Below are 144,179 nucleotides of genomic sequence, written 5' to 3'. Positions count from 1 at the left end.
CTCTAGGAGAGATTTAGATAGAATAGGTTTTTTTTGTAGGTTGTTAAATAACTGTAGCATATGGGGGAACAACAGAGTGCTAAATACCTTATAATATTTAGGAGAGAAACCATCTGGCCCCGGACACTTGCCTGCCGGGGTGTCTTTTAGAGCCTGCTGGAGTTCTTCTAGGGTGATAGTGGATGCAAGATCCTCTCTCTCTTTGTCAGTTGAAGTGGGGAGGTCAAGATTAGAGAAAAAGTTATCCATGTGTTCCCTGAGGGTATTCTCATCTGAATGAGGCTGAGGTGGAGGGGCAGTGTTATTGATGTTGTACAGTTTCATGTAATAGTCCCTGAAAGTTGCGGCTATCAATTTGCTACTGTGTACTTTTTTACCTTCTGTGGTTTGTAGGAATTGGATATATGAGGCCAATTGTCTCCTCCGGAGGGTTCTCGCTAACACTCTACCCGGTTTATTACCACCCTCATAGTAATATTGTTTAAGGCGTAGGTCCGTTTGCTGATGTTGCTTTATAAGGTATTGTTTGAGTTCTGCTCTAGTGGACATCAGCTCCTGTCTACAGGTGTCATTAGAGGGATCTTGTTTATGTGTATCTTCAAGGGTGCTAAGTCTTTCTAATAATTTTGTGTGATAAATTTTGGCTTGTTTTGATAGTCCTATACTGTGTTTGATAAATATTCCCCGGATCACTGATTTGTGCGCTTCCCATTCTAGTGTAGGGGAGGAGGATGTGTTCGCATTGAGCGAGAAGTATTCAGAGAGGACCCTCTCTGCATCCCCTAGAATAAGCGGATCGTCTAGAAGGGAATCGTCAAGTCTCCAGTTTTTGCTTAAGACTGGGAGGTCAGGCCAAAGAATGGAGCAGGTGACAGGAGCGTGGTCGGACCACGTGATGTTACCTATTTCGCAGTGCGAGATGAGGGAGAGGCCAAGAGAGTCAGTCATGATGTAATCAATCCGTGTATAGCAGTTGTGGGGTGTAGAAAAAAAAAAGTATAGTCCCTATCATTAGGGTGCAGTTTTCTCCAAATGTCATGTAAGGCATGTGTGGCTAGGGCAGATCTGACTTTCCTAAGAACTGAGCTAGGTATACTAGTGGTTCCCTTTGAGGTGTCCACAAGTGGGTTAATGCCAAGATTAAAATCACCGGCCAAAAAAATCACTCCTTTAGCATGGTCTAATAAGAGGTTTAGTACGTGTTTTAGAAATTTATCCTGGGCAATGTTAGGTGCGTATACATTTAGAATGGTGAGGGATTGGCCATGTAGGGTGCCCACTAAGAGGATAAATCGCCCTTTGGGGTCTTTGGTTAGGTGGGTGATTCGTATGGGGAGTGTTTTATGGATAAGAATTCCCACTCTGTTTTTTTGTCCGGGCCGGAGGCAAAAATGGGTGTGGAAAAGTGCTTGGGGACCCAATGTGGTTCCCTGCCCCTCTGGAAGTGAGTTTCCTTTAGTAGAATAATTTGGCTTTTTAATTTATTTAGCTCACGGAGAGCAATTGAGCGCTTACCCGGGCTGTTAAGGCCTTTTGCATTTATGGATGTTATCCTAAGAGAATGTTCACAAAATCTGCTGCGCTGCATTGTGGAGGGAAAAAAAAAAAAATGTGAGAGAACAAAGAGAAAAAGGAGAAGAGCGAGTAGAATCAGAAGAGTAATACAAGAGGTATTGGAGGGAAGCACCAAGACAATCAACAATTGTCGAGAACCTTAGTATACAAGTAGGGGGGGACAAACAAAGGGAATATTAAAGAGTGTAAAAGAAGAGCTCCAAGAGAGGAGCGTGCGCCATTTACCTGTGAAAGGGAAACAAAAATGGGGAAGTGTCTACATAACTGAATATGTGAAGAGCTGAAAGAAAGGTGCGTTTTTATTGATGGCACAAATGGGAGGAGTGGGGAAGCAGTGTGGGGGAGGGCAAGAGGGTGAGTAGAGGGGGGAAAAGGGATTCAGGGAATACCTAGCCTGCGCATTGTGGCTTTCCGTCTCCCCCCAGGCATTAGTGATGTATAGCATAAGTGTCCTGATACCATCTAAGGTCAGACTGAGGAATCCCCTACAGGGGCCCCTATGCTGGGAGACATTTGTATCTGGTGCCTTGGAAGAGGGGATGGGGTATTGGGTGTAATAAAGTAGGGGTAGTATATAGATGAAGAGGTTATTTCATCAACCTGTGAGTGAAACCAGCAAGAAGGAGATGAAAGCATTTGCTATGTGACAGTTAGTAAAGGAGTGTTAGTAGTTGCACCTTTTTTGATCAGTGTATAGACAATAAACAATCAAAGCAATATAAATAACAACTCTAACAGTGAAAAACAGCTTATATCTGTTCAACTATTCAGCTTTATATAAACTTTTCTTACCCCTCCACTGTAGTAGACAACCTAGCCAAGGGAGGGAGAGACATAGGAAGCAAATTTCAATAAAAAACATAATTTATGCTTACCTGATAAATTCCTTTCTCCTGTAGTGTAGTCAGTCCACGGGTCATCCATTACTTATGGGACAGGAAGTGCAAGAGGATCACCCAAGCAGAGCTGCTATATAGCTCCTCCCCTCTACGTCACACTCAGTCATTCGACCGAAAACCAAACGAGAAAGGAGAAACTATAGGGTGCAGTGGTGACTGGAGTATAATTTCAAAATTTTGACCTGCCATAAAAAACAGGGCGGGCCGTGGACTGACTACACTACAGGAGAAAGGAATTTATTAGGTAAGCATAAATTATGTTTTCTCCTGTTAAGTGTAGTCAGTCCACGGGTCATCCATTACTTATGGGATACCAATACCAAAGCTAAAGTACACGGATGACGGGAGGGACAGGCAGGATCTTTATACGGAAGGAACCACTGCCTGAAGAACCTTTCTCCCAAAAACAGCCTCCGAAGAAGCAAAAGTGTCAAATTTGTAAAATTTGGAAAAAGTATGAAGAGAAGACCAAGTTGCAGCCTTGCAAATCTGTTCAACAGAGGCCTCATTCTTAAAGGCCCAAGTGGAAGCCACAGCTCTAGTAAAATGAGCTGTAATCCTTTCAGGAGGTTGCTGTCCAGCAGTCTCATAGGCTAAACGTATTATGCTACGAAGCCAAAAGGATAGAGAGGTAGCAGATGCTTTTTGACCTCTCCTCTGTCCAGAATAAACGACAAACAGGGAAGAAGTTTGGCGAAAATCTTTAGTTGCCTGTAAATAAAATTTCAGGGCACGGACTACGTCTAGATTGTGCAGAAGTCGTTCCTTCTTTGAAGAAGGGTTAGGGCACAATGATGGAACAACAATCTCTTGATTGATATTCTTGTTAGTAACTACCTTAGGTAAGAACCCAGGTTTAGTACGCAGAACTACCTTATCTGAATGAAAAATCAGATAAGGGGAATCACAATGTAAGGCTGATAACTCAGAGACTCTACGAGCCGAGGAAATAGCCATTAAAAACAGAACTTTCCAAGATAACAGCTTGATATCAATGGAATGAAGGGGTTCAAACGGAACACCCTGTAAAACGTTAAGAACTAAATTTAAGCTCCACGGTGGAGCTACAGTCTTAAACACAGGCTTAATCCTAGCCAAAGCCTGACAAAAAGCCTGAACGTCTGGAACTTCTGACAGACGTTTGTGTAAAAGGATGGACAGAGCTGAAATCTGTCCCTTTAAAGAACTTGCAGATAAACCCTTTTCTAAACCTTCTTGTAGAAAATACAATATCCTAGGAATCCTAACCTTACTCCATGAGTAGTTCTTGGATTCGCACCAGTGTAAGTATTTACGCCATATCTTATGGTAAATTTTCCTGGTAACCGGTTTCCTAGCCTGTATTAAGGTATCAATTACTGACTCCGAAAATCCACGTTTTTATAAAATCAAGCGTTCAATTTCCATGCAGTCAGCTTCAGAGAAATTAGATTTTGATGTTTGAAAAGACCCTGAATTAGAAGGTCCTGTCTCAGAGGCAGAGACCAAGGTGGACAGGATGACATGTCCACTAGATCTGCATACCAGGTCCTGCGTGGCCACGCAGGCGCTATTAGAATCACCAATGCTTTCTCCTGTTTGATCCTGGCAATCAAACGAGGAAGCATCGGGAAGGGTGGAAACACATAAGCCATCCTGAAGGTCCAAGGTGCTGTCAAGGCATCTATCAGGACCGCTCCCGGGTCCCTGGACCTGGACCCGTAACAAGGAAGCTTGGCGTTCTGGCGAGACGCCATGAGATCCATATCTGGTTTGCCCCAACGTCGAAGTATTTGGGCAAAGACCTCCGGATGAAGTTCCCACTCCCCCGGATGAAAAGTCTGGCGACTTAGGAAATCCGCCTCCCAGTTCTCCACTCCTGGGATGTGGATCGCTGACAGGTGGCAAGAGTGAGACTCTGCCCAGCGAATTATCTTTGATACTTCCATCATCGCTAGGGAACTCCTTGTCCCTCCCTGATGGTTGATGTAAGCCACAGTCGTGATGTTGTCCGACTGAAACCTGATGAACCTCAGAGTTGCTAACTGAGGCCAAGCCAGAAGGGCATTGAGAACTGCTCTCAATTCCAGAATGTTTATTGGAAGGAGACTCTCCTCTTGAGTCCATGATCCCTGAGCCTTCAGGGAATTCCAGACAGCGCCCCAACCTAGTAGGCTGGCGTCTGTTGTTACAATTGTCCAGTCTGGCCTGCTGAAGGGCATCCCCCTGGACAGATGTGGCCGAGAAAGCCACCATAGAAGAGAATCCCTGGTCTCTTGATCCAGATTCAGCGTAGGGGACAAATCTGAGTAATCCCCATTCCACTGACTTAGCATGCACAATTGCAGCGGTCTGAGGTGCAGGCGTGCAAAAGGAACTATGTCCATTGCCGCTACCATTAAGCCGATTACCTCCATGCATTGAGCCACTGACGGGTGTTGAATGGAATGAAGGACACGGCAAGCATTTAGATGCTTTGTTAACCTGTCCTCTGTCAGGTAAATTTTCATTTCTACAGAATCTATAAGAGTCCCCAAGAAGGGAACTCTTGTGAGTGGTAAGAGAGAACTCTTCTCTTCGTTCACTTTCCACCCATGCGACCTTAGAAATGCCAGTACTAACTCTGTATGAGACTTGGCAGTTTGGAAGCTTGACGCTTGTATCAGAATGTCGTCTAGGTACGGAGCTACCGAAATTCCTCGCGGTCTTAGTACCGCCAGAAGAGAGCCCAGAACCTTTGTAAAGATTCTTGGAGCCGTAGCCAACCCGAAGGGAAGAGCTACAAACTGGTAATGCCTGTCTAGGAAGGCAAACCTTAGATACCGGTAATGTTCTCTGTGAATCGGTATGTGAAGGTAAGCATCCTTTAAATCCACTGTGGTCATGTACTGACCTCTTTGGATCATGGGTAAGATTGTCCGAATAGTTTCCATCTTGAACGATGGAACTCTTAGGAATTTGTTTAGGATCTTTAAATCCAATATTGGTCTGAAGGTTCCCTCTTTTTTGGGAACCACAAACAGATTTGAGTAAAACCCTTGTCCGTGTTCCGACCGCGGAACTGGGTGGATCACTCCCATTAGTAAAAGGTCTTGTACACAGCGTAGAAACGCCTCTTTCTTTATCTGGTTTGTTGACAACCTTGAAAGGTGAAATCTCCCTTGTGGAGGAGAAGCTTTGAAGTCCAGAAGATATCCCTGAGATATGATCTCCAACGCCCAGGGACCTTGGACATCTCTTGCCCAAGCCTGGGCGAAGAGAGAGAGTCTGCCCCCCACTAGATCCGTTTCCGGATCGGGGGCCCTCACTTCATGCTGTCTTAGGGGCAGCAGCAGGTTTCCTGGCCTGCTTGCCCTTGTTCCAGGTCTGGTTAGGTTTCCAGCCTTGTCTGTAGCGAGCAACAGCTCCTTCCTGTTTTGGAGCAGAGGAAGTTGATGCTGCTCCTGCCTTGAAGTTACGAAAGGCACGAAAATTAGACTGTCTAGCCCTAGGTTTGGCTCTGTCTTGAGGCAGGGCATGGCCTTTACCTCCCGTAATATCAGCGATAATTTCTTTCAAACCGGGCCCGAATAAAGTCTGCCCCTTGAAAGGTATGTTAAGTAATTTCGATTTAGAAGTTACATCAGCTGACCAGGATTTTAGCCACAGCGCTCTGCGTGCCTGAATGGCGAATCCGGAATTCTTAGCCGTAAGTTTAGTTAAATGTACTACGGCATCAGAAACAAATGAATTAGCTAGCTTAAGGGTTTTAAGCTTGTGTGAAATCTCATCCAATGGCGCTGAGTCAAGGGTCTCTTCCAGAGACTCAAACCAAAATGCTGCCGCAGCCGTGACAGGCGCAATGCATGCAAGGGGTTGTAATATAAAACCTTGTTGAACAAACATTTTCTTAAGGTAACCCTCTAACTTTTTATCCATTGGATCTGAAAAGGCACAACTATCCTCCACCGGGATAGTGGTACGCTTAGCTAAAGTAGAAACTGCTCCCTCCACCTTAGGGACCGTTTGCCATAAGTCCCGTGTGGTGGCGTCTATTGGAAACATTTTTCTGAATATAGGAGGGGGTGAGAAAGGCACACCGGGTCTATCCCACTCCTTAGTAACAATTTCAGTAAGTCTCTTAGGTATAGGAAAAACGTCAGTACCGCAAAATATTTATCTAACCTACACATTTTCTCTGGGATTGCAACTGTTACAATCATTCAGAGCCGCTAACACCTCCCCTAGTAATACACGGAGGTTTTCCAGCTTAAACTTAAAATTTGAAATGTCTGAATCCAGTTTATTTGGATCAGATCCGTCACCCGCAGAATGAAGCTCTCCGTCCTCATGCTCTGCAAATTGTGACGCAGTATCAGACATGGCCCTAGCATTATCAGCGTACTCTGTTCTCATCCCAGAGTGATCTCGTTTACCCCTAAGTTCTGGCAATTTAGACAAAACTTCAGTCATAACATTAGCCATGTCTTGTAGAGTGATTTGTAATGGCCGCCCTGATGTACTTGGCGTTACAATATCACGCACCTCCTGAGCGGGAGATGCAGGTACTGACACGTGAGGCAAGTTAGTCGGCATAACTTCCCCCTCGTTGTCTGGTGAATGTTGCTTAACATGTACAGATTGACTTTTATGTAAAGTAGCATCAATGCAATTAGTACATAAATTTCTATTGGGCTCCACCTTGGCTTTTGAACATATTGCACAAAGAGATTCCTCTGTGTCAGACATGTTTAAACAAACTAGCAATTAGACTAGCAAGCTTGGAAATACTTTTCAACTAAATTTACAAGCAATATGTAAAACGTTACTGTGCCTTTAAGAAGCACACAAAAACTGTCACAGTTGAATAACAATGAACCGGATTAGTTATAGAAACCAAATTTAGTAAAGGTTTGCACTCATTAGCAATGGATGATTAACCCTTAATATCAGAAAAAACGGATAACAATTGAAAATATAAGCGTTTTTATCACAGTCAAAGCACAGTCTCACAGGTCTGCTGTGAGTGATTACCTCCCTCAAAACTAGTTTTGAAGACCCCTGAGCTCTGTGGAGACGTCCTGGATCATGCAGGGAGAAAAAGGCAGACTGTGACTGAATTTCTGATGCGTAGTAAAAGCGCCAAAATAGGCCCCTCCCACTCACACTACAACAGTGAGGGAAGCTCAGTAAACTGTTTTAATTTAAAACAAACGACAGCCATGTGGAAAATAACGCCCAAAACAATTTTTCACCAAGTACCTCAGATAATTAAACGATTTAACATGCCATCAAACGTTTAAAATCTAATTTATGAAATGTCATTAAAAGCCTGCTGCTAGTCACTCACACTGCAAGTTAGGCTAAAAGTTATATGCATACAGTATTTTCCCAGTGAAGTGCCATTCCCCAGAAATACTTAAGTGTAAACATATATACATATCAGCCTGATACCAGTTGCTACTACTGCATTTAAGGCTGTACTTACATTATATCGGTATTAGCAGTATTTTCTCAGTCAATTCCATTCCTTAGAAAATAATATACTGCAACATACCTCTTTGCAGGTGAACCTGCCCGCTGTCCCCTGATCTGAAGTTACCTTACTCCTCAGAATGGCCGAGAACAGCAAATGGATCTTAGTTACGTCCGCTAAGATCATACACAAAAACTCAGGTAGATTCTTCTTCAAATTCTGCCTGAGAAGAAAACAACACACTCCGGTGCCGTTTAAAATAACAAACTTTTGATTGAATATATAAAAACTAAGTTTAATCACCACAGTCCTCTCACACATCCTATCTATTAGTTGGGTGCAAGAGAATGACTGGGTGTGACGTAGAGGGGAGGAGCTATATAGCAGCTCTGCTTGGGTGATCCTCTTGCACTTCCTGTTGGGGAGGAGTTAATATCCCATAAGTAATGGATGACCCGTGGACTGACTACACTTAACAGGAGAAAAAATATTTTTTGCATAACAGTGTAACTTAATTATATAGAGTCTGAGAACAGGCCAGGTCTATTTGCTGCTAAGGGCCTATAGAGGAGATCACAAAAAAGGATACTACATAGGGTGGAGAGTAAGGAAAATGAGATTTCCCCCCCTTCCACCTCTCTATGTCCATAAGTCAGGTGTCGAATCAGGTCGAGGCCAGGACAAAAGCAGTCCAGATCATCTAATGAAGATAAAGTATTGATGGAGCATACTTCCATTTTCTCATATGATCCGGGAAACTCCAGGAAACAGGAGGGCATCCTCTCTCATATGATCAGATCTGATATAGACTCTTTGAGTCACTTGAAGATGGTCAGCCTGGGGTTGAAGAATCTCTTGAAGAAGATGCAGAGGCCTGGGTGTTATTATCACTATTCAAAGGAGCACCTGTCGGAAGTAGCTGGGATTGAAAGTTCCTTGTAAAATAGATTGAGGTCGGACCCAGGGCGGTAAATAGCCGTTTTGTTGTTGGCTGAGGCTATTAACGAGACCGGGAATCCCCATCTGTATTGTATTTTATGCAATTTCAAGATGTTGGTGACGGTGGACAGCTCCCTTCTCTTCTGAAGAGTGGTAGGAGAGAGGTCAGTGTATAGCTGTATCTCCTCCCCTGCATGCATAATTGGGTGCTTAGCTCTTGCACAGCGCAGGAGATCCTCTTTGTCTTTGTATTTAAGGAATTTAACAATTATATCTCGTGGTGGGGCTTTAGGAGGTCTAGGTCTCAAGGCTCTATGAGCCCTCTCTATTTGGATGTCTTCGCCAGAAGGGTTATCTTTAATTACTCTAAAAAGGGCCTGAAGATAACCTTCAATCGCCGGGGGGAAAATGGACTCCGCAACTCCCCGTATTCTAAGGTTATTTTGGCGAGTCCTATTTTCTAGGTCCTCTAGTTTTTCAGAGAGCAGGTAGACCCTGTTATCCAATTCTTGAATACCAGCCGTGTTAGATTGAACTTCATTAGTTAAAGCATTATGGTTCGTTTCCAGCGTCACAACTCTCTTCTCCATAGCCCCCAGATCTTTTCTCAAATCTCCAAAAAGAGTCCTCATTTCATGAAGCACAATTTTAATGTCATCCTTGGAGGACAAGTGAGTTATGTCTTTTTTTGTAATAAAGGAGCCGAGGTCTGGTGTTTCCATGTCTCCTATTACTGTCTCAGAGGCTATTGAGGCTGCAGATTCTTCCCTGTTTGGGGTAGGTGAATCCCTGGGCACAAGGTACTGGTTAAGAGTCTTAGAGGAAAGTGTTTTGTCACCTTTAATCTGCCTCTTGCAAGGCATCCCCTATGCTCTTTTAGCGTTTCCTTTAAGTTGATGTGTGTTTCACTCTGTATGTAATGAGGAAGATATAATCATACTTCTGAGCTAGGTGGCTTAATGAGGTTAGGGTCAGAGTCCTCTCAACATCTTTATTGGAGCAAGCAAGCTGTTCTATCCACAGGCCATGTGGTTGGGGAACTCTGTCACGGGTACACAGCTCTGTTTAGCTCATATGGGTGGTTTTAAAAATTGTTGTGCTAACAGAGGGTGAAGGAGAGGAACAAGGCAAATACAAGTTCTACACCAACTTTTGTGTCCTTATTATGAGCGTGATTGGGGAGGCGAGATGGAGTTTTATTGTCAGTTATTCTAATATGCTATAGCTTCCTCTCCCTTTCTTCGGTGTATTGCGTAGTCAGTAAAAGTTTATGGCACTTTAGGCTAAGTATATATGTTCCCAGCTGAAGGTGTGTGATCTTGGGGTGATATCGGCAGCTTATATTGTTTGCTGCGTTCGTGTTTGTGGATATGTCCGCCTTCTCTCTGACCCGAGGCAAATGTAAATATGGCAGCCTCACCCACCGCAGTTAGAGTCTTTGCGGCTATTGCTGATCTCCTCCGCTGCACCAGAAACTTGTCACTGGGTAATGCAGTCAGCGTGTGATATTATCTTTCACCGGTGCGCTCCCGGCCCTGTGTCTTTAGGCCTCAATCAAAGTACCTCTCCCTCAGGGTATGCAGTGAGACCAGGAGCTGCATGGAGAGTATCATTTGTGAGAAGGGTTTGCTAGGTGTCAAAAGGAGAAGAAATTAGGGGATTATACCATCAATATAGGCTTTTATTCGGTCTAGAAGACAGGAGCCCTTCTAGCAAGCTGCCATCTCCTAGCGTAGCTAGACTCCGCCCAGCCTCAATGATTTTTTTGTCTGAAATTTTTATCAAATTTGTTTTTTTGTCCAATATTTTGTTAAGGGTGGTTGATGACAGGTTAGCCCCCCTCCAAAATATTGTTAATACTAGTTTTAGCTTGTTAGATCTAACGTTATAAACACTTGATCAAACAAATATCTATTAGCCTGAATAATCTTTTGACTGACATTTTGATTTAGGGGGCCCAGACCCCCTAATTTAATACCTTATATCTCTGTATTTCTGTTAGATCTAACAAAACAAATTAATGATCATACCTGATCTAACAAATATCTATCAAATGAAATAACTTTTTGTCAAATATTTTGATAAAGGGGTGCTGATGGCAGGTTAGCCTCCTTCAAAATAATTGTTAATACTGCTCCTTGTTTGCTAGATCTAACAAAAACAACAACTGATCAAACCTGATCTAACAAAGATCTAACCAACTGAATGAAGTTTCTTTTAAAAAAAAATTATTTGGGGGGGCGGGGCTAACCCAACTGAGGGGTGTATATATAACAAAAACAAATATATACCCATTTCAATTATTTATTTTTACCAGTGAAACCAATATAACATCTCAACATTCACAAATATACATTTCTGACATTCAAAAACAAAACAAAAACAAATCAGTGACCAATATAGCCACCTTTCTTTGCAAGGACACTCAAAAGCCTGCCATCCATGGATTCTGTCAGTGTTTTGATCTGTTCACCATCAACATTGCGTGCAGCAGCAACCACAGCCTCCCAGACACTGTTCAGAGAGGTGTACTGTTTTCCCTCCTTGTAAATCTCACATTTGATGATGGACCACAGGTTCTCAATGGGGTTCAGATCAGGTGAACAGGGAGGCCATGTCATTAGATTTTCTTCTTTTATACCCTTTCTTGCCAGCCACGCTGTGGAGTACTTGGACGCGTGTGATGGAGCATTGTCTTGCATGAAAATCATGTTTTTCTTGAAGGATGCAGACTTCTTCCTGTACCACTGCTTGAAGAAGGTGTCTTCCAGAAACTGGCAGTAGGACTGGGAGTTGTGCTTGACTCCATCCTCAACCCGAAAAGGCCCCACAAGCTCATCTTTGATGATACCAGCCCAAACCAGTACTCCACCTCCACCTTGCTGGCGTCTGAGTTGGACTGGAGCTCTCTGCCCTTTACCAATCCAGCCACGGGCCCATCCATCTGGCCCATCAAGACTCACTCTCATTTCATCAGTCCATAAAACCTTAGAAAAATCAGTCTTGAGATATTTCTTGGCCCAGTCTTGACGTTTCAGCTTGTGTGTCTTGTTCAGTGGTGGTCGTCTTTCTTACCTTCGCCATGTCTCTGAGTATTGCACACCTTGTGCTTTTGGGCACTCCAGTGATGTTGCAGCTCTGAAATATGGCCAAACTGGTGGCAAGTGGCATCTTGGCAGCTGCACGCTTGACTTTTCTCAGTTCATGGGCAGTTATTCTGCGCCTTGGTTTTTCCACGCGCTTCTTGCGACCCTGTTGACTATTTTGAATGAAACGCTTGATTGTTCGATGATCACACTTCAGAAGCTTTGCAATTTTAAGAGTGCTGCATCCCTCTGCAAGATATCTCACTATTTTTGACTTTTCTGAGCCTGTCATGTCCTTCTTTTGACCCATTTTGCCAAAGGAAAGGAAGTTGCCTAATAATTATGCACACCTGATATAGGGTGTTGATGTCATTAGACCACACCCCTTCTCATTACAGAGATGCACATCACCTAATATGCTTAATTGGTAGTAGGCTTTCGAGCCTATACAGCTTGGAGTAAGACAACATGCATAAAGAGGATGATGTGGTCAAAATACTCATTTGCCTAATAATTCTGCTATGTATGTATGTATGTATGTATGTATGTATGTATGTATGTATGTATGTATATATATATATATATATATATATATATATATATATATATATATATATATATATATATATATATTATATAAAGATGCAGTGAAAAATAAGCACTCACTGGACTTCAGCCAACTGTGTAAACAAATGATATTTATTGTGACAATAAATATCATTTGTTTACACAGTTGGCTGAAGTCCAGTGAGTGCTTATTTTTCACTGCATCTTTATATAATATATATATATATATATATATATATATATATATATATATATATATATATATATATATATATATATATATTATATAAAGATGCAGTGAAAAATAAGCACTCACTGGACTTCAGCCAACTGTGTAAACAAATGATATTTATTGTGACAATAAATATCATTTGTTTACACAGTTGGCTGAAGTCCAGTGAGTGCTTATTTTTCACTGCATCTTTGGATATCTGCTACAGCACCCTGGCAGTTGAATATGGATGGTGAGAGTGCATGCACCTACGAACTGTATACACTGTGTATGTGTATATATATATATATATATATATATATATATATATATATATATATATATATATATATATATAGTACATCTGCATAGTACCGCATGACGTAAATAAACATGTCATTTTGGGTTAAAGTAATCATTTTCACCATCCAACAAAGGAGAACTGAAAAGTTGATCAAATATGAATTATTAGCCATTAACGTGGACATCGTCCAAATAATTGCATTAATTTCAAGGAACTATCTATGCATAGATAATGATATACAGGTATTACCAAATCAGTAATGGTCTGATATAACTGGCAAAAAAAAAAAAAAAAACACACACAATCTAAAAAATTATTATTCTAAAAATAAAAACCTTGATTTAAATCGGTTTTATAGATTAGTAATTTAAACCAAACCCACCCTGTCTGCCATTTTCACCTATGAGAGTGGATAAGGGGTAGTGCATTCAGGGGATTCCTGATGGGTCTTATCCCTTAGATAAGGTCCTCACTTTAATGTAATTGGATTCTGCTCAGTCAGGGGTATCCATCAATTGTCACTAAATTACACAAGGCTTAGATTTTAATAATTTCTGTTTTTATTTAACATTCAACATTGAAATTCCTGTTAGTTTTTGTATAAGGAAAACTACATGTGGTTTACAGCTCAGCAGTTTCACATTCTACCGTATTCCATATGCTTTGCACATTGGATGTATTTGTCCAAATATTACAATAAGAAAGTTGGTGTCTTATTCAAGCTGTTTCTTATTCGTGGTATTTGGTTTCTTATTCATAGAAGTTTGTTTATTATTCAATATTTTGTCAGACTGCTTTAAATTGACTTTAAAATAAAAATATACCTCTATTTAAATAACAATATGATTCATATAATGTAGTTACACAAGGTTAATTCCCTTTACACAACAATTGTATATACAAACTGTAAACAAAGGGCATACATTGGCATCAATACAAATATTACAATTTTGAATAAGTAACTGATATTTACAAAGGGTTAATAAACATCAGGCCATTGATTTTACATTTAATATATGTAGGGTAGATCCCCCTCCATGACATGGAATTGGTTTTAGTAGCCTGGCCCAACAGTGTTTTGGGCACAGAAATTGATGAAAACACTGGCATAGGTGCCGTAATTCCTATTTTTGTAATAACCAATATTTTCAAAGGGTTAAAAACTATTGGGCCACTGACATGACATGAAATTGTTTTTAACCTGGCCCAATGGTGTTTTCAGAAAATACATTTATGCCAACACTGGCATAGGTGCTGTAATTCCCATTTTTTAAATAAGTAATGGGAAATGCAGCACCTATGCCAGTGTTGGCATCAATTGTTGTGCCCAAAACACCATTGGGCCAGGCTTAAAACAATTCCATGTCAAGTAGGGGGATCTACCCTATTTATAGTAACAGTAAAATCAGTGTCCCAATGGTTATTAACCCTTTTGAAAATATCAGCTACTTATTCAAAAATGGGAATTACAGCACATATGCCAGTGCTGGCATTAATTTATGTGCCCAAAACACAATTGGGCTGGGTTAAAAACAATTCCATTTCATGTAGGGGGATCTACCCTACGTATCGTAACAGTAAATATCAGTTACTTACTCAAAATGGGAATTACAGCACATATGCCAGTGCTGGCATTAATTTATGTGCCCAAAACACAATTGGGCCGGGTTAAAAACAATTCCATTTCATGTAGGGGGATCTACCCTACTTATCGTAACAGTAAATATCAGTTACTTACTCAAAATGGGAATTACAGCACATATGCCAATGGCCAATGTTGGCATCAATTTCTGTGCCCAAAACACCATTGGGCCAGGCTAAAAACCAATTTGATGTCATGGAGGGAGGATCTACCGTACATATATTAACAGTAAAACAAGTAGCCCAATTGTCATTAACCTTTTGAAAATATTAGTTACTTAGTCAACAATGGGAATCACTGCACCTTGGCATCCATTCCTGTGCCAAAAACACCATTGGGACAGGCTAAAAACATTTTAATGTCATGGAGGGGGATCTACCCTGTGTATATTCATAGTGAAATCAGTGGCCCAATGGTCATTAACCCTTTGAAAATATAAGTTACTTATTCAAAAATGGGAATTACAGCACTTATGCCAAACACCATTGGGACAAGCTAAAAACAATTCCACGTCATGGAGGTGAATCTACCCTACATATATTAAATGTAAAATCAGTGGACCAATGTTCCCTAACCCTTTGTAAATATCAGTTACGTATTCAAAATTGTAATATTTGTATTGATACCAATGTTTGCCCTTTGTTTACAGTTTGTATATACAATTGTTGTATAAAGGTAATTCACCTCTGTGTAACTACATTATATGAATCATATTGTTATTTAAATAAAGCTATATTTTTATTTTAACAATTAAAACCAGTCTGCCAACATTTTTTTTTTTTTGAAGAATCCAAATACCACGAATAAGAAACAGCTTGAATAAGAAAAAGCAACTTTCTTACCGTCAAATATTATGAGCAAGCTATTTTGTGGATGCCAAGAACATTGCAAAGTTTATAATCACTCTGTATCCTTAAAATCTTCAATATTTACCATATAGCAAACGCACAGTGCAGTTGTGAAAAATATGCACACTAACAGAACTAATATATATATATATATATATATATATATATATATATATATATATATTTATTGGTATTGTACATAAAACAGGGACGCAGAGATGCCCAAAAACTTCTAATAGTTGCCCTTTCTCTAAGAATTCCCGGTAATCTCTTATTTTAGCGTATTTTATTCTCAATGCTAAACCCCGAATTCCTTTGATCATAAGTAGTACTGTCACCAAAATATTTCAACCATCAATTTACTCTAATCCCAACTATACTATTTGCACCATACAGTTGAGTACACAGTGCTTAGTGCTGCTTACCCCCTTTACCAGGACGTAAACCCCTACCGACTTCCTGCTCTGGCTCCTCACACGTCACACGTCACTTTGTTTTGATTGCAGTCAAACCGCGGAACGCACACAGCTGCTGACTGTAAGGGTAATTTGGACCGTTGGCGGGAAACCTATTTTTGCGCTGTTGTGTGATTTCAGTTAGTAAATGAAAGATATTTAGTGCTCTCTGAAGTTTTGCTATTTTATGTTTTATTTTCTTCTTCTTCAGTTTATAGTTTATTTAGAAATGTGGCTACAGCCATTTGAATACTTTCAATTTGAAACATAGAGGAGCGAATTAATTTCTAGTAATCTGCTATAGACATTTTTTTTTTTTACTAGTTTACTTTTGCAAAGTAAACTTTGAAGTTCCGTTTCTTTTTACATATTTATAATTTAGATGTGTTAACATTCATGTTTTTAATATACTTTTCATAAAAGTAAAGCTACAATGATTACAAATATATTGTATCACTCGACAAAGCGTCATAATCTTATCCAATGTATATAACACAAACATAAGAGCTGGATTGTTACAGATTGTTTACACCAATTTATCAAGGGCAGAAACTAAAGGGACAGTTTACTCAAAAATGTGCTCACCTTTAATGTGTTCCCAATGATCCACTTAACCTGCTGGAGCGTATCAAATTGTTTACAAGTAGCTCCTTTACCCTTATACTGGCATTTGAAATAGTTGATTTAGCTTGTGGTATCCCCACCTAGTCTGAAAGTTTGTGGCCGCAAGCTATAGATAAGCTTTGCAAACACAGCCAGCAGAAGAAACTACACTCCCAGTGGGATATAGCAGAGATAAGGTAATACAATGCTGATTTTCCATTGTTCTCTCCAAGTACTGGCGATTGTTTTAAGGACAGATATAAGATAAAGAAGCAGGTATATGTGCACAATGTGATACAGTAATGAGATCTAATAATACCTACAAGCTCAACCCATTTTATTAGGTTGTGGCTTCAAAACACAAAATAAGCTTTAATATACACAAATAAACCTTAAAAAGCTAATTTTCATACATTTTTTTTTACTCTGCAGTTGGTAAAAAAAGCAATTGTAAACACATTGAAGGAAAAACTATTTTACAGTATACTGTCCCTTTAATTATATTATTAAAATATATATAATTAATTATCGATTATAATTGTCAGTGTCAAGAATGGTTGCTGCATCACTGATACCTGTGTAAAAATCTGTAACTTGGAGAAAACATCCTTTTATAACATTATTTTACTATTGACTAATCAAATTTTGAATTGCTGTCATTAAGGTTCTTAACCCCTTAATGACCGCAGCACTTTTCCATTTTCTGTCCGTTTGGGACCAAGGCTATTTTTACATTTTTGCGGTGTTTGTGTTTAGCTGTAATTTTCCTCTTACTCATTTACTGTACCCACACATATTATATACCGTTTTTCTCGCCATTAAATTGACTTTCAAAAGATACCATAATTTTCATCATATCTTATAATTTACTATAAAAAACATTATAAAATATGAGGAAAAAATGGAAAAAAACACATTTTTTCTAACTTTGACCCCCAAAATCTGTTACACATCTACAACCACCAAAAAACACCCATGCTAAATAGTTTCTAAATTTTGTCCTGAGTTTAGAAATACCCAATGTTTACATGTTCTTTGCTTTTTTTGCAAGTTATAGGGCCATAAATACAAGTAGCACTTTGCTATTTCCAAACCACTTTTTTTCAAAATTAGCGCTAGTTACATTGGAACACTGATATATGTCAGGAATACCTAAATATCCCTTGACATGTATATATTTTTTTTTAGAAGACATCCCAAAGTATTGATCTAGGCCCATTTTGGTATATTTCATGCCACCATTTCACCGCCAAATGCGATCAAATAAAAATTTTTTTTCACTTTTTCACAAATATTTTCACAAACTTTAGGTTTCTCACTGAAATTATTTACAAACAACTTATGCAATTATAGCATAAATGGTTGTAAATGCTTCTCTGGGATCCCCTTTGTTCAGAAATAGCAGACATATATGGCTTTGGCTTTGCTTTTTGGTAATTAGAAGGCTGCTAAATGCCCCTGCGCAAAATACGCGTATTATGCCCAGCAGTGAAGGGGTTAATTAGGGAGCATGTAGGGAGCTTCTAGGGTTAATTTTAGCTTTAGTGTAGTGTAGTAGACAACCCCAAGTATTGATATAGGCCCATTTTGGTATATTTCATGCCACCATTTCACCGCCAAATGCGATCAAATTAAAAAAAACGTTAATTTTTTCACAATTTTAGGTTTCTCACTGAAATTATTTACAAACAGCTTGTGCAATTATGGCACAAATGGTTGTAAATGCTTCTCTGGGATGCCCTTTGTTCAGAAATAGCAGACATATATGACTTTGGCGTTGCTTTTTGGTAATTAGAAAGTCGCTAAATGCTGCTGCGCATCACACGTGTATTATGGCTAGCAGTGAAGGGGTTAATTAGGTAGTGTGTAGGGAGCTTGCAGGGTTAATTTTAGCTTTAGTGTAGAGTTCAGCCTCCCACCTGACACATCCCACCCCCTGATCCCTCCCAAACAGCTCCCTTCCCTCCCCCACCCCACTATTGTCCCCGCCATCTTAAGTACTGGCAGAAAGTCTGCCAGTACTAAAATAAAAGATTTTTTTTTTTAAAAAAAAAAAAAAAAAAAAAAGCATATTTACATATGCTGTGTTTAGGATCCCCCTTAGCCCCCAACCTCCCTGATCCCCCCCAAAACAGCTCTCTAAGCCTCCCCCTCTGCCTTATTGGGGGCCATCTTGGGTACTGGCAGCTGTCTGCCAGTACCCATTTTTCACAATCAAATATTTATTTAATTTTTATTTTTTGTTATTTCCCCCCACCCCCCCCCCCCCCACCAACCCCCACCACCTAAATACCGAATAAGGTGTTTTTTTTTTAAATTACTTGTCCCACTTTTATTTTGGGACACATTTTTTTCTGTAGTGCAGCGGTCCCCACCCGGTCCCTGCCCCGGCGCGCCCCCGCGCGCGCCCCCTCGTGCACGTGCGCGCGCCCCCGCGCGCGCCCGGACTTGCACGCCCACGATCCCGCCCCCCTCCACATGACAAGGGCCATCGATGGCCGCCACCCACCTCCCACACCGGCTCCCACCCACCAACGATACCGGCCATCGATGTCCGGTGCAGAGAGGGCCACAGAGTGGCTCTCTCTGCATCGGATGGCCATCTAAGGTTATTGCAGGATGCCTCCATATCGAGGCATCACTGCAATAACCGGAAAGCAGCTGGAAGCGAGCAGGATCGCTTCCAGCTGCTTTCCACACCGAGGACGTGCAGGGTACGTCCTCAGGCGTTAACTGCCTTTTTTCTGAGGACGTACCCTGCACGTCCTCGGTCATTAAGGGGTTAAAAGGACGTAAAACCCAATTTTTTTTCTTTTATGATTTAGAAAGACCATGCAATATTAAGCAACTTTCTAATTTATTTCTATTATTTAATTTGCTTCATTCTCTTGATATCCTTTGCTGAAAAGCATATCTAGATAGGTTCAGTAGATGCTGATTGGTGGCTGCCCAAAGATGCCTTGTGTGATTGACTCACCCATGTGAATTGCTATTTCTTAACAAAGGATATCTAAAGAATGAAGCAAATTAGATAATAAAAGTAAATTGGAATGTTGTTTAAAACTGTAGTCTCTATCTGAATCATGAGATCATTTTTTTGGGTTTAATGTCCCTTTAAAGTAAAGCAAAGTCAGAGAAGATGACTGCACCACTGTCAGTGCACGGACAAAGGGAATAAACTGCAATATCCCTGTATAGTATAAGATGCATGAAAGATGCCGGCACAATGAATGTAGCATAAGTATATTTATTAAAGACCTTAGTTAAAAATGCGACGTTTCAGGGTTACCCCCTTAATCATGCAATTTGTTACATACGATGTATATTGCCTTTTTAAACTCTTTCAATTTTGCGCCAATTCCTTGTTGCACTATGTGCATGGCGCCACCTACTGGCCAAAACATTAAATTTCATTAACTCTCTATATAACAATAAGTATGTATCTAATTATTAAAAACAAAGTGTCACCTGTACCATAAAGTTACATAAACATGCAATTACTGGTAAAGGGAACAGCCATGGGTTCCTACGTCGCCCCATCATACGCCAACCTCTATATGAACGAATTCGATGAAAGAAGGGTCTATGAAAATCAGTTATTTAAAGAAAACAGGGCTGTTTGGCTTCGCTACATAGACAACGTGTTTGGCGTGTGGTGGGGTGACGTTGGAACCCTTACTAAATTTGTTAAGGAGCTCAATTCGGAGGTAAGGGATCTATACTTCACAATTACATACAGTGAGGAATCGGTCACTTTTCTGGATACCAGAGTGATTAAAGGAAGTGATGGTCTAAATATTGATATTTTTATCAAGGATACTGACAAAAATACACTGCTGAAATTCAATAGTTTCCATCCTAGGAGACTGATAGAGTCATTCCCTAAGAGTCAACTCTTTCGAGTCCAGAGGATTGTCAGTGAGGAACAAGACAGAAATCATAGATTAAAACAAATGAAGAATAAATTCCTTGAAAGGGGTTACCCTGCAGGCCTCATTAATAAAAAATTGAAGGAGATACAGAACTCCACACAAAGGTATCCATTAAATAAAAACAAGAGCGAGAGAATTGTTTTTATATCCCAGTATAGTCCATACAGTGACAGAATCAGTAAAATTATAAGAAAGAACTGGTATGTCTTAAAAAACTGTAATCCCAACGTTAAACACCTACAGGATCCACCATTAATAGCGTACAGGCGTGTTAAGAACATAAGAGACCACCTAGTCAGGACAGATGTAGGGTCAAGTAGAGGCCTTAAGCAAACCCATTTAGGGAGCAAAAGACAAGGATGCTACCCATGCCTAGGCTGCATGAGTTGTAGTTCCATTATAAAGGGGCCACACTTCTTTCACCCACATAATGGGAGAAAGTATAACATAAAGGGTTTCCATACATGTGAAAGTATGTATGTAATATACTTGATCAAATGACCGTGCTCCCTAATTTACTTAGGGGAGACAACACAAAAAATCAGGGACCGCATCAGTCAACACAGAAGTAACATCAGGAGGAAAAATGTTGAGGCCCCTTTGTCTAAACACTTCATTAAAAATAATCACAATGTCAGCCAGCTTCGTTGGCAAATTATTGAGCAAATCCAAATACTCAGGAATGGTGCAGACAGAGAGGTATTACTCAAGCAGAGAGAGATGTGGTGGATTTTTTAAATGGAGACTATGGCACCCAAAGGGTTAAACCGTGACTTTGACCTCTCCTGTTTTTTGTAGCTATAACTAAGATATCTTCCACTATAGTAATTATAAAATCAAATTTTCTTTTGTATAGCAATAATGTAAAATGGGATTTATTTACTATAGAGAACTATATTGTTACTGTTTAGGTATTTTAACATCCAATAATTTAGGCCATATAGTGTATCCCTTATTGATAATTGTTATAACATTCAAGGAACAAAGATTTTTAACAATAATCTCAGGTTAAGATAATATGTAATTGCATGTTTATGTAACTTTATGGTACAGGTGACACTTTGTTTTTAATAATTTGATACATACTTATTGTTATATAGAGAGTTAATGAAATTTAATGTTTTGGCCAGTAGGTGGCGCCATGCACATAGTGCAACAAGGAATTGGCGCAAAATTGAAAGCCTTTAAAGTAAAGGTAATTTTTTATAAATTAGTGCCCGGTTTTTAATAATCCTATTTAAAAACAAGGGCACTTTAATTCATCAAAATTGACATTTCAATCTTTTTCTTCAAAAACATACCTTTTTATACTGGCAGCCGCTCCAGCGATTCCCAAGGCCGTCGGAAGCCTCTGCAGACGCCAGAAATGACGAATACGGGTTTCTCCAATCACGGCTTCCCCCCGGGGGAATCTTGGCCTGATACAACTCCGTGATTGGAGGAAGCCGGATTCGTAATTTTGGACCTTCGAAGACGGCTTGCGACGGGCGGAGGAAGTGCTGGAGCAGCTGCAAGGATTAAAAGGTAAGTTTTTGAAGAAAACAAGTGAATTGTCAATTTTGATGAATTAAAGTGCCCTTGTTTTTAATAGGATTATTAAAAATCAGGCACTAGGGGGGCGGAGTGTGTGAGGAGCTCCTGAATTTTTTATGATATAAATGGTGTTTAAGTACATTTAAAATAAATCTTTATTAAAGAAAAGCTATACACATGTAGCTCAGTTCTGTTTGGAGTAAGTTTATGGAGAGATGACATAACATGAACCGTTGGTGAGATAATCTACATCGCATAGTGGCCATCTCTTTAATGGGGCCTTGAGGCGCATCCTTATCCCATATCTCGAGTTTTAAGCTGCACTGTGCCTGTTAAATCTGCCCTGGGTATGGAGAATCCGGCTGAAATCCTCCGGCTGTTAACCGACCACTTTGAAAGAAATTTCCTGAATAGGATCGAAAAGATACTAGTCGCACCGCAACGGATCGCTACTGCAGCATGTGACGCAATGTCTCCCATGAGGGAGTCAGTCACGGAAGAAGAAGTAGAGAAAGCCATACATCAGTATGATCTGCTGCTCCCTTCTTTACAACCACCACAACCCGCATGTGACCCTGAGCCAAGGGAAGTAGCTGGCATGAGGCGAGCGTCACAGAGGATCGCATCTAAGACCCCTACAGTAGTTACGCAGCATGGGAGATCGAGCTTGCTTGGCGGCAGAGGTGAGACAGAGTCTCTATGGCATGTGAAGCAGGGACACAGTAGCGGAGTGGCAGCGCTTATGAGAGCCGACAACTTAGATCACGCAGCTGATCCCTTGAATCCGACATCTGCGTTAGACTTGCTATTTGATAAGTATGTTCGGCTGTCTCCCCGCGGTGTGCCCCAGCCCCAGAGATTTGACCTGAATTACTGCTACCCTCCTGCAGATGAAAGACCCAAACAGGGTGTTGGTTAAGCCTAGAGTATGAGACTGTATGGCCACGCTGTAACCAGCTGTTTACTGTTCGAGTCTGCCTGTCAGTACTCCAGTATCATTGTACAAACTTTACAGAACGATACGCTATGAAGACTTGAACTAGTCTGATAGGGGTATTTACAGTATGTCCCTCAGCTAGTACACAACTAATCCTGTATGTAATTTTTTAATTTTCATTTTATCCATGAATGGGTTCCCCTAGGAGTCTAAATATTCATGTATATATCTGTGGTCCCCTTAAATAGTCTTGATTCACTAAGTTATGACTCTTTGACCACTAAGAGGTTACTCATAGTTTGGGCTCTTTAGGAACAGCTCTTACCCTAATGCATTATAACAATGTGAGCAACTGTTTGGAAATGCTGTCTTAGACTTTATCTAGGTGACCATGTATGTAACTTAAAAGTAGGAGGGGGAGTTCCTCACATAGAATCTATTTTAGAGACCTTTTAAACTAATGTTTGTTGTCCTATCAATATCTTTGGGCATTATAGTAGAAATGTGAGCTAATAATAGTAAGATTCGTTATTTGGCCTCTCCTCCTCCGCCCTCCCTTCCTCCCTCCCCCCCCTTCCCCCCCTTCCTCTCCTTCCCCCCCCCTCCCTTCCTCCTTCCCCCCTCCCTTCCTCCTTCCCCCCTCCCTTCCTTCCCTTCCCCCCTCCCTTCCCACCTTTTCTCCTCCCTTCCCCTTTCCCCTCCTTCCCCCCCCCCTTTCCCCCCCCCTTCCCTTTTCCCTTTCCTCCTTCCCTTCCCCTTCCATTCCCCCTTCCCTCCCTTTACCTTCCCTCCTTCCTTCCCTTCCCCTTCCTCTCTTCCTCCCTCCCTCCTTCCCTTCCCCCCTTCTCCTTTCCCACTCTCCCTCCTCCCATTCTACCTTCCTTCCCCCCCTCCCTTCATTTTCCCCTTCCCCCCTCCTTTCCCCTCCTTCCCTTCCCCTCCCTCCCTCTCCTCTACTCCCTCATTTTTGTGCGGCTAGGGATGACTCCCTTTCATTCTGCACACCTTTTGGCAGAGTTTAGTAGTCTCTGCCCTACCTGTTGAGCCAGGACTAAGTTTTTATTCCCCTGCACCATTGTTGAATGGCTCACGGGGGTTCAATACTGGATCATTGATTTTACAGTGATTTCCTGTTTTCTGAAGTTTACTTAAGATAGTGGTTTGAGATTGCCTATGTCCTAATGGAGGCTCAGTACTAACGTTTATTGGACTAAAATAACAACCAACAGAGGTTATATTCCATGTTTTTTATAAATGTTGTTTTATACAGAGACATCCTGATGCCTTTATTATGCTTTACTATTTCTGATGTTGTGTATACACTTTACAATCTGTATTTATCCCACATAAGTTGAATTTGCAATCTTTAACACTATCTATGTTGCCATGTCCTCAAGTGTTTTGTTTTACTTTTGGTCCCACGACTGGACCTGCTTGTCTGAGGAACTCGCAAAACCTATAAGATTTAAAAAATGAGGTGCCCTTCGTGTAATGTCATGCCAATACCATATAAGTTGTACAATGTATTCTGTAGATGTGACTGTTGCCAATGTATTATTTTAACCTCAATAAAAAAACTATTAAAAAAAAAAAAATCAGGCACTAATTCATCAAAATTGACCTTCACTTTAAATGTGTTATCAGCTCAATAAAGAGAGACAAATCTAAGTTTTAATGAATGCAAATACATTTTGTTGTTTGATGTTAATGCTTTCCTCTTCTATCTTATTTGCAGGTGTAATTACTCTCATTTTTCTCTGTCATTTTAACCCAGGACCTGCACCCTGCCCTGGTTGCGGCTATATGGAGTGAGTGCACATCCACATGGGATGTATGTTTTTGTATGTACATTTTAAAAGTACATTTGCACTCATAATAACACTAATAAACATAATAACATCTAATAAAAAATACTTTTATAAATTAATTGCACAAAAAAAGGGCGTTAACATAGATACATACATATAAATATGTGTGTGTAATTATATATATATATATATATATATATATATATATATATATATATATATATATATATATGTGTGTACATATATATTTAGGTATATGTTATTGAATTCAAATAAACAGTTACGTCCCACTCTACAGCTCCAGACAACAGCGGCAATAGTTCTAAGTAGAGAAAAGACTCACCCTGCAGGCTGTAAGATAATACTGTGTGCAGGGCTCCACTATGCGGTTGCGGGTCATATACCAATTAGATTGAATCGTTCTTCAACTCCGTCCAGGATCGTCACTCCGCCAGCCTCTCGAGCACACGCTCCTTAACACACTCCTCCGCACAATCTGGACTACAATGGAGCATTCGAATGATGCTTGAAAGCAGCACGCGTAGGACCTTCAGGGAATTCCAGACTGCACCCCAACCTAGAAGGCTGGTATCTGTTGTTACAATTGTCCAATCTGGCCTGCGAAAGGTCATACTTTTGGACAGATGGACCCGAGATAGCCACCAGAGAAGAGAATCTCTGGTCTCTTGATCCAGATTTAGCAGAGGGGACAAATCTGTGTAATCCCCATTCCACTGACTGAGCATGCATAATTGCAGCGGTCTGAGATGTAGGCGCGCAAATGGCACTATGTCCATCGCCGCTACCATTAAGCCGATCACTTCCATGCACTGAGCCACCGAAGGGCGCGGAATGTAGTGAAGAACACGGCAGGAATTTAGAAGCTTTGATAAACTGGACTCAGTCAGGTAAATTTTCATTTCTACAGAATCTATCAGAGTTCCTAGGAAGGAAACCCTTGTGAGGGGTGATAGAGAACTCTTTCCCTCGTTCACTTTCCACCCATGCAACCTCAGAAATGCCAACACTATGTCCGTATGAGATTTGGCAATTTGGAAGTTTGACGCCTGTATCAGGATGTCGTCTAGATAAGGGGCCACTGCTATGCCCCGTGGTCTTAGGACCGCCAGAAGAGACCCCAGAACCTTTGTAAAAATTCTTGGGGCTGTAGCTAACCCGAAGGGAAGAGCCACAAACTGGTAATGCCTGTCTAGAAAGGCAAACCTTAGGAACCGATGATGATCTTTGTGAATCGGTATGTGAAGGTAAGCATCCTTCAAATCCACTGTGGTCATGTACTGACCCTCCTGGATCATAGGTAGGATTGTCCGAATAGTTTCCATTTTGAACGATGGAACTCTGAGGAATTTGTTTAAGATCTTTAGATCCAAAATTGGTCTGAAGGTTCCCTCTTTTTTGGGAACCACAAACAGATTTGAATAAAATCCCTGTCCTTGTTCCATCTGTGGAACTGGATGGATCACTCCCATTATTAGGAGGTCTTGCACACAGCGTAAGAATGCCTCTTTCTTTATCTGGTTTACAGATAATCTCGAAAGGTGAAATCTCCCTTCTTGGGGGGAAGCTTTGAAGTCCAGAAGATATCCCTGAGATATGATCTCCAACGCCCAGGGATCCTGAACATCTCTTGCCCACGCCTGGGCGAAGAGAGAAAGTCTGCCCCCTACTAGATCCGTTGCCGGATAGGGGGCCGTTCCTTCATGCTGTCTTAGAGGCAGCAGCAGGCTTTCTGGCCTGCTTGCCTTTGCTCCAGGCCTGGTTAGATTTCCAGGCCGGCTTGGATTGCGCAAACGTTCCCTCTTGTTTTGTAGCAGAGGAAGTTGATGCTGCACCTGCCTTGAAGTTTCGAAAGGCACGAAAATTAGACTGTTTGGCCCTTGATTTGGCCCTGTCCTGAGGAAGGGTATGACCCTTACCTCCAGTAATGTCAGCAATAATTTCCTTCAAACCAGGCCCGAATAGGGTCTGCCCCTTGAAGGGGATGTTAAGTAATTTAGACTTTGAAGTCACGTCAGCTGACCAAGATTTAAGCCATAGCGCCCTACGCGCCTGGATGGCGAATCCAGAATTCCTAGCCGTTAGTTTAGTCAAATGAACAATGGCATCAGAAACAAAAGAATTAGATAGCTTAAGTGTTCTAAGCTTGTCAAGTATTTCAGTCAATGGAGTAGCTGTCTGAAAGGCCTCTTCCAGAGACTCAAACCAGAACGCCGCAGCAGCAGTGACAGGAGCAATGCATGCAAGGGGCTGCAGGATAAAACCTTGTTGAATAAACATTTTCTTAAGGAAACCTTCTAATTTTTTTATCCATTGGATCTGAAAAAGCACAACTGTCCTCAACAGGGATAGTGGTACGCTTTGCTAAAGTAGAAACTGCTCCCTCCACCTTAGGGACCGTCTGCCATAAGTCCCGTGTGGTGGCGTCTATTGGAAACATTTTTCTAAAAATAGGAGGGGGGGGAAACTGCACACCGGGTCTGTCCCACTCATTAGTAATAATTTCTGTAAACCTTTAAGGTATTGGAAAAACGTCAGTACACACCGGCACCGCGTAGTATTTATCCAGTCTACACAATTTCTCTGGCACTGCAATTGTGTTACAGTCATTCAGAGCAGCTAAAATCTCTCCAAGCAACACCCGGAGGTTCTCAAGCTTAACTTTAAAAGTAGACATATCTGAATCAGGTTTCCTCGAGTCAGATACGTCACCCACAGACTGAAGCTCTTCCTCAGCTTCTGCATATTTTGACGCAGTATCAGACATGGGCCTTAAAACATCTGCGCGCTCTGTATTATGTCTAACCCCAGAGCTATCGCGCTTTCCTCTAAATTCAGGCAGTCTGGCTAATACCGCTGACAGGGTATTATCCATGATTGCCGCCATGTCCTGCAAAGTAATCGCTATGGGCGTCTTTGATGTACTTGGCGCCATTTAGCGGGAGTCCCTTGAGCGGGAGTCAAAGGGTCCGACACGTGGGGAGAGTTAGTCGGCATAACTTCCCCCTCGTCAGAATCCTCTGGTGATAATTCTTTTAAAGATAACAGCTGATCTTTATTGTTTAAAGTGAAATCAATACATTTAGTACACATTCTCCTATGGGGTTCCACCATGGCTTTTAAACATAATGAACAAGGAGTTTCCTCTATGTCAGACATGTTTATACAGACTAGCAATGAGACTAGCAATCTTGGAAAACACTTTAAATCAAGTTAACAAGCAATATAAAAAAACGTACTGTGCCTTTAAGAGAAACAAATTTTGCCAAAATTTGAAATAACAGTGAAAAAAGGCAGTTAAACTAACAACATTTTTACAGTGTATGTAACAAGTTAGCAGAGCATTGCACCCACTTGCAAATGGATGATTAACCCCTTAATACAAAAAACAGATTAACAAAACGAAAAATATGTTTTTTAAACAGTCATAACAACTGCCACAGCTCCTACTTTTGAAGCCTTTTGAGCCCTTCAGAGATGTCCTATAGCATGCAGGGGACTGCTGAGGGAAGCTGAATGTCACAGTTTGTAATTTTAACTGCACCAACTGTAACTTTTATACTATAACAGTGGAAAGCCTCAGGAAACTGTTTCTAGGCAAAAATAAAGCCAGCCATGTGGAAAAAACTAGGCCCCAATAAGTTTTATCACCAAAGCATATATAAAAACGATTAAACATGCCAGCAAACGTTTTATATTGCACATTAATCAGAGTATATACCTCTGATAGCAAGCCTGATACTAGTCGCTATTAAATCACTGTATTTAGGCTTTAACTTACATTAATCCGGTATCAGCAGCATTTTCTAGCAAATTCCATCCCTAGAAAAACTTAACTGCACATACCTTATTGCAGGATACCCTGCACGCCATTCTCCCTCGGAAGTTACCTCACTCCTCAGACATATGTGAGAACGGCAGTGGATCTTAGTTACTTCTGCTAAGATCATAGAAAAACGCAGGCAGATTCTTCTTCTAAATGCTGCCTGAGATAAAACAGTACTCTCCGGTACCATTTAAAAGCAATAAACTTTTGATTGAAGAAAAAACTAACTATATTTTACGACTTTCCTCTAACTACCTCCAGCTATGTTGAGAGCTTGCAAGAGAATGACTGGATATGGCAGTTAGGGGAGGAGCTATATAGCAGCTCTGCTGTGGGTGATCCTCTTGCAACTTCCTGTTGGGAAGGAGAATATCCCACAAGTAATGGATGATCCGTGGACTGGATACACCTAACAAGAGAAAATGTTGTACTATTGGTGATGAGGACTTGCCCACCTTGATAGTGGACAAGTGTTCTCTAATACGGGACCTGATGTCCCGGGTCGTAAGTCCAACATATTGGATATTACACAAAATGCAGGTTATCAGGTAAATGACATAGTTAGATGTGCAATTGAGACAATAGTTGATATCAAATGATTGATGTGTGACTGTAGATGTAAATACATCAGAAATAACAATGTAGTCACAGGCTTTACACCTATTGCTTCCGCTTAAACAATAATGTATAATAACTTTTTTTTATAAAAATAAAATAAATCACTACATCACCAGATCATGGATTATATATGTTCCACTTTGGCTGGGGATTCCCGTCAATTTCAGCCTGAACGATATAGAAAATCTGGGAGTTTCAATTTTATATCCAAACAACACGTCTGCCCTTGAATTGAGAAGTCCAATAAAAGAAAGTCCCAGATCCTTTATATGCACTCTAATAATACTTCTTACATTAGTTTTTGCAAACTGTCTGCAAAACTGTCTGTGTGTCTTATTCCTGTCCAGATGTATCCGGTCCAACAAATGTCTCAACCACAGATAAGTCATTTGTTCTTTTAGAAGACATATTGTTTTGTTCAGCATTTTTTCAATCAAAAAAAGTTCTATATAAGCTTCAAGTCTATGCCATGTCAGCAACTCAGGATTTCATTAATCACTACATAGATTCGTATAGGCCAAGAAGGCTGGTTCACATTCATCACACTCTATACGGCCTGCCATATCACATTTGTATCACAATGTCACCGGCACTCCCATGAAACCTGGGAGTGCCACCCACTAGACCATCAATGATCCCCAGCCTGCAGTGTGGGGGGATCGCCGAAAACAGATTTTAAAAAGGGCTTGTCATGTGCCAACATTTCGCGATGTGCATGAAGAACATTATAAGGTTAAAGAACTATTATACATGTCCTTGTTTGTTAGAGCATATAATTATTGCACCATTAACCCTGCATGTCTGTTTTTAACCCATTTGCGTGATGATGAGACAAACAGCAGCCATAGTCTCACAACCAAGCTGCACGATTGCAGCTACTGATTGGTTCAGTAGCCATGATAGATCAGGACCAGCAGTTCTCTGCAGCTATACCATGTAATTTTTGCACTGACCATTTAAAACATTAATAAGTACACTTACCGATATGTGGGTGTAAAATGGTAGGAAGTCTATTGTCATATTTTCTTCACCATCCATTAAGGCCCCAGTTTTATTGATGGACCCCCAAAGCAATTACCTAAATTTTCTAATAATAAAACCCAGTCCTTTGTTATAATTTAAAGACTCAAATAAGTAACGGTAACAATTAGTGTCACCAAACAACTATACAATCCAATGTGTTGAATTATATAGAACATGATGCACAGTAAGGGCTATATTACAAGTAGCGCTATATCGTTTTTTTGCGCATCGGAAATAGCACTGGTATTACAAGTTGAAAGTAAACGTGATAGCGAAAGCGCAAGCACATTTAACGCTCATCGGGTTAGTGTGACTGAAACCCTCTTGTAAAGTGTAGTGCACTAAACACAACATAAATAAATAAAAAAGGACATTTACACTCTTCTAAACACTATCTGATAAAAAAACTATTCATGTAAATATTAAAAAAAGTTTTATAATGGTTAAAAGGTATATGTTATATAACAAGGTGTTTGACTGCAAAATGCTATATTGTATATATACTGTACATACATATACATGTTTAAATATCTGTATGTATGCATATATATATATATATAAATGTGTGTACATGTGTTTTATGTTTTTGTGTTTTACTGTATATTTACTGTACATATTTAGCATTTCAATGTTCACTTACAGGATAATGTAATTTTTATTGTAAATGCATATTTCTATATATATTTGTATATACCTATACCTGTATATCTATTTGTATAGATATTTATTTTACATTAACATTTTAAAAGATATATATATATATATAAATATTTAATAATAAAAATTACTTTATTTTCTATGTGAAGAACATAGGAATGTAAAATATGTGTAACACACATCAGGGTTCGCTATTTCGGTCTAACGTGGTTACTAATCTTACATTGCATTATTGAAATAATATATTAGAAAATTATTATTATTATTATTATTAAAAGTGATTATAGATGCTGTAAAAAATGCTAAATAAGCCATATAATATATATATATATATATATATATATATATATATATATATTTTTTTTTTTTTTTTTTTTTTTACAGTATCTATATTTTTTAATTATTATTTTTTAAATATTGTATGTGTAATATTTCAATAATGCAATGTAAGATTAGTAATTCTTGATGTGCGCTAACCTGACACCACATTTTTCGTCTAACACAGTGTCAGGTTAGTGCACATAAATAATTGATAACCTCAATGAGCATAATTGAAATATTACATATACCATCCAAAATAGAAATTGATCGGGCCCATAGGGCCTTACGTCCCAAACCACCTGATGGTCAACTTCCAAGGGACGTCATTGTCTGTATTACCAACTTCCAAGCGAAGGTGGAATTGATGAGATTGGCGAGAGAACAACAATCTATCATCTATGAAAATTCGAACATCCAAATGTTCGCCAACTTATCTCAAAGGGCACTCTTAAAGAGAAAAGAACTCAAACTTCTCACAATGTGCCTCAGAAAATCGAATATCCCCTACAGATGGGGATTCCCTTTCCATCTTTTAATCCTCTGGAGAGGCAGACGGATCATATGCTCCTCAACTAAAGACATTCCAAAGATTTGTACGGAGCTCAACTTGCCCGCACCACCACCAGAAGAGTCCCTTTCCAGCTTTTTGGGTCAACCTGGGAAAGATGGCCTAGCCCCTCGGACTCGGAGAAGATATTGGAAACAAGTTCAACACAAGAGATCACAACGTCCATTATCATCTCCTCAATCCCTTTCAGAAGAGAAGGGTTGATGGCTGAGTAACTTTTTTGTGCACTATATCTTTTACACCACATAATGGATAATTTGGTTTGAAAGAATGTTTGCTCTTAGTTTTAACTAAGAATTGATGTAGTTTATTTCTGATGTTATGAAAGGGCATTATGATATTACCTACAATAATTTTACTCTAAGCCTCATTAAGGCTAGACCTTGTACCTGAGGTCTCTAATTGTTAAATGCTATGTATTAGTCTTTGTTTTCAAACAGTTTGGTGATTATCTCCTATAAGTTAGATACTATGGTTCATGTATATCGTTTTAATGATGTTACCTTAAATATTTTTGTGTTTTCCTCAATTTTACTTTTTTTTTATTTTTCCTTTTTATTGATGCTATTTTCAATATGTACTCACTATTTATTCGTATGAAACACTTCACTCGCTGTCAGACAACCCATGCGCAATTTTCATTAATCTTACATAATGTGTAAACAATCACCACAAGACAATTCCATCTTTACACAAAACGCTAAAGGTCTAAATTTCCCAAATAAATGAAGATTGGCTATCTTAGATCTACAAAAAAGAGGGGGTCACATTTTAATGCTCCAAGAAACACACTTTAAAGCTAAGAATATTCCTAAATATTTCGAAACCTATTATCCCCAACATTTTCACAGCACAAACCCTCATAAAAATATAAATGGAGTCAGTATACTGATTCATAAATCTATTCCTTTTACCAAAACGCATATTGACACAGACAAAGAGGGGAGATATCTATGCTTATGGGGTCTCCTCTTTGGAAAGCCAGTAACCTTGGTGAATCTATATGCCCCCAATAAAATGCAAGAAGTTTTTCTCTCCTCTACATGTAACACCGTTTTGAAGGAGGCTAAGGGCTCACTGATAGTGGCTGGAGATTTAAATATCCCCTTAAACCCACTAATAGATTGCACTAACCCTGATACCAGAGCGAGGACTCCTAACCTCCAAAATATTTGGCAAAAATTTAAACTACTTGAATTACACGACACCTGGCGATACCTTAATACCCAAAAATCCGATTTCACATTCTTCTCTCACCCAAAACGCAGCTATTCTAGATTAGACTATATCCTAGTAGATCGCCTAGTATTATCCTTCATCCAACATTCAAACATTAAACACACCTTGTGGTCAGATCATTCCCTAGTCACATGCACCATTAGGTGGCCTTCGGCCCCTTTCAGATCCTTCCAATGGAGACAAGAGGAATCTCTGCTGTTAGATAAGGCACAAAGTGAGTTGTTTACCAAACTTATCGAATCATACTTTGCCATCAATGACACTCCTGACATTGACATTACTACTCTTTGGGAGGCACATAAAAGCACTCTGAGAGGTGAATTCATTAAAGTTAAAGCACAATTCACAAAAAAAATAAAGAACAAATAGAAAACTTAGCTAAAGGCATTGCTGAATTAGATTATGCCCACAAGCTTCACCCAGCTGACCCCAATATTTTAAAAGAGATATGAGATGAATAATATATTACAATTAAGATCCCAAAAGCAATTACTCCATCTTCAACAGAACTTTTATAGGGAGGGAAATAAGTCGGGAAAGCTTTTTGCAAAAGCCCTTACAAAAACAACAGCAAAAGACCTACATTCACTCAATTAACTCTCCCCACGGTAATCAAATTGAAGATACTAGGGGCGGAGCTAGCCTTGCAATAGCATGGTCGCACATCTCTAGAGCTCTGCATAGATTCTACTCTTGTATATTATGAAAAGTGACTTCCCAACTGATTAACCAATGCTTTAATAACGGGACTAGAGACTGGAGACACCAGAGCTAACTAATGACACAGCCTAAACTCAGAATCTTGTGTGAAAACCAAGTTATACGCCTTGCTGGTAAATCGCCTAGAGCTGAAGCTACTTGAAAGTAGCCATTTTCCTCTTCTTGTGACAGCCCATCTGTCTTTCCAAAACCTCTGTGGAGTGGCATCCACCCCTATTCTACCTCCTACTAAGATGGCTTGCAAGACCGCGCTCACAGACATGGAGGGGTTTAGTAACAAGCTAGATGCAGCTTTTAAAGACATGAAACAAGACCTCCTCAGCATATTGGCAATTTATGCTCCCCTTCCGTGTCCCACTAACGAGCAACAACAGAAGCCAGAAACACAGCCTACCCATGACACAGACGACCGCAAGTCCCAGAACCTGCGGGTGCAGCAAATAAATACTTCCCACCTACAGGAGAATGAGTCACCAGTGGAGCGCATGGTCAGGCCCGAGCACAGGCCACATGGAGCTCCCGCAGATCTGTCATCACCCGCCGTAGAAGCCGACACCGGGTATGATCCTCTTACTCCGCGATCTGCACTTAGAGAGCGAGGAAGTAGCAAGAGGGGGCTGAGGGAGACTGTCTCTGGAATAGAGCCCGATAAAGATCCTCAGAGAGACCTTAACAAGAGACTTAGCTGGGCCCTGGGAAGACGGCTGGGCACGCTGTCTGATTTTAGTAGCGTGGCAGCAGAGATCAGCCTGACATTTAGCAGCATTACAGTTTACTATGTTCATACCGCTATGGGAGGCTCATCAGAGAGGATGTTACCGGAACCCAGGACACCCATAGGAGATGAGGTGGACGAGACAGGGGTAGGCTAACTAACTTTCCTTTACTAATGGCCCCACTCCCACCCACTAGGTGAAAGTACTGGAAATTGGACTGGAATATGGCTCTCCACACTGAACTCTCTACTCCAGTTTACCCAGATTCGCCAGGGTGTCTTTAACCTGGGACGTTTATCTATATGACGCTATTAGGCTGAAGCATAAGATAATAACCCTCTCTAGGTTATTTTTCCTGCGACACAAAACATTATATATAAAACTTTACAATTTCTATTAGAAGGTGTGAGCTGGGTTGCTAACTATAGCAGAACCTCCTGATTTGAACACAGATGTTTAAGATGTCTGCTAGGCATATGTGAGTGTAAGGGTATAAACGTTCACATATCTAGCATTTATAGAAAAGGCCCTAAGCTAAAACAACCATTAGTAAACAATAGTATATCCTGGCTCATTATTAATGACGCACTAGTTTAGCTAACACAATGTGACCCAGCTCTCACTATCGCAGGTAAATGTTTGTTTATGTATTCATTGTTTTCTACACTTGCGAATAGAGGTTTGAATTAGATAATACATTATAATCTGGTATTCAGCATTACGTGAAAATGTATATAGAGGGTATTATGCTTGCATACATGAAAAGGCCTAAGTATCAGCATACCTAATGTTTCCAGATATTGTACTCATAAATTACATCTATTAGCGAATAGCAGTATATATAATGTTGCATCATGTATGAAGATTTGGTTTATATGCATTGTTCAGACTCCCATAAGATTTGACTGTTATGTTATACAAAAGAAGGCTAGATAAACACGTTTGTTAAGTAGGAGAGGTAGGGATAGAGAGCTAATTCATTATTCACAAGGGTTAGCCACTGAATACCCTATGCAAATTTCCACTGAAGGGTCACTGTAACATGCCCATATATCTCTCTTTTTTTTTTTTTTTTAGTATATGATTCCTTTGGCAAGATGCTATATTGTGCACTATTCTTATAATAAATTTCTAATGCTACCTCCTCCCCTTATGCTTTGAAGAAGGCAGCAGTATACGAAGCACATTTGAGACCCCTAACAAACTGTAAAATAGACCTGAGCTGACCTATATAAGGTCACACAGTGGCTGCCCATATCTCTCCCTCTTTAGAAAAGGGATCCACTTAGGTGACTTGATACTTTAAAATTTCCTCAGAGGGACGTCACATCCCGGCACCCTACTTGCTCCCCCGTTTCCTCTCCTTGCACCCTAAACAGACATTTCCTGCAGAGCAACCCATTATAGCTTAGCCCGCCCTCCCACTATGGGTCCTTTACACACTTTCCTTTCACTCAAGCGGCTCTTGCCCGCTGTAATCTTTCACCTCTTTCACAATATATGTATTAGTTATATCCTTACATGGCCACAGATCTATTGCACTATTAAACAGCTTCATTCAGCTTTCTGATTCCAATTCCCTTCATCCCAAAGTGCATTTTCTGGTCTCAGACTATACTATTACTATATAGCCATTTAAGATTTCTACAGTTGCCTGTTTAGCCCATCTATTTACAAAACAGAGATATAGCTACGATTACTTATGCTTATAATACTCCATATAACATATAAAAACAGAATTTATGCTTACCTGATAAATTACTTTCTCCAACGGTGTGTCCGGTCCACGGCGTCATCCTTACTTGTGGGATATTCTCTTCCCCAACAGGAAATGGCAAAGAGTCCCAGCAAAGCTGGTCACATGATCCCTCCTAGGCTCCGCCCACCCCAGTCATTCGACCGACGGACAGGAGGAAATATATATAGGAGAAACCATATGATACCGTGGTGACTGTAGTTAGAGAAAATAATTCATCAGACCTGATTAAAAAACCAGGGCGGGCCGTGGACCGGACACACCGTTGGAGAAAGTAATTTATCAGGTAAGCATAAATTCTGTTTTCTCCAACATTGGTGTGTCCGGTCCACGGCGTCATCCTTACTTGTGGGAACCAATACCAAAGCTTTAGGACACGGATGAAGGGAGGGAGCAAATCAGGTCACCTAAATGGAAGGCACCACGGCTTGCAAAACCTTTCTCCCAAAAATAGCCTTTGAAGAAGCAAAAGTATCAAATTTGTAAAATTTGGCAAAAGTGTGCAGTGAAGACCAAGTCGCTGCCTTACATATCTGGTCAACAGAAGCCTCGTTCTTGAAGGCCCATGTGGAAGCCACAGCCCTAGTGGAGTGAGCTGTGATTCTTTCAGGAGGCTGCCGTCCGGCAGTCTCATAAGCCAATCGGATAATGCTTTTAAGCCAAAAGGAAAGAGAGGTAGAAGTCGCTTTTTGACCTCTCCTTTTACCAGAATAAACAACAAACAAGGAAGATGTTTGTCTGAAATCTTTAGTAGCCTCTAAATAGAATTTTAGAGCACGGACTACGTCCAAATTGTGTAACAAACGTTCCTTCTTTGAAACTGGATTCGGACACAAAGAAGGTACAACTATCTCCTGGTTAATATTTTTGTTGGAAACAACTTTCGGAAGAAAACCAGGCTTAGTACGCAAAACCACCTTATCTGCATGGAACACCAGATAGGGCGGAGAACACTGCAGAGCAGATAACTCTGAAACTCTTCTAGCAGAAGAAATTGCAACCAAAAACAAAACTTTCCAAGATAATAACTTAATATCTACGGAATGTAAGGGTTCAAACGGAACCCCTTGAAGAACTGAAAGAACTAGATTTAGACTCCAGGGAGGAGTCAAAGGTCTGTAAACAGGCTTGATCCTAACCAGAGCCTGAACAAATGCTTGAACATCTGGCACAGCTGCCAGTCTTTTGTGAAGTAAAACAGATAAAGCAGAGATCTGTCCCTTCAGAGAACTTGCAGATAATCCTTTCTCCAAACCTTCTTGTAGAAAGGAAAGAATCTTAGGAATTTTTATCTTGTTCCATGGGAATCCTTTAGATTCACACCAACAGATATATTTTTTCCATATTTTATGGTAAATTTTTCTAGTTACAGGCTTTCTAGCCTGAATCAGAGTATCTATTACAGAATCTGAAAACCCACGCTTTGATAAAATCAAGCGTTCAATCTCCAAGCCGTCAGTTGGAGGGAAACCAGATTCGGATGTTCGAATGGACCCTGAACAAGAAGGTCCTGTCTCAAAGGTAGCTTCCATGGTGGAGACGATGACATATTCACCAGGTCTGCATACCAAGTCCTGCGTGGCCACGCAGGAGCTATCAAGATCACCGAGACCCTCTCCTGATTGATCCTGGCTACCAGCCTGGGGATGAGAGGAAACGGTGGGAATACATAAGCTAGGTTGAAGGTCCAAGGTGCTACTAGTGCATCTACTAGGGTCGCCTTGGGATCCCTGGATCTGGACCCGTAGCAAGGAACCTTGAAGTTCTGACGAGACGCCATCAGATCCATGTCTGGAATGCCCCATAATTGAGTTATTTGGGCAAAGATTTCCGGATGGAGTTCCCACTCCCCCGGATGGAATGTCTGACGACTCAGAAAATCCGCTTCCCAATTTTCCACTCCTGGGATGTGGATCGCAGACAAGTGGCAGGAGTGATCCTCCGCCCATTGAATTATCTTGGTCACTTCTTTCATCGCCAGGGAAGTCCTTGTTCCCCCCTGATGATTGATATATGCAACGGTCGTCATGTTGTCTGACTGAAACCTTATGAATTTGGCCTTTGCTAGTTGAGGCCAAGCTCTGAGAGCATTGAATATCGCTCTCAGTTCCAGAATGTTTATCGGGAGAAGAGACTCTTCCCGAGACCATAGACCCTGAGCTTTCAGGGATTCCCAGACCGCGCCCCAGCCCACTAGGCTGGCGTCGGTCGTGACAATGACCCACTCTGGTCTACGGAAGCTCATTCCCTGTGACAGATTGTCCAGGGTCAGCCACCAACGGAGTGAATCTCTGGTCTTTTGATCTACTTGAATCGTCGGAGACAAGTCTGTATAATCCCCATTCCACTGTCTGAGCATGCACAGTTGTAATGGTCTTAGATGAATTTGTGCAAAAGGAACTATGTCCATTGTTGCAACCATCAATCCTATTACTTCCATGCACTGCGCTATGGAAGGACGAGGAACAGAATGAAGTACTTGACAAGAGCTTAGAAGTTTTGATTTTCTGACCTCTGTCAGAAAAATCCTCATTTCTAAGGAATCTATTATTGTTCCCAAGAAGGGAACTCTTGTTGACGGGGACAGAGAACTTTTTTCTTTGTTCACCTTCCATCCGTGAGATCTGAGAAAGGCTAGGACGATGTCCGTATGAGCCTTTGCTTTTGACAGGGACGACGCTTGAATCAGGATGTCGTCCAAGTAAGGTACTACTGCAATGCCCCTTGGTCTTAGAACCGCTAGAAGGGACCCTAGTACCTTTGTGAAAATCCTTGGAGCAGTGGCTAATCCAAATGGAAGTGCCACAAACTGGTAATGCTTGTCCAGAAAAGCGAACCTTAGGAACTGATGATGTTCCTTGTGGATAGGAATATGTAGGTACGCATCCTTTAAATCCACGGTAGTCATAAATTGATTTTCCTGGATAGTAGGTAGGATCGTTCGAATAGTTTCCATTTTGAACGATGGTACCCTGAGAAATTTGTTTAGGATCTTTAGATCCAAAATTGGTCTGAATGTTCCCTCTTTTTTGGGAACTATGAACAGATTGGAATAAAATCCCATTCCTTGTTCTCTTATTGGAACTGGATGTATCACTCCCATCTTTAACAGGTCTTCTACACAATGTAAGAATGCCTGTCTCTTTATTTGGTTTGAAGATAATTGAGACCTGTGGAACCTTCCCCTTGGGGGTAGTTCCTTGAATTCCAGGAGATAACCTTGAGAAACTATTTCTAGCGCCCAAGGATCCTGAACATCTCTTGCCCAAGCCTGAGCAAAGAGAGAAAGTCTGCCCCCACTAGATCCGATCCCGGATCGGGGGCTATCCCTTCATGCTGTTTTGGTAGCAGTGGTAGGCTTCTTGGCCTGCTTACCCTTGTTCCAGCCTTGCATTGGTTTCCAGGCTGGTTTGGGTTGTGAAGTATTACCCTCTTGCTTAGAGGATACAGAATTAGAGACTGGTCCGTTTCTGCGAAAGGGACGAAAATTAGGCTTATTATTAGCCTTAAAAGACCTATCCTGTGGGAGGGCGTGGCCCTTTCCCCCAGTGATGTCTGAAATAATCTCTTTCAAATCAGGTCCAAATAATGTTTTACCTTTGAAAGGAATGTTAAGCAATTTTGTCTTGGAAGACACATCCGCTGACCAAGACTTTAGCCAAAGCACTCTGCGCGCCACGACAGCAAACCCTGAATTTTTCGCCGCTAATCTAGCTAATTGCAAAGCGGCATCTAAAACAAAAGAGTTAGCCAATTTAAGTGCTTGAACTCTGTCCATAACCTCCTCATACGAAGATTCTTTACTGAGCGATTTTTCTAGTTCCTCGAACCAGAAACACGCTGCCGTAGTGACAGGAACAATGCATGAAATTGGTTGTAGAAGGTAACCTTGCTGTACAAAAATCTTTTTAAGCAAACCCTCTAATTTCTTATCCATAGGATCTTTGAAAGCACAACTATCTTCGATAGGAATAGTAGTGCATTTGTTTAGAGTAGAAACCGCCCCCTCGACCTTGTGGACTGTCTGCCATAAGTCCTTTCTGGGGTCGATTATAGGAAATAATTTCTTAAATATAGGGGGGGGGACAAAAGGTATGCCGGGCCTTTCCCACTCTTTATTTACTATGTCCGCCACCCACTTGGGTATAGGAAAAGCGTCGGGGGGCACCGGAACCTCTAGGAACTTGTCCATCTTACATAATTTCTCTGGAATGACCAAATTGTCACAATCATCCAGAGTAGATAACACCTCCTTAAGCAGTGTGCAGAGATGTTCTAATTTAAATTTAAATGTCACAACATCAGGTTCAGCTTGATGAGAAATTTTTCCTGAATCTGAAATTTCTCCATCAGACAAAACCTCCCTCATGGCCCCTTGAGATTGGTGTGAGGGTATGTCAGAACAGTTATCATCAGCGTCCTCTTGCTCTTCAGTGTTTAAAACAGAGCAATCGCGCTTTCTCTGATAAGTAGGCATTTTGGATAAAAGATTTGCTATGGAGTTATCCATTACAGCCGTTAATTGTTGCATGGTAATAAGTATTGGCGCACTAGATGTACTAGGGGCCTCCTGTGTGGGCATAACTGGTGTAGACACAGTAGGGGATGATGTAGTATCATGTTTACTCCCCTCATTTGAGGAATCATCTTGGGCAATATCATTATCTGTTGCATTACTGTCCTTACTTTGTTTGGACACTATGGCACAATTATCACATAAATTTAAATGGGGAGACACATTGGCTTTCATACATATAGAACATAGCTTATCTGATGGTACAGACATGTTAAACAGGCTTAAACTTGTCAATAAAGCACAAAAAAACGTTTTAAAATAAAACCGTTACTGTCACTTTAAATTTCAAACTGAAAACACTTTATTACTGCATATGTGAAAAAGTATGAAGGAATTGTTCAAAATTCACCAAAATTTCACCACAGTGTCTTAAAGCATTAAAAGTATTGCACACCAAATTTCAGAGCTTTAACCCTTAAATTAACGGAACCGGAGCCGTTTTTACATTTAACCCCTATACAGTCCCAGAATGAGGCTCTGTCTATAACTAGAAAGGCCCCCATCTGAAAAAGGTGTCCAACACAGTGCCTGCCGTTTTTCTAAACGTTCCCCAAGATTATAATACCAATAATTAGTTAGAATCTGCATAATATGCCTAGTAAAGCAATTGTTTTAGCCCAGAAAAATGTCTACCAGTTTTTAAGCCCTTTTTGAAGCCCTTTATTCTTTTATGTTTAACTAAGAAAATGGCTTACCGGTCCCCATGAGGGGAAATGACAGCCTTCCAGCATTACATGGTCTTGTTAGAAATATGGCTAGTCATACCTTAAGCAGAAAAGACTGCTAACTGTTTCCCCCAACTGAAGTTACTTCATCTCAACAGTCCTGTGTGGAAACAGCAATCTATTTTAGTTACTGTCTGCTAAAATCATCTTCCTCTTACAAACAGAAATCTTCATCCTTTTCTGTTTCAGAGTAAATAGTACATACCAGCGCTATTTTAAAATAACAAACACTTGATAGAAGAATAAAACTACATTTAAACACCAAAAAACTCTTAACCATCTCCGTGGAGATGTTGCCTGTGCAACGGCAAAGAGAATGACTGGGGTGGGCGGAGCCTAGGAGGGATCATGTGACCAGCTTTGCTGGGACTCTTTGCCATTTCCTGTTGGGGAAGAGAATATCCCACAAGTAAGGATGACGCCGTGGACCGGACACACCAATGTTGGAGAAAGAGACCCTATATTCACTCATAAAAAACCCCACCTTTACACTCATCTGAAAACATAAACTCATGCATGTGTAAACTTAAAGATAATAATTATCACACTAATGTTTAAGACTTGTAGTTCACTTTTAAGTTTGTAACTTCTTTCTGCATACCCATGTGGGCTTGTATTGTCTTTTTTATTTTGTTTGTCTCAATAAAAAATATTTAAAAACATAATAATAACCACCAGTCCCATTTACACTTATGCCAAAAATACCTAGATAATATCCCATTACCACAACTCACGACAGACCAATATACACTTTTAGACCAGCCTATTCTATCCTCAGAAGTCCAAGAGGCGATAAAAAACCTAAAGCAGAACAAAGCCCCAAGCTTCTCAGGCTTGTACTACAAGACATTTGCAAAACTTCTTATTCCCCACCTAACAATGTTATTCAATTACATTTCGGACAACCTCCCCTTCCCAGGCGCCATGTTACAAGCCAATATATCTGTATTAGAGAAACCTGGCAAGCCCCCTAATACACCTGCAAATTTCAGACCAATATCTCTTTTGAACGTGGACCTAAAACTTTACACTAAGATACTAGCCAACCGCCTCAACCAAATTTTACCCTCAATTATACATCAAGACCAAGTTGGTTTTGTCCCTCCATAGAGAGGCAAAGGACAATACGGTCAAAATTCTTAATCTTCTTGAACACATTTCCCAACACAATATGCCTTCCATTTTCCTTTCCACTGATGCTAAAAAACATTTGACTGATTTGATTGGACTTTCCTTCTCGCAACTTTGAGACGCTTCAATTTCCCTAATTCTATCATTAAAAAAATACTAGCCCTTTACACCAATCCCACCACCCAGATTAAAATCAATGGCACCCTGAGATAAGGAATGGCTCCAGACAGGGCTATCCTCTTTCCCCTTTACTTTTTATACTTTCTCTTGAACCACTAGCCACTAAAATTTAGGGTGAAGCAACGCATACATGGAATAGATATCAGCAACCAAACGGATAAATTAGCTATCTTTGCAGATGACCTATTATTAACAATGACTGACCCATTTCATTCACTTCAGGAAGCCCTGTCTGAGCTCTCAGAATTTGGACGTTTTTCAAATTTCTCAGTAAACATGACTAAATAAGAATATCTACCCATTAACCTTACACAACCTACCCTAGACAAATTAAAATCAAACTGCACTCTTAGACCTCAAACTAAATACCTAAAATACCTCGGTATATACCTAACCCCAAACAAAGACGACCTACGTAAATATAATTATGGAAACCTCATTTCAGAATTTCAGACTCTAAACTCTGCCTGGTTACCTAAAAACATCTCCTGGCTAGGGAGGATTCATGCGACAAAAATAATTCTATTACCAAAATCCCTTTATGTTCTCCAGGCGGTCCCAATTCCAGGCATTCTAAGAGATTTAGACACATTACAAACCATCATTAATGACTACATTTGGCGACGAAGACCCCCGCGTCAATAAAAACACTTTTTACAAGCTCCCCAAAGAGGGAGGTTTGGGAGTTCCTGATCTCCGTTCCTACAAATTAGCAATTTCCTTACAAAGAGTATCTGAATGGTGCAAATGTGAGGGGCTAAACTCCAAAAGATGGATTCAAATTGAATCCGATATGTCATTTTCCAAAAATTTAAGCAGATAGGGTTGGAACCCGGCATTTTTTAATAAACGTTCAGTTTCCTCCTCATCTATGACTAACGAAACATGGTCAGACTGGAGACTTATCCGTAAATCATATAATAAAATCTCCACTAAATACTCCCCCCTTACCACAATTCTATTTAACCCAAAATTCAAACCTGGCCTAAATTTCGACACTACAAACCCCCAGAGCTCAGGAACTCACTCCCAATACACTTACTATGAGAGGGCAGTAATATTAAACCTAAATGCCAGCTTGGCCCCTTAGAACATCCCATCCCTTTCTATCCTCCTGGTTCAGACTCTATCAAATCAGACACTACATAATTACACACAAACAAGACCTTTTGAGACTTCTCACAAGGTTTTAACAGCTATGTATCTGTGAGGGGAATACTTCTAAAGTAGTCTCCAATCTCTACAAATTAACCATAGACAGTTGTTTCTCATCACTCCCTTCCTATACAAAAAGCTGGGATAGAGAGCTCAACAACTCTACCCCTGCTCTAACTTGGCTACGCAGATTCATAAATCTATCTCAATCTGGCCATTCCTCTCTGGCTAAAGAAACCAATATGAAAATCATGTTCAGGTGGTACCTAACTCCAGCCAAATTAAAACATCTACAAAAACACATCAGGTTTATGCTGGAGAGGATGTAAGCAAGAAGGCCACATCACCCACATCTGGTGGGAGTGCGCCCACATAATACCCTTTTGGTCTGATATATTTCATAGCGTTAATAAAACACTGGGCTTACAACTCACTCCTACTCCAGAACTGATCATGCTTAAAGTAAAAGTAAAGTTCGTTGTTCAGCTATGCACAATTACCTAGGCAATATCAAAATAATATGAGTTTCATTCATCGTTTTTGTCACAGTAATATATAAATACCTTTTTCGCCGCATATAAAATAATAATGTTCGTATTTTCAAGTCAACCCGTTTTTGACAACATAATGCACTTCCTGGTCACGTTTTTTTATCCTCCAATTGACTTTCTGGCCGATCGGCGGCCGTGAAGCTACATCATACTACTATCTAATCAAGTGTGCATGTGCAAAATCTATGCAAAACAAGATCTTATCCGTCGCTCATGCACAAGTAGTGCATGCGCACAGCTACTTTTCTTTTTCAGCCGAGAAAATTGGGTCTTAATAAAATTGCATGCGCATTGTACTCCGGATCGGCGATTTGCGCATGCGCAATCATTGCATGTATTGTGAACACGCATTTAGACTACGTATAGAGCGGGTGGGACCTCTCTATACGTAATGGCTAGAAAATCCAGGAAGAGGAGGGTGGGAGGAGCGAAGACTATAACGGTATTGAAATAAAGTTAAAAAATTAAAATATAAACTCTGATTTGAAAAACATAAGAAAAAAAACCTAGCGAAACATAAATATTAGTTATAAATATTACATAGATGTGTTGCACAGGTTAAAAATTTACTTTCACTTTAATCACTTCAATTTCATCACTTGCAAAATAAGAAAGCATCTTTTCCAAATAATGCTCAATGCTGCCAAGCAACTTATTCCCAAACTATGGAAGTCATCACAAATACCATCCATCTCTGAATGGAAAAAATTAGTAAATAAAAATTTAATTTTAGAAAGATTCTACTATCTCAAACTAGGCCAATTATCACTTTTCCATGACATTCAATTCCTCTGGGACTCATATATATATATATATATATATATATATATATATATATATATAACGTCCACAGAATGCAGGCACTCACTGGTCTTAATAAAATATAACAATTTATTTAGATATAAAAGCAAAATATATATATATATATATATATAGTGAAGCTAACTCACAAAAACAAAAAGGATAACCACACCAATCACATATTTTCTAAAACTAGCCTGACAATTTGAGTATGACAGTATAAAAGCATAGGTATTCTCGTTGTTTAGTTTCTTTATTGTTTTTCTATTTCTTTAAGGTTTGTTTTCTTGTTTAATTGTTAGCATGTCTGCTGTGAATTTATTGGTTTCAGGGTTTCAAGTCCTTTACATGATATAGGCGATCACTAATATCTATACTTGTAATGACCGGACAACCGTTCTATGATAAAATAGGTTTGAGACCTGCACTCTTTTAGTGAGAACATTAGATCTTCATGGACTCAACAAAGACTATGCTCCACTGTAAATAATTATTTCCCAAAGGTTGCCCACAGTCTCTGGAAAGACTATGCTTCTAATATTATTATTTTATGTAATGTTAGCACAGATCGTGTACCAATACTTTTCAGTTTTGTATTATTTGAAAAAAAAATATTTAAATAAAAAGAACATATATAAAAAAAAATAATAAAAATTATACCTACTGTAAAAAAAAAGTCAATATTATATGGATTATTTAGAATTTGTTACAGTATGTATAATAATTTAAAATTTTAATATTTTTCAATATTTTATATGAAAATTTTAATAATGCGCATTGAGGTTAGAAATTTTTCATGCAGTAAACTTACACAGGGTTAAACCTAAATTGCAAAACGTGAATCACGTTATGCATATTTTACATTCTTATGTTTTTCATATGGAAACAATTATTTTTATTACTGGTGCAAATACCCAAATCCGGAATTCCAAAATCCAAACTTATTCTGAAATCCAAACTTTTTAATTAATAGTTTAAAAAAATAAATAAAGTTATCAAAACTTACTATTTTCCCCTGTAAGTCACAGTTTTCTCTGCCTGTGTCTTTGGTTTGGTTTTTGTGTTCTAAAATGCAAATATTTATTTTAAAGCAGCAATGTCAATTTAAAACAGATATCTATATGTTATATATCTATATGAATAGCTATACAAGTGTGTGTGTGTGTGTGTATGTATGTATATATATATATATATATATATATATATATATATATATATATATATATATATATATATAAATATAAAATGTATTGTGAGGGATATTGTGATACTAAAGCAATACCACAAATCCCCTATAGGAGGCGCTAAAGACTAAGGGCAGAGTATAGTACTGGAATAAAAATACAATCAATATGCCCCTGGTGATACCATATATATGGATAGAATTATAAGCCAAAAAATTAAAAATAAATAATAATAATAATAATAAAAGAATATAAAATATATATAAAAAATATGAAATATAAAAAAAGGTTAAAATGTATGAATACAGACGTATCAAATGGTCAAATGGAAAAAATCCAAACTGAAGTCCAAATGAGTCCAAAGAAAGCGATAAAAGGCAGCTCTCGGTCTTCACCCAAACGATGGTGTATCTTCAAAAAGAGGTTAACTGTAAGGAAAACAGAAACAGAGGCGCCACATGTGTAGATCAATCAAAGCAGACCAAATCCAAGCAAGATGAGATACAGGATACTCACAAACGTGAAGGCACTCTCTTGTGCCTGTAGGGGCAGGCTGGTATTTAAACAGCAAACCAGCTGGCTGTACCAAGGGATCCCCGTCAAGATATCCTACAGTTATGGTTGATCTCGCAACAGCAACCCTTCACTAGATTAGTGTGGCATTTCCCTTGCCAGTAACCATAAGGCTGCTTAGCCTTCCTCCCCTCTGGACATTTTTTCCTTTTTGCTGGAAGTAATCTAGTGAAGGGTTGCTGTTGCGAGATCAACCATAACTGTAGGATATCTTGACGGGGATCCCTTGGTACAGCCAGCTGGTTTGCTGTTTAAATACCAGCCTGCCCCTACAGGCACAAGAGAGTGCCTTCACGTTTGTGAGTATCCTGTATCTCATCTTGCTTGGATTTGGTCTGCTTTGATTGATCTACACATGTGGCGCCTCTGTTTCTGTTTTCCTTACAGTTAACCTCTTTTTATATATAAATATATATATATATATATATATATACAATAAAACAATTACATTTATTCTGTATGTGAAGAACATTGGAATGTGAAATATTTATAACTCCTGTCCGGTTAGTGTGCAAGCAATAGGCGTAAGGGTTTTTTGCGCTCTCCACCAACTTCTATGAGGAGAATACGTTAATGAGGGTGCAATATTTGGTTATCACGCATCAGGATTTGCTAGCGCACAAATTTTTTACTTTAAACTTTTAATATGCGCACAACCCGATGTGCGCAGAAAGCTTACTTATAGTGAAGTTTACACTCGAGAGAAAGCACTAAATAGTGCACCGCTTGTAATCTGCTCCTAAGTCATTTAAAAATATTTTTTCACATTATATTATTTTATAGTAAACCACTAAAACGATTATGTGTAAACAATTATTATTTAGTATAGACTGAAGAATTTTTCCACTTTTTGAATGAATTTATTAGGGGATTCAATAATATAGATTGTAATATACACAAAAAAGTCCATATACAAACAGCTGGCAACAACTAGCTAAACAACCCATTTGATTATAATTTATGATACAATACCTAAAAGGGCTACTTTGTTAATTAAGAACCTCAAATGTACTTTTGTTTTCTTGGTATTATTTGTTGAAAAGCATGCCTAAGTGCAATGCACTTTTCAAGCTAGTTGGTAAATTGTAGTTGTGTATATATACAATCGTAAGCAAAAGTTTAGGCACCCCTGACAATTTCCATGATTTTCATTTATAAATAATTGGGTGTTTGGATCAGAAATTTCATTTTGATCTATCAAATAACTGAAGGACACAGTAATATTTCAGTAGTGAAATGAGGTTTATTGGATTAACAGAAAATGTGCAATATGCATCCAAACGAAATTAGACAGGTGCATAAATTTGGGCACCCCAGCAGAAATATTGCATTAATATTTAGTAGAGCCTTCTTTTAGCAGAAATAACAGCCTCTAGGGGCTCCATGTACTAAGCAGTCAGCGAGCTACCCGCAACAAATCTCGCGTCAAAACTCGCAAACTGATATGTACAAAGTCGTCAACTATGTTCAAACTCGCATCTTTAAAATTGCGAGCGTACTTATCCGCCAAACCTCGCTACCTCTCCATTTTTCACTGTAATTAGACACATTTGACCACCAACTCGCCAAAAACGAATGTACTAAAAAATCTATTTGTCCGCTCGCTACAATTTCCGCTCCCACCTCGTTATTTTTGCCTCGCCACCTTTTAGGTGGCGGGCAAGGTACAAAACAATAGGAAAGTCAATCTAGACGCCAGTCTAGACATAGATAAAAGGCAGTAATATCAGCATTGTACAGCATAACTGGCGTCTAATTTGTCTCTCATTTCCATGTACATAAATTGCGCCAAATTTGTCGACTGTAATTAAAGAGTAATCTATATTTTAAATTTGTATTGTATAGTTGTCAATCTTTATAATTATTTTTATATTAATATTTATATATTATCAGATCCAGATGAAGCCATATCCAAATGGTAAATAAATATTACAAAAAACAGAATTTATGCTTATCTGATAAATTACTTTCTCCAACGGTGTGTCCGGTCCACGGCGTCATCCTTACTTGTGGGATATTGTCTTCCCCAACAGGAAATGGCAAAGAGTCCCAGCAAAGCTGGTCACATGATCCCTCCTAGGCTCCGCCCACCCCAGTCATTCGACCGACGGACAGGAGGAAATATATATAGGAGAAACCATATGATACCGTGGTGACTGTAGTTAGAGAAAATAATTCATCAGACCTGATTAAAAAACCAGGGCGGGCCGTGGACCGGACACACCGTTGGAGAAAGTAATTTATCAGATAAGCATAAATTCTGTTTTCTCCAACATTGGTGTGTCCGGTCCACGGCGTCATCCTTACTTGTGGGAACCAATACCAAAGCTTTAGGACACGGATGAAGGGAGGGAGCAAATCAGGTCACCTAAATGGAAGGCACCACGGCTTGCAAAACCTTTCTCCCAAAAATAGCCTCCGTAAAATTTGGCAAAAGTGTGCAGTGAAGACCAAGTCGCTGCCTTACATATCTGGTCAACAGAAGCCTCATTCTTGAAGGCCCATGTGGAAGCCACAGCCCTAGTGGAGTGAGCTGTGATTCTTTCAGGAGGCTGCCGTCCGGCAGTCTCATAAGCCAATCGGATAATGCTTTTAAGCCAAAAGGAAAGAGAGGTAGAAGTCGCTTTTTGACCTCTCCTTTTACCAGAATAAACAACAAACAAGGAAGATGTTTGTCTGAAATCTTTAGTAGCCTCTAAATAGAATTTTAGAGCACGGACTACGTCCAAATTGTGTAACAAACGTTCCTTCTTTGAAACTGGATTCGGACACAAAGAAGGTACAACTATCTCCTGGTTAATATTTTTGTTGGAAACAACTTTCGGAAGAAAACCAGGCTTAGTACGCAAAACCACCTTATCTGCATGGAACACCAGATAGGGCGGAGAACACTGCAGAGCAGATAACTCTGAAACTCTTCTAGCAGAAGAAATTGCAACCAAAAACAAAACTTTCCAAGATAATAACTTAATATCTACGGAATGTAAGGGTTCAAACGGAACCCCTTGAAGAACTGAAAGAACTAGATTTAGACTCCAGGGAGGAGTCAAAGGTCTGTAAACAGGCTTGATCCTAACCAGAGCCTGAACAAATGCTTGAACATCTGGCACAGCTGCCAGTCTTTTGTGAAGTAAAACAGATAAAGCAGAGATCTGTCCCTTCAGAGAACTTGCAGATAATCCTTTCTCCAAACCTTCTTGTAGAAAGGATAGAATCTTAGGAATTTTTATCTTGTTCCATGGGAATCCTTTAGATTCACACCAACAGATATATTTTTTCCATATTTTATGGTAAATTTTTCTAGTTACAGGCTTTCTAGCCTGAATCAGAGTATCTATTACAGAATCTGAAAACCCACGCTTTGATAAAATCAAGCGTTCAATCTCCAAGCCGTCAGTTGGAGGGAAACCAGATTCGGATGTTCGAATGGACCCTGAACAAGAAGGTCCTGTCTCAAAGGTAGCTTCCATGGTGGAGCCGATGACATATTCACCAGGTCTGCATACCAAGTCCTGCGTGGCCACGCAGGAGCTATCAAGATCACCGAGGCCCTCTCCTGATTGATCCTGGCTACCAGCCTGGGGATGAGAGGAAACGGTGGGAATACATAAGCTAGGTTGAAGGTCCAAGGTGCTACTAGTGCATCTACTAGGGTCGCCTTGGGATCCCTGGATCTGGACCTGTAGCAAGGAACCTTGAAGTTCTGACGAGACGCCATCAGATCCATGTCTGGAATGCCCCATAATTGAGTTATTTGGGCAAAGATTTCCGGATGGAGTTCCCACTCCCCCGGATGGAATGTCTGACGACTCAGAAAATCCGCTTCCCAATATTCCACTCCTGGGATGTGGATCGCAGACAAGTGGCAGGAGTGATCCTCCGCCCATTGAATTATCTTGGTCACTTCTTTCATCGCCAGGGAAGTCCTTGTTCCCCCTGATGATTGATATATGCAACGGTCGTCATGTTGTCTGACTGAAACCTTATGAATTTGGCCTTTGCTAGTTGAGGCCAAGCTCTGAGAGCATTGAATATTGCTCTCAGTTCCAGAATGTTTATCGGGAGAAGAGACTCTTCCCGAGACCATAGACCCTGAGCTTTCAGGGATTCCCAGACCGCGCCCCAGCCCACTAGGCTGGCGTCGGTCGTGACAATGACCCACTCTGGTCTGCGGAAGCTCATTCCCTGTGACAGATTGTCCAGGGTCAGCCACCAACGGAGTGAATCTCTGGTCTTTTGATCTACTTGAATCGTCAGAGACAAGTCTGTATAATCCCCATTCCACTGTCTGAGCATGCACAGTTGTAATGGTCTTAGATGAATTCGTGCAAAAGGAACTATGTCCATTGTTGCAACCATCAATCCTATTACTTCCATGCACTGCGCTATGGAAGGACGAGGAACAGAATGAAGTACTTGACAAGAGCTTAGAAGTTTTGATTTTCTGACCTCTGTCAGAAAAATCCTCATTTCTAAGGAATCTATTATTGTTCCCAAGAAGGGAACTCTTGTTGACGGGGACAGAGAACTTTTTTCTTTGTTTACCTTCCATCCGTGAGATCTGAGAAAGGCTAGGACGATGTCCGTATGAGCCTTTGCTTTTGACAGGGACGACGCTTGAATCAGGATGTCGTCCAAGTAAGGTACTACTGCAATGCCCCTTGGTCTTAGAACCGCTAGAAGGGACCCTAGTACCTTTGTGAAAATCCTTGGAGCAGTGGCTAATCCAAATGGAAGTGCCACAAACTGGTAATGCTTGTCCAGAAAAGCGAACCTTAGGAACTGATGATGTTCCTTGTGGATAGGAATATGTAGGTACGCATCCTTTAAATCCACGGTAGTCATAAATTGATTTTCCTGGATAGTAGGTAGGATCGTTCGAATAGTTTCCATTTTGAACGATGGTACCCTGAGAAATTTGTTTAGGATCTTTAGATCCAAAATTGGTCTGAATGTTCCCTCTTTTTTGGGAACTATGAACAGATTGGAATAAAATCTCATTCCTTGTTCTCTTATTGGAACTGGATGTATCACTCCCATCTTTAACAGGTCTTCTACACAATGTAAGAATGCCTGTCTCTTTATTTGGTTTGAAGATAATTGAGACCTGTGGAATCTTCCCCTTTGGGGTAGTTCCTTGAATTCCAGGAGATAACCTTGAGAAACTATTTCTAGCGCCCAAGGATCCTGAACATCTCTTGCCCAAGCCTGAGCAAAGAGAGAAAGTCTGCCCCCCACTAGATCCGGTCCCGGATCGGGGGCTATCCCTTCATGCTGTTTTGGTAGCAGTGGTAGGCTTCTTGGCCTGCTTACCCTTGTTCCAGCCTTGCATTGGTTTCCAGGCTGGTTTGGTTTGTGAAGTATTACCCTCTTGCTTAGAGGATACAGAATTAGTGACTGGTCCGTTTCTGCGAAAGGGACGAAAATTAGGCTTATTATTAGCCTTAAAAGACCTATCCTGTGGGAGGGCGTGGCCCTTTCCCCCAGTGATGTCTGAAATAATCTCTTTCAAATCAGGTCCAAATAATGTTTTACCTTTGAAAGGAATGTTAAGCAATTTTGTCTTGGAAGACACATCCGCTGACCAAGACTTTAGCCAAAGCACTCTGCGCGCCACGACAGCAAACCCTGAATTTTTCGCCGCTAATCTAGCTAATTGCAAAGCGGCATCTAAAACAAAAGAGTTAGCCAATTTAAGTGCTTGAACTCTGTCCATAACCTCCTCATACGAAGATTCTTTACTGAGCGATTTTTCTAGTTCCTCGAACCAGAAACACGCTGCCGTAGTGACAGGAACAATGCATGAAATTGGTTGTAGAAGGTAACCTTGCTGTACAAAAATCTTTTTAAGCAAACCCTCTAATTTCTTATCCATAGGATCTTTGAAAGCACAACTATCTTCGATAGGAATAGTAGTGCGTTTGTTTAGAGTAGAAACCGCCCCCTCGACCTTGGGGACTGTCTGCCATAAGTCCTTTCTGGGGTCGACTATAGGAAATAATTTCTTAAATATAGGGGGGGGAACAAAAGGTATGCCGGGCCTTTCCCACTCTTTATTTACTATGTCCGCCACCCGCTTGGGTATAGGAAAAGCGTCGGGGGGCACCGGAACCTCTAGGAACTTGTCCATCTTACATAATTTCTCTGGAATGACCAAATTGTCACAATCATCCAGAGTAGATAACACCTCCTTAAGCAGTGCGCGGAGATGTTCTAATTTAAATTTAAATGTCACAACATCAGGTTCAGCTTGATGAGAAATTTTTCCTGAATCTGAAATTTCTCCATCAGACAAAACCTCCCTCATGGCCCCTTGAGATTGGTGTGAGGGTATGTCAGAACAGTTATCATCAGCGTCCTCTTGCTCTTCAGTGTTTAAAACAGAGCAATCGCGCTTTCTCTGATAAGTAGGCATTTTGGATAAAAGATTTGCTATGGAGTTATCCATTACAGCCGTTAATTGTTGCATGGTAATAAGTATTGGCGCACTAGATGTACTAGGGGCCTCCTGTGTGGGCATAACTGGTGTAGACACAGTAGGGGATGATGTAGTATCATGTTTACTCCCCTCATTTGAGGAATCATCTTGGGCAATATCATTATCTGTTGCATTACTGTCCTTACTTTGTTTGGACACTATGGCACAATTATCACATAAATTTAAATGGGGAGACACAATGGCTTTCATACATATAGAACATAGCTTATCTGATGGTACAGACATGTTAAACAGGCTTAAACTTGTCAACAAAGCACAAAAAACGTTTTAAAATAAAACCGTTACTGTCACTTTAAATTTCAAACTGAAAACACTTTATTACTGAATATGTGAAAAAGTATGAAGGAATTTCTCAAAATTCACCAAAATTTCACCACAGTGTCTTAAAGCATTAAAAGTATTGCACACCAAATTTCAGAGCTTTAACCCTTAAATTAACGGAGCCGGAGCCATTTTTACATTTAACCCCTATACAGTCCCAGAATGAGGCTCTGTCTATAACTAGAAAGGCCCCCATCTGAAAAAGGTGTCCAACACAGTGCCTGCCGTTTTTCTAAACATTCCCCAAGATTATAATACCAATAATTAGTTAGAATCTGCATAATATGCCTAGTAAAGCAATTGTTTTAGCCCAGAAAAATGTCTACCAGTTTTTAAGCCCTTTTTGAAGCCCTTTATTCTTTTATGTTTAACTAAGAAAATGGCTTACCGGTCCCCATGAGGGGAAATGACAGCCTTCCAGCATTACATGGTCTTGTTAGAAATATGGCTAGTCATACCTTAAGCAGCAAAGACTGCTAACTGTTTCCCCCAACTGAAGTTACTTCACTCCAACAGTCCTGTGTGGAAACAGCAATCGATTTTAGTTACTGTCTGCTAAAATCATCTTCCTCTTACAAACAGAAATCTTCATCCTTTTCTGTTTCAGAGTAAATAGTACATACCAGCACTATTTTAAAATAACAAACACTTGATAGAAGAATAAAACTACATTTAAACACCAAAAAACTCTTAACCATCTCCGTGGAGATGTTGCCTGTGCAACGGCAAAGAGAATGACTGGGGTGGGCGGAGCCTAGGAGGGATCATGTGACCAGCTTTGCTGGGACTCTTTGCCATTTCCTGTTGGGGAAGAGAATATCCCACAAGTAAGGATGACGCCGTGGACCGGACACACCAATGTTGGAGAAATAACGCTCTGTTATCACTCTTCAAAAATTTTTGAACAATAATAAAGTTGTTTAGATAAGTTGAACTTTTATTGGAGCAAAATTCTATTCCCGCGACTACTATGATGTTCGTGACACCTTGCATGTCACGTGTTAATAATTGGCCAGACAATTCAACTGAAAGTTAAGTACATCAGCTTAGTCGCGGCGAGCGAGGCGTCAAATTTATCAATAATCCGCCACTGCTCGCAGCGGGCTAGACTTGTCTATTTATTGGGGGATTATTAGTACATAGTGACAGCGGACACCATTTCGCCGCGGCGAGTAACGGCGAGTTTATCCGCGTCTAAAATGACGGATGAATTGACGGCTTAGTACATGGAGCCCTAGATGCTTCCTTTAGCCTGTAATGAGTTTCTGGATGATGGTATTTTGGACCATTACTCCTTGCAAAACATCTCCAGTTCAATTAGGTTTGATGGTTGCCGAGCATGGACAGCCTGCTTCAAATAACCCCACAGATTTTCAATGATATTCAGGTTTGGGGACTGGGATGGCCATTCCAGAACATTGTACTTGTTCCTCTGCATAAATGCCAGAGTAGATTTTGAGTAGTGTTTTGGGTCGTTGTCTTGTTGAAATATCCAGCCCTGGTGTAACTTCAACTTTGTGACTGATTCCTCAGCATTATTCTCAAGTATCTGCTGATATTGAATAGAATCCATGCGACCCTCATCTTTAACAAGATTCCCAGTACCGGCACTGGCCACCAAGCCCCACAGCATGATTGAACATTCACCAAATTTTACTGTGGGTAGCAAGTGTTTGTCTTGGAACGCTGTGTTCTTTTGCCGCCATGCATAACGCCCCTTGTTATGACCAAATAACTCAAACTTTGTTTCATCGTCCACAGCATCTTCTTCCAAATTGAAGCTGGCTTGTCCAAATGTGCGTTTGCAAACCTCAAGTTTGTGGCGTGTGTGCAGAAAAGGCTTCTTCCGCATCACTCTCCCATACAGCTTCTCCATGTGCAAAGTGCGCTGACTTGTTGAACCTTGTACAGTGACACCATCTGCAGCAAGATGATGTTGTAGGTCTTTGGAAGTGGTATGTGGGCTGTTTTTTGACTGTTCTCACCATCCTTTGCCTCTCCAATATTTTACTTGGCCACTTCTGGCCTTAACATTAACTGTGCCTGTGGTCTTCCATTTCCTCACTATGTTCCTCACAGTGGACACTGACAACTTAAATCTCTGCAATAGCTTTTTTTAGCCTTCCCCTAAATCATAATGTTGAACAATCTTTCGGCTAGATTTAGAGTTTTGTCGGTAACGACCCGTGTAGCTAACGCTGGCTTTTTTTCACCCGCACCTTCTAAATACCGCTGGTATTTAGAGTTCACAGAAGGGCTGCGTTAGGCTCCAAAAAGGGAGCGTAGAGCATAATTTACCGCCACTGCAACTCTCAATACCAGCGGTGCTTACGGACGCGGCCAGCTTCAAAAACGTGCTCGTGCACGATATCCCCATAGGAAACAATGGGACAGTTTGAGCTGAAAAAAAAACTAACACCTGCAAAAAAGCAGCGTTCAGCTCCTAACGCAGCCCCATTGTTTCCTATGAGGAAACACTTCCTACGTCTGCACCTAACACCCTAACATGAACCCAGAGTCTAAACACCCCTAACCTTACACTTATTAACCCCTAATCTGCCACCCCCGCTATCGCTGACTCCTGCATATTTTTTTTAACCCCTAATCTGCCGCTCCGTACACCGCTGCAACCTACATTATACCTATGTACCCCAAATCTGCTGCCCCTAACACCGCCGACCCCTATATTATATTTATCAACCCCTAATCTGCTGCCCCCAACGTCGCCGCCACCTACCTACACTTATTAACCCCTAATCTGCCGACCAGACCTCGCCGCTACTCTAATAAATGTATTAACCCCTAAAGCTAAGTCTAACACTAACACCCCCCTAAGTTAAATATAATTTTTATCTAACGAAATAAATTAACTCTTATTAAATAAATTATTCCTATTTAAAGCTAAATACTTACCTGTAAAATAAATCCTAATATAGCTACAATATAAATAATAATTATATTGTAGCTATTTTAGGATTAATATTTATTTTACAGGCAACTTTGTATTTATTTTAACCAGGTACAATAGCTATTAAATAGTTAATAACTATTTAATAGCTACCTAGTTAAAATAATTACAAAATTACCTGTAAAATAAATCCTAACATAAGTTACAATTAAACCTAACACTACACTATCTATAAATTAATTAAATAAAATACCTACAATTATCTACAATTAAACCTAACACTACACTATCAATAAATTAATTGAATACAATACCTACAAATAAATACAATTAAATAAACTAACTAAAGTACAAAAAATAAAAAAGAACTAAGTTACAAAAAATAAAAAAATATTTACAAACATTAGAAAAATATTACAATTTTAAAATAATTACACCTTCTCTAAGCCCCCTAATAAAATAACAAAGCCCCCCAAAATAAAAAAAAAGCCCTACCCTATTCTAAAATTAAAATAGAAAAGCTCTTTTACCTTACCAGCCCTGAACAGGGCCTTTTGCGAGGCATGCCCCAAAGAATTCAGCTCTTTTGCCTGGAAAAAAAAAACATACAATACCCCCCCAACATTACAACCCACCACCCACATACCCCAAATCTAACCCAAACCCCCATTAAATAAACCTAACACTAAGCCCCTGAAGATCTTCCTACCTTATCTTCACCACGCCGGGTATCACCGATCCGTCCAGGCTCCGATGTCTTGATCCAAGCCCAAGAGGGGGCTGAAGACGTCCATCCTCTGGCTGAAGTCTTGATCCAAGCGACGGCTGAAGAAGTCCATCTTCGGGCAGAAGTCTTCATCCTATCCAGGCAGAAGAGGAGATCCAGACCGGTAGACATCTTCATCCAAGCGGCATCTTCTATCTTCTTCCATCCAATGACGAGCGGCTCCATCTTCAAGACCTCCGGCGCGGATCCATCCTCTTCTTCCGACGTCCTAAAACAGAATGAAGGTTCCTTTAAGGGACGTCATCCAAGATGGCGTCCCTCGAATTCCGATTGGCTGATAGGATTCTATCAGCCAATCGGAATTAAGGTAGGAAAATTCTGATTGGCTGATGGAATCAGCCAATCAGATTCAAGTTCAATCCGATTGGCTGATCCAATAAGATTGAGCTCGCATTCTATTGGCTGATTGGATCAGCCAATCGGATTGAACTTGAATCTGATTGGCTGATTCCATCAGCCAATCAGAATTTTCCTACCTTAATTCCAATTGGCTGATAGAATCCTATCAGCCAATTGGAATTCGAGGGACGCCATCTTGGATGACGTCCCTTAAAGGAACCTTCATTCTGTTTTAGAACGTCGGAAGAAGAGGATGGATCCACGCCGGAGGTCTTGAAGATGGAGCCGCTCGTCATCGGATGGAAGAAGATAGAAGATGCCGCTTGGATGAAGATGTCTACCAGTCCGGATCTCCTCTTCTGCCCGGATAGGATGAAGACTTCTGCCCGAAGATGGACTTCTTCAGCTTGGATCAAGACTTCAGCCGGAGGATGGACGTCTTCAGCCCCCACTTGGGCTTGGATCAAGACATTGGAGCCTGGACGGATCGGTGATACCCAGCGTGGTGAAGATAAGGTAGGAAGATCTTCCGGGGCTAAGTGTTAGGTTTATTTAAGGGGGGTTTGGGTTAGATTAGGGGTATGTGGGTGGTGGGTTGTAATGTTGGGGGGGGGTATTGTATGTTTTTTTTCCAGGCAAAAGAGCTGAATTCATTGGGGCATGCCCCGCAATAGGCCCTTTTAAGGGCTGGTAAGGTAAAAGAGCTTTTCTATTTTAATTTTAGAATAGGGTAGGGCTTTTTTTTATTTTGGGGAGCTTTGTTATTTTATTAGGGGGCTTAGAGTAGGTGTAATTAGTTTAAAATTGTTGTAATATTTTTCTAATGTTTGTAAATATTTTTTTATTTTTTGTAACTTAGTTCTTTTTTATTTTTTGTACTTTAGTTAGTTTATTTAATTGTATTTATTTGTAGGTATTGTATTTTTTTTTTTAATCTTTTATTTATAAACCAAGACAAAAAAACAGAGATGATACATAATACATTTGATGTTTTGAACAAAAAATTGCAAGAAATAAGGAAATACTGAAACAGATTGTGGCCGGTGGCCTTGCATAGTTTATACAATAATATGCTAATTCTGCTTAGCATACCTAATTAAGATTGTGTTTAGTATTATTCCAAAATGTAAAAAATATCTACTTCATTTGTCTCTGAGAATGCCTTAGAGTTTTTCTTTTTTTTTTTCCCATCCCCCCCCTCCCCAAAATATATTTGCGCCCCACAGTGCTGGTTAACTTTCCATATTACCCATAACAACCATTGGTAAGTATTTACAATTTGCATACTAATATCAATCTATTTCAGCAACCAGTATATATAAAAAATAATAAAAAAAAAAAAAAAGGGGGGAAAGAAAAAACAATTTAACTACTTTCCCTTCCTCTCCGCACTCTCCCCATCTACCATGCCCCCAGGAGAACTATCTCAGAATATTTAAAAGGAAAAATTAGATAGTCAATTTCAGTTTCCTGGAGTGATTTTATAAATAATGCCCACTTACTAAAGAACTTCCTTATGTCCGATTCCTTATCAATATCTATGTTCTTTTGTTCTAGCATACATTGTTTTTTTAAATAATTCCTAATTTCGGGAATTGTCGGAAGTGCTCTTGTTTTCCACTTTTTACAAATCAGGTATCTAGTGGTTAGGATAGAGAGAATTATTATTTTATCATATTCATGATGAGAATTTTCCATCTTTAGGCATAATATGATTTGATATAGTGATAGGGGAGGTATATTAATTTTTAATGTGGTCTTTAGCCAAAATTCTAGTCTGTTCCAGACTCTTCTAATCTTTGGGCAAGACCAAAACATATGGGTCAGGTCTGCCGCCTGAAGAGAACATTTAGGACACTTATTAAACTGCTGATTGTGTATTCTGAAGCCTTTCTCTGGAGTAAAATATGTCCTATGAAGGAGCCTAATATGGGCCTCTCGCCAAGTGGCAGATATCGTGGAGGCAGCTACTTTACTTATTGATAGTTGGATGGTTTTCGAGTCAATATTGGTCTGGGGTATTAATGAGCACCACTTTAATGCCATGGTATCTAATAAAGGAATACCTCTACTTATATTAAGTATGTTGTAGTATGGAGTAATAGACATATGGCCATTTTTTGTCAAATTTAGCCAGTTTTCCAATTTACCTAACGTCCAACAGTATCCTTGCTGTTTGATTAGTTCTGCAGTAAAATGTCTTATTTGCAAATAAGAAAAAAAGTCCCTATTAGATAAACTAAATTCTGTTTTAAGTTCCTCAAAGGACTTGATGCATTTTCTATCTTGATCTAATATATAGATTATTTTGTCGAGACCAGCGTTATGCCACCTGTTAAAAATAATTGAATTTATACCTGCTTGAAATTGTGGGTTCCCTATTATAGGGAGATGTTTCGAAACACTTCTGGATATTGTAAGGGATTTCGTTAATTTACCCCATGCCTTAATCGGGATATATATTGTACTAAGTCCTTTAATAGTTGCAGGCAACTCCCGTGTTAAGGAATGGATCATAGCCACTGGAAGATAAGGCTTACAAATATTCAATTCTAAATCATTGTTTAGGATATAATTTTTTGCATATATCCAATCAGCTACTATGCGCGCCAAGAAGCAAAGATTATAAGATTTAATATTCGGTAATGCTAAACCTCTAAAATCTTTGGATATAGTAAGTTTAGCGAGAGATATTTTAGGTCTCTTACCCTGCCATATAAATTGGCTAAGTGCAGCGTTAGTAAACCGGATGTCCTTTTCTAATAAGAGCAATGGTACATTCTGAAGGATGTATAAAAGTTTGGGGAGGAGAATCATTTTAAATATTTCTACCCGACCCAAGACTGACAGAGGCAGATTCTGCCAAGATTTGAGTTTGTCCTTAATGGAAATTAATATAGGTGATATATTAAGCTTGTATAGGTCCCGTAAGTTAAGCGGAATATGAATCCCTAGATATTTAAAAGAGTCCGTGACTACTCTAAATGGAATGTCTAGGATAGAGCTATTATTTTTCCTCAACCAGAGTATTTCAGATTTTAATTTATTTACCTTATATCCCGAAAAGGATCCAAAATGATCGGTTATTTGAAGAAGTTTTGGAATGTTTAGTTTAGTATTGGATATATAAATTAGTAAGTCATCCGCATATAGACCAATTTTTATCTGGTAATCTCGGATCCTTATGCCCTCCAGGGAATCCCTAATCATAATAGCCAACGGCTCAATAGCTATATCGAAAAGGAGCGGGGAGAGAGGGCAGCCCTGACGTGTTCCCCTTTCCATCACAATTGGAGACGAAACAGTATCATTTATTATCAACCTTGTTTGGGATTGAGTATACAGGTTTCCTACAAATCTAGGAAGATTACCAATTATCCCAAACTTTGTTAGAGCTGTCAAGGTATGATTGGAGACTACAGAGTCAAAGGCTTTTTCAGCGTCAATTGACAGGACTGCTAAGTCAGGGAGGCCCTCTCCCCCCGTAGCAGAGAGGGGTTGGTTCTGTATATAATCCATTGTTACAAGAAGTTCCCTGATTTTTGCCGCAGAGTTGCGCCCATTTAGAAAACCAGCTTGATCGGTGTGTATTACTTTTGCTAAAATGGGTTGTAACCTAGTTGCAAGAATGGAGGACAGGATTTTATAATCTGAGTTGAGCAAAGCAATTGGTCTATATGACTCTTTTTGCCGGGGGTCCTTCCCTTCTTTTAGGATCAAAGTTGTATATGATGAGGAGAAGGATGCTGACACCGGGTTACCTTCAACATAGATCTTATTATAGAGATTACTCAGATGAGGTGTTATTTCTGCTGACAAAATTTTGTAAAATTCATTTGGCAATCCATCCGGGCCTGGGGCTTTATTGGAGGAAAGTTGAAGAATTTCTCTCTCTATCTCTTCCCTTAAAATGGGAGAATTAAGATTAACAATTTCCTCCGCTGTTACTGTGGGGATTGTGATTTTACTCCAGAAGTCATCAGCCCTTTCCCCATTGTAGCCTTTGCAGGCATATAAGTCCTGATAATATTCTAAGAATATGTTGGAAATTTCATTTAAGTCTAAGATTTGCTTCCCCTTATATTGAAGTGCTTCAATAGTTGGTTTCTTTCCTTCATTTTTGACTAATCTAGCTAACATTTTCCCAGATTTGTTGCCAAATTTATATAATTTGGCTTGCAGCCTGAGTTCTTTGTGTGTTTCCTGGGACAATAAAAAGGAGTCTCTAGTGCTTTTGGCTCGTATATATTTTGCCCAGTTTAATGGGGTTTTTTCCAGCAGAAAGCGGTTATATGAGTTAATCAGTGTGTTATTGATTTCTTTTTCTCTTATCTTGAGCTTTTTAGTTAAAGTGGCAACATAAGTGGTGATTTCGCCTCTTAGTACAGCTTTGGCTGCTTCCCAAAATATATCTGGGCACCCTACATAGTCACTGTTATTGTTAACATAATCCTTAAATTTGTTCCTAATCCGTTCCTTAAATTTAAAATCTGTTGTTAAATTATAAGAAAAGAAAAAGCGTGAAAATTTGGGCTTTGGATGGCCCAGTTGAATTACAAGGGAGATAGGCCCGTGATCGGACAGAAAGATCGGCATTATTCCTGCCCTTATATTTGTCAGAGATAGACGTTCATCCGTCAGAAATAGATCGATCCTGGAGAGGGTTTTGTGGGCTTTGGAAAGACAAGTGTAGTCCTGTGTATCAGGATTTTGAATTCTCCAAATATCCCGTAAAGCTAAATTTTGCTTAATTTTATTAAAGGTTTTTGTGTCTAAATTGTCTTTCTTTTGTTTTATTTGCCTAGGATTCCTCCTAAGCCTATCTATCGGTGCTTGTGGTGACATATTGAAGTCTCCTCCTAGGATTAGATACCCTTCAGAGATTAATAGAAGTTTAGTTTGAATGGTATTCCAAAAATTTGGATCAGAAACATTAGGACCGTATATATTACAAAGTGTATATGTCAATTGAGCTACCTTAAATTTCATAATAACATATCTTCCTTCCGGATCTGCCTCTGAATTCAAGATTTCCACTTGAGATTTCTTCCCTATTAAAATAGCCACACCTCTCTTTTTCCTGATACTTGGTGCTATGATAACTTCCTTAACCCATTGAGTTTTTAATTTTAGAGATTCTTCAAAATTTAAATGCGTTTCTTGTATAAGGGCAATATCTACCTGGGTTCTACATAGATGAGACAGTATTGCTTTACGTTTAATGGGAGTAGGTATTGTATTTAAAGGGACAGTATACTGTAAAATAGTTTTTCCCTTAATGTGTTTACAATTGCTTTTTTTTGCAGAGTAAAAAATGTATGAAAATTAGCTTTTTAAGGTTTATTTCTGTATATTAAAGCTCTGATTTTGTGTTTTGAAGCCACAGCCTAATAAAATAGGTTGAGCTTGTAGGTATAATCAGATCCCATTACTGTATCACATTGTGCACATATACCTGCTTCTTTATCTTATATCTGTCCTTAAAACAATCACCAATACTTTGAGAGAACAATGGAAAATCAACATTTTATTACCTTATCTCTTCTTTATCACACTGGTAGTGTAATTTCTTCTGCTGGCTGTGTTTACAAAGCTTATCTATAGCTGGTACACGCGGCCACAAACTTTCAGAATAGGTGGGGATACCACATGCTAAATTAACCATTTCAAATGCCAATATAAGGGTAAAGGAGCTACATGTAAACAATTTAATACACTCCAGCAGGTAAAGTGGATCATTGGGAACAAATTAAAGGGGAGAAAATATTTGAGTAAACTGTCCCTTTAATTAATTTATTGATAGTGTAGTGTTAGGTTTAATTGTAGATAATTGTAGGTATTTTATTTAATTAATTTATTGATAGTGTAGTGTTAGGTTTAATTGTAACTTAGGTTAGGATTTATTTTACAGGTAATTTTGTAATTATTTTAACTAGGTAGCTATTAAATAGTTATTAACTATTTAATAGCTATTGTACCTGGTTAAAATAAATACAAAGTTGCCTGTAAAATAAATATTAATCCTAAAATAGCTACAATATAATTATTATTTATATTGTAGCTATATTAGGGTTTATTTTACAGGTAAGTATTTAGCTTTAAATAGGAATAATTTATTTAATAAGAGTTAATTTATTTAGTTAGATTTAAATTATATTTAACTTAGGGGGGTGTTAGGGTTAGACTTAGCTTTAGGGGTTAATACATTTATTAGAGTAGCGGTGAGGTCCGGTCGGCAGATTAGGGGTTAATACTTGAAGTTAGGTGTCGGGGATGTTAGGGAGGGCAGATTAGGGGTTAATACTATTTATTATAGTGTTATTGAGGCGGGAGTGAGGCGGATTAGGGGTTAATAATTGTAGTTAGGTAGCGGCGACGTGGGGGGGCAGATTAGGGGTTAATAAATATAATATAGGGGTCGGCGGTGTTAGGGGCAGCAGATTAGGGGTACATAGGGATAATGTAGGTGGCGGCGGTGTGCGGTTGGCAGATTAGGGGTTAAAAATTTTTATTAGAGTGGCGGCGATGTGGGGGGGCCTCGGTTTAGGGGTACATAGGTAGTTTATGGGTGTTAGTGTACTTTAGAGCACAGTAGTTAAGAGCTTTATGAACCGGCGTTAGCCCAGAAAGCTCTTAACTCCTGGTTTTTTGCTGCGGCTGGAGTTTTGTCGTTAGATTTCTAACGCTCACTTCAGCCAAGACTCTAAATACCAGCGTTAGAAAGATCCCATTGAAAAGATAGGATACGCAAATGGCGTAGGGGGATCTGCGGTATGGAAAAGTCGCGGCTGGAAAGTGATCGTTAGACCCTTTCCTGACTGACTCTAAATACCAGCGGTAGCCCAAAACCAGCGTTAGGAGCCTCTAACGCTGGTTTTGACGGCTAATTCCAAACTCTAAATCTAGGCGTTTGTTTTCAGGTAAATTGATTTGTTTTGAGGCCCCCATGTTGCCACTCTTCAGAGGAGAGTCAAAGAGAACAACAACTTGCAAATGGCCACCTTAAATAAATTTTCTCATGATTGGATGCACCTGTCTATGAAGTTCAAGGTTTAATGGGCTCCCCAAACCAATTTTGTGTTCCAATTAATCAGTGCTAGGTAGTTACAGGTATTCAAATCAACCAAATGACAAGGTTACCAACATTTATGCACCTGTCTAATTTCGTTTGGATGCATATTGCACATTTTCTGTTAATCCAATAAACCTAATTTCACTACTGAAATAAAACTGTGTCCTTCAGTTATTTGAAAGATCAAAATGAAATTGCTGATACAAACACCCAATTATTTATAAATGAAAATCATGGAAATCGTCAGGGGTGTCTAAACTTTTGCATACAACTGTATGTCTCTTGTCATTGGTCTACCAGATGTGTTCAGCTAGCTCAACTAGTAGTGCAATGCTGCTCTAGATATTACTTTAATTATGTTTTTAATCCATTTGCAGAGGTTATATGCATAGATAGGTAGGTTCAGGAGATACAATTCACTACTGGGAGCTAACTGGGGATTGGTGGCAGTAGACATGCCTCTTGTCATAGACTCACCCTATATGTTCAGTTTGCTCCAAGTAGTGCAATGCTGCTCTGGAGCTGTCTTATAACGTGTGTTTATACTCTTTGCAGGTTAGTTATATACAAGCAACAGTACAATAATCAAATGCTCTAAACACATTAGAGCTTTTTTTGGCACTTTTATGTTCCTTTAAATAGGCTGCACCATGGGCCTCCTTTCTAAGAAGTAGACTAATGAGGTGTTATAATACCCGGGTGTGTTACTTTTTCTCCGTTGCTTTATGTTCAAATAACCCCAGAGGATGTGACCCAAAATGAGGCATCCAAATGTGTATCCATAGTGATAAGAGCAGGACTACCTGAACTATGACCCATGGGCCAGATCTAACCTTACAAGGGTTTTTGTTTGTTCCTCAGTAGATAAATATATCAGATATTTTTTTTATTGATAAAGTAGTTCTACGCTTTTCATTAGATCCTAATGGCAGATTAAGATCTACAGTCATATCTCTAAGGGGTCATCACTAAAGCTGTCTGGTCTTGTAAGATTATATAAGAGGCTTTGTGAGTACTACAAGGTCCCTCAGCAAATGTCATTTTTAACTAAAATATTATTATAATAAATTATTCTAGCACATATGTGATTTTAATGTATTGTCCCCCCCAAGCCAGGGATAATACTTTCAGGTTCAAATTTAAAGGACATAAAACCCCCCAAAAAACTTCTTTCATGATTCTGATACAGCATGCAATTTGAAACACGTTTCTAATTTACTGCTATTATCAAATTTTCTTCATTCTCTTGATATCTTGTGTTGAAAACCATGGATGTAGGCTCAGGAGCATGCACGTGTCTGGAGCACTATATTTCAACAGTTGTCCTACAATGTTATCCATTTTGAAGAGCAATTGATGGCAGCACTATTTCCTGCTATGTAGTGCTCCAGACACCTACCTTTCACCTAGATTACGAGTCGCTCACTTTTTTTCCGTGATTTTAGCTTACCGCAAATCCCCTTACGTCAGTTGCGTATCCTATCTTTTTAATGGGATTTGCCTAACACCGGTATTACAATCGCCTGAAAAAGTGAGCGGTAGAACCGCTCCTGGCAAAACTCCTACCGCATATAAAAGTCAGTAGTTAAGAGTTTTATGGTCTAACGCCGTAACATAAAACTCTTAACTAAAGTGCTAAAAAGTACACTAACACCCATAAACTACCTATTAACCCCTAAACCGACCCCCCCCCCACATCGGAAACACTTAACTAAAATGTTTAACCCCTAATCTGCCGACCGGACATCGCCGCCACTTTAATAAATGTATTAACCCCTAAACCTCCACACTCCCGCCTCGCAAACGCTAGTTAAATTTTATTAACCCCTAATCTGCCATCCCTAACATCACCGACACCTACCTACATTTATTAACCCCTAATCTGCCGACCCCAACGTCGCTGCAACTATTAAATTTATTAACCCCTAAATCTAACCCTAACCCCCCCAACTAAAATATAATTTAAATACAACTAAATTAAATTACTACAATTAAATGAATTAATCCTATTTAAAACTAAATACTTACCTATAAAATAAACCCTAAACTAGCTACAATATAACTAATAGTTACATTGTAGCTATTTTAGGATTTATATTTATTTTACAGGCAACTTTGTATTTATTTTAACTAGGTACAATAGTTATTAAATAGTTATTAACTATTTAATAACTTTTTAGTTAAAATAAATACAAATTTACCTGTAAAATAAACCCTAACCTAAGTTACAATTACACCTAACACTACACTATTATTAAACTAATTACCTAAACTACCTACAATTAATTACAATTAAATTAAATAAACTAAATTACGAAGAAAAAAAACACTAAATTACAGAAAATAAAAAAGAATTACAAGAATTTTAAACTAATTACACCTAATCTAATCCCCTTAATAAAATAAAAAAGCCCCCCAAAAAAATAAAATTCCCTACCCTATACAAAATTACAAATAGCCCTTAAAAGGGCCTTTTGCGGGGCATAGCCCCAAAGTAATCAGCTCTTTCACAAAATACAATACCCCCCCCAACATTAAAACCCACCACCCAACCCTACTCTAAAACCCACCCAATCCCCACTTAAAAAAACCTAACACTACCCCCTTGAAGATCACCCTACCTTGAGCCGTCTTCACCCACCCGGGCACAAGTGGACGTCCAGAGGGTCCGAAGTCTTCATCCTATCCGGCCAGTAGAGGACATCCAGACCGGTAGAATGCTTCATCCGCACGGCATCTTCTATCTTCATCCTTCCGGAGCGGGTCCATCTTCAAGACGCAGAGCATCCTCTTCATCCGATGGCCGACGACTGAATGACTGGTCCTTTAATTGACGTCATCCAAGATGGCGTCCCTTGAATTCCGATTGGCTGATAGAATCCTATCAGCCAATCGGAATTAAGGTAGGAAAAATCCTATTGGCTGATGCAATCAGCCAATAGGATTGAAGTTCAATCCGATTGGCTGATCCAATCAGCCAATAGGATTGAGCTTGCATTCTATTGGCTGTTCCAATCAGCCAATAGAATGCGAGGTCAATCCTATTGGCTGATTGCATCCTGACAGGAAGTAGCAAAGAGAGCACCACAGCAGAGCTGTCTATATAGCTCCCCCCTTAACTCCACCCCCCAGTCATTCGACCGAAGGCCAAGGAAGAAAAGGAGAATCTATAAAGGTGTAGAGGTGAATGAAGTTTACATAAAAAAATACTATCTGTCTTGAATAGACAGGGTGGGCAGTGGACTCGGTACATCGCAAAAGAAATAAATTTATCAGGTAAGCATAAATTTTGTTTTCTTTTGCATGATGTACCGAGTCCACGGATTCATCCTAACTTGTGGGATACCAATACCAAAGCTTTAGGACATGGATGAAGGGAGGGACAAGACAGGAACCTAAACAGAAGGCACCACTGCTTGCAAAACCTTTCTCCCAAAAATAGCCTCCGAAGAAGCAAAAGTATCAAATTTGTAAAATTTGACAGGGACAAGACAGGAACCTAAACGGAAGGCATCACTGCTTGCAAAACCTTTCTCCCAAAAATAGCCTCCGAAGAAGCAAAAGTATCAAATTTGTAAAATTTTGAAAAGGTATGAAGCGAAGACCAAGTCGTAGCCTTACAAATCTGTTCAACAGAAGCATAATTTTTAAAAGCCCATGTGGAAGCTACCGCTCTAGTAGAATGAGCTGTAATCCTTTCAGGAGGCTGCTGTCCAGCAGTCTCATAAGCCAAACGGATGATGCTTTTCAGCCAAAAGGAAAGAGAGGTTGCCGTAGCCTTTTGACCCCTACGCTTTCCAGAATAGACAACAAACAAAGAAGATGTTTGACGAAAATCTTTGGTTGCCTGCAAATAAAATTTCAAAGCACGAACCTCGTCCAAGTTGTGCAACAGACGTTCATTCTTACAAGAAGGATTAGGACACAGAGAAGGATGAAAAGTCTGACGACTTAGAAAATCTGCCTCCCAGTTCTCTACACCTGGGATATAGATAGCTGACAGATGGCAAGAGTGAGCCTCTGCCCATTGGATTATCCTTGAGACCTCTATCATCGCTAAGGAACTCTTTGTTCCGCCCTGATGATTTATATAAGCCACAGTCAAGATGTTCTCCGACTGAAACCTAATGAATCTGGCCGAAGCCAGCTGAGGCCATGCCTGGAGAGCATTGAATATCGCTCTTAATTCCAGAATATTTATTGGTAGGAGAGCCTCCTCCCGAGTCCACAAACCCTGAGCTTTCAGGGAATTCTAGACTGCACCCCAGCCCAGAAGACTGTCGTCACTATAACCCATTTTGGCCTGCGGAAACACATTCCCTGGGACAGATGATCCTGTGACAACCACCAAAGAGAGAGTCTCTGGTCTCTTGATCCATATTTATCTGAGGAGAGAAATCCGCATTATCCCAATTCCACTGATTGATCATGCATAGTTGCAGTGGTCTGAGATGCAAGCGAGCAAACGGAACTATGTCCATTGCTGCTTCCATTAGTCCGATTACCTCCATACACTGAGCCACTGACGCGGAATGGAATGAAGAGCTCGGCAGGTGGACAAAATCTTTGATTTCCTGACCTCCATCAGAAATATTTTCATGTCCACCGAGTCTATCAGAGTACCTAGAAATGAAACTCTTGTGAGGGGGGAAAGAGAACTCTTTTTTTACGTTCACTTTCCACCCGTGAGACCTTAGAAAGGCCAACACTAAGTCCGTGTGAGACTTGGCTAGTTGGATGGACGACGCTTGAATTAGAATGTCGTCTAGATAAGGTGCCACTTTTATGCCCCGTGGCCTCAGAACTGCCAGAAGGGACCCTAGCACCTTTGTGAAGATTTGCGGCGCCGTGGCCAACCCGAAAGGAAGGGCCACGAACTGATAATGCTTGTCCAGAAAGGCGAACCTGAGGAACTGGTGATGATCTTTGTGGATAGGAATGTGAAGATACTCATCCTTCAAATCCACGGTGGTCATATATTGACCTGGATCATTGGTAAAATTGTCCGAATGATCTCCATCTTGAAGAATGGGACTCTGAGAAATTTGTTTAGAATCTTGAGATCCAGATTTGGTCTGAAGGTTAACTCCTTTTTGGGAACTATAAACAGATTGGAGTAGAACCCCTGCCCCTGTTCTGCTTTTGGAACTGGGCAGATCACTCCCATGGCAAAAAGGTCTTCTACACAGCGTAAGAACGCCTCTCTTTTTGTCGGATTTACAGACAATTGAGACAGATGGAACCTCCCCCTTGGAGGGGAATCCTTGAAACCTAGAAGGTATCCCTGGGTTACAATTTCTACTGCCCAGGAATCCTGAACGTCTCTTGCCCAGGCCTGAGCAAAGAGAGAAAGTCTGCCCCCTACTAGATCCGGTCTCGGATCGGGGGCTACCCCTTCATGCTGACTTAGTGGCAGCAGCAGGCTTTTTGGCCTGTTTACCCTTGTTCCAAGCCTGATTAGGTCTCCAGGTTGGCTTGGTTTGAACAAAGTTCCCCTCTTGCTTTGCAGCAGGAGAAGAGGTAGAGGGACCACTCTTGAAGTTTCGAAAGAAACAAAAATAATTTTGTTTGGTCCTAGTCTTATTTGACTTATCCTGAGGGAGGGTATGACCCTTCCCTCCGGTAATGTCTGAAATGATCTCTTTCAATGCAGGCCCGAATAGGGTCTTACCTTTGAAAGGGATCGACAAAAGCTTAGATTTAGATGACACATCAGCTGACCAGGACTTAAGCCATAACGCTCTACGTGCTAAAATGGCAAAACCTGAATTCTTAGCCGCTAATTTAGCAAGATGAAAAGTGGCGTCTGTAATAAAAGAATTAGCCAACTTAAGAGCCTTAATTCTGTCCAAAATATCATCTAGTGGTTTCTCCACCTGAAGAGCCTCTTCTAGAGCCTCAAACCAAAAAGCAGCTGCAGTGGTTACAGGAACAATGCACGCTATAGGTTGAAGAAGAAAACCTTGATGAACAAAAATTTTCTTTAGGAGACCCTCTAATTTTGTATCCATAGGATCAATGAAAGCACAACTGTCTTCAATAGATATAGTTGTACGCTTAGCCAGGGTAAAAATAGCTCCCTCCACCTTAGGGACCATCTGCCCTGAGTCCTTTATGGTGTCAGAAATGGGAAACATTTTCTTAAAAACAGGAGGGGGAGAGAACGGAATACCTGGTTTTACCCACTCCTTAGTAACAATGTCCGAAATCCTCTTAGGGAATCGGAAACACATCAGTGTAAACAGGATCCTCTAAATACTTGTCCATTTTATACAATTTCTCTGGAACTACAATAGGGTCACAATCATCCAGAGTAGCTAAAACCTCCCTGAGCAATAAGCGAAGGTGCTCTAGCTTAAATTTAAATGCCGTCATATCTGAATCTGTCTGAGGGAACGTCTTTCCTGAATCAGAAATCTCTCCCTCCGACATCAAATCCCTCATCCCTACTTCAGAACATTGTGAGGGAATATCGGATATGGCTACTAAAGCGTCAGAAGGCTCAGCATTTATTCTTAACCCAGAGCTACTGCGCTTCCCTAGCACACCAGGCAGCTTAGATAAAACCTCTCTGAGGGTAGTAATGTATTCATAACTGAAGCCATATCTTGCAAGGTGAAAGAATTAGACGCCCTAGAAGTACTTGGCGTCGCTTGTGCAGGCGTTACTGGTTGATACACTTGGGGAGAACTAGATGGCAAAACCTGATTTCCTTCTGTCTGAGAATCATCTAATGCCAAACTTTTATAAGTCAAAATATGCTGTTTGCAATTTATAGACATATCAGTACAAGTGGGACACATTCTAAGAGGGGGTTCCACAATGGCTTCTAAACAAATTGAACAATGAGTTTCCTCAGTGTCAGACATGTTTAACAGACTAGTAATAAAGCAAGCAAGCTTGGAAAACACTTTATTTAATGAAAAAAACACAATTTGCAAAAACGGTACTGTGCGTTTAAGAGAAAAAAAGGCATACGCAAACTGCAAAACAGGTTAAAATTGCTTTGATTTTTCTGAAATTTTAACAGTGTAGCCACGAAGGTTTAGAAGGATTGCACCACAAGTTAATAAGCAATAAACCCCCAAATGAAAAAAACGGATTGAAAAATGTCTAAAACCGGTTAAACACCCCTATAAGCACCATACCACAGCTCTGCTGTGGCCTTACCTGCCCTTAGGGACGATAATATGGGGTTAAAGCTTCGAATAGGCCCTCAGAAGATCATCAGGACCTCAGGAGAAGTTGCTTGCTGCTTGTCTGTATAACTAAATGCGCAACTGAGGCGCGAAAATAGGCCCCGCCCACCTCACTCGATGTTACTGGGGCCTACTCAAATCTAACAAACCTAGTTTGAAAACCATGTGGGTTATAACAAACCCAAAATAAGCCAAATGACCCCTCAAGCAAACGTCCCATAAACATAAACGCTACTCCCAGAACACACCAATGTTTGTACCAATTTTACATAAACAAAATGAGTGCCCCAAAAATTTTTTAGCCCTATATGCAAGCTAGTAAAACTTCTATCATACTAGGATTACTGCTTACCCTTCCCCTAATGGGGATACTGTCAGCCTTTCTGAGTTAACACAGTCTCTGCAGAAAAAAGGACTGAACATACCTCATTGCTATATAGCAAGAACCGTTCCTCACACTGAAGTTTTCTTGTACTCCTCAGCTCATGTGGGAACAGCAGTGGACCTTAGTTACAAATGCTAAGATAATCATCCTCCAGGCAGAAATCTTCATCTATGTCCTGCCTGAGAGCAAATAGTACAACAACGGTACCATTTAAAAATAACAAACTCTTGATTGAAAATGAAATAAAAACTAACACCTCTTATCTTTACTCTTCCTGCTTAGAGCCAGCAAAGAGAATGACTGGGGGTGGAGTTAAGGGTGGAGATATATAGACAGGAACCAGTAATGAAGCTTCAGGATAGAGAGAGTGCTCTAATAAGCTAAAAGTATACACACCATATAAAAATTGATATTCAAATTTAATGAACACATAAAACAAAATACACAAAAATATACAAATACTGGATATAGGGACGTCTCCCTGTAGAATAAATGAAATTCAGATAAACGGCCTGATTAAAAATGCAGATAAAAACCTATATATGTTAAGCAAATATTTGCAGATAACAATTGATGATTTATGATATCAAGGAAATGTTAAAATGTATGGCATAACACTGATATTATAAGATATAACTTAAAAACAAAGGGATTGAATAAAATGATAAGCACCAAGTTCAAATGTATAGTCACAGTGCAGGTAGCCGTATGCAAATAAGCAACAGTATTGTAACACTTGTGAGAAATAACGGCTTGGATTTCAAAGCTTATACCACAAACAGATACAATGTACTGTACCGTGAGTTCAGAGGGTGTTACCAAGGAAAGGAAAGGAAAATCCTTCGGTCAAAACTCGGACCGCGGTTGCAGTAACTGCCGTTCCTGGGGATAGAAGTGTGCAAACCTCTGCACATGTGAGTCGGCGTCTGACGTCACAGACTTTTCATCCGCTCTTCTCAGGTTGTTATTCGCTGCTCCAGCAGCGTGAAAGAAAAAACAGCTGATTGCTGTGTCCTGATGGAAACTCGCTGTAAAGGCAGACTTGTCTGCTATAGATGTACTTGTTGATCCAGTAGAATGGTGGGGCACAAGTTATCCCTCACCTTAGGATATATGAAGATGCTGTTAACCCAGGTTAGAGTTGCAGTACAAACTGCACTGGAATGTCCGTTTGTGTTTTCAATGTCACAGTGTCACAAATGCAAGCGACGCGTTTCGCCCTCCCTTGGGCTTTATCAAGATCTTGATAAAGCCCAAGGGAGGGCGAAACGCGGTTTCAATTTATGAATCTCTGTTACATTTGTGGGATGTAAAACTCGTTATTGAATAGCAACTTATGTTAATTTGGTAAAAAAAAAAAAATGTTGAAATTGTCACTGCACTCAGATATAGTGATTTAAAGAAAAATAAATGTGTGTGTTTCATTGAATTATTTTTACTTGTTGTGTTATTTAATTCTATAAGTAAACAATAAGCTGAGTTATTAATAGTTACCACCATTAACTAATGGTGTAATGTATTTAGATTTAAAGCAATTACTGGATATTTCTTTTACAAAGATACGACGAGTCCACAGATTTCATCTTTATGGGATTTATCCTCCTGCTTACAGGAAGTTGTAAAGAGCACCACAGCAGAGCTGTGTATATAGCTCCTCCCTTCCCTCCACCTCCAGTCATTCTCTTTGCCTGTGTTAGTAATAGGAAGAGGTAAAGTGAGGTGTTAGTTTAGATTCTTCAATCAAGAATTTTTTTATTTTTCAATGGTGCCTATGTGTACTGTTTTTATTATGGGCAGCTTCTGAAGCCCAATTGTGGGGAACTGGTGGGTTTTTACACTCACTGCACCTCCTCTTTTTGGTGCTGCCTGGAGATGGTCTTAGTGAGCTTGCCTAAGTCCCTTCTTATCCACAGGACCTCTGGAGGGGACAGCGGACCTCTGGACACTGTGAGTGGTTTTTCATGCTGTTACTCAGCATGGAGTTAGGTGCAGTTTTATTTCTGGGGCTTGCAGCAGATACTCAGAACTAACTGTACACTGTTAAGGTATTGTTGAAAAGGATTTTAATAAAATTGTTTTCCTTCAGAGTATACCTTTATTACATACAATGGCACATTTTGTTATACTTCCCAGACATGCAGCACATTTTAGGCAGGAGCTCTGGGATGTTAACATTTCTTTTAATGGATATTTCTCAGACAATCAGGCTTTTCTTTTTGCCAGAAGTGCTGGGATATTTTTATTTATAAACATTGGGCTTGCCTTTATTATTTATTAGGCTGATGCTGGGGATGTATACATTGCGGTTTAAAACTTTCTTTCACGATTTTCCCGGGTTCCGGTTGGTTGACGCCCACGATGGGTGGGGCTTTACTTGCGCGCTTTTTGCTGCGATATTACGTAGTTATTCAGACCCGGTGGTGGTGTTTTGTGTACTGTTAGCTCCTGAATGCGCTTTTTACATGCGCTACAAGCAGTAGAGGAGGAACGGTTTCAGAGAGAGAGAACGTTCTCTTAGCTGAGCGTATTACTGTTGCATGAGGGCAGGTAGGAGCCGCAGCGGAGCTGTGGCAGGGTGACCAGAAGTTTATATTGGGTTTTTCATATTAAACGGGGCCCAGGTGAAATTTATAAATAAATATTGGCTAAATAAAATTGAAGTTTATTAAAAACAAAGCACAGTACACGGTTTTCATTAATATTTAAAGGAACAGTATCCTTTTATTTTCTATTTTTATAGAAGGGACCTGAGTTTTTGCATCTGTTATTATGGAAGACACGGAACAAAGTACATGTCTCATGTGTTTGGATGCTATTGTGGAACCACCTGTCACACTAAGCTCTGCAATGTAAAGATAAATTATTTTGTAATAAGGATTTGTCTAAAAATTATTCTCTAGCCAATGAGATTCAGGGTTTGCCGCAATCTTCTCCCAAAGCGTCACAGCCTTTAAGCCAGCTCAAGCTGCGCCATCTGCAACGGCGTCTACTTCTTTCATCTTGCAGGATATGGCGGCAGTAATGTCAACTACTCTCACTGAGGTTTTGTCTAAGTTGCCGGTGTTACAAGGCAAACGTAGCAGGGCAGAAACGCAGGGGGTCCCTGTAGCTTCTGATGCTTTGATGGCCATTTCTGATGTACCCTCACAGTCCTCTGAATTGGAGGGAAAGGAGATTCTGTCTGAGGGAGAACTGTCTGATTCAGGGAGTGCTTTGCCAAAAACAGATTCGGACGTTATGTCCTTTAGATTTAAACTGGAACACCTCCAACTGTTACTTCGGGAGGTCCTAGCGACTCTGGACGATTATGACTCTATTGTGGTCCCGCCAGAAAAATTGTGTAAGATGGACAGATACCTGGAAGTCCCGGCTTACTCGGATACCTTTCCGGTTGCTAAGACAATTTCGGAGATTGTCACCAAGGAATGGGAAAGGCCGGGTATTCCGTTCTCCCCTTCCTCTATGTTCAAGAAAATGTACCCTATACCTAACACCGTGAAAGACTTTTGGCAAACAGTCCCTAAGGTGGAGGGAGCTATTTCTACACTAGCTAAGCGTACAACTATTCCTATTGAAGACAGTTGTGCTTTCAAAGACCCTATGGATAAAAAATTAGAGGGTCTGCTGAAGAAGCTATTCGTTCATCAAGGATTTCTCTTACAACCGACGGCCTGTATTGTACCAGTTACAACTGCGGCTGCCTTTTGGTTTGAGGCCTTGGAAGAATCTCTGAAGACAGAGACTTCTTTAGAGGAAATAATGGATAGGATTAAGGCACTGAAATTGGCCAATTCCTTTGTCACTGATACTGCTTTTCAGATTGCTAAGCTAGCAGCTAGGAATGCAGGTTTTGCCATTCTAGCACGCAGAGCCTTGTGGTTAAAGTCTTGGTCTGCGGACGTGTCCTCTAAAACCAAGCTTTTATCTATTCCTTTCAAAGGGAAGACTTTATTCGGCCCTGACTTGAAGGAAATTATTTCTGACATTACGGGAGGTAAGGACCATCTTTTACCTCAAGATAAAACATCTAAACAGAGGGGTAGACAGAGTAATTTTCGTTCCTTTTGAAACCTCAAGGGAGTCCCCTCCTCCTCTTCCACTAAACAGGAAAGGAACTTTGCTCAAAGCAAGTCCGTCTGTAGACCCAATCAGGCTTGGAACAAGGGTAAACAACCCAAGAAGCCCGCTGCTGCCCCCCAAGACAGCAAGAAGGGGCGGCCCCCTATCCGGGACCGGATCTCGTAGGTGGCAGACTGTCTCTCTTTACCCAGGCTTGGATAAGAGATGTTCAAGATCCCTGGACACTGGAAATTGTGTCCCAAGGGTATCGACTGGAGTTAAAAAATTTCTTCTTTCACGATTGTCTGTAGACCAGACAAAGTAGAGGCATTCTTACGTTGTGTAAAAGACCTCTCTACTATGGGAGTAATCTGTCCGGTACCAATTCTGGAATAGGGACAGGGGTTTTACTCAAATCTTTTCGTGGTTCCCAAAAAGGAGGGAACATTCAGACCCATTTTAGACCTCAAAAGTCTAAACCAGTTTCTAAGAGTCCCATCCTTCAAGATGGAGACTATCAAAACTATTCTTCCATTGATCCAGGACCAGGAGGGTCAATATATGACTACCGTGGATTTAAAGGATGCATACCTTTACATTCATATCCACAGAAATCATCACCAGTTTCTAAGATTTGCCTTTATGGACAAACATTTTCAGTTTGTAACTCTTCCATTCGGACTGGCCACGGCTCCCAGGATCTTCACAAAGGTTCTAGGGTCTCTGCTAGCGGTTCTCAGACCGCGGGACATTGCTGTGGTGCCTTATCTGGACGATATTCTGATCCAGGCGCCGTCTTATCAACTAGCAAAGTCTCATACCGACATAGTTCTGTCCTTCTTAAGGACGGGTGGAAGGTGAATGTAGAAAAGAGTTCACTAATTCCACAGACAAGGGTTTCCTGGGAACTCTGATAGATTCTGTGTCCATGAAAATTTTCTTAACGGAGGTCAGAAAGTTAAAGATTCTGAACACATGCCGAGCTCTTCAGTCCAATCCTCGACCTTCAGTGGCCCAGTGCATGGAAATGATTGGATTGATGGTGGCAGCAATGGACATCATTCCGTTTGCTCATTTTCATCTCAGACCTCTACAACTGAGCATGCTCAGACAGTGGAATGGAGATTATGCAAATTTGTCTCCTCAGATAGATTTGGACCTGGAGACAAGAGACTCTCTTCTTTGGTGGTTGTCGCAGGATCATCTGTCCCAGGGGATGTGCTTCTGCAGACCCTCATAGGTGATAGTGACAACGGATGCCAGCCTTCTAGGTTGGGGGGCGGTTTGGAATTCCCTGAAGGCTCAGGGTGTTTGGACTCGCTCAGAGTCGCTGCTCCCAATCAATATTCTGGAGTTTAGAGCGATATTCAATGCTCTTCAGGCTTGGCCTCAGTTAGCTTCAGCCAAATTCATCCGGTTTCAGTCGGACAACATCACGACTGTGGCTTACATCAATCATCAGGGAGGAACAAGGAGAACCTTAGCGATGACAGAAGTATCCAAGATAATTCAGTTGGCAGAGTCCCACTCTTGTTATCTGTCAGCAATATACATCCCAGGAGTGGAGACCTGGGAAGCAGACTTTTGAGCAGACAGACGTTTCATCCGGGGGAATGGGAACTCCATCCGGAGGTCTTTGCCACTCTGATTCTCAGGTGGGGCAGACCGGAATTGGATCTGATGGCGTCTCGTCAGAATGCCAAGCTCCCAAGATACGGGTCCAGGTCCAGGGATCCTCAGGCTGAACTGATAGATTCTTTGGCAGTGCCTTGGTCGTTCAACCTAACTTTTGTGTTTCCACCATTCACTCTCCTTCCCCGGGTAATTGCTCAGATCAAACAGGAGAGGGCTTCAGTAATGTTAATCGCTCCTGCGTGGCCACACAGGACTTGGTATGCAGATCTGGTGGACATGTCCTCTCTGCCACCGTGGAAGCTTCCATTGAGGCAAGACCTTCTCATTCAGGGACCCTTCCTTCATCCGAATCTAGTTTCTCTGCAGCTAACTGCTTGGAGATTGAACGCTTGATTTTATCTAAGCAAGGGTTCTCTGATTCGGTTATTTATACTTTGATTCAGGCACGTAAACCTGTTACTAGAAAGATTTACCATAAGATATGGCGTAAATATCTCTATTGGTACGAATCCAAGGGCTACTCATGGAGTAGGGTTAGGATTCCCAGAATTTTATCTTTTCTCCAAGAAGGATTGGAGAAAGGGTTATCAGCAAGTTCCTTAAAGGGACAAATTTCTGCCTTGTCTATTCTGTTACACAAACGTCTGTCAGATGTTCCAGACGTTCAATCTTTTTGTCAGGCTCTAACTAGAATCAGGCCTGTATTTAGACCAATTGCTCATCCTTGGAGTTTGAATTTGGTTCTTAGTGTTCTTCAAGGGGTTCCGTTTGAACCTATGCATTCCATAGATATTAAGTTATTATCTTGGAAAGTTTTATTTTTGGTTGCTATTTCTTCTGCTCGCAGAGTTTCTGAGCTTTCAGCTTTAGAATGTGACTCACCTTACCTTATCTTCCATTCTGATAAGGTGGTTTTGCGTACCAAACTTGGTTTCCTTCCTAAGGTGGTTTCTAATAAGAATATTAATCAGGAAATTGTAGTTCCTTCCTTGTGTCCTAATCCTTCTTCCAAGAAGGAACGTCTGTTACATAATTTGGACGTGGTCCGTGCCCTGAAGTTTTACTTGCAGGCGACTAAGGATTTTCGTCAATCATCTTCATTATTTGTTGTGTTTTCTGGAAAGCATAGGGGCCAGAAGGCTACCTCTTTTTCTTTTTGGCTGAAGAGTATCATCCGTCTGGCATATGAGACTGCTGGACGGCAGCCTCCTGAAAGAATTACGGCTCATTCTACTAGAGCTGTGGCTTCCTCATGGGCATTTAAAAGCGATGCTTCTGTTGAACAGATTTGCAAGGCTGCAACTTGGTCGTCTCTTCACACTTTTTCCAAATTTTACATATTTGATACTTTTCCTCGTCTGAGGCTGGTTTTGGGAGAAAGGTTCTTCAAGCAGTGGTGCCTTCCGTTTAAGTTCCTGTCTTGCCCCTCCCTTTCATCCGTGTCCTATAGCTTTGGTATTGTATCCCATAAGTAAGGATGAAATCCGTGGACTCGTCGTATCTTTGAAAAAGAAAAGGAAATTTATGCTTACCTGATAAATTTATTTATTTTATGATACGAGTCCACGGCCCACCTTGTCATTTTTAAGACAGATATGTACTTATTTTTATTAACTTCAGTCACCTCTGCACCTTTGGCTTTTCCTTTCTCTTCCTAACTTCGGTCGAATGACTGGAGGTGGAGGGAAGGGAGGAGCTATATATACAGCTCTGCTGTGGTGCTCTTTGCCACTTCCTGTAAGCAGGAGGATAAATCCCATAAGGATGAAATCTGTGGACTCGTCGTATCGTAAAAGAAATAAATTTATCAGGTAAGCATAAATTTCCTTTTTCAATTAAAAATCAAGTGAAGTACAAATAATTTTATAAACAGTCTAATGTCATAGCCACACTCAAAAAAACAAACAAAAAACCCCACAAAACTTTACTCTGAGTCCATAGTGGCGTATTTAGGTTTCGTGCTGCCCTAGGCCCTCAAAATTCTGCTGCCCCCCCAAAGGCCTTTTTTCCCCTCAATATTTTTTTGGGTGTGTAGAATCACTGCCCTTCACATGAAACAACATACAGTAGTTACCATTATTCAAGTAATGAAAATGTTTAAGTGTCCGTTTACTATTTACGCCGTGGGTTCATGAATGCAGAGAAAGCCATCTATTAGTAGCTAACATGCATTAGCACTGAGAGCTTATGATTAGACATCACAAGCTGATCTAAGCAATGCACAGACGCATCCAGTCTGTTAGCTGCTAAGACCTGCAATAAGCACTGCGCTCGCAGACCCACCACAGCTGATAAGGGAAGGCAGCATATCGGCATAAGGTCTTCTCCTCCAACCTCAACTTGTAAGCATATCCCCGGGCAAGTTTCTCACCAAGAACCCTTCCACTGCAAAAATTCTGGCGGCTCTAAATTAAGCAATGGTTTAAGGGAGCACTGCCTGTAAAGAGCGACCTTAATCAGCGCACCTGCCTTGTCTTCTCTGTAAAAGATGTACTGCCCCTCCCAAATCTGTTGCCCTAGGCACCGGCCTTGTTGGCCTAGGCCATAATATGCCCCTAACTCTGACATATTAAAATCTACAAAAATGATTTGGCAGTACAGCTGAAGCGTCAACACATGTTTTGGAGGAGCTCATGGTTCCACTTGAGTTATTTTTTAGTTGTTTGGGGGGGGGTTACGAAAAGTTGCTTACTCAATAATAATTTTCCCTCAAGCTGCTATTGCAATCCAGAAACCAAAGGGTTTGAAGGAAACTCTCAAGATCACTTACCCTGCCTATGTTCTTAAGTTAGGCCACACGGCTGTCGTAGGCACATGGTATCTGGCAGTTCGTGAAGATGGGGCTGTAGTTCACTTGTGCGCGCCATTACAAGAGACATCCATGCACACTGAACTGGGTGACTGGAATGTACCACGGATGATACCTGCTTATGCTCCTGTTCAGATTGCAAGTATCCCTGAGAAGGATATTGACTATGATGGCACTTTTATTGATCCTGTTGAGGCTACAGACAGAGAGTTGCTGTCTATTGTCTATTGGTGTGTGCAGGGATGTGAATATTGTACCAGGTGGAGGCAGGTCGGATATCTGTGATTCTGTGGTGCCAGCACAAAATTACACATACGACTATATGTCCATATTTATGTAAGCAATCAGTGCCTATAATTGCGCAAATCTGAAATAAACTTCTTCGCACTCTGCTTGCATTTGCCTAGGCGCACGGGCGTGCTCCAGAGTGCACCAATATACAATAGTAATAGGCGTAATTTTAAAGTGAGTCCTACAAATATGCCCAGTTTCTTATTTATCATTGCTTTGTGCCAATAGGGAACTGAAATTTCTCCTTAAATTGGGTGTTCTATATTTTGCTATACATACATAGGCGAACAGCATTATCATACATTCTTAAAGCTTGTAATGGAGTACTTTCTTCTTTTAACTGCTTTATCCAAGGCTCAGTGCCAAGAAGAGACTGATATTGCAAGAAATGTGCGCTTCCACATGCGCATATGGGTACCAGGAGTTTTCTTGCCCATAATGGTCTTTATGAGCCTTGACTGACAATGATAGATAGATTTGTGTGATCTTTTTTTTTTTTTTTTTTTTTAAATATTTATCACCAACAGTGGGTACAGCATATTGAATACACAATTGATGTCACGCAGGACGAGCAATAAATTATATTTCAGAACATAAATGCTTAAATCTAATACAAAACCATATGTGATCATTCTAGTAACCTTACTGTTGGTATTTTACAATCTATATTAAAGGGACACTATACCCAAACATTTTCTTTCATGATTAAGGTAGAGAATATAATTTTAAACAACATTCCAATTTACTTCTATTACCTAAGTTGCTTTATTCTTTAGATATACTTTAATGAAGAAATAGCAATGCACACAGTGAACCAATCACAGGAGGCATCTATGTGCAGCTACCAATCAGCAGCTACTAAGCATATCTAGATATGCTTTTCAGCAAAGAATATCAAGAGAATGAAGCAAAATAGATAATAGAAGTAAATTAGAAAGTTGTTTATAATTGTATGCTCTTTCTAAATCATGAAAGAAAAAATTTGGGTTTCATGTCCCTTTAAGCAATTCAATAATAAATTCATATTATTAGTAGATCTGATAATCACAGGATGAACAAAAGAATAAAAGGGGAAAAGGAGAATAAAAAGAGAAAAAAAACAAAAACGGAAGAAGGGCAATAGCAATTGGGAATATCCCATATTACCCAAAACCACACATTGAGATAATGTCCAGCATATATGTTGAGCTGGACATAAGCAGAATTAATCAATGGTTTCAATAATTGAATTTGTGCTATGATAGGGAGAGTACAAATGAACCCAGTCCATTTTTTAAAATACGTAGCTAATTGTGCATTACTAGGATTCTGTAATCTGTATTGCTCTGCCGTACATTGTGTTAACAGAACGTGTTTATTGTCCAAGTATTCTCTGTGAAATGAATCACAAAAACAAAGGCGCCTCCTAGTGTGATACAGTTGGTGCAAACGAATAATGTGTTAATCAAAATGATACTCACAAGTGGAGCAGCACTCAGGTGTGCTAAATCAAACAGACTGGGATCTCACAGTGTCCCAGCTCACTGAAACAGCCAGAATACTGGTTTCTCCAATGTCTCACAGGAGCGAATAAGCTCAGACTCTCACAGTTGGTTTGTAATAAAACCACAATTTAATAACGGGATAAAAAATCAAAGTGTCAACAATATAACACTAAAATGTAATAAGCAACGCGTTTCTCAGACTGCTGTCTGTTTCATCAGGCTTCTAATCTTACAATGAGAGTAAATACATACACATAGCCAATCCTAATTCATTATCAAATGGCACACCTATTCAGGTGTGTATGCACATAATTGATTTCATTAGAAACGTCACACACAATAAGAGAAGGAGTTTACAAATATATATCAATTCATATGAAAACTTTCTTCAACCTTCCCCTAAGATACATATATATACATACACATAACTTTTTATTCAAAAGTTAATCTTGTGATCTGTGTCATATCAATACCGTATTGTATGTTTCTATAAGGTGTCATATCGATCCATTTAAAAGTGTAAATCTTAATATTAAGTTACCAGAGACTGGATATAACCTTTATTAATAAATATGAGGTGCTGAACGAATTGATAACATTCAGATCAAAAGATCATTTTAAGTATCCGATCTTGATAAGGGGCTTAGAAACTGTTTAACATGGCTGATGATTCTGAACAAAAATCCCTATTTTTGTCTGATTGTATATTTAATAATATCCTTACTGGATGCTAATTCCGATCTTAGAACTTATCATGAGTAGTCTAGTAATACCTTTTTTCCTTTTTGGACGAGCATTGTGTAGTTTGTTCTGAAATTTTTAAATTTGGAACGGAGTTTATTTCCGTATACGTCATTCATACAGGAAAATCATTTGACTTATCTGGGCGTAGGAGAACGAATCACTGAAATCGTTATGTGATTCCTATGCTAATAAGTGAACCTAAGAAGTGCGTGGGTAGAGTCCACAACCTAAAGTAAAAATACAGTGTTTAACTGACTTCCTAATACGTAATAATACTGATTATAATGTTTTTTTTAAAAAATTATATTAATCTATCACAAAATTCCATATATTTAGTAGATTATGTTGATTATATCAATAAATATAACTCATAAAGTGTATTATTAAAAAATATATGCCAGTAAGTATATAAATGTGCATATGATGAAAATGTAATGAAATTGCTGTAAATACTAAAATAATATCTGGAAAATTACTAAAATGTGTTAGTAAAATAATGTCTGTGGAATTACTAAAATGTGTTAGTGTCAAATCAACCAATTATTTGGTGAATATTCTACGTGATAAGGGGAATATATGGAAGTGAAAATAAAAAAAGGGAGTTTAGGTCTATTTAGTCAGATCATATGTACATACTATCATACACTCTGACATACACTCCAATGAGAACACCACTACAAACTCCCTCACATTCATGCAATCTCTTATACATTCACATACACCACCCCACAAACGATCTTTATCATACTGGTGATACCTATAATGTCTTTGTGATTAATAGTGATAGTAATATATCACCAAACTCTATATATATAAATAACTCAATAAGAAAAATATACTACTACTACTATGATAGTATATGACTAGTGTGCCTTTGGGTGATCCAGTGTACTAATAATATCTATGTAGTGAATTACTATGGACTAGTGGGGAAATAAAAATATATAACAACAAAAAACATTGGTGCACATCCAACCACTTAAGTCCACTCTTTCATGGCATATTTGTATATGCTTCTGTCTGCCAAATATACTTACATAGCTTCTAATAAGCTATAATATTAGCTTATATTTGTGCTGCAAAAACTAATATACTTCTATCTACTAAATATACTTACATAGTTCAAACAAAATTGGGATTAACATCTCGCAATAATATTGACTTATATTTATGCTGCAAATTTTTATTTTTTTTCCTTTAAAATGCCTTTAAATGAAATGGGATCTTAGTCACACAATATGATCATATTCTGCTAAGCCAGTCACCACTTTCAAGGTGTCCCATAAAGACTGGTCCTACACTAACCAGTTTCCACACTGCAGCAAGTCATGTCTACACAGTGTGAAGCTTTCTAGATTATTAAGTATATTTTCTGGAACACACCTGGGCTAGGTGGCGTGCATTAACCAAAGAGGAGGGATTTGGTCAGCTCCCTATTTAAGAAATACAGCAAACGTTTTTTTTGGTTAAGCACACCACAAAAGGACTGTTTAATCTTAACACACATATTGTGGGAGTGCTACCAAAGTGACCAAAACAATTACAAAACAACAAAAAACATTGGTTCACATCCAACCACTTAAGTCCACTCTTTCATGGCATATTTGTATATGCTTCTGTCTGCCAAATATACTTACATAGCTTCTAATAAGATTGGGATAAACATCTCGCAATAATATGAGCTTATATTTGTGCTGCAAAAACTAATATACTTCTATCTGCTAAATATACTTACATAGTTCAAAAAAAATTGGGATTAACATCTCGCAATAATATTGACTTATATTTATGCTGCAAAAAATTTTTTTTTTTGCTTTAAAATGCCTTTAAATGAAATGGGATCTTAATCACACAATATGATCATATTCTGCTAAGCCAGTCACCGCTTACAAAGACTGGTCCTACACTAACCAGTTTCCACACTGCAGCAAGTCATGTCTACACAGTGTGAAGCTTTCTAGCTTATTAAGTATATTTATCTGGAACACACCTGTGCTGGGTGGCGTGCATTAACCAAATTGAACCAAAGTCAATATTATTGCGAGATGTTAATCCCAATTTCTCTTGTAAGGTGTATCCAGTCCACGGATTCATCCATTACTTGTGGGATATTCTCCTTCCCAACAGGAAGCTGCAAGAGGACACCCACAGCAGAGCTGTCTATATAGCTCCTCCCCTAACTGCCACTCCCAGTCATTCTCTTGCAGCTCTTGACAAGAAAGGAAGTATCAATAGATATGTGGTGATTTAGTGTAGTTTATCTTCAATCAAAAGTTTGTTATTTTTAAATGGTACCGGCGTTGTACTGTTTTTACCTCAGGTAGAAATTAGAAGAAGAGTTCTGCCTGAGGTTTTTGATGATCTTAGCAGGTTGTAACTAAGGTCCACTGCTGTTCTCACACATAACTGAAGAGTATGGGAAAACTTCAGCTGGGGGAATGGCCTGCAGAATTAACTGCTCTGAGGTATGTTCAGTATAAATTTTTTCTAGAGAGATGATAAGGTCTAGAAAATGCTGACAGTGCCTGATATATTTAAGATAGAAAGAATAAGAGGGCGCTAAAGCTAAGATCCCACCACACTTAGTCAAAAATAGTATAGACAACAGAAGGCAAATTAATAACTTTACTTCACAATATTTAAAATACAGTTTATACAACAAATGGAAATATAAATGAAAATTGATGTATAAAAAGGGACGTCTCCCTTAATAAAAATAAAAATAAACTGGATTACCACCTTTAAGAAGATAAAAAATATATACTGGAGCTTGATAAAATATGTTCATATATTCGATGAGCGTTAATTATCCAGCGAAATTGGCTACACTTTAGTGAGTAGCTACACTTTTGAAACAATGTTCCTTATATAGGCTGATCAAGGAAAAAACGTGTTACTGTCCATCAGATGGTTATAACATAGAGAAATTGTATTCTTATTCCTTGTGTGACTCCCTATGATGTGGTTCAAACAGTCATAATACACACCTTAGAGTCAAGATTGATTGTGCTCACACTTAATAGTTCAAAGTGATTAATACGATCTTATTAGACTCACACTGTCAAATATATGTCCAGGTAAGCGGTATCCTCCAATGCTGTGTTGCTCTTTACTTGCGTGGGCTGAACCTGGTCAGCGTGTATGGAAACTGCTTGTCACTCCGATTCCTTGTGTGCTTGGTTTTTGATTCCGAAGGCAAGAGGTGAAATCCGCAGGCCCGCACTTAGCGTGGAACACGCGCGGGTTGGGTATTCTTGAACTAGGTACCTAGATAAGAGATAAAATAAATTCCTTTGCAGGGAACAACTGGAAATCAATCTACGCGTTTCGCCCGTTAACAGGGCTTTTTCAAGATGCCGGTGTGTTCCCGGGACAAGGTTTAAATATTCATTGGAGTGTGCTGATTGGTGTGATGCTTTCCAATAAAAGGTGGAATTCGATCCAAATTCATAGTAGTTTTACTTAAGGTGGTATGTTTAGCTTAGACCAGGAGATCATATTTACTTTCCAAAAAAATAGTGTTGAGTCTTATAGTAGTGTGTTTTTGTTAGATAAAGAATTTATTGCGCTCAACATGAACATATAAAAAATATTAAAAATAAAGGTGATAAAACCAGAGGTGGTCTTCCATATTAGACAAAAGGATTTTTAATTTGAATTGTGTGGTATATCAAATCAAACAAACAATTGATCCGTTGATAGAATTAAATAGAGGTTATATAATTCATTAATTCTAAAAATTCATTATCTCATATGTCATGAATATAAAGGATAAGAAATATAAAGGATAGGAAATAGAAAAAAATAATAATAATAATAGAAAAATTAATTTTAATTTTGTTTCAGTTTTATTCAGCACTGTCACTAATTAGAAAAGGGATTCTTAAATAAATCGGTCTACAATCTCATAGACAAGTCAGAATCGTAGACTTTTCTAATGTGTTCCTAAAATTCTTCTAAGGACATTGTCGTGAATACATAAAATTTTTTTTATCTATTGTGTTAAATTTAAATTGATTTAAAATTTTAATATATCAACTTATAATCATTATTCAATGTATCATAAAACTAGGGTAAAATTTTTTAAAAGAGTTTAAAATAGTTCATCTTATATTTTTCTATTTGAAAGGCATTAAGAGTTAATTAAATTTTAACTCCTAGAAAGGGGGACAGGTCTATTTCTATTTCTGAGTTAAGGCCTCGGGGGAAGAGGGTATCAAATTTATAGATTAGTTCAGCTTCTTTTTTTAGTAGCTTACCTTCAAAATCACCCCCTCTCCAGTCACCTCTGACCTTACATATTCCCCAAAATTTTAAATGCTGTAATTTATTTTTATGTATCTCTCTGAAGTGTTTGTATAGGTGAGTGTCTATACAAACACTTCAGAGAGATACATAAAAATAAATTACAGCATTTAAAATTTTGGGGAATATGTAAGGTCAGAGGTGACTGGAGAGGGGGTGATTTTGAAGGTAAGCTACTAAAAAAAGAAGCTGAACTAATCTATAAATTTGATACCCTCTTCCCCCGAGGCCTTAACTCAGAAATAGACCTGTCCCCCTTTCTAGGAGTTAAAATTTAATTAACTCTTTATGTCTTTCAAATAGAAAAATATAAGATGAACTATTTTAAACTCTTTTAAAAAATTTACCCTAGTTTTATGATACATTGAATAATGATTATAAGTTGATATATTAAAATTTTAAATCAATTTAAATTTAACACAATAGATAAAAAAATTTTTATGTATTCACGACAATGTCCTTAGAAGAATTTTAGGAACACATTAGAAAAGTCTACAATTCTGACTTGTCTATGAGATTGTAGACCGATTTATTTAAGAATCCCTTTTCTAATTAGTGACAGTGCTGAATAAAACTGAAACAAAATTAAAATTAATTTTTCTATTATTATTATTATTTTTTTCTATTTCCTATCCTTTATATTTCTTATCCTTTATATTCATGACATATGAGATAATGAATTTTTAGAATTAATGAATTATATAACCTCTATTTAATTCTATCAACGGATCAATTGTTGGTTTGATTTGATATACCACACAATTCAAATTAAAAATCCTTTTGTCTAATATGGAAGACCACCTCTGGTTTTATCACCTTTATTTTTAATATTTTTTATATGTTCATTTTGAGCGCAATAAATTCTTTATCTAACAAAAACACACTACTATAAGACTCAACACTATTTTTTTGGAAAGTAAATATGATCTCCTGGTCTAAGCTAAACATACCACCTTAAGTAAAACTACTATGAATTTGGATCGAATTCCACCTTTAATTGGAAAGCATCACACCAATCAGCACACTCCGATGAATATTTAAACCATGTCCCGGGAACACACCGGCATCTTGAAAAAGCCCTGTTAACGGGCGAAACGCGTAGATTGATTTCCAGTTGTTCCCTGCAAAGGACTTTATTTTATCTCTTATCTAGGTACCTAGTTCAAGAATATCCAACCCGCGCGTGTTCCACGCTAAGTGCGGGCCTGCGGATTTCACCTCTTGCCTTCGGAATCAAAAACCAAGCACACAAGGAATCGGAGTGACAAGCAGTTTCCATACACGCTGACCGGGTTCAGCCCACGCAAGTAAAGAGCAACACAGCATTGGAGGATACCGCTTACCTGGACATATATTTGACAGTGTGAGTCTAATAAGATCGTATTAATCACTTTGAACTATTAAGTGTGAGCACAATCAATCTTGACTCTAAGGTGTGTATTATGACTGTTTGAACCACATCATAGGGAGTCACACAAGGAATAAAAATACAATTTCTCTATGTTATAACCATCTGATGGACAGTAACACGTTTTTTCCTTGATCAGCCTATATAAGGAACATTGTTTCAAAAGTGTAGCTACTCACTAAAGTGTAGCCAATTTCGCTGGATAATTAACGCTCATCGAATATATGAACATATTTTATCAAGCTCCAGTATATATTTTTTATCTTCTTAAAGGTGGTAATCCAGTTTATTTTTATTTTTATTAAGGGAGACGTCCCTTTTTATACATCAATTTTCATTTATATTTCCATTTGTTGTATAAACTGTATTTTAAATATTGTGAAGTAAAGTTATTAATTTGCCTTCTGTTGTCTATACTATTTTTGACTAAGTGTGGTGGGATCTTAGCTTTAGCGCCCTCTTATTCTTTCTATCTTGTTCTACTTGTGACAATCCTGGGGGGACTGTCTTAGAGTGGCCTAGGTCTACTTTAGCTATTAGCGCTATATTTTTGCACTCACCTGATATATTTAAGGTAAGCCTGATTACAGTGATTTAACGACTGGGATCATGCTTGCAGTAAAGGGTAATATTCATGTTACTTGCTCTTATTACTTAGTATATAAAACGTTTGCATGATATATAAAAAACGTTTTTTACTGAGGGTGATAAATCTTTATTTGGGGCCTAGTTTTCTACATGGCTGACTAGATTTCTCCTAGGAGTAGTTATTTATGGCCCTTTCACTTTGAGTGCATGGTGGGAGGGGCCTATTTTCGCGCTCTAATTGCGCAGTAGTTTTTACAGTCTGAGACATCCAGCTTCCCTGAAGGAGTCCCCTGACATACAGGACCTCTGTAAAGGCTTTTTGTGCCTACAAAAGTCGTTTTATGGGCAGGTAGGAGCCACAGTAGAGCTGTGGCAGTTTGCTTGTGACTGTTTATAACGGTTTTATCGTTTTTTTGATTAGTTTTTGAGCCTGAGGGGTTAATCATCCATTTGCAAGTGGGTGCAATGCTATTTTAGTCTATTATACACACTTGAAAAATTTTGTAGAGTTTACTGCTTTTTTTCACTGTTTTGCAGTTTATGTGATTGTTTTTTTCCCTTAAAGGGACATGCCACCCACATTTTTTCTTTTATGATTTAGTAAGAGAATGCAATTTTAAACATCTTTCTAATTTACTTATGTTATCTAATTTGTTTTATTCTCTTGATATTCTTTGATGAAAAGCATATCTAGATATGCACACTATCTGCTGATTGGTTGCTGCACATTGATTGGCTCTTTGCTTTTTCTTCAACTAAGGATATTTAAAAAATGAAGCAAAATAAATAATGGAAGTAAAATGTAATGTTGTTTAAATTTCTATTCTCTATCTGAATCATGAAAGAAAGATTTTGGGTTTAGTGGCCCTTTAAAGGCACAGTACCGTTTTTTATATTCTGCTTTTTCACATTTATTAAAGTGTTTTCCAAGCTTGCTGGTCTCATTACTAGTCTGTTAAACATGTCTGACATAGAGGAAACTCCTTGTTCATTATGTTTAGAAGCCATTGTGGAACCCCCTCTTAGAATGTGTACCAAATGCACTGATCTTACTATAAATTTTAAAGACCATATTCTGGCTTTAAAAGATTTATCACCAGAAGAAATTGACAATTGGAAGTTATGCCGACTAACTCTCCCCACGTATCAGAACCTATAACTCCCGCTCAAGGGACGCCAAGTACATCTAGCGCGCCCATTGCGTATACTTTACAAGACATGGCGGCAGTTATGAATCATACCCTTACAGAGGTATTGTCCAAACTGCCAGGGTTACAAGGAAAGTGAGACAGCTCTGGGGCTAGAACAAATACAGAGCTCTCTGACGCTTTAGTAGCTATGTCTGATATACCCTCACAATGTGCAGAAACCGAAGCAGGAGAGCTTCTATCTGTGGGTGATTTTTCTGATTCAGGGAAGACACTTCAACCTGATTCTGATATGTCTACATTTAAATTTAAACTTGAACACCTCCGCGCGTTGCTCAGGGAGGTTTTAGCAACTCTGGATGACTGTGACGCCATTGTAGTCCCAGAGAAATTGTGTAAGTTGGATAAATAATATGCAGTGCCTGTTTACACTGATGTTTTTCCAATCCCTAAGAGGTTTTCAGAAATTATTACTAAGGAATGAGATAGACCAGGTGTACTGTTCTCTCCCCCTCCTGTTTTTAAAAAGATGTTTCCTATAGATGCCGCTACACGGGACTTGTGGCAGACGGTCCCTAAGGTGGAGGGAGCAGTCTCTACCCTAGCAAAGCGTACAACTATCCCGGTCGAGGACAGTTGTGCTTTTCTAGATCCAATGGACAAAAAATTAGAGGGTTACCTTAAAAAAAATTTTATTCAACAAGGTTTTATTCTCCAGCCTCTTGCATGCATTGCCCCAGTCACTGCTGCTGCGGCTTTCTGGTTTGAGTCTCTAGAAGAGGCTCTACAGGTAGAAACCCCGTTGGATGATATCCTTGACAAGCTTAAAGCTCTTAAGCTAGCCAATTCATTTGTTTCTGACGCTGTTGTTCATTTAACCAAGCTAACGGCTAAAAACTCAGGTTTTGCTTTTCAGGCACGTAGGGCGCTATGGCTTAAATCCTGGTCAGCTGACGTTACTTCAAAGTCTAAGCTTCTCAACATTCCCTTCAAGGGGCAGACCCTATTCGGGCCTGGACTGAAGGAGATCATTTCTGATATTACTGGAGGAAAAGGTCACGCTCTTCCTCAGGATAGGTCCAACAAATTAAGGACCAAACAGACTAATTTTCGTTCCTTTCGAAACTTCAAGAGTGGCGCAGCTTCAACTTCCTCTAATACAAAACAAGAGGGAAATTTTGCAGAGTCCAAGCCGGTCTGGAGACCTAACCAGGCTTGGAACAAAGGAAAGCAGACCAAAAAACCTGCTGCTGCCTCTAAAACAGCATGAAGGATCAGCCCCCGATCCGGAAACGGATCTAGTAGGGGGCAGACTTTCTTTCTTTGCCCAGGCTTGGGTAAGAGATGTCCAGGATCCCGGGGCGTTGGAAATTGTGTCCCAGGGATATCTTCTGGACTTAAAAGCTTCTTCCCCAAAAGGGAGATTTGATCTCTCACAATTATCTGCAAACCAGATAAAGAGAGAGGCATTCTTACATTGTGTTTAAGACCTCCTAGTTATGGGAGTGATCCACCCAGTTCCAAAGGAGGAACAGGGGCAAGTCTTCTTTTCAAATCTGTTTGTAGTTCCCAAGAGAGAGGGAACCTTCAGACCAATCTTAGATCTCAAGATCCTAAACAAATTTCTCAGGGCCCCATCCTTCAAGATGGAGACTATTCGAGCCATCCTACCTATGATCCAGGAGGGTCAATATATGACTACCGTGGACTTAAAGGATGCTTATCTTCACATTCCAATACACAGAGATCATCATCGGTTTCTCAAGTTCGCCTTCCTAGACAGGCATTACCAGTTTGTGGCTCTTCCCTTTGGGTTAGCTACGGCACCAAGAATCTTTACGAAGGTTCTAGGGTCACTCTTAGCGGTCCTAAGGCCGTGGGGTATAGCAATAGCCCCTTACCTAGACGACATTCTGATACAGGCGTCGAATTTCCAAATCGCCAGGTCCCATACGGACATTGTTCTGGCATTCCTGAGGTCTCATGGGTGGAAGGTGAATGAAGAAAAGAGTTCTCTATCCCCTCTCACAAGAGTTTCCTTCCTAGGAACTCTGATAGATTCTGTAGAAATGAAGATTTACCTGACAGAGGCCAGGTTGTCAAAACTTCTAAATTCCTGCCATGTTCTTTATTCTACTTCTCGCCTTTCAGTGGCTCAGTGTATGGAAGTAATCGGCTTAAGGGTAGTGGCAATGGACATAGTGCCGTTTGCCCGCCTACATCTCAGACCGCTGCAACTTTGCATGCTCAGTCAGTGGAATGGGGATTACACAGATTTGTCCCCTCTACTAAATCTGGATCAAGAGACCAGGGATTCTCTTCTCTGGTGGCTATCTCGGGTCCATCTGTCCAAGAGTATGACCTTCCGCAGGCCAGATTGGACAATAGTAATGACAGATGCCAGCCTTCTGGGCTGGGGTGCAGTCTGGAACTCCCTGAAGGCTCAGGGCTCGTGGACTCAGGAGGAGGCACTCCTTCCGATAAACATTGTGGAACTAAGAGCGATATTCAATGCTCTTCAGGCTTGGCCTCAGCTTGCTGCGGTCAGGTTCATCAGATTTCAGTCAAACAATATCACGACTGTAGCCTACATCAACCATCAAGGGGGAACAATGAGTTCCCTAGCAATGTTGGAGGTTTCAAAAATAATTCTATGGGCAGAGGTTCACTCTTGCCATCTATCAGCTATCCATATCCCAGGAGTAGAGAACACTGGGAGGTGGATTTTCTAAGTCGGCAGACTTTTCATCCGCGGGAGTGGGAACTCCATCCGGAGGTATTTGCACAGTTGATTCAACTTTGGGGCAAACCAGAACTGGATCTCATGACGTCTCGTCAGAACGCCAAGCTTCCTTGTTACAGATCCAGGTCCAGGGATCCCAAGGCAGCGCTAATAGATGCTCTAGTAGCGCCTTGGTCCTTCAACCTGGCTTATGTGTTTCCACCGTTTCCTCTGCTCCCTCGTCTTATTGCCAAGATCAAGCAGGAGAGAGCTTCAGTGTTTTTGATAGCACCTGCGTGGCCATGCAGGACTTGGTATGCAGATCTGGTGGACATGTCATCCCTTCTACCATGGACTCTGCCGCTGAGGCAGGACCTTCTACTTCAGGGTCCTTTTAACCATCCAAATCTATCATAAGATATGGTGTAGATATCTTCATTGGTGTGAATCCAAAGGTTACTCATGGAGTAAAGTCAGGATTCCTAGGATATTATCTATTCTCCAAGAAGGATTGGAGAAGGGATTGTCAGCTAGTTCCTTAAAGGGACAGATTTCTGCTCTGTCTATTCTTTTGCACAAGCGTCTGGCTGATACTCCAGATGTTCATGCGTTTTGTCAGGCTTTAGTTAGAATCAAGCCTGTGTTTAAACCTGTTCTTCCGCCATGGAGTTTAAATTTGGTTCTTAAGGTTCTGTAAGGGGTTCCGTTTGAACATTTGCATTTCATAGATATTAAACTTTTATCTTGGAAAGTTCTGTTTTTAGTAGCTATCTCCTCAGCTCGAAGAGTTTCGGAGTTATCTGCTTTACAGTGTGATTCCCCTTATCCCATTTTCCATGCAGATTAGGTAGTGTTACGTACCAAACCTGGTTTTCTTCCTAAGGTGGTATCTAATAAAAATATCAATCAGGAAATTGTTGTTCCTTCACTATGTCCTAATCCTTCTTCAAAGAAGGAACGCCTTTTACACAATCTTGATTTGGTTCGTGCTTTAAAATTTTATTTACAAGCTACGAAGGATTTTCGTCAAACATCTGCTTTGTTTGTGGTCTACTCTGGACAGAGGAGAGGCCTAAAGGCTTCGGCAACTTCTCTTTCTTTTTTGCTAAGAAGTATAATCCGCTTAACTTATGAGACTGCTGGCCAGCAGCCTCCTGAAAGAATTACAACTCATTCCACTAGAGCGGTAGCTTTCACATGGGCTTTTAAGAATGAGGCTTCTGTTGAACAGATTTGTAAGGCGGCGACTTGGTCTTCGCTTCATACTTTTTCTAAATTCTACAAATTTGATACTTTTGCTTCTTCTGAGGCTATTTTTGGGAGAAAGGTCTTACAGGCAGTGGTGCCTTCCGTTTAAGTGCCTGCCTTGTCCCTCCCTTCATCTGTGTCCTATAGCTTTGGTATTGGTATCCCACAAGTAATGGATGAATCAGTGGACTGGATACACCTTACAAGAGAAAACAAAATTTATGCTTACCTGATAAATGTATTTCTCTTGTGGTGTATCCAGTCCACGGCCCGCCCTGTCATTTTAAGGCAGGTGTTTTTTATTTTTAAACTACAGTCACCACTGCACCCTATAGTTTCTCCTTTCTCTTGCTTGTCTTCGGTCGAATGACCCGGAGTGGCAGTTAGGGGAGGAGCTATATAGACAGCTCTGCTGTGGGTGTCCTCTTGCAGCTTCCTGTTGGGAAGGAGAATATCCCACAAGTAATGGATGAATCCGTGGACTGGATACACCACAAGAGAAATAAATTTATCAGGTAAGCATAAATTTTGTTTTTATTTGAACTATGTAAGTATATTTAGCAGATAGAAGTATATTAGTTTTTGCAGCACAAATATAAGCTAATAAAAATATATAATCTAAAATATGGGATACTATATGTTACTGAATTGATATATAAAATAATATAATATCATATTGTCCAATACAATAGTCAATGCTCTGTGTGATATAGTGAATAGATAAATAAGTCATAAAGTGTTATATGGATCTAGGTTATCTATAATGCCTAAGGGCAAAAGACATAATGCTATCATACACTCCTATCTAATTATTAATGAATAAACGCTTATAGAAACACGTTTACACACACTATCCCACACATATACATGTATACTCTTGCATACAATCCCAAACACGTACCTATACACACTCTCTCTCTCTAACTCATGCTGACATTCACACTCACTCACTGATATCAGCAGACATACTCATTTACTCAAACTAATAACACATAAAATAACCAACACAAATATATATATATATATATATATATATATATATATATATATATATATATATATATATATATATATATATATATATATAAATAGACTCTTGCATACAAGGGAACATATAAGTAAATAAACATACCAAATAAACATACATACCAACAATGTGACATACGTACATATGTACATACCTACATACAACTGTGAGAGTCTGAGCTTATTCGGTCCTGTGAGACATTGGAGAAACCAGTATTCTGGCTGTTTCAGTGAGCTGGGACACTGTGAGATCCCAGTCTGTTTGATTTAGCACACCTGAGTGCTGCTCCACTTGTAAGTATCATTTTGATTATTACATTATTCGTTTGCACCAACTGTATCAGTCTAGGAGGCGCCTTTGTTTTTGTGATTCATTTCACAGAGAATACTTGTATCCAGATCCTGTCAACCTGGCAAAGTAGCAGACTCCTACCTTTGAGTGTAATTTCCAGATAACCTGCACCATATGGGACTACCATTACTGAATAAAGGGACTGATCCTTTTTTGTGATATCGCTGACGAAAGTTCCTTATACAGATAAGAACTCTTAGCACTTGATGTTGTCCTTGTTATAATTTATATGCCATCTTTATATTTAATTGTTTTTTTATATCTATTATAAAAACTGCACTATATTATTGGTTGTATATATCCATATTGATATATTTTTTATATTTAGTTATATTATTTTAGGTCATATACACCACAAGTCCTATATTATCACATATCTACAATAAGTGATTAATTACATTTCTTTAGTTTAAGTTATCTTGTGCCCCATAGAGCTAACACAGTGTTAGTGTTTTAGTTTTTTCTCTTGTTTATTGTCCGACTGTCCTTTCCAGGTTCTCAAGATAAGACTAGGCGCCAAAAATATTATTGTATTGATTAACGGAAAGTTCTTATATAAGCCCTGAAATTTAGCTAAAAAGAAAACGTCCTGTGGTTGAATAAGGAACCTTAACAATAGAACGGCATTCATCCAGTAGCTAATTTTTGCTCAAAACTGAGCAATTTTGGGGCAGCCCCAAAAACAGTATAAAATATCGGCAGAGCTGGCTTTACACCTAGAACAACAAAATTTGACTTGTACCCTCTGGTTAAAACATCTGGTGTTCGATAGGCCATATAAATCAATTTTAGGTGAGACTCCCGCCAGACCGTCAGCACCTAGGATTTATCTGCTGTTTTGAGACTATCTATTGAGAGATCTAAAATATCCTAATAAGTAATGGAAAGAACTTTGTCCATTTAATTTTTACATATTCTAATTTATTCACTTTGGGAGGCAGCATTCAAGATGGAATACAGGGGAGTAATAGAATATATTGATTTTTGTGATCTTAAATTACCAACAAGGAAGAACATATGGAAAAAACAGCACAAAAACATTATTAAATATGTCAAAAATAGAAAATATAACATTAACATTTTATTAAATTAGGTACTGTACCTAACAGCACCAAATTGAAAAAGATATGACATATATATATTTACGCAAAATAGATACCTAAAAAACGCATCTTTAATAATCAAGACATGGCGACGTAAATATTTATAGGGATGTACTATGATAAATAGGGAGTAAATTATTTTTCCGACAGACAAAATGTATCATTATTATGCCCCAGCTCGCCCTTTACTAAACACACAAAGTTACGTCTAATTTTTTTATAAATTCAGGCGCATGTGTGCTTTGGAGGCAAGCTGTGGCGCAATTACAGGCGAAGCACATAGACGGTTCGCGTAGCCTTTGATAAATCGCCCCCTATATGACGGATGATGCTCCTGAGTTTCGTGGATGTAAAAAATAAGGCAAAATCCTCTGTGTTGGCCTAGAACGACTGACTATGCAATAGGACTACACTTTATTATGCACGATAACACCTTTTAGTAATGGGTCTGCCGGTTTCATTTCGGAGTCTATGTGGGAGGAGCAGTTTTGATCATACAAGCTTTCGCTGCAGGGCAGATCTAGACTAAAGTTTCTGATTCAGAGTTCTATTTAAAAAAAATATACCTTTGCACTGTTTTTATGTTATGTTTTATATCCTAAGGTGATCTGCTCATATGCCACTGCTCTGTTCCCTAATCTTCATTTTATTTTTTTGTGTTTTTGCACTCTTGCATTGCGGTTAGCGGCCAGAACCATAGGCAAGAGTTTAAAGGTGTTATATACTTGCAGTATCATAATATGACAATGCATAGGAGATCATAATATTAGCAACCACTAGATCTGTCAAATGGTGTATAAGTTTAAGTGGTCTGCATCTTATCTTATCATATAGTGCCTTCAGTTTCTAATAATAGAGAGCTGGTTTGGTAACGTAATGTGACTATTAATGGTTAACATTTTTATGTTTAATTCCAGATTGTAGTGGTGAGTCACTTGCCCAATGACTGAGCAGCTGATGAGCTTTAACAGGTAAGTTCATAAAATCTGTCCGGCTAGCACAGCATTTTGTCTTAAAAGGACAGTCTAGACCCAATACATAATTTTGATTATATATAGTTACAAACAATCCAAGCATCTTGCAATGGGTTCCACATCTATACGCTTGTAAGAAGTACATGAAACATTTAAATGTTCATAGTTTTTTAGGAGTTGAAAATGGCTACCAAACCCCACCCACCAATTGCATGTGTATTTTGATATGTTAAGTTTCTCCAATCATGACCGACTCGTGAATAAGTTTTCCTACTTGCACAAGCTAGTTTGTGCATGTGTAATTTGAAATAGCTAACTAAAAGATATTAAACGTGCACCACTAAACTGTCATACAAGAGAACAGCTAACGGGACAAGAAGAAAGCTGTGGGCAAAGATTGGCGGCCATTTTCAGCTGCTAACAAATAATGATCATTTAAAAGTTTTATGTCATTATTACAAACTTATAGATGTGGAGCCCATTGCAAGATGCTTGTCTGGTATGTAACAATAAGTAATAAAGAATAAGTATTGGGTCTAGACTGTCCGTTTAATTAACCAACACTGTTACACACGGTTGGTAGCTTTTGGCTTTAGCTTTTAGCAAGTGATATTTTAAAAACAAGCGAAACGGACATTCTAGTCTAAATGTTACTGGGGCTTTGTGGCCCTGTTATATTTGTTCCGAGTTCCAAATATACTGTAATTAGAAAAAGCACCAGTCATACATATTTTACACATTGATCCAATTCCTTTTCTAGTTGTTTAAAGGGACATTAAACACTTTGAGATAGTAATATAAAATGATAAATTGTATATAATAAAACAGCTCTGCAATATACTTTCATTATTTATTTTGTCCTCTTTGCCTGTAATTCCATTCTGAAATGGTGAGCTTTTCAGTTCCTGTTAGAAATGGAAGTGCAGAACACTGTTAAATCCAGCACAACCATTGGCTGCACACTCTAATGACCTATGTATAACTGTCCCTAATTGGCCACAGCAGAGAAGGTAACACAAGTTACAACATGGCAGCTCCCAGTGTTTTATAGACACTAAAACTTTACACTTATTTTGTCACTTTTTAAACAACTAATGAAACTTTAAATAATACATCTACATGTTAGTCATGAACTAATCTTTTCTTTGAATGCATCATTCTATCTAGCATGTATTTAGTGTTTAATGTCCCTTTAAAGTCTACAAAGCTGGCGATTGGTGCATAGACCTATGTGTATTTAGACTAAAATGCCCTTTTAAGTTAAAGGGACAGTCAACTAAAAAATGTTATTGTTTTAAAAGATAGATAATCCCTTTATTACCCATTCCCCCGTTTTGCACAGTGAACATGGTTCTATTATTATACTTTTAAACTCTGTGATTACCTTCTATCTAAGCCTCTTTTGACAGCCCCCTGATCACATGACTTTTTATTTATTATCTATTGACTTGCATTTTAGCTGTGTTGTAAAGAACCCATGGGTGTGAGCACAATGTTATCTATATGGCCCACATGAACTAGCAGTCTCCTGTTGTGAAAAGCAAATAAAAAGCATGTGATTAAGAGGCTGTCTAAAGTGGTTAAGAAACAGGCAGACATTTAAAGGTTTAAATGTTATGAAGTATATTCATTTAACGATGTTGGTTATGCAAAGCTATGTAATGGGTAGTAAAGGCATTATCTAACATTTTAAACAATAACCATTTTAGTGTTGACTATCCCTTTAAATATTACTTTTCCAAGAGTGCGCTGTACTTGAATCCATGGTTATATGATGTTTTATTTCACTTTCTAAATAAGTAAAATGATTTAATTTACCTTCCAATTAGCAACTCTGGGAAGCCCAGGAGAGGATAATAAGAGTGAATGGGTAAACAGAGAGGCTGAGGAGTATACACGTTGGGTTACATTTGCTAGGGGAGGTTTGTCTGTTTGTTTAAGTATAGACAGAAGTGCTAGGGGTGCAAGGGATGCAGCTGCTACTACCATTGTCATATGTGTGTCTGGATGCGCCATGTATAAATATTAAAACCTTGTTTGCAATTACATAGTAGACTCATTTATTCTTGGTCTTACTAAATAATTTTAGCATATAAAAAATAAACTAAACTAATGTATTTTTCTTTTAAGTGCATTTTATTTCTGAATCTCCTCTTATTCTGGCAAATTACTGCTTAATACATTACACTGATGTTCTTATTTGTCCATCTATAGTTATCATAGCAATTTATTTATGGCCTTAAACTAATTATTGGATGTAAACTATTTGTGTATATAGTCTCGATCTAACAAGCTATTTATTAATATAAAAATGATAAATACCAGAGTATGAGGGGGCGCTCTAATGCTCTATATACCAATATAATTTTATGTATACTTAATACAATTATTTCTTTTTTTAAAACATTGATAAAGACAAATGTTAATATAGCATATTCATCAGACCATAAGATCAAACCATAAGATCTAATGGTCGTGGATTGAAACAGTTCCAACAAAGAGTCCCAATTGGGTTATTGGTTTAGATTAGGGTGTGGTAATTCCAGTATAATCAGATAGTCCCACTTTCTGGATGGGGCACAGGATAAAAGCTGCTCTCCACCTCACAGACTTGTCCGGAAGTAGCTACAGGAAAATGAGAGAACAGAGGGGCGCCTCATGTGTGCATCAGTATGTCAGAATAAATCAAACAGGCAATGCAAAATGGGTACTCACATTCTGCCCAAGTACACTTATGTACTAGTAGAGGCTGGCTGGTAACTTCGGGTGTACCGGCTAACCCTCTCCAGGTGCAGATTGACCATTGGAGGGGTATCCTGCCACACACGGTGTATATTGGTTTCCAAAAATAGTCAGGAACAGTAAAATACTGCTCAAGAAGGTGCTGACCCAGAGCTTGTGTAAAACAAGTTAGTTTATTTAAAACAATATTGAAACCAGTTACAAGCAATGGTTACATGTAATGCAACGCGTTTTTTCAGACTTAGCATCAGCTAATGCACACATGAGGTGCCCCTCTGTTCTCACATTTTCCTGTATTTATTAATATATTACATTAACATTCTCATTTGCCTACTAGTGAGAAAATATTTACGTTTTCTTATAACATTTTGTCGTGAGTGAGCTTGTCTCAGGTGCAGTAATAAAGAGGCCCAGACCTTAGGAGAGGTTATCTTTGTTAAATTGTTGCAACAGAGTCCCAGCACAAAACACAGCAACGCAAGACTAACACATTTTCATCTACATGCATTTTTATACTATTACAGTTCCTTACAAAGCAGAAACCTAATTGGCTGATAACAATTGGCTAATAAATCTCATGTGATTAGTGGTTGCTAAAAAATACAGGTTCTCTATGTTAGAATTAGTAAGACAATCTATGAGAAAAGCCAAAACAAAGTTATATGTTTGTGTAACTTATTAAGTTAGAAGCAAGTTGTTAGAAAAATGCAGATACATAGCTTATTAGCAGTGATGTCGCGAATTGTTCGCCAGCTAATAGTTCCCTGCGAACATAGCATGTTCGCGTTCGCCTCGGCGGGTGAACATATGCAATGTTCGATCCGCCCCTATTCCTCATCATTGAGTAATACTTTGACCCTGTACCTCACAGTCAGCAGGCACATTCCAGCCAATCAGCAGCAGACCCTCCCTCCCAGACCCTCCTACCTCCTGGACAGCATCCATTTTAGATTCATTCGGAAGCTGCATTGTTAGTGAGAGGAGGGACAGTGTAGCTGCTGCTGATTTAGTAGGGAAATCTATAGCTAGGCTAGTGTATTCAGTGTCCACTACAGTCCTGAAGGACTCATCTGATCTCTGCTGTAAGGACAGCACCCCATAAAGCCCTTTTTAGGGCTGCTTTTTTTTTTTCCTGTGTAATCTAATTGCAGTTGCCTGCCTGCCAGCGTATGTGTCAGGCTCACAGCGTATACTGTGCCCACTTGCCCAGTGCCATCACTCATATCTGGTGTAACAGTAGTGTAGATTTAAAAAAACAACACTTTTTTGACTGTGTTAAATAATAGCAGTCAGTTTCCTTCACACGTGTGCGTTTAAGTGCCTGCCTGCCAGGGCACAGTGTTACCCCAGTGCAACTCATATGTGGTGTAACAGTAGTGTAGATTTAAAAAAACAACACTTTTTTGACTGTGTTAATTAATAGCAGTCAGTTTCCTTCACACGTGTGCGTTTAAGTGCCTGCCTGCCAGGGCACAGTGTCACCCCAGTGCAACTCATATCTGGTGTAACAGTAGTGTAGATTTAAAAAAAACAACACTTTTTTGACTGTGTTAAATAATAGCAGTCAGTTTCCTTCACACGTGTGCGTTTAAGTGCCTGCCAGGGCACAGTGTCACCCCAGTGCAACTCATATCTGGTGTAACAGTAGTGTAGATTTAAAAAAAAACAACACTTTATTGACTGTGTTAAATAATAGCAGTCAGTTTCCTTCACACGTGTGCGTTTAAGTGCCTGCCTGCCAGGGCACAGTGTCACCCCAGTGCAACTCATATCTGGTGTAACAGAAGTGTAGATTTAAAAAAACAACACTTTTTTGACTGTGTTAAATAATAGCAGTCAGTTTCCTTCACACGTGTGCGTTTCAGTGCCTGCCTGCCAGGGCACAGTGTCACCCCAGTGCAACTCATATCTGGTGTAACAGTAGTGTACATACCTGATGTTTTAAAACATGTTATTCCAAACAATTTAGGAATGTTAGGTGATTTATGCCCTTTATGGATTAAAACCAGACTCTGCATCAACTATGTAATTTTCCATGGGAGTTTTGCCATGGATCCCCCTCCGGCATGCCACAGTCCAGGTGTTAGTCCCCTTGAAACAACTTTTCCATCACTATTGTGGCCAGAAAGAGTCCCTGTGGTTTTTAATATTCCCCTGCCTATTGAAGTCTATGGCGATTCGCCCGTTCGCGAACAGTTGTGGAAGTTCGCGTCCGCAGTTCGCGAACGCAAAATTTTAGGTTTGCGACATCACTACTTATTAGGTTATAAGTAAATTGCTGGAAAATACAGAAGTAATATATCTGCAGTTTCAGAGAAGGGTTCAGTAAAAGAAAAGGAAAAGTTTGGTTAAACATATAAAATAAAGAAAATAGAATAAGCAGCTCATAACATTTTTAATGTTATATTTTCTGATTATCATATGTTAAAGTGGTCAAGGCCCAAGAAAACTTTTATGGTTCAAATAGGGCATATAATTTTAAACAACTTTCCAATTTCCTTTATCACCAATTTTGCTTTGTTATTTTGGTATTTCTAGTTGAAAGCTAAACCTAGGAGGTTTATATGCTAATTTCTTAGACCTTAAAGGTCGCCTCTAATCTAAATGCATTTTGACAGTTTTTCATCACTAGAGGGCATTAGTTCATGTGTTTCATATAGATAACATTGAGCTCACGCTCACAACAATTTACCGAGCAGTGAGCACTGATTGGCTAAAATGCAAGTCTGTCAAAAGAACTGAAATAAGGGGGCAGTCTGCAGAGGCTTAGATACAAGGTATTTACAGATGTAAAATGTGCATTATTATAACTGTGTTGGTTATGCATGTTGGAGTATCCACTTACTGGCCTGTCATAGTGTAGTTGTGTATTCAGTTACCAGCCTACTGTGTACCTGTGTGCCCTATCAGTAACAGCAATATATGGGTATCCAGTCTCTTGTCAGTCTCAACAGTATTTGTAAGTTTTCTGAGTTTCTATGAGTCTGCTTACTTTACTGGAACTAGTGTTTGTCTGCTTTTTGTATCCTAAAATATTTTTTCTCCTCCAGTGTGATTGCATGTTGTGTACATTATCTGGTCACAGGTAACCAGTTTTATAATCTTTGAGTCAAACCTGTGATACTGTACTTTACCAGTTCCTGCTTAATAAAGTTACTTTAATAAAAGGCCATTTTAAACTTACGACTCAGTTCCATAACCAGAAAGTACCTCTAGTGAACTCCACCTCCCTGTTGCTGCAACCGCACATGTGCCAGATGTAGCAGGTGGTTATTGTGTCCTGGTAATGGAAAGAATAAATCTTTAGCATTTACTGTTCTCTTCCTTTATTCTGAAACTTCCTAGTATGCACATGGGACTATATTACACGACTCTCCAATAAAATCTCGGGCAGGGGCTCAACAACCTTTGCAAATAATTATGTATTTATTTTTTTATTTATTTATTATAACTTTACATTAATTGCACCAGATAACCATTGCATCACTATTTTACATCATTTTTTTTAACATTTACTTAAAGTATATACAAAAATTAAAATTAAAATATACATGAAAAAAATGAAATAAAATCTTTAGCTAACTCAGCTAAGGCCAAACATGTCTTGTTAGTTTTGATAACTGTTGAAGTCTGTATGTGCAGCTATGTATCTCAAGTTCTAAAATGATACAAATTGTATTTGGTATGTCACCTTTTTCTGATTCTTTGCTTTGAAAAAAACTCACCCTCAATGCGCTAAAGGATCAGGTCACTTTGCATTTGTAGTTACAAACTAATAAATGTATATAAAATGATTATAAAATGATTTTTTTAATTATATATACTTACAACAATATAGCAAGAAATCCGGTTGTGACCTGCTATTAAAATAAGGGGTAAATCTTTTTGTGGGCTACTCTAATCACATATAGTGAATAGAGGGTTGGCGCTTACTAGAAAATCCTGTATGCCTGGTGGATGGGGGAACTACTCCTCCTCAGTAGTTTGGGTTGAGAACAATTGTAAGAGTTTGGATTTCCACTGGCGCTTATAAATTAAGCTAGGATTTATGCTACCATTATATGTGTAACTTATCTAAGTGAGATATTATAGGTGATTCTGATTTGTATCAGGTAAAAAAACAATAGTATCTAAGTGTCTCAGACAACGGATATTTAGGATTTAAGTCCTATGTGTTGACTGGTATAAAATATTTTCTTAATGTTTTTTGCTATATAAAAAATAATATTACTAAATCTATAATTACAGATGGGGTGGATAGTGTTCGTGAATAGGTTATGAGGAGTAAATAAGTGTAAGTGAAGCTAGTGACGATCCAATTAGCAGTGATTAGAAATGGATATAACTATATCCAAAAAATAAAGGAAGACGTGGAAGTGTTAAAACTATTTTATTAAACTAAATTTACTGTCAACAATAAAACTTTAGGATTAACTAAAAAATATATTTCAAATAAAACAAATAAAAGCAAATAAAACAAGGGACGTCTCCCTATGAATTTTTTCAGTAAGTCGAGTGACTTGACAATATATGGTCTCTGAATATAACTTGATAAACAAAAAAAGCCACCTTGGGATTAAAGCAAGCTGTAAGGTACCTTACAAATGTCTGTTGGGAATCGTGTAAGTGCCGATGTTCTGTGAGCTTCTTTCTCAGTTTTGTTCCTTCGCGGCTTAACGTGAGATAACAAACAAGCCTCCGTTCCTGATTGGTGGTTAGGGTTCACACCTCTCTTAGGATAGGCTGTGACTGTGCACGCTGGATGTTTAGCGTGTTCAGATGTAAGTGATCTTTCTCCTGTTAAGTGTGGTCAGTCCACGGGTCATCATTACTTCTGGGATATTATCTCCTCCCCTACAGGAAGTGCAAGAGGATTCACCCAGCAGAGCTGCTATATAGCTCCTCCCCTCTACGTCACCTCCAGTCATTCTCTTGCACCCAACGAATAGATAGGATGTGTGAGAGGACTGTGGTGATTTAATTAGTTTATTACCTTCAATCAAAAGTTTGTTATTTTATAATAGCACCGGAGTGTGTTATTTATTCTCTGGTAGAATTTGAAGAAGAATCTACCGGAGTTTTTTTCTATGATTTTAGCCGGAGTAGTTAAGATCATATTGCTGTTTCTCGGCCATCTGAGGAGAGGTAAACTTCAGATCAGGGGACAGCGGGCAGATTAATCTGCAAAGAGGTATGTAGCAGTTTGTTATTTTCTGACATGGAATTGATGAGAAAATCCTGCCATACCGTTATAATGTAAACTCAGCCTTAAATGCAGTAGATGTAGCTGGTATCAGGCTGTCATGTATGTATATTTTACACTTCAGTATTCTGGGGAATGGTACTTCACTGGATTTATACTGTATGCATAGACTTAACCTAATTTGCAGGGACTTGCAATAGGTTTTAAATAACAATTAATTTATTGAGGTTAAACGTTTTTTTGCTGGCATGTAAAAACGTTTATTTCTCTGAGGTACTGGGTGAAAAAATGTTTTGGGCACTATTTTTCCACTTGGCAATAGTTTTTGTTTAAATTAAAGCAGTTCACTGATCTCTCTCACTGTTATGTGTGAGGGGGAGGGGCCATTTTTGGCGCTTTTACTACTCATCAAAAAACTCAGTCAGAGGTTCATTTTCTTCCTGCATGATCCGGTTCATCTCTACAGAACTCAGGGATCTCCAAAGCCTTTTTTGAGGGAGGTAATCATCACAGCAGAGCTGTGAAGATTGTAGTTGACTGTGATAAAAAACGTTTATTTGTGTATTTTTTCTGCTGCCTGGGTTAGTTATCCTTTGCTAATGGGAACAATCCTTTGCTAAAATTGTATATTTCTGACAAAGATTGATGCTATAACTTAATTATTTTCAACTGTCATAATTTTTTCTGTGCTTCTTATAGGCACAGTTCGTTTTCATATTATTGTAAATTACTTGAAAAAGCATTTCCAAGTTGCTAGTTAATTGCTAGTGTGTTAAACATGTCTGATTCAGAGGAAGATACATGTGCTATATGTGCTAATGCCAAAGTGGAGCCCAATAGAAGTTTATGTACTAACTGTATTGATGCTACTTTAAATAAAAGTCAATCTGTACAAATTGAACATATTTCACCAGACAACGAGGGGAGAGTTATGCCGACTAACTCGCCTCACGTGTCAGTACCTGCATCTCCCGCTCGGGAGGTGCGTGATATTGTAGCGCCGAGTACATCTGGGCGGCCATTTCAAATCACATTACAGGATATGGCTACTGTTATGACTGAAGTTTTGGCTAAATTACCAGAACTTAGAGGCAAGCGTGATCACTCTGGGGTGAGAACAGAGTGCGCTGATAATATTAGGGCCATGTCAGACACTGCGTCACAGGCGGCAGAACATGAGGACGGAGAACTTCATTCTGTGGGTGACGGTTCTGATCCAAATAGATTGGATTCAGATATTTCAAATTTTAAATTTAAGCTGGAAAACCTCCGTGTATTACTAGGGGAGGTGTTAGCGGCTCTGAATGATTGTAACACAGTTGCAATACCAGAGAAAATGTGTAGGTTGGATAAATATTTTGCGGTACCGGCGAGTACTGATGTTTTTCCTATACCTAAGAGACTTACTGAAATTGTTACTAAGGAGTGGGATAGACCCGGTGTGCCGTTCTCACCCCCTCCGATATTTAGAAAAATGTTTCCAATAGACGCCACCACACGGGACTTATGGCAAACGGTCCCTAAGGTGGAGGGAGCAGTTTCTACTTTAGCTAAGCGTACCACTATCCCGGTGGAGGATAGCTGTGCCTTTTCAGATCCAATGGATAAAAAATTAGAGGGTTACCTTAAGAAAATGTTTGTTCAACAAGGTTTTATATTGCAACCTCTTGCATGTATTGCGCCTGTCACGGCTGCAGCAGCATTTTGGTTTGAGTCTCTGGAAGAGACACTTCAATCATCTACACTAGATGAGATTACAGACAAACTTAAAGCCCTTAAGTTAGCTAACTCATTTATTTCAGATGCCGTAGTACATTTAACTAAACTTACGGCTAAGAATTCCGGATTTGCCATTCAGGCACGCAGAGCACTGTGGCTAAAATCCTGGTCAGCTGATGTTACTTCTAAATCTAAATTGCTTAATATACCTTTCAAAGGGCAAACCTTATTCGGGCCCGGGTTGAAGGAGATTATCGCTGACATTACAGGAGGTAAAGGCCATGCCCTGCCTCAGGACAAAGCCAAACCTAGGGCTAGACACTCTAATTTTCGTTCCTTTCGTAATTTCAAAGCAGGAACAGCATCAACCTCCTCTGCACCAAAACAGGAAGGAGCTGTTGCTCGCTACAGACAAGGCTGGAATCCTAACCAGTCCTGGAACAAGGGCAAGCAGGCCAGGAAACCTGCTGCTGCCCCTAAGACAGCATGAATTGAGGGCCCCCGATCCGGGACCGGATCTAGTAGGGGGCAGACTTTCTCTCTTCGCCCAGGCTTGGGCAAGAGATGTTCAGGATCCCTGGGCGTTAGAGATCATATCTCAGGGATACCTTCTGGACTTCAAATCCTCTCCCCCAAGAGGGAGATTTCATCTGTCAAGGTTATCAACAAACCAAATAAAGAAAGAAGCGTTCCTACGCTGCGTACAAGATCTTTTATTAATGGGAGTGATCCATCCAGTTCCGCGGTCGGAACAAGGACAAGGGTTTTACTCAAATCTGTTTGTAGTTCCCAAAAAAGAGGGAACTTTCAGGCCAATCTTGGATTTAAAGATCCTAAACAAATTCCTAAGAGTTCCATCGTTCAAGATGGAAACGATTCGAACAATTTTGCCCATGATCCAAGAGGGTCAGTACATGACCACAGTGGATTTAAAGGATGCTTACCTTCACATACCGATTCACAGAAATCATTACCGGTATCTAAGGTTTGCCTTTCTAGACAGGCATTACCAGTTTGTAGCTCTTCCATTCGGACTGGCTACGGCTCCAAGAATCTTCACAAAGGTTCTGGGTACTCTTCTGGCGGTACTAAGACCGCGAGGAATTTCGGTAGCTCCGTACCTAGACGACATTCTGATACAAGCTTCAAGCTTTCAAACTGCCAAGTCTCATACAGAGTTAGTACTGGCATTTCTAAGGTCGCATGGATGGAAGGTGAACGAAAAGAAGAGTTCTCTTTTTCCACTCACAAGAGTTCCCTTCTTGGGGACTCTGATAGATTCTGTAGAAATGAAGATTTACCTGACAGAAGACAGGTTAACAAAGCTTCAAAATGCATGCCGTGTCCTTCATTCCATTCAACACCCGTCAGTAGCTCAATGCATGGAGGTGATCGGCTTAATGGTAGCGGCAATGGACGTAGTACCTTTTGCACGCCTACACCTCAGACCGCTGCAATTGTGCATGCTAAGTCAGTGGAATGGGGATTACTCAGATTTGTCCCCCACTCGGAATCTGAATCAAGAGACCAGAAATTCTCTTCTATGGTGGCTTTATCGGCCACACCTGTCCAGGGGGATGCCATTCAGCAGGCCAAACTGGACAATTGTAACAACAGACGCCAGCCTACTAGGATGGGGCGCTGTCTGGAATTCTCTGAAGGCTCAGGGACTATGGAATCAGGAGGAGAGTCTCCTTCCAATAAACATTCTGGAATTGAGAGCAGTTCTCAATGCCCTTCTGGCTTGGCCCCAGTTAACAACTCGAGGGTTCATCAGGTTTCAGTCGGACAACATCACGACTGTAGCTTACATCAACCATCAGGGAGGGACAAGAAGCTCCCTAGCAATGATGGAAGTATCAAAGATAATTCGCTGGGCAGAGTCTCACTCTTGCCACCTGTCTGCAATCCACATCCCGGGAGTGGAGAACTGGGAGGCGGATTTCTTAAGTCGTCAGACTTTTCATCCGGGGGAGTGGGAACTTCATCCGGAGGTCTTTGCCCAGATACTTCGACGTTGGGGCAAACCAGAGATAGATCTCATGGCGTCTCGTCAGAACGCCAAGCTTCCTCGCTACGGGTCCAGATCCAGGGATCCGGGAGCGGTTCTGATAGATGCTTTGACAGCACCTTGGACCTTCGGGATGGCTTATGTGTTTCCACCCTTCCCGATGCTTCCTCGATTGATTGCCAGAATCAAACAGGAGAGAGCATCAGTGATTCTAATAGCACCTGCATGGCCACGCAGGACCTGGTATGCAGATCTAGTGGACATGTCATCCTGTCCCCCTTGGTCTCTACCTCTGAAACAGGACCTTCTGATCCAGGGTCCATTCAAACATCAAAATCTAACTTCTCTGAAGCTGACTGCTTGGAAATTGAACGCTTGATTTTATCAAAACGTGGGTTTTCTGAGCCAGTTATTGATACCTTAATACAGGCTAGGAAGCCTGTTACCAGAAGGATTTACCATAAAATATGGCGTAAATACTTATATTGGTGCGAATCCAAGAGTTACTCATGGAGTAAGGTTAGGATTCCAAGGATATTGTCTTTTCTACAAGAAGGTTTAGAAAAGGGGTTATCCGCTAGTTCTTTAAAGGGACAGATTTCAGCTCTGTCCATTCTTTTACACAAACGTCTGTCAGAAGTTCCGGACGTTCAAACTTTTTGTCAGGCTTTAGCTAGGATCAAGCCTGTGTTTAAAACTACGGAACAAATTCAGTACAGGACTGAACAAGCAATGTACATGAATAGCACTCAACAATTGAATAAGCATATGTCAATATTTGATACAGGATAGAAAGGATCCATGCAAGAACATACTGTCTGCATAGAGGCGTTTAAAACTTAACTTTTATTTCGCAATAAAAACAAATTGAAATGATACACACAATTAAAAACACTGTAACAGAAGGGGCCCCCCAAGGTGAGAGGATAAAGGTACTGCTCTAGGTAGCAGTGGGGCAATAATGTGTGGGTACTCGGTACAATATAGGTAAATAATAATATAGGTCTCCTCCAACAGCCACAGAGCATATGGACACACTGACTGGGGAAGGGATACAAATATCTACCCAGACGTGGGATTAGAGTAGTGTGGTTGAATCTAAGATAGAAAAGGATTAACCAAAAGCTCAGAAGTGGAATGGGGGTACCAAGCAAAGGCTAACTCGGTTAATATTGAATATCGTGAGGGTGAATCAGTGTAACTGGAAAACCATCCTATTAATCCAATTAGAGTTTACAAATATATGAGGTAAATAGTATCACTATCACTGATAGTCAGTAGTATGGTCTAAAGTGAGTCAAATGGCATATGTTATAAGGTGTGAATCTATATATTTATGAACGTGATGGAGACGGTAAAAATTAAGTATTAAACAATATTACCAGCCCACTGAGGGTATGTATCTACTGGCAATATTCAAATCACACAGTGCCTAGCTACTGGGACAGAATGTATATCCTAGTAGTTGATATTACAGATCTCCAGCCATCTAAGTATGATCCTATTGATTGGATTACACATCAGGTGGGTATAATAGTAGAGTACAATGACTGCACCCAAAAATAGGTGGATTTAATATTCTTGAAATCAATATTAATGGTACCACATAGATTGGGTTAGCATGTATTAATATATAAACCCTGGATAGAGGAGGTGCAGTAAGGATAAGACCAATCCCTTACACAAGTACCTAAAGTAAAGATATAACTTATAGCTATTAGCTATGCCTGTAACCACTAAGAGGTAGTTGTATTGTTCTGTAGGTACAATATCCTAGCCAACTAAATCGGTATACTGTAGTTTTGGACAACACACGACCCACTCCCAATTGGTTTAGGGGGATAATTAGTAGTCAAGATTTTTCATATAGTAGAGATTTACCCGTAGCAATTAGCTGTACATGAGACTACTGAGAGGTAATGATATATCACTGTGGGTGTTACACCATAGAAAGCTGAGTAGGTATATTATTAATATTTATATGCAAGTTTTTGCTGTAGTAAATAGGTGATTTAAGGAACAATACATTTTATTTCTACTAAACAACAATCAGGTGTGTTTGGTGTGACTGTATTTATTAGAAAGCCCAAATCCCTCTCCCAATTGGTTTTGGGGGGATCATTAATATTCAGGAGATCCAACTGTATTTGCGCGTGTGCAATTAGAATTCTGTCTAGTATAAACCTTAAATTAAATATCTGTATCTATATAGAGAGAGGAATGCAGTGTCAAATAAATCCATTTAACAGTCTGCCACAGTTGTCATGTGACTTTAGAAATAAGTATAATTAGACACCGTCTAGCTCTCCCCACTCTAAAGTGATACCACTGAGTATCTTCATATATATTTCTCTAAATTGTCTAAGATTGTATAGTTCAAAGGTTGTAATTACTTTCATTAGACAATAGATAGTGTGAGAGCGTAAAGGTTAAACCTTATAGTTAACAAATGAAGTTTCTAAAGGTACTCCCAAAGGAGTATGGGTTGGGAGGTTTGTTACCAAATAAGATTAAAAATAATAATATTACCTATTATACCGTCCTGTCAAAGACAGGAAACATTACATAATATCAAGTACCAAAGATACCGGAGCAGAACTAAGTAATACTAGAGGGACTACCAAATAGTGAAAAGTCAAAATAAATTTACAGAACTAAAGGTAGACCCACGAGGGCCGTTACAGCAGTTTAAAACACACAACCGGAGAGGGACCTAAGCGTCCCAACTCCCCCTAACATGTTTCGCAAAAGAGCTTTATCAAAGGTGGGGCGGCCGGCTCTATTGCAGACATTTATAGGCTGAAATGTTCGTTACGTCATGGTACTCCCTCAGCAGTGATAGGAGAAGTGTATAGTGCTTACTCATTGGTTCTGCTGGGGGGCGCCGCTGACCAATCAAATGGTCAGTTTAGAGACGTGTAAGGACGTTTTCATGGTAACCGTGTTAAACAACAACACTGCAGAGAAGCACAGATTGATAATCGGGTAAATCCCTGGATCTAACATCCAAGCCAATCGAATGTACCCTCAATATAGCAAAAAAGAGGATTTGCACTAACAGTTGGACCGGTCAATTCCCTGCTCTCACACTGATCTAAGGATGGAATATTCATAGGTAAATAACCGATTTATCGTAAGACATATTATGAGAACCGGCCAGTCGTTACAAGTCATAGATACACATATGATGTGTGCTCTTATAAAAATGACAATAACAGAGGTGATTCAAATAAGTAACTAAGTCAAAGGTTATCTTAGGGTAATCCTCCGTTCACATCCATAATAGAAATACCCATCTTCATACATAAGGGGAAGGGGAGGAAGGGAGAATGAAAATGGGAAATGCTGCATTTATATCAAACATATTTATATTTTTATTTTAATAGTATGCACCTCAGAGCCGGATGGCAATATAAACTTGAAGGGATTCCTAAGGAGGTGATAGTGAGTGGCGGCGATTTGCCTTTGTGAAGTGAAAAATGTGATCATGTGAAATAAAACACCCTATAAGAGGCTAATAATTACTAAGATAACAGGTGTGTGGACACATGTGAACATCACAGTGCTGTGATGCGTGATAGGGGGGCTTTTATGGCCCCGGAATATTAGAAACATATAATACAAATTTTAATTCAAAAAAATTATGCAAGGGTAATAGTCAGATATAGTGAAATGTAAACACAAATAACGGAACAAATATAAGTTCCGCATGGTGATAATGTGTAAATAGAATGTATTTTTTGCATAATCCCAATAGGGTGTGAAAATAACCAAGAAATGGATAAGAGTGAAAATAGTTTATATTAAGAATCACCATCTTAGGTTGCAGATTGTAATTACACCACAATGACTGTGCTTTAAAAAAAACATGAGAATAAACATGAAAATACTAATGAAAATAATTTGTATTAAGATGAAAAAATTGACCTCTGTTGGAGGAGGGAAGACCAGGGGTAAATAGATATGGAGTTTACAGGTACGGAGAGGGGTGGCCAAGGCAGTCAACCCCTTTAAATTGAAATCACCTCAAGTTTATGTCACAAAATGGTACTGGATTTATTCCTAAGGAATTTTTATATTATAAGAAACATGCATTTTTAATATTTCGAATATGTTCTTGCAGTCTACGATGTAACTTGCGGCTCGTCATACCAACATATATCGTATATAGGTCCCTGGCTCTTTCCGTGTGGCTCATGTTCCAGCTGCAAACACATCATAAAAAGTGATAGTATCCATGATAGATTCGGACGAACACATCATATAAAACATTACATCAGCTGCACTACTCAAAGTGTCATATATGCTTTACATTGCCCCTGCCCGAAGATATATGTTGGCATGACGAGCCGCAAGTTACATCGTAGACTGCAAGAACATATTCGAAATATTAAAAATGCAGGCAAAGACTTGGAAGAGGATAAGCCCTTGACTTCTGTGGCTCTACATTTTTTGCAGTACCACCAATCCAATCCTTCAAGATTGAAATGCCAGGGAATGGAAAAAGTTTCCCTTGGCATTCGGGGGGGCAATTTGGAGCAAGCTTTGTTAAGATCAGAATGTAGGTGGATCTATTTGCTTGACTGTGTTGACCCTAAGGGACTTAACGAACAGAATAACTATGCATGTTTCTTATAATATAAAAATTCCTTAGGAATAAATCCAGTACCATTTTGTGACATAAACTTGAGGTGATTTCAATTTAAAGGGGTTGACTGCCTTGGCCACCCCTCTCCGTACCTGCAAACTCCATATCTATTTACCCCTGGTCTTCCCTCCTCCAACAGAGGTCAATTTTTTCATCTTAATACAAATTATTTTCATTAGTATTTTCATGTTTATTCTCATGTTTTTTTTAAAGCACAGTCATTGTGGTGTAATTACAATCTGTAACCTAAGATGGTGATTCTTAATATAAACTATTTTCACTCTTATCCATTTTTGGTTATTTTCACACCCTATTGGGATTATGCAAAAAATACATTCTATTTACACATTATCACCATGCGGAACTTATATTTGTTCCGTTATTTGTGTTTACCTTTCACTATATCTGACTATTACCCTTGTATATTTTTTTAATTAAAATTTGTATTATATGTCTCTAATATTCCGGGGCCATAAAAGCCCCCCTATCACGCACCACAGCACTGTGATGTTCACATTTGTCCACACACCTGTTACTTAGTAATTATTAGCTTCTTATAGGGTGCTTTATTTCACATGATCACATTTTTTACTCCACAAAGGCAAATCGCCGCCACTCACTATCACCTCCTTAGGAATCCCTTCAAGTTTATATTGCCATCCGGCTCTGAGGTGCATACTATAAAAATAAAAATATAAATATGTTTGATACAAATGCAGTATTTCCCATTTTCATTCTCCCTTCCTCCCTTCCCCTTATGTATGAAAATGGGTATTTCTATTATGGATGTGAACGGAGGATTACCCTAAGATAACCTTTGACTTAGTTACTTATTTGAATCACCTCTGTTAGTGTTATTTTTATAAGAGCACACAGCATATGTGTATCTATGACCTGTAACAACTGGCCGGTTCTCATAATATGTCTTACGATAAATCGGTTATTTACCTATGAATATTCCATCCTTAGATCGGTGTGAGAGCAGGGAATTGACCGGTCCAACTGTGAGTGCAAATCCTCTTTTTTGCTATATTGAGGGTACATTCGACTGGCTTGGATGTTAGATCCAGGGATTTACCCGATTATCAATCTGTGCTTTTCTGCAGTGTTGTTGTTTAACACGGTTACCATGAAAACGTCCTTACACGTCTCTAAACTGACCATTTGATTGGTCAGCCGCGCCCCCCAGCAGAACCAATGAGCAAGCACTATACACTTCTCTATCACTGCTGAGGGAGTACCATGACGTAACGAACATTTCAGCCTATAAATGTCTGCAATAGAGCCGGCCGCCCCACCTTTGATAAAGCTCTTTTGCGAAACATGTTAGGGGGAGTTGGGACGCTTAGGTCCCTCTCCGGTTGTGTGTTTTAAACTGCTGTAACGGCCCTCGTGGGTCTACCTTTAGTTCCGTAAACTTATTTTGACTTTTCACTATTTGGTAGTCCCTCTAGTATTACTTAGTTCTGCTCCGGTATCTTTGGTACTTGATATTATGTAATGTTTCCTGTCTTTGACAGGACGGTATAATAGGTAATATTATTATTTTTAATCTTATTTGGTAATAAACCTCCCAACCCATACTCCTTTGGGAGTACCTTTAGACACTTTATTTGTTAACTATAAGGTTTAACCTTTACGCTCTCACACTATCTATTGTCTAATGAAATTAATTACAATCTTTGAACTATACAATCTTAGATAATTTAGAGAAATATATGTGATACTCAGTGGTATCACTTTAGAGTGGGGAGAGCTAGACGGTGTCTAATTATACTTATTTCTAAAGTCACATGACAACTGTGGCAGACTGTTAAATGGATTTATTTGACACTGCATTCCTCTCTCTATATAGATACAGATATTTAATTTAAGGTTTATACTAGACAGAATTCTAATTGCACACGCGCAAATACAGTTGGATCTCCTGAATATTAATGATCCCCCCAAAACAATTGGGAGAGGGATTTGTGCTTTCTAATAAATACAGTCACACCAAACACACCTGATTGTTGTTTTAAAATGTATTGTTCCTTAAATCACCTATTCACTACAGCAAAAACTTGCATATAAATATTATACCTACTCAGCTTTCTATGGTGTAACACCCACAGTGATATACCATTACCTCTCAGTAGTCTCATGTACAGCTAATTGCTACGGGTAAATCTCTACTATATGAAAAATCTTGACTACTAATTATCCCTAAACCAATTGGGAGTGGGTCGTGTGTTGTCCAAAACTACAGTATACCTATTTAGTGTCTAGGATATTGTACCTACAGAACAATAAACTACCTTTTAGTGGTTACAGGCATAGCTAATAGCTATAAGTTATATCTTTACTTTATAGGTACTTGTGTAAGGGATTGGTCTTATCCTTACTGTACCTCCTCTATCCAGGGTTTATATATTAATACATGCTAACCCAATCTATGTGGTACTATTAATATTGATTTCAAGAATATTAAATCCACCTACTTTTGGGTGCAGTCATTGTACTCTACTATTATACCCACCTGAGGGCAATCCAATCAATAGGATCATACTTAGATGGCTGGAGATCTGTAATATCAACTACTAGGATATACATTTTGTCCCAGCAGCTAGGCACTGTGTGATTTGAATATTGCCAGTAGATACATACCCGCAGTGGGCAGGTAATATTGTTTAATACTTAATTTTTACCGTCTCCATCACGTTTATAAATATATAGATTCACACCTTATAACATATGCCATTTGACTCACTTTAGGCCATACTACTGACTATCAGTGATAGTGATACTATTTACCTCATATATTTGTAAACTCTAATTGGATTAATAGGATGGTTTTCCAGTTACACTGATTCACCCTCACGATATTCAATATTAACCGAGTTAGCCTTTGCTTGGTACCCCTATTCCACTTCTGAGCTTTTGGTTAATCTTTTTCTATCTTAGATTCAACCACACTACTCTTATCCCACGTCTGGGTAGATATTTGTATCCCTTCCCCAGTCAGTGTGTCCATATGCTCTGTGGCTATTGGAGGAGACCTATATTATTATTTACCTATATTGTACCGGGTACCCACACATTATTGCCCCACTGCTACCTGGAGCAGTACCTTTATCCTCTCACCTTGGGGGGCCCCTTCTGTTACAGTGTTTTTAATTGTGTGTATCATTTCAATTTGTTTTTATTGCGAAATAAAAGTTAAGTTTTAAACGCCTCTATGCAGACAGTATGTTCTTGCATGGATCCTTTCTATCCTGTATCGAATATTGACATATGCTTATCCAATTGTTGAGTGCTATTCATGTACATTGCTTGTTCAGTCCTGTACTGAATTTGTTCCGTATTCTTGCTATAATTCTTACTTAAAGATTTACCTTACATATACTGGATTACTTGGATTGTGTGATTTGACTGGATTTGTATATATTTTAGTTTGAGTGTGTGTGTGCGCGTGAAGACAGGAAGTGGCATACCTTAAACTTTGTCTCTGTACCTGAGATTATCATATGTTTTACTGCACAAGCATTCTACCTATACAGATTCAAACTCCAATCTGAACATATACTTATGGTCTGTAATAAGATTTTATAATAATAATTTACTCACATTGCCTATGCAGATAATTTAAAACTTTATTTTCTGCTTACATCATAAAAGAGCAACACTACCTTTATTTCATATCAAGTTACAGAATCTTATTAACAAAGTCTTTAAATTAAGACATAACAGACACGTACACTCTCTGTAGCACCTATCAGTCTACCTAGATTTACTTCTAACAAAAGGATACCAAGAGAACAAAGCAAATTTGATAATAGGCATAAATTTAAAAAGTTGTTTAAAATTGCATGCTGTATCTGAATCATGAAAGTTTAATTTTGACTTTACTGTCCCTTTAATACACTGTAATTGTTTTAAGGTCTATACATTTTAATACAAATATTTCTGGATTTGTAATAATTTGGATACACATTTTAACATTGTATTCACAGAATTGTTTTCTTTCCTAGCAGTATTAAGGTTACTGTTGCTATATGTTGCATAACATTTATATTTTATTTACAATTCCTCCTGATGTTATATACAGAGCAAAGTGGTGCTCTCTCCATGCCTGTTCTACAACAAAATTACTCAGCTTTAAAACATTAGCAATGCTAATTGCCTAGCACACCAATATAATCGCCTTGCTATGTTGTTTCAACAATAATCGATACAAATCTTAAAACCATGCAGACTGCTTATTCTTTATAATGTTATACTTTGGGTCATATTTTATATGCAAAAGATGGTGGTTTAAGGCTACATTCATTTATTAGTTAGGTGCAGGTAGGTAAGTGATCTGCTGATTTCCTGTGTGCAAGATAGTCCTTATATTCAAAACCTCTCTGCTCAGGTGAGATATTCTAAAACGATCCTCCAGCATTGCAAGATCCCTAGTGAAATTTTCAAAAGGCAGATTTTGCTTCTCCAAGGTGTTCCCTGCCTTTCTGTATGTGAAGGAGAGACAAGTCCAGTGCAATATAGCACTGCATGACATGATAGTTCTGCTGCATTTATAGTTTGTGCTTTCTATTTTGTATCACTTTGCACTTCAGATTAAATTTAATTACATTTCAACTTAGAACTTTCTGTTTTGTATTTCATTTTGTATACAGCAGTGTGTTTAGGATTGTGATTTTACAAATTCTGATTAAGCCTTTACCGCTTCTATGTAACTTTAACAAATTAGGTTCATACTTTGTATATTTATGTGTATCTTTTACAAAGTAGATTGTAAAAAAAAAAAAATTACACAGGAAAAACTGTCAGCTTCAGTTTCCCAGAGAGTCATTATTTTCTATGGGACAGATAATCAAACATTCTCTAGTTTGTAGAGAAATTATAGTTCACAGGGGCAGGAGGGGATGCACTTGGAAATCCCAGATAGATGAGAGATGCCTTCCATAGAAAGTAATGAAGCTCTGTAGCATACAAAATTTCACATGGGAGAGAGAAGGTAACTGTAGAACCCCTGGGGCTGATATAAAGGCTCAGTTTGCATCCATTCCAAATTAAAATGAAATATTTTCACTACAATTAAACTTGTTTTTGTCTATATTTTAGTATATATTACTTTTATGTTATTTAAAATAAGTGTATTGTAAATTTTGATCAAACTTCACCTGAATACAGCTGGCAAGACAAATCAGTGAGATCAGCTTGTTCAGAATGCTTAGAAAATGTCATAAGACTTGTGAGAGAGCTTCAGACATACCCTGGGAACTCCCCTGTTCAGCCCAGGGTACTGCCCTCTCCCTCCCACTTTCTGAAACTATCAGTTTTAGTTTGCAATGCCGCACTTACAAAGTCCAATGTAATTTGTAAAAGCTACACAGAAATAAACAAAGTATGATCCTAAGCTATTAAAGTAACACAGAAGCTTTCAAAGCATAACCAGGATTAGTAAAATCACTGCTAGATCAAAATTTAAATGTATTAAAATATGAGATATTGGAAATGTATTAAAATGGAAAGTGCAAAGCTTAAATGCAATAATACCAAAATGACCCAATCTGAAATGTATAGTAATATAAAATGCAATGCATAAAGTATAACAAAACTCTCATATCATGCAGTGCTATATTACACGGGGCTCTTCTCTGCTTCACATACATAAATGAGAGAGAGCTCACCATGCTGGAGAGTTCTGCCCTTTTTCTTTTGAAAATTCAGTGAGTTTTACTAATGTAGACATTTAAAATAAAAAAATAACAATGCTTTTTCCTGCATAAAAGTATTACTGAAAAATCTTAAAAAATCAAATTTTGAACCAAGTATGGTATTTTATTTGATTTTAAAGTGGCAGGCCTCTTTTTAATATTTGGAAAGGTGGAGGTACAGCTAATCAAATAATGAAGCACCTGCATCTAAGCTAAACCAAGTGTACACCTGCTACCTTGCTTGCAGTCTATTGATCTATTCTAGACTGTATACATTGCAGTGGGTGTGCTCTTTGTTTACACTATGGGATGACTTACAGTAGGGCATCCACATAAATCTTTCTAGGGAGGAGGACAAATCAAAATAAAAAAGGATGACTATCTACCAGGGTGCACCCCACTGTATCACAGCATGGACAGAGATATCACTGAGAATTACAGCTAAAAATGATACTTTTAGTCCATTTATATGGTTTACAAATAAAAATATGATTTAAAACCTCCTTCTCAATGCCTGCTATTGTAGCTCATCTGTCAGCCACATACCCACAGCAGATAAGACCCATAGACCTTTAGCCCTTCTCTTAGCCACCTTCAAACATCACACCTCAGACTCCTCTTCTATAGCCCATCTTAAATCTTCTTACCAACATCAGATTAGATCCCAGGTTCTGCAGATATTTGTTAATTCCCATAACCACATCAGATTAGACACCTGGCACTGTAGCCACCTGTGAAGTCCCATACCAACATCAGATGAGACACTTGACCCTGCAGCCCCTTGTGAATTCCCATAACCACATCAGATTAGACAGCTGGTGCTGCAGGCCCCTATTAAATCCCATACCCACATCAATATAGCAACCTGACTCTGCAGCCTGTTGTGAATTTCTATACCCACATCAGATTAGACACTGAGTGCAACAGCCCCCTGTGAAGTCCCATACCCACATCAGATTAGACACCTGGTGCTGCCTCCCCCTGTGAAGTATCATACCCACATCAGATTAGACACTGGGTGCAACAGCCCCCTGTGAAGTCCCATACCCACATCAGATTAGACACCTGGTGCTGCAGCCCCCTATGAAGTACCATACCAACATCAGATGAGACACCTGGCCCTGCAGCCCCTTGTAAAGTCCCATACCCACATCAGATTAGACACCTAGTGCTGCAGCTTTGAAGTCCCATAAAAATACCGGACCCTGCAGCTGCTTGCAAAGTCCTATACCCACATCATATTAGATATTAGATACCTGACCATGCAGCTACTTGTGAATTCCCATACCCACATCAGAATAGACACCTGGCCTTGCAGCTGCTTGTGAATTCCCATACCCACATCAGAAAAGGCACCTGGTGCTGCAGCTGCTTGTGAAGTTTGATAACAACATCAGATTTGACAACTAACCCTGCACCTGCTTGAGTAGTCCCATATCAGATTAGATACCTGACCCTGTAGCCCCCTGTGAAGTATCATTCCCACATTAAATTAAAATCCTGACCCTGCAGTTACTTGTGAAATCCTATACACACATCAGATTAATCACCTGACACTGCACCCCATGGGTTGTCCCATACCCACAACAGATTAGGCACCAGGCCCTGCAGTCCCCTATGAAGTCTTATACCACACATCAGATTAGACACCTACCCCATCAAATGCTTGTGAAGTTCCTTACAGATTAGAGACCAGGGGGTCGAATTATCAAAGTGCAGACGGACATGATCCGCTGTAGCGGATCATGTCTGCCCCACATCGATAAATACTGACAGCATATTGTGTCGGCATTTATCATTGCACAAGCATTTCTAGTGACATGCTTGTGCAATGCCGCCCCCTGCAAATTTGCGGCCAATTGGCAGCTAGCAGGGGGTGTCAATCAACCTAATCGTATCCGATCGGGCTGATTGCTGTTCTCCCCCTCAGAGGTGGCGGAAGAGTTAAGGAGCAGCGGTCTTAAGACCGCTGCTTCTTAACTCCTGTTTCCCACGAGCCTGAAGGAAACAGATGCATTTGGCTGAATACGGGGGTTAATAAATCGGCACCCCGGCCTATAAACTGCTTGCAAAGTCCCATACCCACATCAGATTAGACACCTGGAATTTCAGCTGCTTGTGAAGTCCCGTACCCACATCAGATTAGAGACCTGACCCTACAGCTGCTTGTGAAGTCCCAAATCAGGATCCAGATTTGAAACACTACATTAAATACATTTCAGTCAGTTTCCTAATAACATCTGCCTTTAACACTTAGATCTATTATTGTATTATATTTTGGGTTATAGGTATGGATAGAATATATATATTAAATACACACATTAATATTTATATCCTAAGTGGCTTCTTACTTGTGTATATAACTATTAAATCATGCATTGAAGGAATAGATGAAGCATTTTGAGCAGAAAGCTTGGAAGTCTGTATAAAGCAGAATGTTGCAGTACAATGTTGTTGTTGTTGTTTTTTTTTTTAATAATAAGGATCACATCAAATAAAGGAGATACAGTCTGCTGTGGAGCTAAACCAGATTTGCCTTATGAGACTCATATATTAGAAAACAAGACCTGCTTGCAAGTAGAGAATACATTTAGACAGACATATAGCCAAAATCAGTGAGACCCAGTTAAAAAAGAAGAAGCAAAACTTACATTCTTAGAAAGAAGGACCAATCTCTGAGTGCAGCTGCATGTGAGTGCAATCTGACACCCTTACTCACACTCACATAGGGCTGTTTGCTAAGTTTTAACTGAAGATCCACTCTGTAAATTCACAAATGATGCAGGAGGAGCAACTTTGAATTTGCTGTGCTGCCTGGAAAGTAATTTAAAGGGATATAAGACAGTCTGTTTAATTGTTGTAATAAAAAGAATTAAGCAGTAGGTTATATGTAATAGAAATAATTATAATTTATATTTTTCATTATTTTAAAAGGATTTTACTGTTTCTTTTTCCCCCTTCTTTTTTTTACTTTTGTGCAGGATCCATTACTGCCTGTCACAGCACCACAAGGGGACTGGGTTCTCTACAGGAAGCTAATTTGATGTAATAAATCTTCTAGAGTAACACGAGCTGGTTTACTTCTAAGTGAAAGCTAGAAACAGGAAGTCAGTTCTTGTCCATGCTCAGAAGAGGCAAAATGCAATTTAACATCTCGGAATGTCATAGGCAGGGACTGCGCTGTTAATTTCTGCTCATTTTTAAAGAAAAAATAAGTATTTTCTGTTTTTAACATAATGTGTTTCTTTTTATTTTTACTTGGATATAAAGTTTTTTTGTAAGTATATATTACCAACCACCTGGTTGAATCATGTATAAAAGGCTGTACTGTGTTACAACTAGGAGAGGGCAGTACAAATCTGAAGGACAGGCACCCATGCCTTATAGCATCTAAATGACAGTACCTACCAAAAGTTCAAGTGGTTGCTCCCCCCCAAAAAATGAACTGCTGCAACCTCCACAGGTTCCTTTAGTACTAAATAATCACCATAATTCTGATGATCACCTGCATCTAAGAGGGACAAGCATCCTCTCATTTAAACAAGGAGTCTATCTTCATTCAAAGAGGGGCCACATGGCCCTCTATGTCATGTAGAAGCATAAAAACCAATTTTCCTTGCATAGATAGCATTGAGGAACTGCCTCTACCTTTGGGCAACTCCATTGTGCTCACAACCTGATATTGCAAATAGAGGTAAAGAATCTTAGGTCCATTGTCATTATACTCCCTAAGCAATGAACTTGCCTGGTCATGATGAGAATGAGTCATCCACTGCAATATAGTGGTTAATGGGGCTTTACTAAATAATTGTGGACACTGGTGTGTAGTTAAGAGCATCAATTATATCATTGGGGTTTAATCCATTCCACCTGGAAAAAATAGGGGAGGGGGTTATGTAACCATATAGGGTGGAACAGAATACAATGGGCCCCATTACATATGCAGCGTCACCCGCAAAAGCCGGCGACACCGGTATTTACACGATTTTGGTATTATATATAAGACGTAGCATACAAGTTACGCGCGTATATATTTCAGCCATCGCCTGCAATTTTTACTCCCATAAGCTAACATGAGACTGCGTTGCAAATCGGTATCCAATATTCAGCGCAAGGACTTATATGGCTAAAATGGAGAAATCTTAGCCATTTTCACCTCGCCATACTAAGGCAACCGTAGCAGGCCTTGCGCTGAGTATGGGAGCACCGTAACTCCCGAAACTGCCTGCAAAAATAAACTAAAACCTAACGCATGCGCAATATCTATCTACCTGTCAACCCTCAACCCCCACCACAATAACGAATGAAGTGTTTTAACCCCTATATCCGCCATCAAACCCACACCGCAACTACAAATAAAGTATTAACCCCTATATCCGCCAACCCCAACATCGCAAACGACCTAATAAAACTATTAACCCCTAATCCGCAATAACCCACAACACAAACTTCATATTAAAGTATTAACCCCTAAACCGCCAAAGCCCACAACGCAAACTACCTATCAAAGTATTAACCCCTAAACTGCCAAAGCCCACAATGCAAATAAATAATTAAATTACTAAGCCCCCTAACCTAACACCCCCTAACCTAACACCCCCTAAATGAACCCAAATTACATATATTACAAAATACTAAAGTTACTATTAAAATAAAAATAAAATAAAACTACTTCTAGTAGTTTAGTCAAAATTAAAATTCTGGTGTAGACTGTCCCTTTAAACTACAATTACATAAAATAAAAAAATCTAAGATTACAGAAAATAAAAAACAAATTTATCAAATTTTAGAAAAGCTCCCCCAAAATAAAAACGTTACTAGAGAAACAGCAGAAATTTATATCACAAATAGTCACAGACCTCTAAAAAAATGTTTAGAACTGCTTTAGTATTACAAAACAATGGACAGGAATGAATCAAACTTTAAAAATACAGACCCGCGTGTGCCATTTTATGCCCAGTGGTACACACCTTAGCTATTCACATGCTTTAACCTTCACAACTACTATCCAGGACAGGATAGTCTCCTACATACGGTATATATTTACACCTGTCCATCGTAGCAGGAACACATTTTGGTTTAATTGTTTCTGCTGAAGCTGGAGATTTTGTTAACACAATAAAGAGTCAAATTAGAATTGTCTCCTCCGATTAAGGAAATCATTGGGTAGAGTTTGACCATTGAAAAGCAACTGCAGCAAACAATATTTTAATGTTTTAATATTATTGTTATGGTCCTTTATTTATAGAGCACCAACAGATTCTGCAGAACTAATATATATAATATAATATATAATAACATTTAGGCTCTGCTGATAGGTTAATCTATTAGAAGGTTGCAGAATACTGTTACCGTTTAGCTGTTCTGTATTAAAAGCAACATTCGGACTGTTTTCTTAGTACTAGGCTCTCACTGTGAGTGTTATGCACATTGTAAATGCCCAAATACTATCCTTTACACCCACTCATAATACATATCTGGAACAATAAAGTTCAGTTACCTGCAAACTTGAGGTCAGGGTCATATATTTGGGATATTTATTTTCTTTTTGTAGCTATGAATACAATGGTTTAGATTAGCTAAGAATAGATAAATCTGGGTTCAATTCACCACAAGAGGGCGCTACAGCATAATGAACAGTTTGTTAGTTACAGGGCAGTTCATAAGTGAATGTAGATCATTTAGCATATTTCATCCTATTTAGAATCTTTTTTTTCACACACACACAAAAAAAAAAACTAGGCTTTGAAAATAATTTAGTTATTTGTTTCTGCTTCTGTTGTCAGTATAAGCAACGCTAAGGCCAGTTTAATGGTGTTAGGACCTACTGCATAACATAAAACGTGTATTGGGTGTTATATTAACATTCTCTGGGTTTAAAGTATCAAATTTGATTTAAAAAAATGCATTTTTGTGTGTTTGTGCCCTTGTTTGTTCAGGTGAATCTATGATGCTAAACTTAACCAAATAATATGTTACATTGTTATATTGAAGTTTTTTTAAGTAGCTCTTTAGCTGCTAGACGATGAGAGGTTTGTGCTGATCTCGCTCTGGATTTTGTGTTAATAGAAAAGTCTAATTCTATACTAGAATGTACAATAGTTCTTCAATTTTTACTTCCGTGTTACAAGTTGAAAGTAATATATTAGCGGCCGGGCTAAATCCTTCACCTAAAAGACAAATAACTCAACTCTGGCTTTCGCTTGAGTGCTAACTGAAGATGAGCTTAAAAAAAAAATATTTTTAAATTAATATCGATCTGTTTTCATTGATACATTTGTTTAACAGGGATATGGTATATGACAAAGTGTGTATATATATATATATTACACACTATATTTATATAGACATATATATATATATATATATATACACACACACATACACACAGAGGATATATATACAGGCGTACCTTTGAGATATTGCAAGTTTGATTCCAGACCACCGCAATAAAGTGAATATTGCAATAAAATTGCACCGATAGACTTGATCGACACAAGGTTGCCACAAACCATCAATTTGTAAAAAATGCAATTTCTGCGAATCACAATAAAGTGAAGCACATTAAAGTCAAGCGCAATAAAAAGAGTTACCCCTGTACGTGTATATATATATATATATATGTATGTATGTGTATGTCTTCGGGCCTAGGGCCTGATATTTAAAACTTTGCCGGCACAGAGAGAAATCATGCAAAATCTTTGGTTTTTTTTTAGACCTTATATTATAATGTAGATGTCTCTCCTTCACATACAAAACTCTGCATATTGAGATAAATGTCTTTAAAATTTCTGTTTCTAACATTTTTTTAGGGACGTCTCCCTACTGAAGAGATGTCGTAGATCATCTTACCTGAGCGGCGAGCTTATGAATATCAGAGCCCGAGAGAGAGAACAACTGAAAGATAATAAAAGGATTGACATACAGAGCTAGATAAATTCTATGTCCAATGACATTTTTAAAATGATTATAATGTTATATAAATTTAGAAAATATGTTTTTCCATATAGGAATTTTTAGGCAATTCCGAAGCCAAGACTACTGCTTTTTTTACAATTTAGCAGAAAGAAGTAGAGTTTGCTCTGTAGATCTAGAGATACAAAGCCTTAAAGGGACACTAAACCCCCCAAAAATCTTTCATGATTCAAGTAGAAAATACAATTTTAAACAACATTCCAATTTACTTCTATTATCTAATTTGTTACATTCTTTAGATATCCTTTGTTGAAGAAATAGCAATGCACATGGGTGATCCAATCACACGAGGCATCTATGTGCAGCAACCAATCAGCAGCTACTGAGCCTATCTAGATATGCTTTTAAGCAAAGTATATCAAGAGAATGAGGCAAATTAGATAATAGAAGTAAATTAGAAAGTTGTTTAAAATTGCATGCTTTCTAAATCATAAAAGAAACATTTTGGGTTTAATGTCCCTTTAAAGTCATATTATGATGATGTAGCGTCCATATGCTCAGTAAAAGTAATAATGTTAAAGGGACACTGAAGTTACTATGTTACCTGCCTCTCTTGCCCTTTATCTTTAAAACTTCATTTGTAAAATGAAACCTGCTGGATTCTAAACTCTAACCCAAAAACATTATGGGCCCGATCCGATATGCAGCGTCGCCCGCAAATGCCGGTGAAGCTGAATTTTGCGCTGGTTTGGTATCCTATATACGGCGTAACCTAGAAGTTACGCTCGTATATTTCTGCCGTCGCCCGTAGTTTTTTGGGCCATAGGCAGGTATACCAAACCAGCGCAGTTTGGTATCCAATATACAGCGTAAGGACTTACGTGGCGAAAATGGAGAAATCTTACTCCATTTTCACCTCGCCACAAAAAGCAGCCGTAGTAAGCCTTACGCTGTCTATTGGAGCCCCGTAACTCCCTAAACTAGCTACAAAATAAACCTAACACCTAACGCATGCGCAATGTCTATCTACCTGTCAACCGCAATCTGCTAAATAAAACCTAACACCTAACGCATGCGCAATGTCTATCTACCTGTCAACCGCGATCCCCCGCCGCAATCCCTAGTAAAGTTATTAACCCCTAAACCGCCGCTCCCGGACCCAGCCGCCACCTACAATAAAAGTATAACCCCCTAATGTGAGCTCCTACCCCGCCGCCAACTACATTAAACTACCCCCTAAAGTGAGCCCCTTACACCGCCGCCATCTATTTTAAAATTATTAACCCCTAATTTAATCCCCCTACACCGCCGCCACCTATATTAAATTAATTAACCCCTAATCTAATGCCCCTACACCGCCGCCACATATATTAAATTAATTAACCCCTAATCTAATCCCCCTACACCACCGCCAGCTATATTAAATTAATTAACCCCTAATCTAATCCCCCTACCCCGCCGCCACCTATATTAAATTAATTAACCCTATATTAAATTAATTAACCCCTAATCTAATCCCCCTACCCCGCCGCCACCTATATTAAATTAATTAACCTATAAATTACTAAACTATCCCTACCACTAAACCTGTTTAACCCTACAAATAGCCCTGAAAAGGGCTTTTTGCGTGACATTACCACAAAGTAAACTGCTCTATTGCCAGCCCTTAAAAGGGCTTTTTGTAGGGCTTTGCCCCAAAGAATTCAGCTCTTTTACCAGCCCTTAAAAGGGCTTTTGGTGGGGCTTTGTCACAAAGTAAACAGCTCTTTTGCATCTAATCTAATCCCCCTACCCCGCCTCCACCTATAATAAATTTATTAACCCCTAATCTAATCCCCCTACCCCGCCGCCACCTATATTAAATTAATTAACCCCTAATCTAATCCCCCTACACCGCCGGCAGCTATATTAACTATATTAACCCTAATTATATTAGGGTTAATATAGTTAATATAGTTATTATATTATATATATTAACTATATTAACCCTAATTATATTAGGGTTAATATAGTTAATATCGTTATTATATTATATATATATATTAATATATATTAAGTATAATAACCCTATCTAACTCTAACCTCCCTAACTAAACTCTTATTAAAATAAATCTAATATTAATATTATTAATTAAAATATTCCTATTTAAATCTAAATACTTACCTATAAAATAAACCCTAAGATAGCTACAATATAATTAATAATTACATTGTAGCTATTTTAGGGTTTATATTTATTTTACAGGTAACTTGGTATTTATTTTAACTAGGTACAATAGCTATTAAATAGTTAATAACTATTTAATAGCTACCTAGTTAAAATAATTACCAATTTATCTGTAAAATAAATCCTAACCTAAGTTACAAATACACCTACACTATCAATAAATTAAATAAACTACAAATATCTAAACTAAAATACAATTAAATAAACTAAACTAAATTACAAAAAACAAACACTAAATTACAAAAAATAAAAAAAAATTACAAGATTTTTAAGCTAATTACACCTATTCTAAGCCCCCTAATAAAATAATAAAGCCTCCCAAAATAAAAAAAATTCCCTACCCTATTCTAAATTAAAAAAGTTAGCTCTTTTACCTTACCAGCCCTTAAAATGGCTTTTGCGGGGCATGCCCCAAAGAAAACTGCTCTTTTGCCTGAAAAACCCCCCACAATACCACCCCAACATTACAACCCACCACCCACATACCCCTACTCTAACCCAAACCCCCCTTAAATAAAGCTAACACTACCCCCCTGAAGATCTCCCTACCTTGTATTCACCCAGCGGGGCAGAACTCTTCATCCGATCCCGGCGATGTCTTCAATCAAGCGGCAAAGAAGTCTTCTTCCATCCGGGCGATGTCTTCAAGCAAGCGGCAGAGAGTCTTCTTCCATCCGGCGATGTCTTCAAGCAAGCGGCAGAGAGTCTTCTTCCATCCGGCGATGTCTTCAAGCAAGCGGCAGAGAGTCTTCTTCCATCCGCCAATCAGAATTCGACGGACGCCATCTTGGATGACGTCATTTAAAGGAACATCATTCGTCGGGAAGTCGTCGTGCCGGATGGATGCTCTGCGGCGGAGGAGCGAAGAAAGAAGATTGAAGATGCTGCTTTGCATGAAGACATCACCGGATGGAAGAAAACTCTCTGCCGCTTGCTTAAAGACGTCGCCCGATGGAAGAAGACTCTCTGCCGCTTGCTTGAAGACATCGCCCGGATGGAAGAAGACTTCTTTGCCGCTTGATTGAAGACATCGCCCGGATCGGATGAAGAGTTCTGCCCGGCTGGGTGAATACAAGGTAGGGAGATCTTCAGGGGGTAGTGTTAGCTTTATTTAAGGGGGGTTTGGGTTCGAGTAGTGGTATGTGGGTGGTGGGTTGTATTGTTGGGGGGTGGTATTGTGTTTTTTTTTTCAGGCAAAAGAGCAGTTTTCTTTGGGGCATGCCCCGCAAAAGGCCCTTTTAAGAGCTGGTAAGGTTAAAGAGCTAACTTTTTAAATTTAGAATAGGGTAGGGGATTTTTTTTATTTTGGGGGGCTTTATTATTTTATTAGGGGGCTTAGAATAGGTGTAATTAGCTTAAAAATCTTGTAATCTTTTTTTTATTTTTTGTAATTTACTGTTTTTTTTTTGTAATTTAGTTTAGTTTATTTAATTGTATTTTAGTTTAGATATTTGTAGTTTATTTAATTTATTGATAGTGTAGGTGTATTTGTAACTTAGGTTAGGATTTATTTTACAGGTAAATTGGTAATTATTTTAACTAGGTAGCTATTAAATAGTTATTAACTATTTAATAGCTATTGTACCTAGTTAAAATAAATACCAAGTTACCTGTAAAATAAATATAAACCCTAAAATAGCTACAATGTAATTATTAATTATATTGTAGCTATCTTAGGGTTTATTTTATAGGTAAGTATTTAGATTTAAATAGGAATATTTTAATTAATAATATTAATATTAGATTTATTTTAATAAGAGTTTAGTTAGGGATGTTAGAGTTAGATAGGGTTATTATACTTAATATATATAATATAATGACGATATTAACTATATTAACCATAATATAATTAGGGTTAATATAGTTAATATATATAATATAATAACTATATTAACTATATTAACCCTAATATAATTAGGGTTAATATAGTTAATATAGCTGGCGGCGGTGTAGGGGGATTAGATTAGGGGTTAATGTGTTTAATATAGCTGGCGGCGGTGTAGGGGGATTAGATTAGGGGTTAATTAATTTAATATAGGTGGCGGCGGGGTAGGGGGATTAGATTAGGGGTTAATACATTTATTATAGGTGGCGCGGTGTAGGCGGATTAGATTAGATGCAAAAGAGCTGTTTACTTTGTGACAAAGCCCCACCAAAAGCCCTTTTAAGGGCTGGTAAAAGAGCTGAATTCTTTGGGGCATGCCCCGCAAAAAGCCCTTTTAAGGGCTGGCAATAGAGCAGTTTACTTTGGGGTAATGTCACGCAAAAAGCCCTTTTCAGGGCTATTTGTAGGGTTAGACTTAGGTTTAGTGGTAGGGATAGTTTAGTATTTTAGGGGTTAAATAGTTTAATATAGCTGGCGGCGGGGTAGGGGGATTAGATTAGGGGTTAAATAATTTAATATAGGTGGCGGTGGGGTAGGGGGATTAGATTAGGGGTTAAATAATTTAATATAGGTGGCGGCGGTGTAGGGGGATTAAATTAGGGGTTAATCATTTTAAAATAGATGGCGGCGGGGTAGGGGCTCACTTTAGGAAGTTATATATTTAATATAGCTGGCGGCGAGGTCCGGGAGCGGCGGTTTAGTGGTTAATAACTTTATTAGGTGGCAGCGGGGTCCGGGAGCGGCGGTTTAGGGGTTAATACATTTTTTTATTGTTAGGATAGTGAGGGGGGATAGCAGATAGAGGGTTAGACGTGTCGGGCTATGTTAGGGAGGCGTATTAGACAGTACGGGTGATTTAATAACTTAGTCAGGTTTTGTAGGCGCCGGCAGTTTCTAAAGTGCCGTAAGTCACTGGCGACTCCAGAAATTTGTACTTACGCAGATTTCCGGACATCGCTGGTTTGTGAGACTTACGGCACTTTAACATCTGACGGCGCCGTATATAGGATAGCTCGAGTTGCGAGCTGAAACTGCGGGCGGCGGGGGTTCCCTCGCTTGCGCCGCAAACTACGCTGCATATCGGATCGCGCCCTATATTCTGACCTTAATTGACTACAGCAAAGGACATAATATAAACTATATATAAACCATAATATAATGTTAGAGGGGCATAACATTTAACATTAAAATTCTACATATAGCTTGGAATTTTAAGAGTTGTTTCAGTGTACTAATTTTATAAAATGTACTTCTTTCTCTTAGTATCCTTTGTTGAAAATCATACTTAGGTAGACTTAGGAACAGCAGGTGGTTTGTGGTTATACATATTTGCCTCTTTTCTTTGGCTCACCAAATTGGTCCTAGTATGGGGTTCCAGGGGTTAAACACAGTTTCATGTAGGGTGGATAAAATTCAATTTCTTTCTTTTGTTTTTAATCTGATAAACCCTGATTTTTCTTGATTTAAATAATATTTTTTTTTAAATAAAATGTTTTTGATGAAAACTCTATCTAAAAAGAGTTTCTTTTTAAGATGCATTATAATCTAAAGGTTACTCATCCTGAAATATATATTAGTTTTAAATTATTTAGCAAGATGCTGTATATTCATGGCTGTAACCTTTAATATTTTTTTTGGTAAATTAATTCCATTAATCCATTTACAACGTTATGCTCTCTCATAGGCTTCTGTCAGATTATTTTGGGCAATTTCTCTATCTTGAAGATATTATCACATATTGGGCAAGATTACAAGTGGAGTGCAAAATATTGCTTTTGCAAAGTGATATTTGCTCTCTACTTAGTAATACCAGTGCTCTTAAATGTGCGCTCAATGTGAACGTGACCTTGTGTTCGCATTACAGGAAAGCTTTGCGCTCATGAGAGCGTGTTTCCATAGGTTCCACGGCATGAGAACCTAGCACAGCGAAGGGAGTAAGTCGCACAGCAATGGGCAGCAAATGTTAAATATTTATGTATATGCTTATAGACCACAATGTTAAGGCACTTTTCAGTGCCGTTTTTTTTTTTTTAACATTCCACACCCGCCGACTTTAACCCTTAAAAAACGCTTTTAAGAAAAAAATAAAATATTTATTTTGGAGGCAATTGGGGGATATTTTGAAAACTAACCAGAGATCTTTTTCGGAGCATTAATTGCTACCGCAAGCTTGTGGTAACAATAACCAGGCACTTGTAATGGCTGGTTATTTATTGCAAATTTGTCCGTTTACGGCAGTGCAACAAATTAGCGATTTACTTGTAATCTAGCCCATTATTGATTTTATAGTTCGCAAAACTGTGAATTTCTGTCAGCAGAAATAACGTCCTTTCTTCACAGCAAAATGTTATAAAATAAACATACAGAGCTGAGAAAAAGACCTTAAAAGGGCATAATCATGTGATATCTTTTGGGTTTCAGATAGAGCACACCATTTTCAGATTTCAGATTTACTTCTATTATCAAATTTGCTTCAATCATTGGTATCCTTTGTTGAAGGAGAAGAGTGCTCACTGGGGCTTAGCTGAACACATGGGTGAGAAAGTGACAAACAGCTAGCTCACAGTAGTGCATTGCTTCTGAGCTTGAACAAATCAAATTAGATAAGTGTAGTAAATTGGAAAACTGTTAAAAATTGCATGTTCTTTCTGAATCATTAAAGTTTAATTTTGACTTTACTGTCCCTTTAATGCCATTGCTCTCCTGCAAATCTATGTACATAGAATCAACCCATACTAAGTTTCAGAAGCTCACTGAATAGAAGATTGTTTGGAGTGGAATAGATCTGCACAAGGACCCAAGTGTGAGGAAGGAGGGATAATCATTATAAATTAGATATGCTATTGTTTTAGTTAAATAAAACTATCTAATTTATTATTATTAAGGTAATTATTATTTTTCTCCTTCCAATAAAGTACAGCTGAAAAGTTGATCAAATATGAATCATTAACCGATTAAACTGGAGATAATTCAGTTCCCAATAATTTCAATGATCTATCTATGCATATCTGATATTTAACCAAATCAGTAATGGTCTGAAATAACTGGAAAAATAATCTGAAAAGTTATTATTTTAAAAATGAAATCCATGATTTAAATCAAATCCACTGTGGTTTTATACAAGAAACAGCACAATAATAACGTGTCCTAACACAATAGAGCAATTTCTTTTTGCACTTTAATGTTTATTTAAATAAATTATATCCCTGGATTGCAAAACGATGTAATTTTTGCTAACAAAAGGAGTGGTATAAATGCATGTAAATTATTCATGTTGTGTATAATGCTGTGTTTAATTGCTGAGATATGCTATGTATAAATATAAACAAATCACTTTGATGTCCATTCTATGTAAAATTAAGAAATAAATCAAGATATAAATTACTGTTACCCTCATATGTGACATTGTGAGCAGTTTTTCATCAATGTGTTTGTATGGGCACTGGAATAATAATTCCCAAGTTCCTATTCTCTTTTGTTACTGTCAGTAAATGAGTTATTGAGTCTATAATTAACCTTTGGAGTTTTACATCCTAAATGAGGACTGGACGCTGGGTAATTTCCAAAGGCGGAACTAATTTGTCTGTCTTTGAATATCACACAAATACAATTTGCTTTGAAATTCACGACTGCTATAACCTATATTTCTTTTTTTAAAAGGGATAGTAATCACCAAAAATGTTATTGTTTAAAAAGATAGATAATCCCTTTATTACCCATTCCCCAGTTTTGCATAACCAACAGAGTTATATTAATAAACGTTTTACCTCTGTAATTACCTTGTATCTAAGCCTCTGCAGACTGCCTCGTTATCTCAGATCTTTTGACAGACATGCATTTCAGGCAATTAGTACTGACTCTTAAATAACTCCATGTGCATGAGCACAATGTTATTTATATGAAATACACAAACTAAGCTGTGAAAAACTGTCAAATGCATTCAGATAAGAGACGGCCTTCAAGATCTTAGAAATTAGCATATGAGCCTTCCTAGCTTTAGCTTTCAACTAAGAATACTAAGAGAACAAAGCAAATTTGATGCTAAAAGTAAACTAGAAAGTTGTTTAAAATAACAAGCCCCATCTGAATCATAAAAGTTTAATTTGGAGTTTACTATCCCTTTAAATACAATTTTTTTTTAAAATCAGCTTTATCGAATGTAAGAAGTAAAGCAATATAATAAATACATAAGTATATGTGTATATATATATATATATATGTATATACATACAGTATATATATATATAATATATATATATATATAGCCTCTTACAATTTACAAAGGTTTACAAATGAATAAGACTAAGCTGACATTTTCACATACCAATTAGAACTGAGTAGAATGCTTTGATAAGGACAGGAAAAAGAAAAATTAAAAACGAGAAAAAGGAAAAATGTGTCAGAGTTTCCTAAATTTGCCTCTCCCATACTCTTTGCCATGGCTCAGGATTCTATTTTCCCAATGAATATTGCTTTTATGTAATTTCTAAGGCCAAGTAGCTTTTAATCTGTCACTGGTTGAAATACATTAGTTATAAATGTGTCCCACATGGTTTTTATTTGTATGAATATAGGTCCTCTTTTGTGTTTAATATATGCGTATTCTTCTAAATCTAAAATATGGTGGAATTGATGATACCATTGAGCTAATGTGGGGGATTCTTTGTCAATAACATGTTTTGTTTACATTTTTTTATGTATACTTACATATATTTATGTAGCAATTAACGCTCCGAAAAGTAAGGTCAAACCAAAGGTTAATTTTTAAAATGTGCCCCAATAGCCCCCCAAAATACAGTGTGTAGTGCTTTAAAAAAAAATAGCATTTAGAAATAAACAAAAAACTGCACTAAGCAGTTTTTAGGGGTTAAAAGTGGCAGGTGTGGGGTACGGAACTGAAAAGTGCCTTTACATTGCAGTCTAAGGGACTTTGTGTTCCCTGTAAATATACTGTACAGTATATGTATATGCTTTTATACATATATATATATATGTGTTAATATGTGTATATGCACATATTACTACATAAATTTATATGTATATATTCACTACTAGAAAAGCCAGAACACTTAGGAACATTCTTTCACCGTCCATGTTACCCAAACAGAAATCCAATACTTGGCTCTCTGCCAAAATGGGTTGTTATAAATGCAATGGCAATATCTGTAAGACTTGCCACTACATAAAAATAGGCAACAAATTTAAATCTACAGTGACTGAAGAGGAATATGACATAAGACATAACATAACATGCAATACAACACATCATATATCTATTGACATGTAAGGGATGTGACAAACAATATGTAGGGCGCACTAAGCGTGCTTTAAGAGACAGAGCCCTCCAACACCTAAGAGACATCAGTAACCCTGACAGTAACACCCAGATAGCCAAACACTTCAGACATGAACATCAGTCAAATGACATCTTTTTACTAATACAAGGTATTGATCATGTCACAAGGCATAGAAGGAGGGTGATAAGGAAAGACTGTTGGACCAACGAGAGGGACTATGGATCTTTAAGCTTCAATCCAAACATCCGGATGGCTTAAACTCTTTCATGGATGTCAATTTATTTTATTGAGTACATATTACAAATACACTATTTTTCTAAATAAAAGTTTTTCATTATAGAGTTTTTAGGTTTAAAAACACAATTGTATACATAGATACTTAAATAATGATGCTGCTAATTCATGTGTGTGTGTTTGTTTCCCTTTTCTTCTCTTACTCTTTTGGTGGAATGTTGACTTTTGACGTATATATATATATATAAAGTAGGTAATTAAGATATATGAACAATGTATGCAAAATTGACTTCTATATTGAAGACACTCAGCTTTAAATAGCAGTCTGGTTGGAGCTTGTGTGTATGCCAGTGAACAAGGGCTAGGAGAAGGCCCGAAACATGTTTGGCACTCATTTCCACCAGGCTGGATTTTTTCTACTGATTTTATTGCTTTTTTTGTATAAATAAACATCATTTTTTATTTTTACTTTATTGGATTTCCTTCATTTGAGAGGTGCGGATAATATTTGTATTCTATATATATTCATATATATTTATATTTGCTGCCCACCGCTGCGCTGCGCGACTTTACCCCCTTCACTGCGCTAGTTCTCATGCCGAGGCTCCCATTGGAGTCTATGGAAGCGCGCTCTCGTGAAAGCAAAGCTTCCGTGCAATGCAAATGCGAGGTCGAATTTGCATTGTACCTAACTTCTAATACCAGTGCACATTTGCATGCTTGGGTATTACTTAGTGGAGGGCACATATTTAATTTGCAGAAGCGATATTGTGCGCTCCACTTATTATCTCGCCCTTTATTATTATGAAGTACTTGTATGTAACACAGATGCACTTGAGGACAACTATGTAGGTAGAATACACATGAGTTTACTTATAAGAGCACAGGATGCTGAGGCAGTGGCAATACTAGCTGAGGTTGGAGCAAAAGGAGGTCACAGCTTAAACTGAATATGAGATCCAGGAAGATGAGTGAACATGGGTAAGCAGGTTGTGAAAATGTGCAGCTAGAAGGCAGAAAAAAGCAATAGAAACAGTTTGCAGGCAAAGTCCTAGAACACAATCTGTAAAAATGAAATACTTTATCTGGCAAGTACAACACACGGAGGATAACTATAATAAAAATATCACTGGGAAACTGGAACACAGAGATATAGCTAATGGCATACTTCAGGCAGGAAGAGCTGGCAGGATTTATAACAGAAATAGTAAGAGTAACACAATATGAACAACAGGAACATAAGCTATAATGACTAGTAAGAACTCTGGTTGTAATCTTCAGAAGGATGAAGTAGTGACCAGCAGGGACTAGGTACCAAAAGTCAACAGGACACAGACAGTGGTGGCCAGCAGAAAATTAGGTAACAATGTTTATCAGGATATCCATGAAGTATTGACCAGTAGGAACTAGGTAACAAAGGTCAAAAGGATACAACGTGACCAGCAAGAACATAGGCAACAAGTGTCATCAGGATATAGAGGCACCAGTAATAAGTAGCAATGTTCATCAGAATACACAGACAGTAAAACGTAGCAGGAACACAGGCAGCAGTTAGAAGTATTCTAATGCAGGCAGCTAACAATACTTCAAATTTTATTCAACAGGAATCCCAAAAGAAGTAGGGTGTTAGGGTTTTTTCCCCACTTTTTTGCTCCATTGACTTCTATAAGGGAATACGTGAACGTGCATGCAATATTCTAAGTTCAGCTTTTTACGCTCGTTGGGTTAGAGCAAGAGCGAAAACACTTTACTTTCAACTCATAATACAAGTGCAACTCAACGAGCGCCTGAAGTTTACTTTTAGCGCAGTTTACGCTCAAACGGGAGCGTTAAGTAGGGCTCCATTTGTAATCTGGCCTTAGAGGGATCAAGTAATTTATTTGTTCCTTAACATGGGAAAATCAGACTGAGCTCCCTTATTTCATACCCTTAAAAATGAGTTCCTTCTGCTTAAATAAAATACAAATTCAAAATAGGGTGAGGTTCTTGTCTCTTGTTTTAGTTGCTTTGTAAAAATACACAGTCTTGCAGATAAAACAAACACACAAAACGCAGTCTTGGAAAACTAAAAAGCTTTTACATTATTTGAGATATTTTAACAACGTTAACATTATTTTACTATTTACAAAAAGTGCATTGCATATGTAATATAATTTATAATTGTGAAATAGTTTAAATTTCTAAACTAAAATATACTGACTTTCTATTTAATTAATGAAGTAAACACCATCTCTCATGTTTTTCATCCTAACAAAAATAATTCTTAAACTGCTTTGACCAGATCTCTGAGCAGGTGTTTGAATGCAGGTGCATAAGGCATATGTACATATGCTCTGTGCGTAGTAAAAGCTGTCACTGTAACCTACTCCTAAATGGCCGTCTCAAACACCTCCTGTCCCCCCCCTATAATATATCATGAATGCTTCAGCTAGATTCAAGCCAGTAATCGACACCAGCTGCCCTGCTCTACTATTCCCTACACTGGCTCCTCATACAATTCAAAGTATTAACCCTAACCTGTAAAGCACTCAAAAGTCTCATTCTCAACTATGGCCTAGCTTAAACATGGAGCGATATTTTGCGCTCCGCTCGAGCATAAACTTTGCTGGAAAGAAGTAAGCTTTTTGCACACAACAGCCAGTGCGCTCATTACAAATTGAAAGCAAAAAGTGAAAACTGATGCGTATTAACTTCAGGACTTCGGATATCACTACTGCGCTTCTTATTCCCATAGACTTCAATGGAGATCACAGAAAAAACACTTATCGCTCGTGAACTAACCCAACAGGAGTTATTAATATTTCATATTCTAATGTTTTTTACATACAGGAATATGTTATTTTTATTGTAAATATATATATTATATATTTATGTGATACTCTGAACCGGAAGTGCTTGTCCTCTATGGCGTTCACATGGACAGGGGTCACCATGTGTTAGAAGCTCGTTTGTAAGTATAAATGGTATTTTATCACCCCAAAACGTCACATTAAAAACATTCCCACTTATTTGCTTGCTGTTTGTGGGTTTTTTGAATGACATATTTACCAAGCGGTGCACCCTGGTATATCGACTGCTTTGAAGTGCCCTTTCCCTAAGGATCTATATATATATATATATAAAGTAAGGAAGTTCTTGAGCAGCAATGTTTAAATAAAAAGCAATCCTTTATTGAAGCATAGTTAAAAAGACATCCAAGGGTCACAAACGCAACATGCAGCAGAGATCCGCTAACATGTTTCAGCTATTCAGCCATAATCATAGCATGACGCCGAGTGAGCTGAGAGGAGGCTGATTTGTGAGGCATGGGACGCCGTGTGCCTTCTACAGCATTTTGCTGACATAAAACTGATTCCATGTGAAGCCGGGGGTGGTGAGTGTTTCAGTCTTAAAGACTGTTTAGCAAGGATTGTTTCAATGTGTCCCACACCTTTACAATCCAGTGGAGTCTTGACTTTGTTTTGATGGTTTGTTACCTTGAACAACTCTCTACTAGTGGCATGATATAGGGCAGTATATACACCTGGAACTTAGCTGAATTCACATTTAGTTATTTGGCTACATGGACCTCAAAGGATTGGGCTATTCCAAAGGATTGGGCATTATTAAACAAACATATACCTGTATATTAATATTCTTTTGAATAAGAATCAGTGAACGCTGCTATTTATATATATATATATATATATATATATACGTGCACTCATAAGAGGCAGGGGAGGCAGTGCCTACCCTGCCATATGTGGCCAAAGCTTAATTAAATTTAATTAAAACAAAAAAAAAGTAAAACAAAAAATATTTCCCCCTATGTAATGCTATGGAGAGGCAGGTACAGGAACGCTTCTCTCCATTGCAGTACATGGGTCAAAGGAAAAGCTGTGCTGCAGCGCCACCTGTGTTCTGTCAATATATTAGCAGCAGAAATTGGTACCAATAGGAAGCACCCCTCTTGATGCCTCCTAGCAAGTGAAGATAGATTAATCAGAAGTAGGCTGCAGTGAGCAGGGTCATGTGACACAACTGGAAGCTGAGGTAACAGATGACACCAAGCAGAAGAGTAAAGTAGTAGTCTACATCTCTTGTGATTCACAAATTGTGTTCAGATACAGCTCATTAACAGGGGGGACAGTAAGTGAGCATAACCCAATACTGACAGGAAGTCAAAGGTCAATTCAAATTTAAATCCATCATTTAAAACCCAGAGTTTGAAGTTAAGTGTGCAGTGTCCACATTATTTAAACTAAAGTTTTTGACATTGAATATGGCTAAGCTTCCCTTTTTCATGGTTATTTGATTTAATTAGGTACAAACACCATATATGTTATGTCTGTTCAGTCAGAGGATGCAGTATCTATTTTTATTTTTCTCTGTGTCTCCATTTATTTAAAGACTGCTGTTAACTTGTAATTCACAAATCAATTGAAAGCTGTTGCATTGTGTTTTTAATATGTGCTGCTTTTATACAAGTTTATATTAATAAAAAGGAGATAATGAGTCATTTAAAAAATATATGTAATTATTGCAGTTAAATGTTTTTAGAAATAATGCCACTGTAAAGTAACTGGTTAAACACATAGTCAAAGGGAGACATTTAAAATTAAACTTTCATGATTGAGGTAGACCATGCTATTTTAATAGACTTTTCTAGTTATTTATATTTTGAGAATTAGCATCAACTGTTACTGGCCCCATGTCAGCAAATCAAATTAGTTTTTGAAAGGAACATGAAAGTCATATTTACATTTCCATCATTCAGATAGAAATTGCACACAAAAAATAAATAAATAAACTTTCTATTTTACTTTTATTATTATGTACTTCATTCTTTTTGGTATCCTTTGGTGTCCTTTGTTGAAGAGCATACCTAAGTGGCATGTGCACGTGCGTTTCTTGAACACCATATCGCAGGAGAAGCTGTGTTGGCAGTATTGATAACTTGTGCTTTGTGTAAAATTTGTATGGTAAATTGTTTCTATTTTTACAATACAGTAGTGAGTAGAGAAGAGATTGTGTATTATTCTAATTGCTTAGTAACTGGCACAGTGCCACAGAATTGTGTGAGTGTGTATGTGAGCAGAGTGTGTGTGGATGTCAGTGAGCAGAGTATGTGTGCTTTATTCTCCTGGTAATCAATACATTTCCGATGAGCTGGTGGTTTAGTGCAGTGTTTCTCAACAATGGTCCTCAAGTACCTCCAACAGGCCAGGTTTTCATTATAGCTGAATCAGTGCACAGGTGAAGTAATCAGCTGATCAGTAACTCAGTGGTTACTAACTTGCTCTCACCCATCACCTGATTATGTCACCTTTGCACTGGTTCACCTATCATTTAAACCTGCCCTGTTGGGGGTACTTGCGGCCCTCTGTACATGTGTTTCTCCTTCATATCATATCTAGTGCCTCACCAGCCTCTGACCTCACTGCACGTCACTATAATATATACAGTTGTGCTCATAAATTTACATACCCTGGCAGCATTTATGATTTCTTGTCCATTTTTCAGAGAATATGAATGATAACACAAAAACTTTTCTTTCAATCATGGTTAGTGTTTGGCTGAAGCCATTTATTATCAATCAACTGTGTTTACTCTTTTTAAATCATAATGACTACAGAAACTACCCAAATGACCCTGATCAAAAGTTTACATACGCTGGTGATTTTGGCCTGACAATATGCACACAAGTTGACACAAAGGGGTTTGAATGGCTATTAAAGGTAACCATCCTCACCTGTGATCTGTTTTCTTGTAATTAGTGTGTGTGTATAAAAGGTCAATGAGTTTCTGGACTCCTTGCGCATCTTTCATCCAGTGCTGCACTGACGATTCTGGATTCTGATTCATGATGAAAGCAAAAGAATTGTCAAAGGATCTGCAGGAAAAGGTAGTTGAACTGTATAAAACAGGAAAGGGATATAAAAAGATATCCAAGGAATTGAGAATGCAAATCAGCAGTGTTCAAACTCTAATAAAGAAGTGGAAAATGAGGGGTCTGTTGAAACTAAACCACGGTCAGGTAGACCAACTAAAATTTCAACCACAACTGCCAGGAAAATTGTTCAGGATGCAAAGACAAACACACACATAACTTCAGGTGAAATACAGGACATGTGGTGTGGCTGTTTCAAGATGTACAATAAGGAGGCACTTGAAGAAAGATGAGCTGTATGGTTGAGTCACCAGAAGAAAGCCATTACTATGCAAATGCCATAAAGTATCCCACTTACAATACGCCAAACAGCACAGAGACAAGCCTCAAACCTTCTGGCACAAAGTCATTTGGAGTGATGAGACCAAAATTGAGCTTTTTGGCCACAACCTTAAACGCTACATTTGGAGAGGAGTCAACAAGGCCAATGATGAAAGGTACACCATTCCTACTGTGAAACACAGAGGTGGATTGCTGATGTTTTGGAGATGTGTGAGCTACAAAGGCACAGGAAATTTGATCAGAATTGATGGCAAGATGAATGCAGTATGTTATCAAACAGAACGCCTCATTTTCCACTTCTTGATTATAGCTTGAACACTGCTGATCTGCATTCTCAATTCCTTGGATATCTTTTTATATCCCTTTCCTGTTTCATACAGTTCAACTACCTTTTTCCCACAGATCCTTTGACAATTCTTTTTCTTTCCCCATGACTCAGAATCCAGAAACGTCAGTGCAGCACTGGATGAGAGATTCAAGGGTCTGTCAGGAGTCCAGAAACTCATTCACCTTTTAAAACACACACACAATAATTACAAACAAACAGATCACAGGTGAGGATCGTTACCTTTAATAGCCATTCAAACCCCTTTGTGTCAACTTGTGTGCATGTTATCAGGCCAAAATCACCAGGGTATGTAAACTTTTGATCAGGGTCATTTGGGTAGTTTCTGTTGTCATTATGATTTAAAAAGAGTAAACACAGTTGATTGATAATAAATGGCTTCAGCCAAACACTAACCATGAGTGAAAGAAGAGTTTTTGTGTTATCATTCATATTCTCTGACAAATGGCCAAGAAATCATAAATTCTGGCAGGGTATGTAAACGTATGAGCACAACTGTATATATATAATATATATATATATATA

The sequence above is a fragment of the Bombina bombina genome, chromosome 6 (assembly GCF_027579735.1).
Source record: "Bombina bombina isolate aBomBom1 chromosome 6, aBomBom1.pri, whole genome shotgun sequence".
NCBI lineage: Eukaryota > Metazoa > Chordata > Amphibia > Anura > Bombinatoridae > Bombina > Bombina bombina.
Note: the sequence above shows the minus strand (reverse complement) of the source record.